At 54.5% G+C, this 118,369-nt stretch overlaps 6 protein-coding genes and 2 long non-coding RNA genes across 20 annotated transcripts; 4 read left to right on the top strand and 4 right to left on the bottom strand.

The window, feature by feature from the left end:
* Positions 1-2,704: 2,704 nt before the first annotated feature.
* On the bottom strand, positions 2,705-75,373 carry RFX2 (regulatory factor X2). Of its 10 annotated transcripts, none has more exons than XM_057489741.1 (19): positions 75,173-75,373; positions 37,160-37,220; positions 36,496-36,608; positions 35,148-35,225; positions 33,729-33,808; positions 32,262-32,523; positions 17,946-18,020; positions 14,018-14,199; positions 12,648-12,767; positions 11,962-12,146; positions 10,952-11,070; positions 10,549-10,661; positions 10,132-10,286; positions 8,910-9,007; positions 7,978-8,127; positions 7,224-7,432; positions 5,872-6,025; positions 4,805-4,847; positions 2,705-4,271 (listed from the first exon to the last, which is right to left on the bottom strand). In XM_057489741.1, the coding sequence occupies exons 2-19, from the start codon at positions 37,167-37,169 to the stop codon at positions 4,159-4,161; spliced, it is 2,259 nt and encodes a 752-aa protein (XP_057345724.1). In that variant the 5' UTR covers positions 37,170-37,220; positions 75,173-75,373; the 3' UTR covers positions 2,705-4,158. The 10 variants fall into 10 exon arrangements, with proteins under 10 accessions (XP_057345724.1, XP_057345727.1, XP_057345725.1 ...); XM_057489744.1 differs by having other exon boundaries at positions 11,962-12,077; positions 75,173-75,372; XM_057489742.1 differs by lacking the exon at positions 75,173-75,373 and adding an exon at positions 39,761-40,230.
* Positions 40,361-49,316, top strand: LOC130680007 (uncharacterized). Its single transcript, XR_008993001.1, has 4 exons — positions 40,361-43,326; positions 43,606-43,778; positions 44,079-45,907; positions 46,386-49,316. It is a non-coding gene; the product is annotated as an uncharacterized LOC130680007 (long non-coding RNA).
* A 13,104-nt stretch (positions 75,374-88,477) lies between the features above and the next one.
* On the top strand, positions 88,478-90,088 carry LOC130680005 (lon protease homolog, mitochondrial-like). Its single transcript, XM_057489740.1, has 2 exons — positions 88,478-88,821; positions 88,904-90,088. The coding sequence occupies exons 1-2, from the start codon at positions 88,630-88,632 to the stop codon at positions 89,090-89,092; spliced, it is 381 nt and encodes a 126-aa protein (XP_057345723.1). The 5' UTR covers positions 88,478-88,629; the 3' UTR covers positions 89,093-90,088.
* Positions 90,042-91,640, bottom strand: LOC118912123 (60S ribosomal protein L36). Its single transcript, XM_036884924.2, has 3 exons — positions 91,379-91,640; positions 90,720-90,854; positions 90,042-90,323 (listed from the first exon to the last, which is right to left on the bottom strand). The coding sequence occupies exons 1-3, from the start codon at positions 91,469-91,471 to the stop codon at positions 90,234-90,236; spliced, it is 318 nt and encodes a 105-aa protein (XP_036740819.2). The 5' UTR covers positions 91,472-91,640; the 3' UTR covers positions 90,042-90,233.
* A 107-nt stretch (positions 91,641-91,747) lies between these two features.
* LOC130679940 (basic proline-rich protein-like) lies at positions 91,748-105,263 on the bottom strand. The gene is made up of 5 exons (XM_057489545.1): positions 105,201-105,263; positions 104,479-104,630; positions 102,864-103,380; positions 94,858-95,033; positions 91,748-93,397 (listed from the first exon to the last, which is right to left on the bottom strand). The coding sequence occupies exons 1-5, from the start codon at positions 105,261-105,263 to the stop codon at positions 93,199-93,201; spliced, it is 1,107 nt and encodes a 368-aa protein (XP_057345528.1). The 3' UTR covers positions 91,748-93,198.
* Positions 95,040-102,629, bottom strand: LOC130680006 (uncharacterized). The gene is made up of 3 exons (XR_008993000.1): positions 102,342-102,629; positions 100,422-100,481; positions 95,040-99,448 (listed from the first exon to the last, which is right to left on the bottom strand). It is a non-coding gene; the product is annotated as an uncharacterized LOC130680006 (long non-coding RNA).
* A 4,994-nt stretch (positions 105,264-110,257) lies between the features above and the next one.
* Positions 110,258-115,270, top strand: LOC118917692 (tRNA-dihydrouridine(47) synthase [NAD(P)(+)]-like). 4 transcript variants are annotated; one of them, XR_005026880.2, is made up of 13 exons: positions 110,263-110,496; positions 111,219-111,504; positions 111,751-112,263; positions 112,609-112,650; positions 112,804-112,956; positions 113,130-113,246; positions 113,369-113,434; positions 113,510-113,620; positions 113,895-113,991; positions 114,096-114,265; positions 114,536-114,724; positions 114,798-114,926; positions 115,032-115,186. XR_005026880.2 is itself a non-coding variant. In XM_036895763.2 (13 exons), the coding sequence occupies exons 1-13, from the start codon at positions 110,279-110,281 to the stop codon at positions 115,102-115,104; spliced, it is 2,070 nt and encodes a 689-aa protein (XP_036751658.2). In that variant the 5' UTR covers positions 110,274-110,278; the 3' UTR covers positions 115,105-115,186. The 4 variants fall into 4 exon arrangements, 3 of the variants coding, with proteins under 3 accessions (XP_057345721.1, XP_036751656.2, XP_036751658.2); XM_036895763.2 differs by having other exon boundaries at positions 110,274-110,496; positions 114,190-114,265; XM_036895761.2 differs by having other exon boundaries at positions 110,266-110,496; positions 114,536-114,926; positions 115,032-115,270.
* Positions 115,271-115,473: 203 nt separating this feature from the next.
* LOC118917677 (proline-rich protein 22-like) lies at positions 115,474-117,631 on the top strand. The gene is made up of 3 exons (XM_057489739.1): positions 115,474-115,818; positions 115,912-115,974; positions 116,573-117,631. The coding sequence occupies exons 1-3, from the start codon at positions 115,695-115,697 to the stop codon at positions 117,613-117,615; spliced, it is 1,230 nt and encodes a 409-aa protein (XP_057345722.1). The 5' UTR covers positions 115,474-115,694; the 3' UTR covers positions 117,616-117,631.
* Positions 117,632-118,369: the final 738 nt, after the last annotated feature.

Genomic DNA, 118,369 nt, shown 5'->3' with positions numbered 1-118,369 from the left:
CCGGGTAAGCAGAAATAATTTGAGGTAGAGACCAGCACTACAAAGAAAACAAAACAGCATTTGTGACAGAGTGGAAAAAGAGGGGATACTTTTGATTGGTTGGCCAGGCAAGTCCCCTCTGAGGAAGTGACACTCTGAGGAAGATCTGCAGGAGGGTCATCCCAGATGGGACAGGGAGTGCCAAGGTCCTGAGGTGGACTCAGATGCTACTTCCCCTCAGCCTCTAGTCCAAATCACTTCCCCAGTCTTTCCTTAATGACACTGGTAACGAGTCCTGCCTGGCCTGCTTGGCAGAATGTCCCTTAATGTTGGTTTGAATGTGTCCTCATGGTGAAATTCAGGTTATGCGTTTTTGGCGGGAATGCCACGGAGCGATGCTGTGTCCCTCACGCACCCCATCCAGAGGCGTCGATCTGCAACATGACTGAGGGCGCTTAGAACCTTCGTCTAGATGGTTGTCTGCCAAGCTACACCTTCCCTTTGTGATGACTGGGTGCAGTGTGGGGAGACTTTTCAGTCCATGTAAATAGAGGGAATATTTGGGGAAGGGAAGGGGAGGCAGGGGTGGGGGGAGAAGGAAGCCAGCTCATTCTAGGTGTTGGGTGCTGCCTTTCCTATCAGGGCTGTTGCAACTTAATCAACCAAACTGCTAGTGTTCTAGGCAAAATCCCAGCTGGCCAGGTTCCCTCCACAACCCGAAAAGGGAGAGGCTGTGTCACCCACTGACCGCTAGGGGGCGGCGGAGGACTGGGATGAATTCAAACCTCAGCTCCAGGAAAAAAGCCTTCCAGTCCGTCTAAGTAACTGACCTCAGGGGTGGAGCTGGACTTGGTTGCCCAGCACTTAGCGCTCTGAGGATCACACTCCCAGCACTACAGATACGCCACTTCTCCATCCTGGGAGGGCTTCAGGGGGGTCTGAGAATCCCTTCTAAACCTGAATGCAAAATTCTGGGGTACTGGGGGGTGCATTGATTTGGAGACTGGTTGCAAACCCCCAGACCACCTTTGGCAAGTGCAAGCAGAGCAGGTGTTTGCTGGGAAGTTACAAGGATGCTCAGGAGCTCAGCCGGAGGGAGGAAACCGGGCAGCTTCAGTGGGTCTTGGGAGAGGAAGCGTTCATTAGAACGGGCAGGCACGACCCTGAGAAGGCCCAAACCTCTAGGGCTTTCTGATCTATACTCAGCTCACGATTCAGAATCTGAGGAGCAAGCGTTGGGTGGGTCCAGCATGGCAGGGCAGTTCCTAATCCTCGCGTGCCCTCACTCTGTCCGTTTCACACCTCCCCCAAATGTTCACAGAGCAAGTGCTTCTAGGCGCCCAGCTGCTGGTCTCAGAAGCCATTTGAGACACAAGCGGAGGCATCTCGTGGGCAGGGGAGCTCCCAGTCTATGCCCAGGTTATCTGTGAGCCACCGAGCCTGGAGTGAATGCCCACGTCCCCACTGGGATCCAGGAAGCCCTCCGCACCCCCCACCCCCACCTCAGTTCTCCCTCCAACCCCCGTTATGGCCCTGTGCCAGCCACCCTGGCCGCCCCAGCTGCTCCCTACACAAGCCAGGCCCCCAAGCCATCCCCTCCACCCCTCCACCTGGAACAGTCTTCTTCAGCATGCACGTGCCCACAGAGAGATGCTATTTAAAATCACAGAAGAAGGATCATTTCTCAAAAGGGAACCGGGGTGTCACCCAAAAAGGAGCTGATGTCCCGCAAACCTCCATCACAGGAGTCTAGAAGGGACTCGTGACCTCAAAATGGGTGAGACCTCCTTGCTGGTATTGCAGCTGAAAGGGAGGCCACCTGGTTGGGTCCCGGGGGTTCCCAGGATTGGTCACAAAAATCTGTGGGGCTCAGTGCAGAATGAAAGTGGGGACCCTTTGCTGAAAATTATTAAGAATTTCAAGATTAAGCCAAGCACAGACCCCAGACCTGCCAGGCAAGGGAAGTGATGGAGGATTTTAGTGTCACCTGGGGGCCCCAGGGCCTCTTCCTGGGACACAAGGGCCTGGGCTGGGGCTGAAGCCAAGAACCTCTGGGGCACAGGGTGCACTGGGCTGGCACTGAGAAGCAGCTTTTAGAGGCAGCTGACCAGAAACTGCATCCAGGTGTCCAGAACATCCTTGGGCCCTGAACCTGTGGCTCACCTGACATCTCCTGTGTCAGAGCCCCTCGAGAGGGGTCCCAGCCCCAACCCCAATTCCACAAGGCTGGCCCTCTGCAGATGGGGAGGGTTCAGACGTGTGGCCCCACCACTCTACCAAATAAGCCCCGAGAACCACAGGTGGGGGTCCTCAGCTGAAGCATGCACTGGTTTAGCCAAATCTGAATGAGTCTAGGGTGTCTACAAATAGTCCCGGCCATCCTGGGCTGAGAATCGTCTCTTTGCCTTCTTTGGCCCAGGACTGGCCTTGCTAAATGAAGTTCAGGGAACCCAGTCCTTCTGGAATGTTCTCCAAGAAGCCCAGGGGAAAGTGTTGAAGGCAGCCGCTTTCCCTCTGGGCCCCATGTGGCCCCAGGGGGCCAGGCTGGCTGTCCCCTCCTCCGGGAGGTGGGGGGTGAGGAGCTGGAGTGTGGATTGTGACCCCTGAATTGGGTACACGCAACAGGTTTGTTGCAGCGAGACGTAGGAACGGGCTGGGAAGGCTCCTCTCTTTACGGTCACTTCCATTCCCCCTGGCAGAATCCTGCAAAGGACGAGACAGAGCCTAAGGTGGAAACCCACTTTGTACTGTTCCCCACATGTGGAAGAGCAGGCAGGCCATTACGATCCAAGAACTGTGAGCTTAGCCAGCTCCTGGGAGAGGAGATACATATGTTAAAGACATTCTTTCTGTCTGATTTCATCTAAGTATTGAACTATAAGACCAGAAAAACATTGGGATTATTACAGACTTTTGGCTTCTGAAAAAGCACCCATCTCTCTTGTAGTGCCCCTCCCTGCACGTCAGGAAGTGCCCAGCGCCCCTACACATCAGGAAGTTAAGGTTTTGAAAGGCCATAGGAGTTTACATTAGTACCTTCTGAGTGAATGAGAAAAAAAACGCCGGGGAACCAAATACACTGCGGTATTAGATACATTCATAAGAAACATCCTAATAACAATTAGAGAACAAAACTATTGGTACAGACACATTTCCAGAAAGAGAAACTATTGCATTTCAAGATGCGCTTCCTAGACCAGCCCTGGTCGGCCTTTGCAGTGGGTCTGGGGCAGCGCTCTCGCCGGGCGCTAGTCAAATTCGGCTTGGTAGATGGACACACATCTGGAGAGGTTGTGGCTCCAGGCTGGCAAGTCCCCAGATAAGAGTTTTGGCTTTGAGTTGATCCAGATGGGACGTGCCTGGGTTCACAGAGTTCCAGGATGGCTAATTCGAAGGCAGGTGTTCTGGAAGATTCTGGGGAGTGGGATGTAGATACAGCTGTTGTGCACAGACATGATGGGGTGACTGCTCTCTGAAGGCGCCCCTGAAGTGCTGACCACGGGCCCGCTTGGAACAAACTCACTCCAGGCCCAGCATTTGGCTTGATGTTGGCTGTGAACTTGGAAGAGCCCCAGTGCTTCCCGACGCTGATTCCAAAAACGTATGGTTTTGATTCCTAAAGGCCCCAGCAGGGCTTGGCACAACGGGACCATTCCTGACTTGGTCTCCGAGCCACGTGGGGCTGCGGGCTGCCTCTGGGGACCTTTGGCGCCTAGAGGGGGCTGGCCTCTAGCCTCAGCCCAGCAGGCAGGGCAGGAGGCCGTGGTGAGTGCCGAGGGTCCCTTCCCGCACAGAGACACTGGGCGGGGGCTCTGTGGATGCCCAAGAACTGCGGATATCCCTTCCTTCCCAGGATCTGCCCAAGTTTTAAAAAATCACGGTGGAAATTGGAACCAGCAGAATGGAGGAGAAGCCCAGTGCAGCCCTGGCATTGGGGCCGGATGCACGGCCGGCTTGGACTGGGGCTCGGCCTCCAGCAGCAGAGAGGATAAGAACAGTCAGGATGCCTGGGCCACACGCTGAGCTGCACTCAGGGGCAGTGGGGTGTCTGCCTGGCTAACATCTGGTGTCCTCCAGGGGCGACAGCGCCTGGCTCCCTGAGTCGAGGTGACGGCCACGTCGCCTAAGAGGCACTACTGCGGCAGGGCCAGGCAGTCCCCGAGGCGGGAGGGTGCCCAGCTAAATGCCCTGCAGGGAGGGGCTGGGGTCGCTGCGCTCCCGCTTCACCAGGGGCTCACCCAGGCTGCGGGCGGCATGGTCGGCCTCACTGCCCCGGCCCTCGCTGATGTCCTCTGCGTGGTCAGCATTGGGGAAAGGATGAGGGCAGTGGGCAGGGGAGGGAGGGAGAGAAGTGTGTCTCAGAGAGGGGCCTGGTGTGGGCGGGCAGGGCTGGGGGACTGGCCTCCCAACTGCATTCGCCTGGTCCTCCCCAGCCAGCCTGCAGCACCAGGGGGTTCCATACCCAGGCCTTCCAACCAGGGCCATTCACCCCAGGGTCCCCCTCAGAGGGTGGTCCTCCCACCCTCCCAGGGCAGAAAGTGGGGTGGGCTGGAGGCCCTGCACTGGCCCTCCAGATGTGGCTGCAGGTGGCCAGGGGCAGTGGCCCTGCTCCTCAGGGCCTGGAGGGTAGGACTAAATGTCACCCCAAAGGACTACCCCCCAGGAGGGGGTGACACGGCTGCTCCCTGAGCCCTGGCTGGGGCCCATCCTGCAGAGGCCTGTCTGGACGTGGCTCCCAGAGGCCCCCACCCACTCCAGGGCCCTTCATTTCCACCAGGGGGAACAGCCCCTGGACTGCCCAGGGGAGAGCCATCCATAGACCCACCTTTGTCAAGCAGTGTCAGCGACAGGGAGGCTAGATGGTTGAACTGGAAGAGAGACGCCCAGAGTCAGGCCCCCCAGGGCAGGTCTGGTGAAAGCTAAAATGGGCTCTCACTCCTAAGTGACAGGGGTGCCCACCAGGGGTGGGGGGTACACCCTGATGCTGGGGGTGTCCCCTCTGATGCTTTCTGAGATGCACCTGGGAGCTGTGGAGGCTTAGGGGTCCTGACTGCTCAGGCCAGCAGGGAACAGGGGCTGTGATACCACGTATCACAGCTTATTATGTACTAAAACCTCGCTTCTCACTACCCCATGAGACCCAGCAATTCCGCTCCTAGGAATTTACCCAAAGAATGAAAACAGGTGTTGGAACAGAAGCATGTATTGTACCCAAATGTACACAGCAGCACTATTCACAGAGCCAATGAGTGGAAACAACCCAAGTGTCCACTGATGATGGATGCATGGGCATAATATGGCCCAGCCACACACGGAGCAACATGTAGCCACAAAAAGGAGTGGGGCCCTGCCAACGTGCTACACGTGGACAGACCCTAAACACACGGTGCTCAGCGAGACACCAGACACAGACGGCCACATGGTGTGTGACCCCATTTCTGTGAAATGCCCAGAACAGGCAGATCCACACAGATGTGGGTTTGTCAGTGCAGGGGGCTAGGGAGGGGGCTTCTCTTCGGGGCGATGGAATGTTCTGGAATTAGAGGTGGTGGCTGCACAACTCTGTGAAATGTACTAAATGCCAGTGAATTACTCACTTTGAGATGTTTACAATGGTAAGTTTTATGTCACATGTATTTAGCACAGTAAGACCCCCACAGGGTGGGTGCTTGAGACCTCCGTCCAGGGGAGGAGTCCTTCCCAGGGCCACAGAGGGGAGGCAGGGGAGCCAGGATCCGGACCCAGGTCTGGGGGCTCCGGCACAAGACCTCTCCCCACCGCCCGGCCTCCTCCTCCTGTGCTTCCCCCCTGGGCAGGCACGTGTCCTGTGCGGCACACTGCCCTCCTCCCAGGGGGCCGCCCCGTGGCCCACCACGCTTCCTGGTACCTCACCTCTCCCATCATGGCAATCGGTGTCTCTCCTGTGGCCTCCGCCACACGGTGCTCCACCAGGTAGAACATGTACTCGTCGTAGAGCAGGCGGATCAGGTGGAAGGAGCCGAAGCTGGCCGCACTGCGCAGCGTGAGGTCACGGATCACCATGGAGCTGGGGGTGGCAGGCAGCGGGTGGGGGCTTTCCGGGGAGCACAGAGCCCCAGCAGGCAGTCGAGCCGGGCTTTTCTTCCACTCCTAGGTTGTCTGAGGCCCCTGAGCCCTGCGGGGGCCTGCCAGCTGCCCAGACCACCCCCGAATCTGGTGTGACAAGTGGGGACAGGCAGCCAGGAGGCAGCAGAGAGGTCGGCTCAAAGCCAGAGGCCATGGAGCCGTGGGAGTGAGGGCCTGTGCCTTGCGCCTGTGGGAGTCTTGTCAGCGCACGGCTGCCCCCCAGCGGTGGCCTCTCCTGACCTCCCCGCACTCAGGAGGCTGCCCCGCAGGGGGCCTTCCCTCCCCCATCTAAAGCGGGGCTGGCCACCTACGGCCCAGAGCCAGCCCGGCGCACAGCCTGGTTTTGGACAGCCTGTGAGCTGGGAGTGGTTTTATAGTTTTAAATGGTCGGGAAAAAAGTCAAAGAATTATATTTTACAACCCAGGGATAGTACCCAAACTCCACATTTCAGCGTCCATAAAAAGTTTTATTGGCATGTGGCCATGCTGTGTGCCAATAAAAGTTTATTACCCAAATATACTTATTATCTGATTCTTCACAGAAAAAGTGACCCAATCTGCCAGCCCGTCCTACAGACTTCAGACTTGCCAGGCCCCACAGTCGTGTGGGCCTGTTCCTTGAAAAAAATCTCTTTGTAGTGCAATATATACTGATAATTTATATGGTGACATATAACTGTGTTTTCAGAGCCACCTTGAAGACATATACATGAGGCCCCTGGGCCCTTGCCTGGCACCACTCCTGGGGAGCCGGCGCCGATTTCCTCCTCCGCTTAGACTTGGCAGTGCGCAAATCAAGGTCGAGGGTCGCTTCAGGGGTGAGGGCCCCTCAGGGGCTCACTGACCTAATTGCCCTCCTCACCCCATTCCCCAGACTCCTGCGTTCATCTCCCATCTGTCGTCATCTGCTCCCTTAGGGCCTTGGGGGTTTCTGCCTTTTAAAAACGTCCTTTGCTGTCCCTTTTGGGGGTTCTCTAGTGAGCAGACATGAACGCATGTGGGGGCTGCCGCGTCTCTCCTGAGGGCCCCATGGTGGCCATCTCCATCCTCGGGGCCTGTGCCCTAGTCTTAGGCCCTGGGGCAGGGGAGGGGGTGGCTCTGCCAAGATGAGGCCTCCGCGAGAACCAGAGAGGACCTACCTGTAGAAGGACCACTTCAGCAGGAACTGCCGGGCAGCCCTGGGGAATCTGGGGCTGCCTGCGTGCTGCTTCAGGGCCTGGGTGACCACGTTGTCGAGCCAGCGGGCCCACTGGTCCAGGGAGCTCTGCTGCTGCAGGGTCAGCTTGAAGTCCTGCTCCAGCCACTGCACCACCCCATCCTCACACTGGCACACCCACGAGGCTTGCTCCTGCGGGGTGTCTGGGTCAGGACGGGGGGCAGCCAGAGCTCCCATACCAGGGACCCTGGCCGACCATGCCGTGGCCTGAGCACAGCTCAGACAGGGACAAACAGACATCCAGAGCGGGACCCAGGCCCTCTGGATTTCAGCATTTCAGTCCAGGCTTCCCAGATCTGAGCTGTGCCTTCTGTTCACTTCTAAGCACCCCCTCTTCTAACTGTACCTGTCTACATAGTGGGTAAACTCAGGGCCTGAACTGGAAGTAGATACATTTGCTGATGCCTGTACTTCTCCAAGCAGAGGAGAGCCGTGAAATGGCAACAGGAAGGCAAACTTTAAAGAAAATGAACAAAGGTGTTGGTCCCAGCACCTGGATGCCAGGGACCCGGGAGGTCACGGAGTGCTGGCCTGGGGTCCCTGGGTGGACCTGCTTCATGCAACAGAAACCTGTGTGCCAGGTTTTGCTGTGGGCTGAATTCTGTGGGTATGCACATTTTCCAAGGGGTCAGAAGGCTAGGCTAGCGGGGCGGGGGCCAAGCGCTAGAGAAAGTCACCTGCACATTGGCGAAGTCCACGCGGTTGAGGTCGCTGAGCATCTGGTTTATCTGGGAGGTGTTCTGCAGCACGGCGCGTGCCGCCTGAGCCAGGTGATTGAGGGACGTGTATCTGCGCAGGGTCTGGGCGAAGGCGCTGACCACTGCAACCTGGGCAGGGCGGCAGGGAGGGTGAGCCCCGCACACGTGGAAAGGCGCCTCTTCCCCTCGGAGGGACTGGGGCTCAGGGACGGTGGGGGTGTCAGGGAAGAGGCTCAGGGGCCTAGGCAGGAGAACAAGCAGAGGATGCAGGCGTCACAGGCACCACGCAGCATCATGGCCCAGTCTCCTGCCCACCCCAGAGCACCTCTGGCTCTCGGGCGGTTGGTGAAAACATTCCCGGGTGACACTGGACCAGACTTAGTGGGGTGCGGCCTGGGAATCTGCATTCGAACAACCATCTGGGCAGGGCTCCTGCAACCTGGAGCCTGGGGTCTCTGGCCTGACCCGTCAGGTCCTGACTGTGGGCCGGCTGGCTGACCAGGGCTGGGGTCCGGCCTCGGCTGCCGGCAACAGCCCCTTAGGAAAAGCTCATGAGGCCCTCCTCCTTTTCGGCACGTAGGCCACATCTCCACATTTTAGTTTCTGATTTGAGGCCGACCCTATTGTGATGAGGATGATGGTAGGCAGACGAAACCCGCTCCTGTGACCAGCACAGGCCGCCGTTTTGAATCTGCCCAGCTGTGTCACAGCAGATGGCGCCCTCGGTCCTGGCCTCACCGCCAGCCCCCGCCCTCGGTCAGCAGCATCCCCGGGGCTTCCCGTGGGCCCAACGACGGGAGCAGCTGCTTTCTCTGGGGCCCAGTGGTGCTCAAGTTCCCCGGGGGGCAGCACCAGGGGACCCCCCGCTCTGAGCCCTCTGCCCACCTCCCCCGCCCTCCACCCGCAGTTACCTTGGTCTGGATGACCTGCTGGGGGAAGTCGCTCATGGCGTTTGTCAACCAGCCTTCCAAGCTCTTGGCAAAATTGCGGATGGCCTGTGTCAAGGTACCTGGGAGAGGCGCACGCATGAAAATCAGCCACCCTGAAGACCACACAATGCAGAGGCCACGAGGGGCGACTGGGGAGCACAGGGACGCGGGGACAGGAACAGGAGGGGCAAGTGACTGAGCCAGCATGGTGCCCCGCTCTGTTCGCCTTCTGCCTGTGCTGGTGGCTCTTGCCCGGCGATCCTGCCCCCAGGGGACACCTGCGGTTGTCACAACTGGGGGACTTCTGGCATTGCAGGGTGAGGCCCAGAGAGGCTGCTCAGCTCCCCCCAGTGCCCAGGATGCCCCCAGAGAACAAGCCCCAGAGCAGAAGGGGAGAAGCCCTGACACACACAGGCATCTACCCACTTCCACATTTATTTTCAGACTGTCTTGCCAAAAGAAACCAATATAGGAATACTTAAAAAAAAGAAGAAAAAAACTTAAAAAATGTAAAAAGAAATATACCCTGAAATTAAACCTTAATATGGAGACTGACTGCGCTGACCCATTTCCAGGCCAAGGGGAAAGACAATCATGCTTTTTCCCATTTTCTGGCACAAAAGCAGTGGTTGGTGCATTAATGAAGATGAGGGAGGGTTTCCCCAGCACCAGCGCCAGACACAGATGTGCATGTCACCTGCCAGGTGTGACCACAGGCCGCTGCACTGCCTCGCTGGGACAGAGCCTCCACCCTCAGGATAAGGGGGTCCTAGAGGGGGGCCTGTAAGCGAGGGGCTGGCATGGGCGTCCCCTGGGGGTGGTGATGTCATTGCCATGGAAGGCCATGCGGCCGGTCCCAGAGGCGTGGGGGCAGAGCCCCTGGGGAGCACAGAACACTATTCCACTTTTTCCCCCTTCCTCATTTGAGGCTGCTGAAATCTGGAGAAACACGTAAAATCCACCCTTTGAGCAGAAGAATGTCAGTGTCGGAAGCGGAGCAGGGAAATGGGCTGAAACCCGGTCCAGACCACCCTGAGGCTCCAGCAAATGGGGCGGGCTGGGGGGCTGCCCTGGGGCCCTCGGGGCCCTCGGGGCCCTCCTCCTTCCGGGTGTGTAACAGGGCTGAGCTGCCGGTCTTCCCGTGAACTCTGCCCCCATCCCACGAGAGGCAGTGGTGGGAGGCGGCGCGTGGCCGGCTGCTCACTGGGCACGGGCCGCAGCACGTCGGGAATGAGGGTCTCCACCAGGGCCTGGTACAGGATGTGGTCGCAGCTCCGCATCCACTTGAGAATGGGGTCGCACTTGCACAGGGAGACCAGCTTGTCCTTCGGGAGGACGGCATCTTCGGGGTCCTCGTCGCTGTGGGAACCGGGGGACCAGGTGAGCCGCTGTGCCCGGGCATTCCCCACACCTGTGGCCAGGGTAACTTCCGGGGATCGTGTGGTGCTCTCTAAACACCCCCCCTTCCCACTGCAGGGAGCGAGCGGGCAGTGGGAGCGACAAGCCAGCAGTCGGATGTACAGACATGACACCGGAAGGGTGGCACCTTCAGCCGCAGGTCATTGTGTGGGTGTCGGCAGGCTGGGCCACAGGGTAGACCCGGGGCGTCTGGGCCACTTACCTGGCAGGTAGAGAGGTGGGGCCGTCGCTGGAGGACGCTTTCGAATTCCAGAAGGAAATCCACAGCTTCTCGATGTAGTGGAACTGGAGATTCATCACGACACCTAGAGTTGCCTAGAAGCAAACACGGCCAGTCACACTCACAAACATGCACGTTAAAAAGCATGCACATCACATGTTGCCAGAACATGCCAAGCAAGCAGCTGCGATGCGGGCTGCAGTGGGGTCGTTTGAAAGCCAGACACGACCAGAGGGGACACAAGGTTGCAGAGGGAGCCGGGTGTGCTCAGAGTGCAGAGCCCAGCTACCCGCGCCTGGGGGGAGGAGGGGCGGCCCCGTGCTCTCCAGTCCTGCGCGCATCTGAGGGCTGGGCTCGGGGTCCTCCCGGGGCTGGGGGCGGTCACCTCGCAGTGCCTCCGGTAGGCCAGCTGCAGGGCCCTGACGTCGCACAACGTGAGGCTGTCCTGCAGCAGGACGCTGTCCAGCTCGGGCGCCGGGAACTCCGGGAAGGCATGGGAGATGTCTGGGGGAGACAAGCGGGGGGCTGAACGGAGCGGCATAAGGTCCCCACGCAGAGGCCATCTAGGGGGGCCGGTGAGCTGGGGGACAATCCCCAGCACTGGGTCACACCACCCTCACGCTTCGGTTTTCTCAGGTATGGGGTGTGGTCGCTCCCCCAGACCCCCCACGATATAAAGACGCCGATGCAGAGGAAGCCCTGAACCCCGGGCCGTCGCCCCAGCGTGGGGGCCTCCAGGGCACCGCATCCGTGGAGGAGGTCGCCCGGCTGTCCCTGGTGAACTCTGGGGGAAGGCCTGACGACCTCCCCAGAAGACCCATGTGGGCAGGTTCCGTGGGAGCTCAGAAGACACACCAAGAACGCAGGAAGGCCGCTGCCGGCATGGGCGGGCGTGACCTCGTGACCCCGTGACCCTGCCCTCCGGGCCATCCTACGCTAGGTGCCTGCCAGGGAGGCACAGGCCTGGGGACGACCGGGGCAGCCCTGCATCCCCGGGAGCCCGGGCGGGATGACTCAGCTTCAGGGAGTCCTGAGCGTCCAGAATACTCCAGGTAAGCACGGAGGAGAGCCGGGCGGGCAGCCAGAGCCCGAGCCGACAGGCTTTAAAACGCACCCGCTTCTTTCTGGCTGGGGTTTCCTCTTATCTACTTTTTCCCGATGGCCACTTTATACATTAACTTTGGGGCACATGCTGGTTATTCTAAACTCGCAGGGGTGCCACAGAAGGTTTGTCTAGGACTTTCTATGGAACGGGAAAGGTGTTATCCAGAAGAACTGCTTATCAAAAGCACCCCTGTGGGTGCCGCCGGTGCCAGAACCCTGAGCACTTGGAACTGCCGGGGCCCCGAGCCTGCCCAGCGGGCCCTGCGCGGGGCGAGGCGGGGCGGCGCTCACCGATATACTGCTGGTGGTGCTGGCTCTGCGCGGCCATCGCCTGCTCCTGCGTGCTCTGCAGGCCGCTGTGCGAGCCGCTCTCCCCGAGGCTGTCCGTCTTCTGGGCCGGCCCGGACCTGGGCGGGGGCCGCGTGACACCGTGAGGCCCCAGCAGCGCCACCCAGCAGGGGCTCAAAAAGCAGAGGCTGAGTAGGATTCGGTTTAGGGTGCGTGTGTGAGTGTGTGTCTGTATGTTTCAAAACTTGTAGCCAAATACACAACACAGAACACAAAATGTACGATCTGTGGTGAACCAGGGACTCCGGCTGCTGATGAAGGGCCCCGGTGGGTTCATCCACCGAAGCGAATGAACCGGCTGGTCCCTGGTTGATAGTAGGGGCGGCTGTGCAGGCGGGGCTGGGGACATAGGAACTCCGTGCTTGCCACTCAGTTTTGCTCAGCCTAAAATCACTCCAGAAAATGACGCCTACTTTCAACAAAGGGGGTTCTGCAGGCTGTTATGATGAGCCTCCATTCTCCCGGGTCTTGGGGCCCAGATTGTTTCTCCAGCACAGGATGCAGACTCCCTTGAATGCGTGTGCTCAAACTTGAGAAACGTGTCTCCCTATGTGCCCAAGTGAAACCCAGACCCCCACTCCCACCGCCACCCCGTAAAGTGGGTCCCGGGCTGCCCGGGGCCAGGTCACCTCGGCCTCTGATGCGTGGACTGCTGCCGCATGGCCATGTACTGGGTGTCCTCCGGCAGCTGGTTCAGGGGCGAGTCTGGCTTCAGACGGATCCCGTAGTAATGATACCTGGAGTTGCCCCTGGAAACCAACATCCCAGGGTGAGCACTGTGCGGATGCCCTGGACGGCAAGACGGGCTCACCTCCGGTGTGGCCCCTCACTGGGACTCCGGGTTCAGTGTTCCTTGGACTGCGTGGGAAACATCCCTGGGCTGCTCTGTGGTCAGAGAGGTTTAGGAAACTCTATACACAACCTCTTCCTCTGCAAGATTCCCCTCCTGAATTTTAGTATGATAAAGGCACTGAGAAGTCCTGCAGTGGGAAAACCAGTTCAGTTTTGTTCCACCTGGCATGGACTAATTATTACATTATTACCACCATCATCTGTCCCCTTCAATCACCTAGCAACATAATTTGGAAGACTGCATGGTTTGGGAAACAGGACGTTTGCTTATTGTGGGAGAAACAGTGATGAGGGTTTTAAAAGATTTGGTTCAGAAAACAGGTCAAAGGGGCCTCGTCGGTAGAGAAGCACTGAGGGGCAGACACGGGCTCTGCACTGCCATTTCTCCTGTGCTGGCAACAAGGTTCTGTGGGGGGGCATGGGTCCTTCCAGATGAGCTTAGCTGGTGCCAGGGGAAGCCCTAGCCTGAGGCTAGTATTCGGGACACTCTGAGGGTGGAGGTCCGGTGGCCGTGTGCCAGAGACCAGGGGTCCCCTCTCCTCTCTGCCCTTTTTCCCTTCTCTTGTGTGTCTGTCTGGGCGGGTGTCTATCTGTCTTCCGGATGTCCTCTGTGTATATCTGTCTGTCCCAAAGGTGGCAGCGAATAGGGTCAGGCTTGCATATACTCTCGGCTCTACAGTCTTGCCCTTTAAAGACGGCCAGGATGCCCACAGCTCCTGACTCGACCCCCACTTGTGCGCGGTGTCATGGATCACGGCCACGCGAGGAACGGCCTTCTGTATGCTCTCCCCCAGGGAGGGGGGTCTCCACATTGTTCCTGGCACGCGATGCTCCCTGGCTGCTGATGGCCAGGCTAGGCCATGGTGACCTGGCCCAGCTTAGCAAAAGCATCACAAAACAGCAAGTCCCACTCTACCCGATAATCCAGGGGATGCTTGTTAAAAAACCTGTTATGAAAATTTCAAGTGAAAAGAGAGCTGAAGGGAACCCCATGCCCCACCAGCAGGAGAGAACTGGGCTGTGGCACACACCAGGCCCCAGCCAGGCCGGCGCTGCCCAGACTCGCAGCACTGAGCACCCCCAGAGAGAGGTGAGTCAGGACACAGGGGCGGACGGAGGCAGGGGCTCAGACCCCCCATCTACCCACCTGGTGCCCAGCCGCCGCGTCCTCAGCCCCACGAACACAGAGCGGATCAGCTTCCCAAAGGAGGCAGCGTTCACAGGGTCCAGCTTGCACTCTTGGCAGTGCCGAAGGTACTGGCTGTAAAGGGAGCTCCTAGGGACGCTCACGCCTTCAGCCGTCTCGTAGTTGTCCAGCAGCCACTGGACCTGGGAACGGGAAGGCGCGTGTGTTTGCTGTGACCATCCCCAAGAGCCAACGTGCACCCGAGAGAATCACACACCTTCCCCCCAACCGACGTGATGAAGAAATGTGCATCTACTGCCCCTGATTCGGTCCAAGAGATGCTGGACACATTAATGACCAGCTTCTGGTCACCCGTTTATTGATCCCTTCAGTTTTCAGGTTCCTTGACTTAATTTATAAAAACCTGCATGTGACTAAGGCTCTTAGGCTATATCTTCATGATCACTTAAACACCAAATACGTCCTAAACTTACAGGGATGGAGATAAATTCTGATGCCAGGGAAAAGAGGAAGATCAAAGAGAAGTCAGCGGCGCCCACAGTAAGCAGTGGCGATGGAGGTGGCCGGAAGGACAGCCCAAAACCCAGCCAAACCCTCACAAGGCTACGTGCGAGGTTTTGTGCTAGGCCCAACGGCAGGCCGAGAGACTGTGAAGCCCATGTCGCTGCCCCCAGAGGTCAGGAGGGGGTCAGAAGGGTACGAGCCGTGCACTCGGCAGCTCAGCCCTGCAGGCGCCAGGGCCCCAAGCGCAGTGCCTCTCGCTCTGATGGAGGGAGGTGTGATGCGAGAACCCAGAAGGCCCTGAGCAGGAGAGGGGTTTGCATGAAGGCAGGAGCCACAATCGCAGGAACCAGGCCCGAGGCAGGATCCTGCATCAGGCTCGTGGAGGGAGGCAGGTGGTCTCTCGGAGCCACCACACCGGCCACAGACCGGAGTGGCCCCCACATGCCCGGTCCCCTCTGATTGGCCTGCGTGGTCCTGGAGGCTCCTGAACAGGGAGGTGCCGTGATCTGACCTAGACTTTCGTGGGCACGCTCGGATGGCTGCCCCGAGAAGGGCCTGGAAGTTGGCGAGGGCAGCGGCCGTGGGCTAGGAGGTGGCCGTGGCGACCCGCGAATGAGCCGGTGCTGCCCTTGCTGAGCGGGATGATAGCGGGAGGGCAGGGGGAGCACGGGCCCAGGTGGTGACGCCCACGGGGAGACGGCCCTTCCCGCCAGGAGCCGGCTGAGGTCAGCAAGGCGGCAGGCGGCTATGAAGGTAGGGAATACTGAAAGAAGACAGCAGTTCAGCCCCGACAACTGCCAGAGGCACAGGTCACGACAATCGGGAGCAATTTCTGGCCCAGGGGCCCATCGCACGAGGCTGTGTTCTAGCCAAGCCCCACCCTGTCCGTGGCTGTGTCCTTACAGCTGTTACCACGCCAGCCCCCGGGCGGCCCCCAGCCGAAGGCATGTATCATCTTTGGCAATCTGTGTTTTTTGATTAAAAAAACAAAGTCCCATCATCTGGATGCAATTCAACTAAAACAGGTCCCCACACCCCCAGGTGTTAGAAGTAAGAGTTTATTTAGCAGACAGTGGCTGCCTCCCCATGACAGTGACTGTGTGGGGTCCCTGAGCCAGAGAGGGGTAGGGGCTTCTGAGACAGCATGCATGGGGTGGCACGGCGGCAGGCACCCCAATGCTTGAGGCCCCTCTCCTGCTCGCAGCGGAGGATCTTGACCAAAGTTGCCCCAGGCCTGGTGGGACAGTGGCTGCACCTGAAGTGCACCTGGGGGTGGAGGTCTTTTCACCCGCTTCCCCTCCTTCTTCTGAAACAACCACCCCTCATCCTCATGCCACCAGTCATGCCCAACTCTACCTCAGCGACCACACAGGGCCTGCCTCTGCCCACGGCGGGTTGCTCCCCACCCCCTGGGCTGGATGCACCCCTTGGGAAGCTGGAGGTGACCCCACGCTGGCTGAGTCTGGAAGGCGCTGTCTGGCCCCAGCTCTGGGCACTCGCCGTCCCTGCCCATGCCACGGGAGCACATCGCACAGGAGACAAACCCGGTCCCTCCGAGCCTCGGCACCCGGCTCTGCGCCACTTCGGTTTGATCCGGGTGTGCTTCCTCACGCCTGCTCAGGACCGCACTCATATCCCAGCTCCTGTTTGCACGAGGTGCTCAGCACCGACCGTGTTGGGGGCATCACAGCCAGGCTTTGTCTGGGAGGCCCCAGGGAAACAGGCCCATGGAGTGCAGCCCCCCAGCCAGGCCCATCTGCCCTGAGGATGGTCTGGCCAAGGAGCCAGGACTGTGGCTGCCATCACCCAAGGCGAGACCAGTGCCAGCCACAGGCGGCCCCTCCGACAATGGTCTGAGTGAGCCTGGCTGGAGGCCGGAGGGCAGGCCTCACGGCTGACGGACGTGCGGGGCGTCTGCGGGACCCCCACCCCATCCGCCAGCATGCCCACGGTCTTCCGCTCTCCACTCTGGCCAGTTGTCCAGTTTGCCAAGATGAGCTCCTGGTGGGTTTTACTCCAGTGTGCGTGGGCGGCTCCTTGGAAAGATCTTATTTTTGTTGTCTTTGATTCTAAGTCGCAAGCCCCAGACCCTGCCTCCCACAGCTCCTGATGGAAGAAGGCAACTCAGCCAATCACCAGGGAGAAACAGACACGAGGAAATTCTTCCTGCTCAGGAAGTAGGCTCGGGAACGTGAACCCAAACCCGTAGGGAAGCTGCCACAGAAAGTCAGCCTCCCAAGGGAAAGCGTTAGAAAGCCGGAAGACATCCCGCAGCCAGAGGCAAGCGGCTCATGCACCTCCCTGCAGACACCTGGGGTTTCCCGCGGGCACCACCTGCTTGGGGTTTGTGCCCGTGGCTGACCCAGCACCTGGGCCCTGGAGGCCACCTGTGCGCTTTAAGCTGAGAAGCGTCTGGCCCCTGCTGAACAGAGACGGCCATCCTGCAGGCTCTTGCACATGGTGTACTCTGAGTTCACGACTAGGGGATCTCCTCCCCAGATCCACCCACAGGGGTGACATCGTGGGCAACAGGGAGGCCACGACCCACTGGGCTGGGGTGGGGCACGCTCCACGGGAAACCGCTGCGCGTTACTGTTTGCTTAAGGACCACGCATGTGACTAATCCCCCCAGTGAGCGGCCTCTGAGGCTGATGAGCGTGGGGCCCTGGGCCGTGGGGCCCGGAGCAGCCGGCCATGCCTGTGCCAACCCATTAGGCACGGAAGTTTCTGGAACTTTTCTCAGCTGGGCTTCTACCCCAGAATCACTTGCCTTCTGCGCAACACCCTGCCTTGAGTGTCAGCCAGTGTCAAGGTCCTGATGGGGCCACAGTCAGGAAATAAAGACTCTTAGCCAGTCAGCTGCTCCAGTCCCAGCCTGCCCCACAGGCTGCCCAGTGACCTCCTGGCATGGAAACTGCCCTCACATTCTCCTCGGGAGGAAAGTGGGGGAGGAAGATCCTACACAGCGAAAGTCAGTAGGAGTTGGTGGTCTGCACTTTTCTCAAAGTACCTTCTTTCCCCCAAAATTGCTAATCACAGGAAACTTAGCTAAGAATCATCCTGGCACCCCCAGTCCTGTGACTTTTCTCGTTGTTGTTGCTTATTTTAGTATTCGTTTATTTATAATGCGTATCTGCCAGGCATTGTTGGGAGCATGTCACACAGATTCAATGACTTAACCCCATAGCCCCCTGAAGAGGCAGGTGCTATTATCATCTACCTTTATGAGCAAGGAAGCTGGCTTCCGTGGCCCATGTGGCCGAAAGGAGTTTTTGGTGGGTGTAGGATTTAGGTCGGAGGCTGCTTCCCCCCCATGTCACCATTTGAAAGGTGTCGTTTCATTATCTTTCTTTGTTTTTAAAATGCCCCGAAGGTTAAGAGCACCGCAGGGCAGGCCGCCAGGGCAGGTCAAAAACACACTTACATGGCTGTTGAGTAAATCGCTTTTGTGTGATGTGATCCCTTCGCTTTTTTGGAGGTTTTCAATCGCCATTTCAAGCTAAAGAAAACGTGTGCAGAAACAAAACAAAACAAAATGGAAAAAAAAAAAAAGGACGTCAGATGGTTAGCATCAGCCAAGATTTGTTTTTATTAATATCCAAATAATGACTCAAGCGCCTACAAAATAAAAATGAGGCTTGACGCGGGCGGGTTGGGGGAGACGGGTTAGGCCGCGAGGGAAAGCTGTGGCCAGGGGTGTCACCTCATGCATGCGGAGGAGCCCCGAGCCCGTGGGCACAAGCAGCAGAATGAAGGCACGCTGGGAACACTGGCTTTTGAGTTTGGACACAACATCTGCATGCGTACACGCACCGCATGAAGACCGAGCTGCTGCGCAAGTTCGAGTGCAGCCACAGCCAGCCTCCTGACCGCCCGCTGCTCCCCACGCCCGCCGCCTGGTGCCAGGAAGAGACAGAAGAACCACAGACCCCAAGGACAGGCTTCTGGTCAGCCTGTCCCGTCATGAAGCCCAGGGTCTCTCTCCCTCCTGGATGCTTCAGGAAAGTGCCACCGAGGCCAAGGACCCCTACGCATCAGAGGGGTAGAACCTGGGCCGGGCCAGTGGACACAGCACAGAGATAAGCTCCCAAATGTTTAGGAAGTTTGAGCCGAGCAAAGGGGTTTATACAGAAATGAGAGCGGAGTCACAGGGGAAAGTCTAACAGAGAGGACCTCCCGGGCGAGGGCTTCTGAGCTGGGCTGTAAGGACCCCGTGGAGGCCAGGGGCTGAGGCGGTGGGGCAGGTCTACACAAAGAAGGAAACGCCCAGTTGTGGGTGGCCACTGCCGCATTCGTACACGCTGAATTTGACCTCGCCCTCGTACAGGGGACATAAAAATTTAAATCTGCAGGCGCCCACCACGAAAGGCCAGGTCCTGCAATGGAAGGAAATGCAAGCAAAGTGTTTGCTGTCTCTCTCCAAGCACCAGGGGAGACAAAACTTCAATGGCACTTGTGCAAAAAGCAGATGGAATGTGTATTTCAGAAAGTGCCACAGGTCTGAGCTCAAGAACAAGGGGTCACCACTGCCCCCATCACCTCTCCCCACCACTGCTGTGGACGCCCGCTCTCACCACTTCTCATCAACACCGTCCTGGAGGGTCTAGCCAGGGCGATCCGGCAGTACTGAGAAATGAAAGGCATCCAGACCAGAAAGGAAGAGGTAAAAATATCTCTGTTTGTAGTGACAGGAGCTTAAATGTAGAAAATCCTGAAGGATCGACAAAAAACTATGAGCGCTTATAAACAAATGCACTGAATTTGCAGGACATAAGATCAACACACACATATCAGTTATATTTCTAAACAACGAACACTATGAAATGAAATGAAGAAAATGATCCCATTACTACAGCATCAGAGAGAATGAAATACCTAGGACTAAATTAACCAAGGAGTCGAAACACTGAAAACTGTCAGACATGCCTAAGAGAAATCAAAGGTCTAAATAAGCAGAATGGCATCCTATGTTCATGGATTAGAAGCCTTCATGTTAAGATGGCATTATTTCCTAAACTGATACACAGATTCAGTGCAATTCCATATTGAAATTGGCCATTAAACTTCCAACTGCTTTTTCAGAAATGGACAAGCTGATTTTAAAATTCATAGGGCATTACAAGGAACCCCAAAGAGCAAAAACAAGCTTGAAGAAGAACAACAAAGTTGGAAATTTACACTTCCTGATCTCCAAACTTACACTGTTACAGTAATCAAAACAGTGCAGTGCTGGGATATGGGTAGACATATAGATGCACACTTATCAGTGGATTAGAATTGAGAGTCCAAAAATAATCCCATATTTCCGTGGTCAACTGGTTTTTGACAAGGGTATCAGGACCATTCAAAGGAGAAAGAATAAACTTTTTAACAAATGCTGCTGGGATAACTGGATAGCCTCATACAGAAGAATGAAGTGGGATCCTTACCTCACACTATGTACAAACATCGACTCAAAATGGATCAAAGAACTAAATGTAAGAGCTAAAACTGAAACTCATACAGGAAATCATTTAAAATAGGGTTATCTTGATGTCTTGAATTTGGCAATGGGTCCTTAGGTGTAACACCAACACACAAAAACAAAATAAAAGATAGAAAATACTTGAAAAGATAAACTGGACTTCATCAAAATTAAAAGCTTCTGTACATTAAAGGGCACTATCAAGGGAGTGAAGAGACAGCTCATAGAACGGGAGAACTTGTTTGCAAATTGGTAAGAGTCTTGTATCTAGAATTTACAAAGATCTCTTACAATGCAACAAAATGATAAGATGACTCCATTAAAAAACAGGTAAAGGGCTTGAACAGGCATGTCTCCAACGAGCACGTGAAAAGATGCTCAACATCGCTGGTCATTAGGGAAATACAAACCAAAACCACAGTGAAATACCAGTTCACCCCCACTACTGGTGTTTATTTGGCTATAAAAAGCAAAATAAAATAAGAGCAAGTGTTGGTGAGGATGCGGAGAAACTGGAACCCTCCAACCTTGCTGGTGGGAATGGAAACAGGCTGACAATTTCTCAAAAAGTTGAATATAAACTCAGTTAATCCACATGACCCAGCTATTCCACTTCTAGGTATATAGCGAAGATGATTGAAAACATGTTCAAACAAAAGGTGTACACAAATGTTTACAGCAGCATTATTCATAATAGCAAAGGCAGAAAAACTCAAATGTCAATCACAGATGGGAGATCAACAAAATGTGGTACATCTGTACATCGGAATATTAATTCTTCACCAAAAGGACCCAAGTAGTGATCTGTGTGACAACGTGGGTGGACCCTGAACGCGCACGCACACTGCTCCGTGAGAGATGCTGGACACAAAAGGTCACATCGTATGTGATCCCATTTTGTGAAACGTCTAGAACAGGCAAATCCATGGAGAGAAACAGCAGATTAGCTGCCAGAGGCTGGAGGAGGAGGGAATGAGGGGATGACTGCTAATTGGTGAAGGGGTTCCCTCTTGGGCGGTGAGAATGTTCTGGAACTAGATAGAGTAATGGTCACACAACACTGTAATGTATTGAATGCCACTGACTCCCATACTTTTAAATGGTTAAAACAGTGAATTTTACCTCCATAAAAAACACGTAACTGATGAAAAAATCCATTAGTCTCTCTTGCAGTTCGAATGCTATTTCACCCACATGTATGGTTTCGTGACGCCATGCACCAGTCACTTGGAAAATACTGGTTCCCTGCCCTCGCAGAGCTTTCAAAGCCGACACACTTCATTGCACGGTACTGGAAAACCACACTAGTCTGTATCACTACTAACCTCATTGCAAAGACACTAGCTCTTCAAATTCCCTATTTCTTCTGGTTTGAAAACACAGTGCCAACAAAATCTGTCAGTCATCTCCCAGGGCCTGTCAGGCTCACGCAGTTTATTTTCGAGGCGTATCTGGCAAATCTCTGAGTCCGAACTACCGCCATTTGTCTGTTACTTTTTTCAGGCAAAACAGCATCTCGTGAAACAAGTAGCTGGTGCTGCTCAGAACTCATTTGCACAGGGGCCTTTCCTTGGGATGGTCACGGTCCTGTGGCCGGCAGTGGAAGAGCCTTCTGTCACACAGCATATTAAAAAGATGGGTACCCGAGGATTGAGATTTAAGAAAGGTAGAAATTTTTACTGCTTCATCAAGGACCATGAAGGGAACTGTATTTGGTATTTCTCTTTACTTTTCCTTTTTCCCTGACCACGGGATGGGGAGGGATGCAGTGGCTTCCAGAAGTGTTTGACGCCTCTGCCTTGGTTCGTGTCCTGCTGTTTCAACAATGTTGGTTTTGAACAATCAGTGCAGACATCAGCCCAGGGAACCCGGCAACTAATGGCTTAGAGGATTATGAAAACAGTTTTCACCTCATGGAGCCCCTGAAAGGGTCTTGGGGCACCCGGAGGTTTGCAGGACGCGCTTTAGACTGCTGAGGACCGTGGAGTTAGGAGTAATTTGTATCAAATACAAATTGAGACTTGCTTCCTAAGACCACCCTCAAACTCCCATGGCTGTTAAACAGGGTCTGAACAAGCCTGCCGATACATACAGAAAACTACCTTAATGCACAGTGGAATCCCAAAAGGTGGCTCCTTGTCGGGTAAACATCTCAAGGCTGAGAAAGTCAGGAAAACACCCCCAAGCCCCTCCCAGCCAGACAGGGGAGGTTGAAGCCCTGCTGGAGGCGCCGAGGCGCAGCGTGCACATGCGTCCAGCAGAGGGCGCTGCGGCAACGCGTCCCCGTCCAGCCGCCTGGCACGAGGGCATCTCCCGCTTGAACTTGAAGCCCCGGGATTTCTTCACAGACCTTCCGGAGCGATTCCTACTGTACGAGGACAAACGCCTCATTCTGTCCGCTCAGTGGATGGAGAAATCAGTGTTTAAGCTTTAAACATGCTTCAAATGAATGCTAATTTTATGTTTGACCGGAGTTTACTTTTTTCCTCTTTAAAAATTGTATCAAGGCGCTACACGCACAGGCACACAAGTCAGACAGACAGCAGGGGAGGGCCGAGGATGGCCGCGGGGGTGCCCCGGCCCCAGCGCCCCAGGCCCAGGCCGCCTGCCCTAAATGGTTCCTGTTTCTTGAGCTTCTGGTAGCTTCCTTCACATGTTAGTATTATGTGTGCGTTTGCTCATCTATTTCTTGACTTAATCTTTTATTTCTGGTTCCGTGCAGTGTAGCACGTATTCCTTTTCATTAGCCATTGCATATCGTTTTTTCTGCTACATGAATTATTACAGGACTTCGAGCTTTCAGGGCTCATTTGGAAAGAGGCCATAAAATGTATAATGGCTTGTGATCAAAGATACAGTGTCGTAAGAACTTAACACAGGAGCGCAGAGCAGACAAGAAGGTTTAACGGCTCCCAAGTATATTTAATATATTAAAATTAATTATATTAAAATTAGCCACTTATTTAAAAAATGCTTTTCCGTTCACGTGTAGTCATAGCAAGATGCTCCCTGACCTGGCACTGATTCGTGACCCCTAAGGTAGGCTGCAGGGCGCTCCTCTGAGTTATTAGCCCCAGCCTAGTCATTCCATTTATAACGTGACAACCCCTCAAAGGACCTTCCAGATAAGCTGCAAGGGGCCAGCAATGCCGTGCATCTCCAGGCTGCCATAATTTGATATGGGACCAGGACTCCTGGGACTAGAAGTGGGGAGGGCGGAGGTTCCCCGGAAAGGCCAGAGGGAGGTGAAGACAAAGCCTGCCTGTTTTGGGGCAACCCTCTGGCTCCTTAGGCGGGGCTGTAAATCACAGGATTACACCTGGATTGCCCTGAAACTCGGCAGTTCAGGACGGCGTAGGAAGATGAGAACAGCGGGGCTGCTGCTGGGAAGAGGAGGCCGGCTTGGGGCAGTGGGGGCAATGGGGCATTTTTAATCTGTGTTTCTATTTTTATTATGCTAAGTAAACTCTTAAAAATTATGTCAGTGATATTATATGTACTTGCCATACAAAAATCTGATCAGGCCAGAGACACAGAAGTGTCTGTTCACGGCCAGGGCTGGGGTGGGGCCCATGAGGCCCGCAGGGCACCAAAGTCAAGGAGGAGCTCATTCTCAACATGGTGCCAGGGCAGGGGTGCCGCCTGGAGGGGAGCAGCTCCTTAAGTGTGGGGCCCTGGGTGCCCTGCTTGCCCTGCCCCATCCCAGCCTGCCTCAACTTCTCCCCGGCCCCCACCCAACTCCCACTCAGGAGAGGACGCTCTTACTGACAGCCCATCGCACACCTGACAGCTGCATTTCATCACATTCACACTTGCTTGAATTACTTTTCCCTCAGTTGCGACTGTAATAGATATTTCGTTTCGCTGTTTATCACTTAATCTGCGGTGACTGTCTTTCTGAGCCAGTTCTTATAGATCAGGAGGTGGCAAACTTTTCCTAAAAAAAGCCGGATTGTAAATATTTTGGGCTTTGTGAGCCAGACGGTCTCTGTCACATCTACTCACCTCTGCCCCAGGAGCTGGGAAGTAGCCCCAGGCAGTGTGTGAAGGAGGGGGCATGGCTGCGTGCCAATAAAACTTTATTTACAAAGACAGGCAGCTGGCTGGATTTGGCAGGAAGGCTGTAGTTTGGCACTCCTGCGGTACCCCATAATTCTACCAAGTAATTGTAAGAGCAGGGACATGGGACAAACGTGATGATTAACTTTCTTAATCAAAAAACATTTCTTTTCTCAATGAAAAAAATTTTTTTCTAATTTTTTTCTTAAAATTTTCTTCATTTCTCATCATCCTGCCTGTGATGAAAAATGCTGAGATATAAATAGTGTCATAAGAGCAGGAAGGGACTCCATCTTAAGGCTAAGATTCCATTTCAAAAACCAGGGGGTTAGGAGGTGAGATTCCAAACATATTTTATGATAATCAGTCAACAGCTGACCCTAGCTTAAGGCAGGGCAAGCAGTCCGAAGTGGTACGTCCCTACTGCTTGAGAATAACCACTATCTTGGAGAAGAACAGGATCAGGAAGTTCCTTGGGTTATGTTTGTCTCACGGAATATCTAGGGACTGACCTATGGATGGCGACATACTGTCTCTCACACAAGATAGACATCATGAGACCGCATGTCAAGCCTACACCCCTGGCCCTTTGCACCATCCCTGAAAGCCTTAAAAGACAGATCCTAAGCCCTTAAGCTCGCCTCCCCTGAGGCCAGCCGCACCCACCCTCCTTAGAGTGTGTACTTTGCCTTAATAAAGCTTCTTACTGCTCACCTTACTGTATTGTGTCTCTGTGCTCTTCCCATGGTGAGCATCTTTGTTACTTTGCTATTTCATTCAATTTTCTAGACTTAAGCACAAGTCTTCTCTTTCTCTGTTCTATTTCAGACAAGTAGGGACGGGCTGCTGAGACCTCTGATTTGGGTTTGCAAGTTCCCATCACCTGGGTGACCCCGATGAGAGACTGCAGCTGTACGATGATGCTCCTTAGTAGCCTCCTGAAAACTTCCTTTGCTTTGGGAAGTTCTCAGAACATAATCTCGCTCCATCCAGTGCTCTGCGACTCTCCCAGATCCTGGGGTGGTAGGGACTTAGTTTCCACGCCCTGCAGATTCAAGCAGGTGGATACCAGGTGACCCTGGCTTCAGGAGTTGGCAAGGAATCTGCCCCACGCCGAGTGGCAGTTCTATGAGCTTCCCTTCCCTCCCTCTGCTCTTTCTTGCGCTCTGGTGCCTGCACAGCTGCTGCCATTTGCTGCTGCTCCCGCTTTAATGGATTCCTTCCTTACCTACACTCATCTGACCTGTTGGAAAATTCTTTCTCCATCAGAGTCAAGAACCCTCCCCCATCCAGGCTGAGGTTTCAGTGCGTAGGGAGAGACCGCCCCAGACACAGCCGCCCAGCAGCACTGGGATTACATGGTCCAGATGTATTATACTTTATTCTTAAACTGGTTTTTAAAAATTGCCTAGTATTAGGTATAGAAGTGATGGATGTACAGTACTATGAATGCACAAAATGCCACTGAATTATACACTTTCAAATGGCTAACTTTATGTTACATAAATTTTACCTTAATAAAAAACTTCTAAACAACAACAAATGCTGGCGAGGATGTGGAGAAAGGGGAACCCTCCTACACTGCTGGTGGGAATGTAAGCTAGTTCAACCATTGTGGAAAGCAGTGTGGAGGTTCCTCAAAAAGCTCGAAATAGAAATACCATTTGACCAGGGAATTCCACTCCTAGGAATTTACCCTAAGAATGCAGCAGCCCAGTTTGAAAAAGACAGATGCACCCCTGTGTTGATCGCAGCACTATTTACAATAGCCAAGAAATGGAAGCAACCTAAGTGTCCATCAGTAGATGAATGGATAAAGAAGAGGTGGTACATATACACAATGGAATATTACTCAGCCATAAGAAAAAAACAGATCCTACCATTTGCAACAACATGGATGGAGCTAGAGGGTATTATGCTCAGTGAAATAAGCCAGGCAGAGGAAGACAAGTACCAAATGATTCCACTCATATGTGGAGTATAAGAACCAAGTAAAAACTGAAGGAACAAAACAGCAGCAGAATCACAGAACCCAAGAATGGACTAACAGTTACCAAAGGGAAAGGGACTGGGGAGGATGGGTAGGAAGGGAGGGATAAGGGGGGAAAAGGGGCATTACGATTAGCACACATAATGTGGGGGGAGGGTGGCATACGGGGAAGGCAGTGTAACTCAAAGACAAGCAGTGATTCTATAGCATCTTACTATGCTGATGGACAGTGTCTGTAATGGGATATGTGGGGGGGACTTGATAATAGGGGGAGTCTAGTAACTATAATGTTGCTGATGTAATTATATGTTAATAATAGCAAAATTAAAAAAAAAAACTTCTAACATAATGCAGCCATGTGGTTAAACTTTCAAACAGAAGAAGACGGCATAAAGAAAGCCAGTCCTCCTCATTTGCTGTCCTTTCTGGGTCACAGGGGGAATCATTTTTGACAGCTAACATTGAGTTTTTCTTATAGCTCCTACAACTTTAAACAATGTGATTCTGCTTTTTAACCAATTAAGAAAACGTTTAATTTTTCATTTGGAAACCATTCCAGACTTACATAAAAAGTTGCAAGAATAGCACAGAGATTTCCCAGCTGCCCTTCAGCCAGCCCCCTGAAATGTGAGCACCTTCGGTGGCCTCGGTACAAGCATCAAGACCTGGAAATGAACCCCACCTCAACACCACTAACCAATCAGAAGACCTTATGCAAGTGTGATTGGCTACCCCACCAATGTCCTTTTCCTGGACCAGGATCCAACCCAGGGCCGCACACTGTGATCCTTTTGCAAATGCAGCCATAAAAGAAAATAGACGGAAATAAGAAATGGGTGAAGAGCGGGAGAGGATTTTATTGGATTAAGGACCCATTTGTCCACAGTCACCCTTGACATGGTAAGTGGGTGTGTGCCACTCTAAACAGGAACAATGGCTCACTGGTAAATTCACTGAGACTTTTCTTTTTTTTTCAGAATACTTGTGAAAGAAAAAAATCTCCAGTGTGGCATTCTTTCATTTTGTCACTAAAGGCAAAACAGAGGCCAGAACTTCAGCTCTATCCTTCAAAGTGATGCCCCTGAGTAAACAGGTCTGTTCCCACCTTTGCACAGAAACCTGCAAATCCGGCTGCAGAAGTGGTGTGCTCACAGGATGCTTGTACAAAGCCGCAGAGTGTGCAACACAAAGAGCAAAGCTACTGTCAACCAAGGGCTTCGGTTAATAATAATAATGTGTCAGTGTCGGCTCACTGACTATAACAAATATAACCAGACTCTCAGAGAAACTAGTAATAAGGGAATCTGAGTGGGGGTGGGGGCCTTAAGGGAATTCTCTATTTAAGGGATTCCCTTTATATAAGGGAATCTATTCCTGCTCAATTTTTCTGTAAACCTAAAACTGCACCTAAAAAAAGTCTGTTAAGTTAAAGCATGAAGTGATGATAAATATTTTAGAAAAAATGCTGATATGCTATTGGTAGAATTCCTTGATCAAACAATACGTGTCTGCAGGCAAGTTTTTGCCATGATAGTTGGACAAAGGCTCTGATGTGCAGAGGGTGAGGAAGCTTCTAGCAAATGGGCAGTGCACGTGAGGTCGTAGTGCAGTCGAGATGTTCTGCATCTTCACTGAAAATGCAGACTGTGGGGAAGAGGTGTTTTGTGGTTGACGGTCATCTGAGGGGTGGTGTCTCACCAGCCTTGTGGGCTACCAGGAGGGCCACCGTGAGGACAGAAGCCAGGCCACACACAGGGGCCATGGACCAGCTCCCCTGGCCTTGACTCCACACTGAAGGAAACAGGACGCTTGTGGACGTATCCACGTGACCATCTTCTCGGACAGCGGTCAAGAACAGCAGCTTTCCTGCCTCCGAGGGCTGGTGGGCAGGGCAAGAGGCTGGCTTGAGCTTTGAAAGCGGGCACTGAGTTTCTGATAACACCAGTAAAGCAGTTCCTGTGATTTCAGGAGGCACATCTCAGGGAAGCGTATGGAGAATGGGAGCCCCACAGTCCTTAACATTGGAAACGAGGTCTCAGGATTTTCCAAGAAGACCCAAGTGCTCCAAGCAGCTGCGCTGCTGACACGCTGGCTTCCCAAACCCAGCAGCACGTGAGGATTTTCTTCACTTGGGGAGGAAGCAATCTATGGCACATTCCCGGGCATACTTGGAAATTACATCTGGTGCCACAAAGCTCAAGAAATTCTTTCCACAGGTGAACACAACCACAGACAGACCAGGACCCATTTGCATCTTTCTCCAAGGGAAGCACTTGCCCTTCTGGCTTCTGCTGAGCACATGCTCAAACACCTGGTGTCTGGCGGACAGAGTCGCCTGGCAGATGCCACCCCGATCTCTGCGTGATCTGAATACCCAGAACCACCGCTACCTGAGAGCCAGGCCTCTGATTTCCTGGAAATGAGGAGTTCAAACACACTGTGCTCGGAGCTCGGATGTGGGGCTCTGTTGGGCCAGGTCCACACGCCCTGAGACAGTGCCGCAGCACATCCCCGTGGACGGGAGTGCTGTGACCTGTGAGGCCTGGGGAGACCACCGCAGTCATCAGCCCCCACTGTGTGGCCCCCTGGGGCTGCCTGTTTGTGCGGCCTGGCCTCATGGAACCCCGAGAGCCCCCAGCCACTCCTTGACACAACCCAAAGCCAAACCCTGGGCCAAAATGACAAGTGCAGGCCCCTCAGTTAGTCTCTACTCCATGGCATTAAAAGGAAGTGCAAGAGAAGGAGTTTTTATCTAAAACTCACCATTGGGGCAATTCACTTTAAAGATTCATAAACTGATTAAATTTCAACCAGAAACAGAGACTCAAGGAAACCAGTCCCCAGAAGTCTGAAATTACCCAGCGAGGCTGCAGATGGTGATTCACTCTGGTCTGCATGCTCCATTTTTAGTATTAACTTAAAGTCCCAAAATTCTAACTTAAAAAACACTGGCAGATATCAAAGGTCGGGGACAGGAGCCATATTTTACTATAGTTGCTATTTCAGGGCCATTCCTGTTCTGGGCTGCTGGGGAGCCCCTCGGATCTCAGCAGCACCCTTGAGAGATGCGCCACTCCAAAGACTAGCCGCGGAACCACAGAGCAGGTGGAGTCGGGAACCGGATTCTCACCCAAGACCATCAGTTCCCAGCCCTCTCGTGGATTTCCAATCGATTTAAAAACTTGATTTTTCTAAAACAACCCGGATGACAAGCCACAGTGGCTGGATGGCCTGGGGTCTGAGCCGCAGGGTTGTGTGGACCACAGAGAATGTTGTCCCTTCTCAGTAAATGTGTGACCTGTGACCCTGGTATATTCCACTATTATAAATTGACATAACTTGCTCACATAGAACCTTTCATTTTCTTGAAAGTTAAGGTAGTCTGTGAGGAATGCTTCCTGACCAGCTCTAACAGCTCTGGCCTTAGGTCCACCCAGGCAGCCCCTTGAGGGACGCGGTCTGGTTTCCTGAGGCCGCCCAGACCCAGTGTGCCGATGGCCCTGAAGGGACTAAGTGAGCAAGGTCCAGACTGGTGCACTGGGCACTGCCCACATGTCACAGCCTCCAGGAGGCAAGTGACCTCCCCTCGTGCCTATCCCCAGAGCTGGGCCAGGGGGAGAACTCTGGACATTGAAGGAGAGGGGACAGCAAGAGCCAGGGGCCTCTGTGATGTCAGGAGACCCCAAAACACATCAGGACCAAAAGAACAGGGACAAGGCTAGAACATCACCTTCTATTTTGGGAGATTAGCCCCACACCAAAATAGGAAGTTGTTTTCTGATCAACAATCAATCAACATAATCCATTGCATTAACAGTCTAGAGAAGACAAAACTTATGATCATGCCAATGAAGAAAAATCATCTGACAAAATTCGAGAACCATTTATGATAAAGACTCTTAGAAAACTCGGAATAGAAGGGAACTTTCTCTATTTATGAAAACCTATGGCATGCATCACATGTAGGGGTGAAGGACTACAGGTTGCCCCCATAAGACTGGGAACAAGGCAAGCATGCCCACTCCCGGCGCTCCAGCTCAGCATCATACTGGAAGTCCTAGCTGTGCAGAGGGGCAAGAAAAAGAAATGAAGTCACCCAGGTTGGAAAGGAAGAAATGAAACGGTTCCTATTTGCAGACAGCAAAACACCCCTTAGACCTAAAAAAAATGAGTTCGGCAAGGCTGTAGGATACAAGGGCAATGGTCAAAAATCAGCTGTATTTTCACATACTAGCAATGAACAGTTGGAAACAATGTAAAAATCAATACTATTTATAATAGCTCCAAAACTGTGAAATACCTAGGTATATATCTAACAAAACAGGAGCGGGAGCTGTATGGTAAAAATTACAAAATGCTGATTAAAGAAGTCAAAATCTAAATAAATGGAGAAAATATACCATGTTCATGGATTGGAAGACCCAACATTGTAAAGATCTCAGTTCTCCCCAAACTGATCTACAGGTTTAATGCTGTTTAATAATAATAACTTTAAAAATCTCACTAGGAACTTTTTGTATAGATAAAATGACCTAAAATCTATATAAATAGTGAACATAATGCTGAAGCGAGAGGAACCATTCTACCCAACTTTGAGTGAAAAGACACTCTAAAGAATGGGAAAGAATATCTGCAAATCACGTATCTGACGGGTGACTTGTATCCAGAATATATAAAGAACTCTTAAAATTCAACAGTAAAGAAACAAACCACCCAGCTAAAAACTGGGCAAATGACTTGAATTGATACATCACCAGAGCGTGTACAAAAGGCAAAGAACACATGGAACGCTGCTTACCATCACCAGCGACTAAGAAAATGCAAATCATGACCACAATGAGATACCACTACACACCTATTAGAGTGGCTGAAATGGGAAATTCTGACAACACCCAGTGCTGGCGACCAGGTGGGTCACACAGGACGTTGCTCAGACATCACTGGGGGAGCGTGAAATGGTACAACCACAAAGGAAAACTGTCCGTGGTTTCTGATAAAGTTACACATACACTTACCGCATGAGCCGGCAATCCTGCTTGTAGGTATTGACTCAAAAGAGAGGAAAATGTGTGTCTGTACAAAAACCAGCAGTAACCACTTAGAGCTGGTTCATTCATGACCGCCTAAAACCAGAAGCCGCCCAAAGGGCCCTCAGTGGTGGCTGTGGGACAGGAGAATCCCACCCAGGGACGAAGCAGGAGGTACCGATTCCTGCAACAGCCTGGATGGATCTCAAAGGCTCCTTACTGGAATGAAACTTGGAAGCCAGTCTCAGACGTGACCTGCTCCCTGAGTCCGTTCATGTGACAGTCCCGAAAAGACAAAACTATAGTGATGCAGAAGAGTGGTTGACAGGGGTCAAGAGAGGTCCTGACTACAAAGAGATGCCAGGAGGGTGTTTCACCCTGCATCCTGACTGTGGTTGCAGTTACATGACTGTATGTGCGTCCAAACTCCTAGGACTGTACACCAGAAATGGTCAATTTTACTCCGTGTTAATTTAAAAAATAAAAGTAAACGTGGAAAATAGTGTTTTAAAAGTAGACAGGTTTTCATTTGATCAATAAATATGAGAGATGCCCTCTCAAAAAAAAAAGTACACACTTCCAATTGTAAAATAAATAAGCAACCGGGATGTAATGTATAGCATAAGGAATATAGTCAAAATATTGTAACAACTTTGTACGGTGATAGCTGGTAGCTAGAATTATCATGTATATAAATGTTGAATCACTGTGTTGTATACCTGAAACTAATGTAATATTGTGTGTCAACCACCCTTCAATAAAAAATAATTATCTACCAAAAAAAAAAAAAAAAAAAAGTAGACAGGTTTTTAAAGCCTGTAAGTGTTTTGACTGGGAGCATGGGGATAACCACTGGGGGTAACCATCATTTCCTCTTGTTTGGGTCTGTCTAGGCTTTACATAATGGGCTGACCCAAGCCTCTAGAGGCTGACGGCAACAACAGCAGCCCCAGGGACCCCACAGCAGTGCCCACCAGTGACGCCTTTGCCGTTTCCAGAGCGGCCCCTGTGGACCACTTACCCTCTCTTCTTACTAATGGAGCAGTTGAAGTTCAAAGAGGTGGAACTTGCCATGGGCCACACGCACACCGGAAGCTGGCAGGGCTCTGGCTCCAGTGCTCCCAGCTGCCTTCTACTCATCATCCCTGCTGTGAGTCTAGTCAGGGTCTAACCCGCTGCCCAAGGGGGCCTCGTACATACCGTAGCTGGTGAAGACCGGGTGGTGTGGGCCAGGGAGTGTCTGCTGCTGTTCATCCCCCCGTGGATGAGATAGGCTCCCGTGCTGGAGACAATGGGGCACCCCCCGACATCCATGGCGATGCCCACCATGCTATGGGAGGGCACCGCTAGGGGGGAGGAGCCTGCCACGGTCACCTGGGCACCGCCCAGGGCCTCAAAGTAAGAGGCGGCGCTGCTGGGCACGTACATCTGAGGCTCGGGGTTGTAGGCGTAGGCGGTCCGTCTGTCAGAAAGGGAGAAGGTGCCTCCTCTGAGTCTCAGAGGGACCCAGCTGGAGCCCCGCGAGACCCAGCACATGGGTAATTCAGACATGAAGCGCCGGTGCAACGCAACGTTCAAGCGATCGTCTGAAAATATTCAGGATCACAGGATGACTCATCAATGTGGGTCACTTAACAATTCCAGGTGCATAAATAAGGGGTCATGTGTGGGAGCTCCTCTGCAGAGGTAAACAGTTCTGTAGCTTCTCGTGGTCACGTGAATCCATACATGGATAACACAGCCTAGAATATATACAGGCATGCACACACACATGAATGCATGTGAAAGTTTTCAAAAATGGAACTACAGAATAAAATTTTCTGAGTGGTCCCAAAAGTCCGTCCATGTAGATGAAATGACTAAGCATGTACATTTGAGACTTAAATTTCTAAGTTCTGCTCAAGTGGCACCAGCCGTACTGAAGGGCCCCTCTGGGTGGCAGGGGGGCCCTCCGACCTCTGGGAGGTGTGCCCTCCCGTCCCGTCCCCCAGGTGACACCCTGTCGCACTCTAGTTCAAACATCAAGCCAGGACGTTGACACTGGTACAACCATCCGTTCGCCAGCTTCACACACCCTTGTTTGTGTTGTGTTTCGTGACTGCCAATGTTGTGCCATGGAAACACACATAATTCCAGCGGTCACAACCCCTTAACCACAAGCAAATCCTCATGCCTGATTCTTGAACTTTCAAAGGGGAGTTGTCAAAATCAAACGAGCAAAAGGACTATCTTGTGCAATCTGAGCATCGCGGGAACTGTACCATTTTCTGCCCCAAGTGTCACACAGTTCGAAAGCAGAAAATTCTAGACGTCCTTGACAAATGGAAAAATCAGGTTCTATCACCATCATAAAAAAGCCAGAGGTTAACAAAGGCAAGGACGAGAAAGTGGGGATGGAAATGGTTTCTGAACTGCGAAGACTGAATCTTCAGACTTGGAAACTGGATCGGGGTTGTTTCTGTTTTATTTTGTTTCGTTTAAAGACTTTCTTTTCTAGAAGTAAAAACTACAATGGCCTGTGATTTCTGGAATCTCCCCCAGGGCTGTGGTGCCCTGATACTGCACCCGACAGGTAAGAGCGAGGGATCCCTGCAAGCACATCCCCAGATGGGGGAGGGAAGCTTCCAGACACGGCCGCTTGCGAGGGGGGAGAGGGAAGCCACGTACAGGGCTCCGTTGGTGTAGACGGCATTTCCGCCTTCCATGTACTGCACCTGGGGGTGGTATGCGTGCTGCACGGGCGGGACCTGAAACAAAGCACATGTTTTGTGTTACCCTTATTTTCCTTACTGGTGATTTCCACATCATTCAAGCTGAATGTTTCTTCTATTCCCTTTTATGAACATTTACTACTATATTACAGTTTCTGCGGCCATAGCTGGCGCTTCTAGAAGCAAACTAGGAGACACAGTCATGTAAAGGCCACCCAGGAATTGAATTGCCGCTGACCCACAGGGTTTTGCTGCGCTTTCTGTGAGCGGCAGCTCATTTCCGTTGCTGTGCACGAGGGAGGACAGGTGAGCCCTATTTTGTTGGGGGAACCTAGCCAACAGCTGGAGCACAGCTGGGAAGGTCCCTGAGCCTGCCAGGCGCTGGACAGAAGGTCAGGCCTGCTCAGAAGCAGAAGCCAGACTTGCGGACAGAGGGCAAGCTGGTCATTGTCTTTGCAGCCGCAGCCGCTCCCTTGCGTGGCCCTGATGCTCCTCCCTAGCGGAGGGGCAGGGGGTCCTGGAAGCCAGCCTTCCCCCTGGGGAGACACTGTGAAGGTCTGGGCAGGACGGGACGGGGTGTCCTCCGGGGTCTCAGCTGCTCTGTATCACACTCTGGTGCCTTAGAGGCAGGAGCCTGAATCGGTTTCAATTCAGCATCACACAGAGCATGAATCAGCGAACTCCAATCCAGCCTGAGGGCCAAAGCTGGCCTGCCCATTTTCATCAATAAAGCTTTATTGGCACGCAGCCATTCCCTTCGTTTACATCTGCAGCTGCTTCTGGGAGACAATGGCAGGGTCCAGGGGTGTGCTGGAGACTGTCTACCCTGCAAAACCAAAAACATGTACTATGTGGCCTTTTCCAGAAAAGGTTTGCCAGCTGTGCCTCTAGGTCATGCAGACTGAGCTGCTCTCTGTGCTGCTGGTTGGCTGGCAAGCCCACACTTTTGAGCTTTGTCCCCAGATAACTTAATTTCACAGGAGGTGCTTGCTTCCTGGCCAAGGTGCTTCCCTGGGGACACAGCACTTGCCTGGGGTGGGTTTGCCCCCCAGGAGGGTCCCTGTTCCTCCAGTCCAGAAACTTCATTATCTGTCTGCGTGTCTCTCTGTAGACACCCCAGTGCTCTGTAGAGGTGCTGGCCTGCACCCCAAATGCTTTATTTCTGAATGAATCAAAGATCATCACCTTTTCTGGCTTGTTGCAAACTATCTGAAGTAAAATATATTTTTTTAAAAAACTAGCTCCTAAAAGAACCTTCTGTTAAGGGTCCAAAGATACCACAGAAAAGGGAAGAGCAATAGCAGAAAAGGATGCATCATTCAGAGAGGCCCCCATTGCTAAGTCCAGCGTGCCTGGGCACTCGTGCTGCGGTTACCTGCTGGGGTCTGGGGAGGAAGACTGAATGCATCTGGGCCCCTATGGGAGCTGAGCGCACTTCCTGGACCAACACCCTCTGAGAGGGAAGGAGAGAAGGACATTAGACTTGCCAGGGGTTAGTCCTTACAACAAACACAGATAGTGACGTGGGCCAACACCTCCTGCTCCACTGTCACCTCATGAAGCCTCGAGAGGGGCCGATAGGAAGGGAGAGGAGGGCACACACACGCACACACCCCTCCCTGCTCCCCGCATGGCCATCCACCCCGCTCCAGAAGAGCGCTATGTGGCACACTATGGTTTCCAACACACGCCGGGCTTGCCCCCATTCAATACAAGAGGGAAAACAAAGCCCAGCGAGGTCAAGGGATGTCCCACAGCCTCAGGACAGCACATGCCAGAGCCGAGACTCAGGCCCAGGTCCCCTGCATCCTCGCCCTGCTCTGGGCTCTGCGTCGGGTTTTCATGGCGTGGCTTTGTCATTTTGCCCAGAGGAACAACTGGACACACAAAGCTATGAGAATTTGAAGGATCAAAATGGGCTCCGCAGTGGAGAGAGGAACAGGAGCGAACGCTTGTTTAAAGCCACCGACTGGGACTCTGCAGTTTTCCGAGGCAGCCCCTAAATGTCCTGGTCCCGCTGACCCCGTGAGCACGCACAGAGAGAATTCTGCAGGCACCAGCCCTCCATGGGCACACAAGCAAAGACAAAAAGAACAGAAGGAACAAAAACCAACAAGCTGAGCAGACACAGGATACGCCTCTGCACACATGCCTGTGTGTCCAGTCTGTTCCACTGCCTTCAGTTCTGTGTGGCCTCACATTACTAACTATGCTTGTGACTACTTTATGGTGTATTGCGATCCGTGCGAGACATCCAGAAACCGAGAGAGCCTTAATGTAGAAATTCTGTCCTTGCGCATTTTGAAGAATATGTCCATTTGAATGCTAGATTCAATTTAAACCAAATCCTAAGAATTCTAGCTTATCTCTTGCCTTATCCCTGAAGTCTTCCCTTGTGAAAGGGTCACTCCAAGAAAACCCCTGTTAGAAGATAAGAATGGACTAAGTCAGACTTGGGAGCGCTTTCCTTTGGAGTCTGTATCATCAATTCCTTGGTGGGATCTTTTTTAACAAATAGTGAAAAAGCCATATAAAGGGTCGTTAGGGATAGACGGAAGGTGTGGCTATAAGCAGCAGCTTTACGGGCTGAGGAGCCAGTTCAGGAAAATGTAGATTCCTCTCTCCACTGATTCACATGTTTTTCAAAACCAAAGTGGGTGCATCTGCCCTGGCCACAGGGCTTCTCCCGAACAGTCATAGCAGCGGGGGGGCCGGTCCGTTACCTGCAGGGAGGCTGGGACAGGCTGGGCCACGGGGGCCTGGGCTGCCGCTGATGGACACAGAACCACAGAAGCTGGCGAGTCCGATCCACTCTCTGAATTCTGCATGCTCAGTTCTAAAGAGAGGCGGAGAGAGTGAGTCAGGGCAGCCATCATGAAGCCGGAAGAGGGGGGTTCAGACACACCCGGGCCAGGAGAGGGGCCACCCCTGCATTCAGCCAGGCTCAGGTGCAGGGACCCTGGTACACTGTGTGGCTGACAAGGGGGAGCAGGTGCACAGCTGTTCCTGAGAAGGGGGCACAGGGGGTGCTCCCTAAGGCAAAACTATAGGGTGACGCTGCAGGCAGGCTGGGAACAGCTAACTGCGTCTCCTTTTTCTAGCCTGACGGCTGAACTATTTCAAAGGGCTCGTCAACTGTTTGCTCATTGGCGCTGCAAGTCAAAAGCTCTTGACAGATGCCTGCCCTGTGGGGAGCTACTGCGTACCCAAGGATGAGTATATTCTCTGAGGGCGGGGCACGGTCCCCCTGGGCACTGTGGGCCTCGGGGCTGCCTCATTCTCGGGGCCCCTTCTGGGGGGGCTGCACAGCACTGAGCAGCGTTCCTGCCCTCCACTCATTAGACGCCAGGAGCACCCACCCCCCCGAGTCGTGACAACCAACAATACCTTCAGACATTGCCCAAGGTCACTTGGGGCCGAAACTGCCCCCTGGTTGAGAACCACTGGCCTAGGGAGAAAAGAAAGGTGATCTACGGATGGGAGTAAAGAAACATTTTATCCTGGGTTGGATAAAACACCTGCCTTCTTTTCCCAGCCATCCTCACCCACGAGGAAGCATAAGAGCCTATTTCCCAGTGGCAGGAATGCTCACAGCTTCCCAACAGGCAGTTTTAAAATTCTGTACAAAGACTCACTTAACATCAGAACCAAGTGGCAGATGATACAGTTACTCAGAAAATGCTGAAAGTCAAACTGGTTCACTCTTAAATAAGCAACCAGCTGCTTTAAGCATTTGAGAAGCAGTTTAGATAGGATCCTGGCAGTTGTGGTCAGGCACACCCCGACCTGGCACCGGCTCTGAGCACGCCCCCACCCCCCGCCCCTGAGGGGACCAGGCCTGAGCAGCGTGGCACGTGGCAGTGTCCAGGACTTCAACAGACATTTCTCCATCGCCCCTAGAGTCTCCACCCCCACGCGTGAGTGAAGAACGTTTTTTCAAAGCCTTTTTTTTTTAATGTAAAGAAAACCTGTTAAAACAGTGAAAACCAATTTGCCTAAGGAAAGCAGAAAGGGGGGATGCAGGCGCTGGCGTTCGAGCGCAGGTTCGATCCCATCTTCACGGACGGGGCCTTTTTCCTGACTTTGCGGGATCCCCTTGGGCCAGGAGCACCCCTGGGTGGGTCTGTGGCCTTTCTGTTCTCTGTGGGGCCGGCTCGGCCCCCACCACTAGGTGTCCCTGGAACCATGTGGTGACCGCGCCTAGGTTCTCCTCTCAGAGGAGGAGGGACGTGGTCAACTTCCACTCATGTATTTCCTGGGTCTCCAGCTCCCTGCCTTTGGGGGTGATTCTGTCGGAAGTTGTTTGATCCAGGTGTCTCAGTGACAGTTTTCTCTAACGGTTAAATCAGTCACCACTTGGTTCCCATGGGGAAGCCACAAAGCCAGGGGGGAAAGCGCGGGACAAGAACGCGTCCTGGGGAGAGTCCACTGGCGACAGACAAGGTGAGAACACTGGCCTCACCGAGACCCATGTCCTTCAGAGGTGGAAATAATTTTGCTCCCAAGTCTTAGACTTACTGAAACAAGGAGCGTCCGTGGGTGCTGGGGATGGACAGCGAGCCTGTGCTGGGCCTCCTGCAGCCAGAACACACCTTCCAGAAGACGGGTTATTCAGCAACACCCTGAGTTTTCCATTGCGTGCTCCCTACTTTAACACACTGTTTCCCATGTAGCCTGTGTGGTTATTACACTGTTTCGCATGCACTGTTTAGAACAGGAGTCCCTAAACTTTTGCTGTAAAGGGCAGACATGGCCCATCTGGCCTCTGTGGCAGCTTTGCCATCACAGCCCAAGAGCAGCCATTGCAAACTTCATTTACAAAGCAGGCGATGGGCCAGCTTTGACCCATCAGCCATAGCGGCTGGATCCTTGGCCCGTATAACTTGAGTTTGATCAAGTGATGTGGTTTTGGAAGGTGGGTAGAAAAACTACACTGTCTGGACTCAGAACCTTGAGTGCACAGGCCCTCGACCCAGAGCGTGGTTCCTGTGGCTGTGTCTCACAGCCTGGGAGCACTGGGGGGCTGCGGGGAGACGCAAATTGTTAGGACAACAGAGCTGCTAACACTTAAGGACACACGGAGACACCAAGCACCGGTCTGAAACAGTGGTGGCCCCGAAGCTTAGGAGGCCACGAATGAAATGGACCCACCACATCCTGGAACCCCCAGCAGCCAGGCATGGCCCTTAACAAGGAGTCTGGGCACAAAGGGCAGGGCACTTCGGGGAGTTGCAGGGGGCTGACGAGTGTACCCCCCCAAAATTTATGTCCACCCAGAATCTCAGAGTGCGGCCTAGTTTGGAAATAAGTGTCTTTGCAGATGTAATCAAGGTGAGGATCGAGGTGAAATCGTCCTGGACCAGAGTGGGTCTCAAATCCAGTGACAGTGTCCTCATGACAGAAAAAGACACAATGGTAAGAGGGCACGTGATGACAGAGGCAGAGATTGGAGGGAGGCAGCTACAAGCCAAGAGATGCCAGGCAGGTCCGGGGCTGCCAGAGGCTGCAGAGGTAGGAAGAAACTTCCTCTACAGGGATCGCGGCTCTGCCAACACTTTCTGGCTTCCAGAACTGTGAGAGGATACATTTCTGTTGTTGCAAGCCACCTAGTCTGTGGCACTATGAACGGCAGCCCCAGGGAACTTTGCAGGGGCCCAGAGGACGCACAGGGGCACAGGAGGGACAAAGGTGCCCCCCGACATGGGTGGGGCAGGGCTCAGTGCCGCCGGTCACATTTACCCTATGAATGAATCCTCCAGGAACTCCTGAGTATTACACCTGACACTGAATTATACAAAACTGTATGTAGCATTTCAGACAGTGAGGGTCTATGACAGTGCTTCAGAAAACAGTAATATACCGAATTATTATTTCAAGAGGCTGTGAAGTTGGAAGATATAAATAGGTTCATAAAGGTTTCAGAAAATAACACAGATAAAGCAGGTACTAGAAAATATGTCCAAGAACTTAAGAAAATTTAAAAGATACCCGGTGTTTTAGACCTCTCAGTTCTTCAGACTGGGTTCTATTGCTCCATCTTCAAGGTCACTGGTTCTTCCTTCCGCCATCTCTCACCAACCGTTAAGCATATGCAGTGCAATCTTCATTTTGCGGTACTTGCCAGCTCCAGAATTCCTACCTGGTTCTTTTTCATAGTTTCTAATAGTCTCCTGAGATCCCCTCATGTTCACTCAAAATCTGTGGTATGTACAAAAGCAGGGCTTAGAGGAAAATGTTTAGCTTTATACGCTCAGAAAGAAGGGTTCAACAATCAATCATTTAAGTTTGCAACCTTGGGAAGCTATAACAAACATGCAAAGGAAAGTTAAATTAAATGAAAAGGAAGAAATAATAGAGAAAAAAAATTAATGAAATAAACTCCAAAGACAATGGAGAAAATGAACACGACCAAAATTTCCTCAAAATTGAAATTTCTTCTGACAAAGAAATGAGTTTTCAAGCCATGAAAAGACCTGGAGGAAATGTAAGTACATATTACCAAGTAACAGTAAATGTATACACACTGTATGATTCCAACTACAGGCTGTTCTGGAAAAGGGAACACCGTGGAGGCGGTAAAAAGATCAGTGACTGCCAGGAATTTAGGGGGAAGGAGGGATGAACAGGCAGTACAGAGGGTTTTTAGGGCAGCACAAATAGTCTGTATGTTATAATGGTGGATACACGTCATTACACATCTGTCCAAACCCACAGGAAGCACTCCCAGGAGCGAGAGCCCTAGTGTCAACCACGGATCTTTTGTGCTAATGACGTGTCCATGTAGGTCCCATCTATAAGCAGACGACTCTGGTGGGGGATGCTGGTAATAGGGGAGACTGCTGTGGAGGGTAGAGAGTATATGGCAATTTCTGTACCTTCCTCTCAACTTTGCTGTGAATCTGAAACAGCTTTAAGAAAAGTAAAGTCTTAGCAAAAAAAAAGATTGACAACACCCTATAAAAGACTGATTAGTAAGAGAAAGAAAAACCCACAAATTACCAATGTCAGAGGTGAAGTGAGATATACCACTACAAATCTTACAGAAATCAAAATTATAATAAGGAACTACTATGAACAACTTTGGCCAATAAATTTGACAACTTAGATCAAATAAACACTTCTTTTGAAAAATACAAACTATCCAAACTGACACAAGATGAAATAGAAAACACAAATGTCAGATATAACAAAGAAATTGGGTATGTTATTGAAAGATTCCCTACAAATAAAACACCAGGCACAGACAGTTTGTTTCAGTGGTGAATGCTATCAAACACTGGAAAAGAATACACAAATTCCATCAGAAAATTAAGAAAGGAACACTACACTACTCACTTTATGAGGTCAGTCAAACCCTGATATCAAAACTGGATAAAGATATTACAGGAAAAGTATGTAGATCAATATTTCTAATGAACATATGTGCAAAAATCAAATCCAGAAGATATAGCCAATATAACCCATACTTATATTATTGATTTTTTTTCTAATGAAGTCCCAGCTCTTTTCCTCCGCAAGTGATTTTTGACAAAGGTATCAAGGAAATTCAACAGGGAAGGTAAGTCATTTAAACAAATGATATCTGCATGGGAAGGAAAAAAAAGTGAGCCTCGATCCCTACCTCAAACCATACGCAAAAATATTTCCAGTTAGATCACAAACTACACAGAAAAGCTAAAACTGTAAAACTTGCAAGAGGAAATGGAGGAAAAGAAAGGCAAAAGTTTCTTAGGATGCAGAAAAGTATAAGCATAAAAGAAAAACTTGATAATCCGATTTCATCAAAATTAAAAACTTCCGCTCATTAAAAAACTTCATTAAGAACACAAGTCAGTAAGCTATGGTCTAAGAGAAAAATATTTACAAAACATGTGTCTGACAAAGGACTTGAATTCACAATATATAAAAAGCTCCTACAACTCAATAATAGGAAGACAAGTCACTTGATGGGCAAAAGATTTGAACAGGCACTTCCCAAAGGTATACAGATGCCCAAAAAGTATATGAAAGAGTGCTCAACATCGTTAGTCCCTAAGGAAATGCAAAGTAAAGCTACAAGGAGATACCACTGAATACTCACTAGAATGGCTAAAGCTAAAAAACCTGATGGCAACCAACACCATGAGCACATGGACAAATCGCGACTTTCACTCACTTGTGGGGAATGTAAAATAATATGGCCACATTGGAGAAAAGGTTTGGCAGTTTCCTAGAAAGTTAGAACTACCCTTTAACTCAGAATTCCCCTCTTCAGTATTTAGCCAAGAGAAATAGAAACATGTTTACAAAATACCTTGTCCAAGCATGTTCATAGCAGTTTTATTCACAGTAGCCAAAAAAGTAGAAATAACCCAAATGGCCATCATCAGGAGAACAAGTAAGAAACTGTACATTGTGGTAAATTAAAGATGCATACTGCAATCCCTAAAGCAACCATGGAGGAAAAAAGAAGATATAGCTAGAAAGCTAACATGGGAATTTTACTGGAATGTTCTTCGTTAACACACAGGATTGAACCCTGATATGCACAACATCTGGATGAAGCTCCGTCACTGTGCTGAGTGAAAAAAGCTGATCCAAAAGAGAAACGATAAAATGAATCTAAGGTCTAAAAAAAAAAACAATCAGAATGGTGTCAGGGGCAGGGGTTGTCCAAGAAGGGACAGGCAGGAACTTTCCAGGGAGGCAGACGGACACACTCTGGGGGTAGGGTGGGCATTACACGGAGCACCCACTTGTCATTGTTAGACAGCCAGGACTTGCACCTGCATGTAAATTTTAACAGAAAAAACCCTGTAGAAAATATAACAACAGAGTGGAGGTGTGTAAGTGGCACAAAAAGGCAGAATGCTGACAGAGCCTCGGCGAGGCTGCATGGTTCATCACATTGTGCGTTGATTTTAGGAAACTGAAATTTCCCTAGAAATAAAACACCAGGCACAGACAGTTTCAGTGGTGAATGCTATCAAACAAAAAAAGCCCACCTAGCAATTAGCTTTCAGCAAAAAGACTAAGGGCAAGCACGTTTTATGGCTCGTCTGCCCTGCTCGCAGTCCTTGAGGACGGGAGAGGAGAGAAGCAGGCGGTCTCCCTGGACGCGTGACCTGGGCCAGCAGGGTGGGGAGGTCGGTGGCCCCGGGGACAAGGACACCCACCAGCCACATTCGGCGGGAAGTCTACGAATCCCCAAGTGGTGATTTTCCTTTCCCATTCCGCTGGGCCGGGCTCCCTGGCCATCTGTCACCCCAGACGGTTTTGTAGGTATGGACGCGGCCTGCGCTTCCGCTCTGAGCTCGAACGTGCGATGGGAACTGGAACCGTTCAGCCGCCGTCTCCCCGCTTGCTCAGTCACCCTCGTATCTGTCTCCCCTCCCAAGGCGGGGACCTGAGCCTTCTTCTGGTGCCTGCCTTCATCTGCGGCCACTGTAGGCTGGGCTCCAGGGGCCTCAGGACGGCCAAGAAAACGGAGCGAGGTCTCGAACACGACCCGTTGCAGCCTGGCCAGCTTGGCCTGAAGCTCCCCGTAGCTCGGAAACACGCCCAGGGTGCTGTTTGTAAGCCGAGCACGTTTCATTTGCCATCTGGCAGAAGACTCCGGGGGGGTGGGGAGGGGAAGTGGGAAAGCGCCCCACCAGGGCGGCTCCTGCCCCTCCAGGGGCACCTCGGGAGCACATCTGCCCTCCCGAGGCGCCGAGTGACACCCCGTGGGAATGCGTGCCGGGGCCCCTGAGTGTGTGTGCGGGGCCGGGGAGGGGCGGCGGTCAGCAGCCCTGGGTTACGGCCTCCATGAATGAATCTGCCCGGGCACAGAGCGAAGAGGCTTCTGTTTACAGGAAAATACTCGGGTTACCTAGTAACCAGTAACGACAGGAAAGGCAGAAAAAGCTGAGGGCGATTTCTGGGCCCTGGGCCTGACGGGCGCTGACTCACCGCGACCTGAAGCAATCTTTCTATTCCCGTCCCTGCGTATGCCAAGTAGAGGGATCACCTGCCTTACAGAGGTCTGGTGGGTATTTAGAAAACATCTTGTCATCTTTGGGAAAATCAGAAAAGCGCAAGCAAAGCATCTTTAATTGCCTTCCTTCTGCTTAGCCAATTAACTCCCGCTTTGGGGTGACACATGGCCTTTTACTTTTACTTGGGGAGAGACACATGGGTCCCAAGGCCATCAGTTCAAGCTCTCTGGGGACCTGGTAGCATCCAAAGGGCACCAGGGTTCATTTACCTGAAAGCAATTAATTTTTTCCCTACGAACAAGCAGCAGCAGGTCTATAACACTCAAGAGAACAGTTGTTTCAAACCCTAGGTTCTGCCGCAAGCTTGTGCGGACACTCTGGGTGTTACTATGGCGACCAGGAAATTCACGTCCACCTGATTCATGGACCCCCTTCCGGCTGAGGGCTGGGTCTACAGTGCAAGTGTTTGGGTTCAGGCTCGCTGCCAGTATATGGCTCTGCTCAGCCCCGGACACCGCACCGAGGAGACCAGTCTGTTTGGGGAACTCACGAGCATCTCCTTGCTGAGGAGGGGATTCTTCAGCACTCCGTGATGGGGAGAACCGCGCCCTTTCTGCTCTTTGACCTGTCCCCGTGCCCCCACCCAGCAGGCCCCAGTGCCCGCCAGCAGCCTCGGCCCTGCTGACACTGGCCTGGTCGTTCTCTGCGGGGCCACCGGGGGCACTGGGAGCGCCAGCAGCACCCCTGGCCCCACCCACCAGACGCCAGGAGCACCCTTTCCCCAGGCCCTGAGTCTCCAGACACTGCGGGTGTCCCCCTGGGGTGCAGGAGCGTGCCCACCTAGAAGTGCTGGTGTAAGTGAATGTGCAATGTCTGAACAGTGAGGTGGGCAAGCGGCCCTTGGGTAAAATGAACTTGCAGACAGGTCAAGGACAGGAAGGACAATAAAGCAGGTCCTGCAGTGACCTAGATGCAAAATTGCTGCAGTTCTGCCACACAGGAAGTGTGCTATTAGCGGGGACAACGACCGGCCCCTTTGAAGGCTACCCACTCTTTCCAAGAGCATCCCACTTCAGCTCAGATCTAGGGTGACCCATTACCCCTTCCCAGCCTAACCTTCTGACCCCCCTGTCACTCCTCAGTCGACTTTTAATTTCTTTCTTTCACAGCCGGGGACTTTGAAGGATTGGAGCTGGTTCCGTGTCCCTCTGGAATCCAAATTCCTTCTCTTTTGGTGAGAACTGGGCTTCTCCTGGTTCTTCTCCGTTGCCAAACGTTGCCTCTTTCTCCAGCTGAGGATGGGGCCCAAGCCCCACGAGCTGGCCCCTGACGTCCCCAGGCTCTGTCCTCGGTCACAGGGGACAAGCTGCTCTGAACTCAAGGGACAGCTGCCTCTCCCCCAGATAACAGGGTCCCATCCACTTGCTTTCCTCTGAAGAGACAGGATTTGACTATTAATTCAAAATTGCCTGAACTAAGGCCTGGCTGCCTGTCTCCGATGTGGTCTGACCTTAATCGCCACTGACAACATTGTGCATTCAGGGGAACGTGTGAATTGGGAGACCACCAGCCTCCAGTGACACAGTCACCCAGCAAATAAGCTTACGGGAGGCAAGCCGGTTCCATCTGCTTATTAGTGATCACTTAACCAAAAGACTTGCTTTCGGGCAGACCCCTAAGGTAAATGTTTCCCCTCGGACAGGACAGGCCATTTCTTCTGTGTTTCTGAAGCCATGGCCTTGGCCCTGGGGCCACATCCCCCTGGTGACCCAGCCCGGTGCGTCCACTGGGCACCACCTCTCAGGGCCTGGGTGCAATCTCTGCTCCTGGCCGCGGGCCTGGAATTCTGGATCTGCCCCCGGGGCACCCCCCTGCATATTCTAAGCCACGGGCTGCCGCACATCTCCCCACCAAGGGCGGGGTCCTAACATTGTGACATCAAGGCACTGTGGTCCCCGGGCAGTGGAGCACCATGTGCCAGGTGGTTCCAGGTGCACCCTCTGATTGCTGATGCAGCAGGTGAATGGCACGGCTACCCGATCCCCCAGATTCCCCCACTACCGGCTGGCTGGCGTGTGGCCACCGAGCAGTGCGACCCCCACCCGGCAAAGCCACGTCTTTGCAGAACCAATGGAAGCCAGTGTAGCTACAGCAGTCGTGACCCGCAGTGACAAGGCAGGTGAGGGCCTTCTGGACGTGGGGGCCCTGGAGGCTGGGACTGGTGTCCCCGTGAGCGCTGTGGGGTGGCGAGGACAGGGCGCCGATGGCACCTGCCAGGATGGGACTTATGTGACCCTGTGGAGCAAGGCTGAGGCCAGGCTGGAGGGCACGCCGTCCCCCAGACTCCACCCGCCTGTGACAGCTAAGAGAGAGGTGCTGCTCAGGCGAGGAGGGCTGGTGAGGGGACAGCCGGCAGCCCCAGGGACCATCACGGGGCAGTGATGGAACCTGTCGGCCAGGGCAGGGCCTCCCGACTTGGGAGGCCGTGGACACGGTGGGCTGAGCAGTGCCCCTGGCCTCGCCCTCTTGATGCTGGGGCCGCCCCCAGTCCTGACAACCACACGCGTCCCCTGGGGCGGTCAGCCGTGGAGTGAGGTGCTGCCCTGCCTGTCCTGGGACAGCTCGTAAACCGAGACCCTCACTCATCACGCTTCCAGGAGGTGTGTACGCGCATTGAAACTCGAGACGCACTGCTCTAAACCGGCATTTCTTAGCCTCAGCACTTCAGACTTTTGGGGCCATCCTGGATACTGAGGGCCGTGACGCCAGCAGCACCCCCAGTCATGATGAGCAGGAATGTCCCCAGACGCCGCCCTGCGTCCCCTGCCCACTGAGGAGCGCTGGTCCAGTGCCACAGCCTCACTGACCCAGGCCTTCCTTCCTGCCCCAGCCAGACCCACCTCCTGCCCGCAGCCTCCTCCCACTTCCCGGCGCGCAGCGGGGGACCAGCCCGGCCTCAGCGCGCCTCCCGGGCGCCTGCCTTACATGTGCCTCTTGGGCCTCCGGCCTTCCTTCCCCTCCGACTTGCACCCTGGTTCCCGCCTCCTGTTCCTTCCATCCTGAATTCGGAAGACGGGGACCATGGGGGACACAGGGAGCTTGTGGAGGAACTCAAAGCACCCTCCTAGGCCGCCTTCAAGGTCAGTGCCAGGGATGCCACAGGGTGGAGGAGGAGGGAAGTGGGTGACAGGAGACGGGCCGTTCGATCTGGCACAGGACAGCGATGCCCAGGGACAGGGGGCACTTCCTGTGCTCTCAGCCATCTCCAAAATGGCCAACGACCACGAGCGACGCACAGGACCTCGGAGACTGACGCAGGCAAAGAGGAAGCTGTGCTCACGCCACCTACATCCCACAAGGGTCTTTCCAGAGGCCCCCAGCTCCCCTCCACCCCTTCACTCCGGAATTTACAGAGCAGACAGAGAAAATCAACAACTTCCACTTAAAATCGCAGCATCGGAGGGGCTGTTAAAGCTCGGCCAGCCCCACTCTTTCAGCAGATGGAGGAGGGCCCTGACCCGAGGCAGTCTGCCCACGCTGCAGGGGGGAGAGTACCTCCATGGGAATAATTTTAGATCATCAATTTCCAGAAACATTTTCAAATGAGACTGCAATTCCTGAAAAATGCTTTGCCTAAACCGGGACTGGGTATAAAATCATTCTCTGGAATGCACAGTAGCATTTCTTTTGGGAGGATTTATCTTTTCCAGCCCGTAATGATTTATAACTCTCTCACTGCCAACAGGTTGTTGGAAGGATTGTGTATCCTAATCAATCTTGTGGGGGAATCTTCGGGCAAGTCGGAACTTACTCATTTTGATTCCAGCATCAAAATTAACTATTATTTTAATTATTATTAATTATTGCATCTAACAGGACTGGAGGCTAATAGACTTGCTTTTTTAAAAAAACAGCTTGTAATTTTTTTTGTTGGAGAGCGCAAATGACATCCCGTTATAAGTTTTGGCCACAAAGGAAAGTTGGGAAACTCGTTCGGGTACTTTAAATCGTCCCGAGACCTTAGGTGGAATGCTGGTACAAAGGTGCCATGGGCATTTTCTCGGGGTGTTCAGCTACACAGTGAACCATCCTTCAAAGACAATCCGTACCACGAAAGACAGGCTCACAGGAGTGGTGTCCCGGACCATGGGCTGCTGGGTTCTGACAGGCGGTAACGTGCAGCTGTCTCACCTTAGACAGGTTGCCCTCAGGATGAATGGGGCAGGATCAGGTCCCCCTGCAAAACCTGCGCTGACTCACATTTCTCGGGTTATGGCCCAAGTTGGTGGGTGGGGGCATGGGGCGGGGGCAGAGGAGGGAAAGAAATGTGTCACTGGCTTTGAATGAAATTCAGGGGCAGTGTTTACCTAAGCAACGCCCCTGTAAACAATCGCTGTCTCAGGCGTGGAGGAGGAGGTGGGGGAGCGCCACTGTTTTGATCAAAATCCGCCTGTGGCTGCAAAGCACCCATCTACAGGCTGAGGGGTTTCTGCTGCCCTGTTGGTGGGGACGCAGCTGCTTCCTGAACAAGGATAACGTGCACGTTCTCCTGAGGGCCACCTGCGTCCCCGACTTCTTAACAGGAATAGTGAGGAGCGCGGAGGCCCCCGCGGTCGCCGTGACCAGCCGGCCTGGCACCTGACTGTCCTCCCAGCTTCTCGGGTGCTCTCAGGCGGCGGGGTGAACATCACCCTGCCAAGGGCGCTGGGGAAGCTGCGCTGTACCAGGGTCATAGGGGAGGAGGGGGGCCGGGTAACGCGATGTTATAAACACGAGGAATTAGAGCAAAACCGAAATTTCACTTAAGACTGCAGTTAGTCTCCAGTCGAGAGAAATGTGGGACATACTCGAATGGCCAGGCAGTTTTTTCCCAGCAGCTCTGCCGGGTTTATACAGAGGAGACCCCAGGGAGGCCCGGGTCTACCTGTTGTGGCGAAGCAAACTCAAGCATAATTTCATCAGAGAAAAATATATGCAGATGTTCAATTAAAACCCAGAGTCCGCAGCCCTGGCGCTGTTTGCTGGCCCTCATTGTTTGCCGAGTAACAACGGTTGCCAGGGACAACGCAGTCCACTCCCGGCTCCAACAGCCTGTTGCTGGGCAACCGCGAGCATGCTTCCCAAACCAAACAATATCATCCCGGAGCAATCCCTCTATCTCACATTAACCAGATCTAAAAAAAAACCCTCCCAAATATGTAATCTATTATTTTCAGAAGACCTAAGAGAAAGGCAAATAATCTCTTCTCCATAGTAACCGAGGAGAAAACAGTTTCCCCTATTTGTTCTGAAATAACGAAACCCAAGAAGGACCAGCTCCCCGAGGTAAGCATGTGAGCAGCGACTCCAGTCCTCCCTGGTGAAGGGAGGAGAAAGTGCCTCTTCCTCCAGGAGGAAGGAATTTGTTTATCATGGAGTAAATGACAAGGGATAGTTCTAGCTGCGCACGGGTTTCCTGGGCAGTGATTATATAAACTACAACGAACCAGAGACCAAGGTATTAGAAAAAAAAAAGAAAAAGTAAGAACAGGCAAGTAGACACATCATTAAAATGACTTTTGAAAACGTAACATATGCATGAAGGAGGTGCAAACCCAATCGCTGATGCAGCATTAGAGATGCCTCCCGGGACCCTGCGGAAGGAGCTCTCAGCGTCCGGGGTCCCTGCGCCTGCTCCTCCCTGCACCGCTCGCTGAGAGGAAGGCTGGGAGGAGAAAGCCAGGCCTGGGAAGCGCAGGGACACAGCCCCGGGAGGAGGCAGCACGGAGGCCGCTAAGCGCTGGCCCATCTTGACACACAGGGAGAAAACAAGCTCAGCTCAAAGCCAACACGGCCGCAGCTCTGTACGGAGCAGCTCACGCTGAGACGGATTCCCTGTGGCTTTGGCACTAGGAGAGGGAGAGGGCAGGACCCCATCCCCGCCGTATAAGGGAGCGCAGAGTTCGAAGTGAATGACCTTATTCTGGGGGCACTGCAGCCAAGGATCTTCAACCATGTTTACAGAATGGGAAGCCGGTGGCTCCAGCCACAGCAGGCCCACATCTCAGACGGCCAGAGCGCGCAACACCGGGGGATTTCTGCACGCTGAAGGCAGGCCCCTTAGCTCTCGGCTAAGGTCTGGCCCCTGACAAAGTATGGCCATTGAGACAGGCAGGCTCTGTGCACAGGAATCTTGGTTCCTTAAGATGACACCTGGGCGCTGCCCCTACAATAAAGAGGATGGAATGGACATGTCACCCCGAGAAGAAGGGGAGCAGATTCCACACCCTCAGAATCTGAACCTGGGCTCCAGGCAGACGGGGGGTTTGAAGCCAGACTCTTGGGCTGGTAACCTGTGGCAGAGTAATAACGTGGAGTGGCACCACGCCGGCCTCGAGTCCTGGAGGTCAGACCACCAGCAGCTGAAACCACAGGAGAGGCTGCCCACTGCCTGGGGACATAGCAGCTCTGACTGGACTTCCTGTCTACAGGAGGCTCTGACCGCAGCGGTGAGGATGCCGAGCCACATCTCCGGAAACAGGATCAATAATGGAGGGGTGGGGCTGTTGCATTATTCATTGATTTCAATAAAAAAAAAACATTGATTAAATGCCTAGCATGGGCCAGGCATTGTCCAGTAATCAAAACAGACTAAATTCCCTTCCCTCACGGAGCTTGTATTCTAGTAGGTCGGAGTCAGGGGATAGAGACAGTAAACAACATGACTAAGAAAGGCACAGAGTATGTGAGACGGTGGTTGATGCCAAGGGGGGACGCGGGGAGAGATAGGGAGTGGGGGCACTGCAATTTTTAAAGGGCTGTCACGTGCCTCTCTGAGAAGATTCATTGAAGAGAAGAGAAAGTGAGGGACACAGCCGTTCGGATGTAGGGAAAGAGCCCTCCTGTAGAGGGGAACAGCCAGTGCAAAGGCCCTGAGGCAAGATGGTCCCAGCTGCTGGCCAGAGCTCAGTGACCCAGGAGACGAGGAGCAGAAAGGCCTGAGCGGACCACCACACAGGTTCTGGCTTTCGTTCCGGGCAAAATGGAAGTGATCAGAGGGCTTCAGTCCAGGAACGGCCTGATTTGACTTTGGTTTTAAGCAGGTCCCTCAGGCTGCTGGGTTGAGAACAGGCAAAGAAGGAAAAGGGGAGAAGCAGAGAAAGAGCAGTGGGGAGGCTGATGTGATAACCCCCGAGAGGTGGTGACAGGGCAGGGGGCACAGCACTCAGGCTTGGGGCAAATACTGCAGGTGAGCCGATAGGGCGTGTGATGGACTGGGTCGGGGCTGAGGGAGGAGGGAGTTGAGGACGTCTCAGAGTTTGGCAACTAAACCGATGAGATCAGGAAAACCACAGGAGAAGCAGGCCTGGGAGCGCCCAGGAGATGAGTTTTAAAGGTGTGAGGTATGAGAAGCTCTGAGACAAGCACGCTGGGATGCCAAGAAAGTAGGCGGATATATAAGTGAGGGCCTGAGGGGCAAGCGGTAGGCTGGGTCCAGCAGTGCAGGGGCAGCGTGGGCCGGGGCCTGCAGTGTGCGGGCAGCGTGGGCCAGGCTGTCAGTGCGCGGGCGGCGTGGGCCGGGGCTGTCAGTGTGCGGGCGGCGTGGGCCGGGGCCTGCAGTGCACCGACGTGGGCCAGGGCCTGCAGTGTGCAGGCAGCGTCGGCCAGGGCCTGCAGTGCACAGATATGGGCCAGGGCCTGCAGTGTGCGGGCAGCGTCGGCCAGGGCCTGCAGTGCACAGACGTGGGCCAGGGCTGTCAGTGTGCGGGTGGTGTAGGCTGGGGCCTGCAGTGTGTGGGCGGCATGGGCCAGGGCCTGCAGTGCACAGATGTGGGCCGGGGCCGGCTGGCCTAGTTGAAGCCGTGAGACTGGCTGAGCTCACCAGAGGAGAGCAGAGAAGAGGCCCGGAGCTGGGCCCTCCTGCCCTCCGCCATGTAGGCAGGCCCTGAAGAGGAGAGAATCCAACAGAGGAGCCCCAAAAGGGGCTGCCAAGGAGACACAGGCTAGTCACGGCCTGCGCGCCGTGTGACCTGGGGGCTGAGGACCGAGCACCGGGCTTAGCGAGGTGGAGGTCACTGTGACCCTGTCGGCGCTGTTCCGGGGAACCGAGTGGGTGAAAGCCACAGAGACTGACATGGGTTCAGAAGAATCAGGGACCCCAGGAGCAGAGGCTCTGCTGAGGCATCTGCCGGAAAGGGAAGGAGAGGAACGGGGTGGCAGCTGGAAGGGGAAGCTGAGAAGGTGTGTGCTGAGATGGGCAGCACCCCGCGGCGGGGACAGTGCAGGGTACAGAGGGGATGGGGTTCTTGGGGTGCCCTGACCCAGCGGACGGCGGGGAGTCTGGCGGAGGAGGGGAGGGCTGGCCGGAGCCGGGTGCAGGGACGGTGGCCCACCAGCCCGGGAGAGACGGCACAGGCTCCCCCAGATGCGGGGAGGTGGGGTGTCACTGAGTCACAGGTGGGTTGCCCGAACCCTGCAAGTCCCTTCGGGGAGCTCCTGGCCCCCAATCCCACCCCACAGCCATGGGATCCTGCATCACAATCCAGGGCCCCCCAAGCCTACTCCAGCCTGCCAGCCAGGCCTCCCACCTCAGCGGGGCAGAAGGCATGAAGCCACGGAGTGGGCGCCAGGCCCAGCGCGTTGCGGCTCAGGTCCGCAGACCTCACATCAGTGTCTCTGTCCCCAGCTGACCCTGGACTTAGACAGGGGGGTGGGGGTCGGGGCGGCTGCAGCTGGGGATGAGCCCACCGACAGCCTCCCTGGGCCCCCGGTGGGAATCTGAATGTTTGTGCCCCCCAAATGCATATGTGGAACAGCCGATGCCCTAGGTGACAGCACAGGAGGTGGGGCCTTTCGGAGGTGACTAGGTCCTGAGGGCGGAGCCCTCCTGAATGGGATCCGTGCCCTACGACAGAGACCCCAGAGAGCCTCCGGCCCGCTCCTCCGTGTGAGATGCCTGCGGCTGGTAGCGCTGCGCTCCCGTGCTGGCACCCTGGCCTCAGGCTTCCAGCCTCCAGAATCGGCAACAATAAATTCCTGCTGCTTATGAGCCGTCATGCCTGTGGTACCTGGTACAGCCGCTGGGACAGTCCAAGACAGCCCTCCCTTCCAGCCGGGCCCCCTGGGTCCCCGGGACCGTCTCACAGAGGCCCTGTCCTTCGCGTTCAGGCCCCATGCGATTTGCTTTTTTACTGCTGTCTTTATGCTTGCCATCCCTCTCTTGTCAAAGCCACCGAAACCTCTGACCTTTCCCTGCCTAGATAGAAGGTCTAATCCACCTAATTATTTTTTTTTGCCATGTTCATGTACAAACATGCAACCTTAAATAAGCAAAAGTCCTAGAGTCACATGGCAAAATAAAAGTGTATTTCTTGCTAAGTCATGCTTGAACTATGCAAGATTACCAGGAAATTCAATGTAAGATAAACAAGTGACACCAGGAATCTGGCTGTGAGCATTTCAAAAGCAAGAGCTCTCCCGCGCCAGGCGAAGCATGCAGTTCTCGCCTGTCTTCAGGAGGGAAAGGACCTTCCATCGCTCTCGAGTGGCCATCGGTCCCTGGGGCACAGACATATCTCCACTGGCCCAGGACTGAAGAGCTGGTCAAAGGTCCCTTCAGTGAGACCAGGGATCTCTGAAGAAAAGAAAATGCAGCAACGGAAGACAAAATTCGAAATATTTACTGCATCCATCATTTCCCCACCTCGTCTCAAACCCGCCGTCCAATCCGGCCAGAACGGAAGCACGGTGTGTTTCTGTCCCCATCAAAGCTTCAACCCCAGAGCTAAGCCTGTGTGGGCTCTGACCAAATGGAACAAAATGGCTTTTTAAAATGTTGAACTGATTGAATCAAAGACAGACATCTTGGAGGCAGTTCAGGTTTTTCAACTATTTAACCCTAATTTTAAGAAGATACGCTGAAATTCAAATACATTTTAGAAAGGGCATTCTACTCAAACACTTGGGGGGAAAACATTATGGTTTTTTAATTAAAAAAGGAGTCATAAAACCTTAAAAATATTCGAAATGACTTTCCTAATAGATCAAAATGTGAGATGAGCCTTTGATTTTAGCAGCGAAGGCTGTCTGCCGGCATGAGATCGGGAGGCCCGGGTGTGAACCTGGCGAGCAGCTCGCCACGTGGCAGACAAATGCCCACCTTTGGCTCTGTTTCTGGCGCCTCCGTTCCTGGCTCTGTACTAAGTCAGCTCCCAAAGCAGAGCAGAAGATAATTTTGGAAAAAAATGGACTAAAATGTTCTAGCTCTGCCTGAAAGCTATGCTCTGAAACGCACCTCAACTAGCGGTGAAGGCTATTCTGATGCCGGGGTTCTCGATCCCGGAGCCGAAGAATGAACTTCCCCAACAGTCAAGGTAGGAGAGCCAGGTTAGAGGCTTTTATTTAGACAGAATGTGAACAGACAGAGCTCCCGGCTCAGGCCAGGAGGGGACAAGAGAGCCCGCGGTCGTGTGCTGTCTAGGGGTTTTACAGGCAGTTGAGGGACAAAGGACTAGGGAGGCACACCTGCTAAGTGGTCCCAAATACCTTTGAAGAAACACTGAGTTTCTTATTAGTCTTCCCGGTTTACAAGAATTTTACTGCTCTGATTCCCTCCGGGGATGGCAGCTTCCTGGTCTGGGAGCCTATAGCTCAAGACTGCCTGCTTTGCTCCCAAGGTGGGCTGAGTTATTTTCTTACTTTTTAACTAACTAATTGGGTTTCAAGATGGAATCCTTCCTGTTTTTCACTGTGTCATTTGGGGCTTGCAGTAGTTTTGGGCTTGCTTTTGCTCCATTGCCCAAGTTGCAACAAATCATTTGTGTAGGGCTGGAGGAAGAAAGGCAGCACCTGAGTAGAGTTAGAAAAATAAGCTGGGCCCCCTGGCAGGCCAAAGCAAATCTCACAGTGGTTATTTGGCTTTGTTTTTTTCCAGAGGCCTTCTCCCTACTCTGCCTAAGCCCCTGGTCCCTGTCTCAGTTCTATCCCCGCTCAGATGCGGACTTGGACCAGGAGCCACCTCTAGACTCTAACGTGGGCAGGACCGGTCCCAGTTCTTGGTTCTACAAGTCTCGGGGCCAACGTAACCTGGCTCCCCGGCGATCCTGACCATCACACCTTTGGGAAAGCAGTGACTACTGGTTCAGCAAGGTTTTTCCAAAGATCAATAGTTGCAAGATTCCCATCCAAATGGAATTTGAAACTATTCAGATATGGGAAAATATAAGGTTGAACCGATAAAAAGCCCTCAGCAACCTACCAGCTGGAGTAAGTAATGCAGTCGCATTTCTGTGTAGGCCAAACCCTGTCCTGTAAGGTGCGAATATCATGCTGAAGATGAGATTAAATGTGGATGGCTGATCTCAGTGAAGTGGGGGAAGCGACCCTCTGTGGGGATCAGAGGCAGGCTGCTACTCAGCCCGCACGGATGGGGGGAGCATCTGCGGGCGTGAGGGGCACCCACAGAAAGCCACCGGCACTTCCAGTTCTGCATCCGTAAACGAAGAAAATAAATTTCATCTGCTTCGGTGCCTCGTTATGTGAAATAAAATGAAGGCTGCAAAGCGTGGGGTTTCACTGACAACCCTGCACATAGTAAGTGCTCAATAAATGTTAATTAGAGTCGCTGTTGTAATTCACTCTACTGTCGGCCAACTGAGATCATCCCCAAGCTGGTTTTTGCCTATTTAAATATCCGAAACTCTAAGAGCAGCTATGCGCTTTGCTATTTGTGATCCTCAGGAACAAGTAAGCGTGATGAATTCTTCAGGGAGTGATCCCTGCCGTGTGCTAGAATCATTCCAGGGCATATTTGTGGGGCTTGTCAGTATGGCCAGATATGTAATACTCACTTCTCCCCCAGCATCAGGCCACGTGCAGCAGCTCTTCTTCTGAATTAACGTGGCTGTATTATTGTTAGAAAAGTTACATTCTCTCATCAGCCCCCTTTTCCTTTCTCAGAAATCCTCTCCTTCTGTGCGACCTGAGAGCACGCACAGTACATGTTCTAAGGCCAAGTGTCTCATAAATTGCTTACAAGTCACAAATGGTGATTGATACACTGTTTAGTGCCATCCTTCCTGTGAAGGAAAGCTGGTGAGGTTCTTTAATTCCCCACAAGGAGACCCCCTTTTGCTCTCTCTTCTTTGCTGGAAGTTTCTGGGGTTTGCAGCATTAAACCGGTGGCTTTGCCAAAAGCTTCTCCAGCAGGTATGAGGACAAACGCAGGGGGAAGTGGGGGGAGGACCGTCACCCCAGAGCAGGGTCTGCCTCTGCAGAAAATGACCTCCAAGCATCCCTGGGGACCTAGGATGTGTCCCAGTCTACACAGTCTGAGGATGAGGAGCTAGCCAGAGGTGGCGTCTCTTCCCCTTCGGAGAATTTACCCCATGGAAAATACATACCCAGAGACGTACACGGTCCCACAAACACTGTCCACCAGTGTTCACAACAGCCTGACGCGGAACAGCCCCAGAGCAGAGCAACCCGATGCGCACTGGCTGGTTAAACACAGCGTGGCCCGTCCACACAATGCATCACCACTCCACCACGAGGAGCAGTGGAGCCCCGACACGCGCTGCAGCGAGGTCGGACCCTGAGCACATGGTGCTCAGTGTGAGCCGCCACACACAGGGGCCACGGCGTGAGCCCCCTGGAGTCGTGGTTCCAAGGGCAGGAGTGGGGAGGGACTGGGAGGGACTGGGAATGGGGCTTCAGTATGGGTGGTGGAATGTTCTGGAGTTAGAGTGGTGATGGCTGCATGGCTGTGTGATACACTGAAAGCCACTGACCTGTACACTTCAAATGGGTCTACTTTGCGGTAAGGCAACTCTTATCTCAGTAAAGCTGTAAATGAAAGATATATGGGTAACATACCCCCGGTGGCATTATTTGATGTCATAAAAAACCTTGGAAACTACTTCAGGATTCATCAACAGGGAAATCCCTAAATAAATTATGGCCTACCCTCACCGGAGGACTGTGACGCCGTGAAAGAGATGAGCTACATTCTCCAGGAGGGATCTCCAAGTTACACGGGGCCAGGCACACAGAAGGCTGAAAGATATTTGAAGAATGAATTTACGTTTTAAAAAAAGCAGCTCTATATGCCATAAAACAGGCAAGTTCATTTGAAAGGCCTAGAAGGACACAAATCATATTAACAGTGCTTACTTATGAGAGGCAAGGGAGACAGAAAGCTGAGGGAAACTCATTTCCTAATCGACTTCCATAGATAATGGTCCTTTTATGGGAACACGACTCCTGTACTACTTCAATCATTTGAAAACTACGATACATTTGTAAGCACCCGAAGGACATCTGCTCTTGTAAGTTTGCAAACTGTCCCCAGAGAATGCTCTCTGTTCAGGGAACACCGGCACTGTTAACTCACTTGGCCTCCAGAACGCTGCCATTCTAGAGGCTTTAATGTTAACTCAACAGCCCACATTAAGCAGAAACGTACCAAATAAACCAGCTGTGGTACATCCATTCAGACAACGGAACAGGATTCAGCGGTGAAGAGGACACACTTCTGACAGAGGCAACAGCAGAGGGCCCCTCAGGTGCATTATGCCAAGGGAAAGAAGCCAGTCTCAGAGCCCCACCTGTTAAGCCCCCACTTACATGACATTCCAGAGAAGGCAACAGGGATGGGGAGCAGAGCACGGTGGCCAGGGGTCAAGGGTGGGGTGAGGGTCTGGTGCACAAGGGGCAGCTCGGAAGAGCATGCTGGGGGTGTGAGAGCTGCTCCCTGCCCTCTTGATGGGTGCTGGTTACATGAATCTAGAAAAGAGTGTGGGAAGTCACAGAGCACACACCTCAAAAGGCAAACATGACTGTGTGTAAGTTTAAGCGGTACATAAACAAAAGGGAACAAAGTGAATTCACCAAGTGCCGGGCACTACTCTAGGCCCTGAGGAAGCAGAGTGAATGAGTCAGGGGAAGCCCTGCTCTGGGGGCACCGACATCCTCATGCAGGGAGTCAGACAGGAAACCTGTCACCAGACACACAGGTTGTTTCAGACAGATCCGAGAGGGACCAAAGGGTGACAGCAGAGGACAGAGCTGGGAGTGGGGGTGGAGAGGGGCTCCCCACCTCTCGGAAGGCCAGTCAAGGGTGCTGTGGAGGATGGCAAGGACCGGAGAACTGACCCAAACAGCCAGACCTGTGGAAATGTGGAGAGAACATTTCGGGCAGGGGAATAGCAGGTACAGAGGCCCTGGGGCAGGGGGAGGGCAGGGGGCTGGAGACCTTGGCACAGCCCCCAGGACACGGCCACAAGTGTGGATTTCATTCCAATTCCTGGGGGAAGCCCCAGGGGGGTGCGCACAGTGTGATCTGATGTACGTTCTTACAAAAGCACTCTTCTTAGGTGATTGGGAAAAAGAGTAAAAGCAGGAAGACCCTATGGCATTTACTATTTTAAGACTTTAATAATAACGAATGCTTCTTAAGTTCGTAATTGAGCTTATTAAGACCTCTCATGGAAGCTGGGCAGGAAAGATACCATTTTATAAAAAAGCCAAGTCACATTAAGCTCAGAAAATGAAGGGTTAACCAGTTAAGGATTTCGGTTAACATGGGAGGGAGTGATGGTCCCCACTGCTTTAACGCGGGTAATTATACACTTTGTACATCATCATGGCCCACAAGCATCAACTCGCTTATTAATGCCGTGTTAATTGTCCCTATTGACTTACAAATGTTATTATCCACAAATTAAATAACTTACAAGTATACACTCAGTTTTGAAAAAGGCAGGTAAAAAGGTAGTCGGAAGAGACGGACAAGATGTGGGCTCTGCAGTTTGGTTACAGTGACTCGCTGTTGGGGATTAAAATACTAAGTGGATTTCCATCAGAGGTTGGCAAATTTTTCCTATAAAGGGCCAAAGAATAGTATTTTTGGCTTTACAGGCCATCACGTTTCAGTCGTGACGAGTTAAGTCCCTGTTCTCTAAAAAGCCACCAGGGACCGGACAGTCGTAAGGCCTGAGCATGGCTGCATCAGCAGACAAACAAATCAGCCATACTGATCCTGTCTTTAAAATGTAGATATTTTGCACAATGCATTTTTTTTCTTTGGCATTTGTTTTGATTTTTTTAATACTGCATTAAAATGCTATTTATCTTGACGACTGGGTTTTGCTGGCAGCCCCTCCTGCCCAGATGTTGTGCCCGAGGCGAGCACTTCACTGGCCTCACCCTAGTCCCGGTCTTGGAGCTGTTCTGACAAAACTTTATTTATGGGCATTGAAATGTGACGTTCATGTAATTTTCATTTGTCACGAAATGTTCCTCTTTTAATTTTTTTCCACCGTTTGAAAAGGCAGGGGATATTCTCAGCTTGTGAGACGGACAAAAAAAACAGACAGCGGCGGGATATGGCCCCCGGGGGAGTCTGCTGACCTCTGCCCCGGACGGCCACCTAGTCAGCTGTCCGACTGCCCTTCACAAAGAGAAGCACCTGCTGCCGGGCGGGTACGCAAACAACTCTGGACAAGCCAGTCCTGGTTTCTGTTTTCTGAAATTCCTGTTTGGGCTACTGATTGTCCTCTTCTCCACCCTAGGCCCCCAAATGCTCCAAGCACACAGACCCGCCTGCAAAGACTGCTATACGCTGGGCGACAGCGTCAGCGGGAGAGGCGGGGCTCACCCGGTACAAACGACGGAAGGAGACGCCTCCCTCCGGGGACACGAGGCGACACAACTGGAGTGAGATATTTATTATTTTTAATTGTGGCAAAATGTATATATATAATATAAAATTTACCATATGAAACACTTTTAAATGTAGCTCAGTGGCATTAAGCGCACTCACACCATCGTGCAGCCCTCCCCAGTATCCGTCTCCAGAACTTTCCATCGTCCCAAAAGGAAGCTCTGTCCCCATGTGATGACACTCAGTCCCACCCCAGCCCCCAGCTCCCCCATCCACCTTCTGTCTCAGTGGGTAGAATTCATCTAGGCACCTCCTGGGAGTGGGATCAGACAGGATCTGCCCTTCTGTGTTGGGCTGATGTCACTGAGCACCATGTCCCCAAGGCCCCTCCATGCTGAAGCAGGTGTCAGGGTGTCCTTCCTTTTTAAGGCTGAGTAATATTCCGGTGTGTGCACAGACCGCATTGTGTGTATCCATCCATCCGCTGATGAACACTTGGGTGTTTTGCACCTTTTGGCTACTGTGAATAATGCTGCTGTGAACCTAGGTGTGCAAACATCTGTTCAGGTCCCGTTTTCAGACCTTGGGATATACACCATAAAACTGCTGGATCAGATGGTAATTCCGTTTACGGAGGAACTGCCACACCATTTCCCACAGAGACTGCGTGGAACGGTGTGATACCAGTCTGATTCTAGCAGTGATTCCCAGCAACGTCTCAAGTCTAAGGAATTCAGCTACAACAGATGATTTCCAAGCCATGCAGAATTCATTCTAAGTGGGATTCAGCTCTCTTGGAAAGGGCTGAAATGTGGAAACTGTTAGCTTTTTTGATCCCTATGCACCAATCTTTCTCCTTATTGACTGGCCATCACACATGTCCTGCCTTGGGTCACCAGCAAAGATGCTCCGGGAGGGGACGGGCCCGAGCTGAAGCCACGTCTCAAGGAGGAGAGGGGCCAGCGCCCACGTCCTGTCGATTCAGTCCCTCCCTTCCCTCCTCCCTCCGGGGCATCTCCTACATGACTGAGGGTCTTTGGGCATGGTGCAGAAGAAGAGAAATATGTGGATGCGAGAAAATTGTAATAGGTGACACCTTTGAATAGACATTTCTCCAAAGGTATACAGATGGCCAGTAAGCACATGAAAAGGTACTCAGCATCATTAGTCATTTGGAAAATGAAATTAGAAACCGTGAGATACCATTTCACATCTCCTAGGTCGGCTACAATAAAAACCAGGGACAATGGCATGTGTTGCTGAGGGCGTGGGGCAACTGCAGCCTTCCCCCACTGCTGGCGGGGGTGGGGAATGACGCGCCTGCTGCAGAAAACGTGCCGTGGTTCCTCGGGAGGTTAATAAACGTGGAGCTTCCATGTGACCTAGCCACTCCACTCCCAGGTCACCTACCCAAGAGAAAGGAAAATCTGCGTTCACACAAAAACTCAGCATTGCTTACAATAGCTAAAAAGTAGAAACAACGCAAATGTCCATCAGTGGATACATGGATAAACACTGCGGTCCATCTACACACTGGACTGCTACTCAGCCAGAAGACGAAATGACGCGCTGACGTGCTGCATCGTGGGCGAACTTCAACAGGCGACGCTCAGAGACAGACGCTGGTTGCAAAAAGCCACGTATTACATGATTCCATTTATAGGAAGAGTCCACACAGGAAAGTCCACAGAGCCAGAAAGTACATCAGCGGTTGCCAGGGCTGGGGGGTGGGGCGGGGAGTGACTGCTAGCAGGCACAGGGTTTGGTTTAGGATGGGAATGTTCCAGAATTAGACAATGGTGATGGTTGCGTGACATAAAAAACACAGAATGTGCCCTAAAATGGTAAACTTCATGTTATGTGAATTTCATCTCAATTCTTAAAAAACAGGTAACAAGGCAGGATCGGCAATTCCAACAAGAAGAAAAGTAGATGATACGTAAACTAAACTTATCCCTATATTCTTTTCTTTAGAAGTGAAACCTGACACAGTCTGGGATAATTAGAAAGTGAGGCCTGAGAATTTGCAAGGTCAAATATCTTCGTAAAGTTTTCAGAAACCAACTTTGTTAACAAACACACACCCTTGCACACTATCCCCAAGAGGCCTTCTGTTTGAAAACCTCCGGTGATGGATGGGGGGACTGGCCGGGAACTCCGCTTCAGGAATGCCGAAACACTTGGTTAGATGTAACTGACAAATAGTGCCAATCGAAGGCAGGCCCGTAGAGGAGCAGCCGGGCTCTCCCCGTCAGACCTGAGACGAGAACAGGGCTCAGGGCAGAGCACGGCGGACTACAGACTTTCAGGCCCAAGCCCTAAGTGAGCAGCCCCCCTGGGGAATAAAGGAGCAGATGGCTTCTGGAAGATTCTACACTCATGAGACACTGCACAGGGAATCCAGGATTAGGAGTACCTCAGAGGTCCTAAAGGATGTCTACAAGAAAAATATGATCCATATTTTCCAGTGCATTTAACGTGGGAGAAGGGCTCAGAAGAAGGGCAGGTAACTATCCACAATTACATCATCGCTGTTCTGGTTTTAAGCTGTTTGTGTCGAGTCTGCACTAGGAGGGGAAGTCAGCTACCTGAGAGACCTGAGGATGAGAGCAGGCAGAGAGAGCCGGGCCCTCTGCGGGCATGGGGGTGTGGTGGATGGAGGGCTGCCTGGAGGAGGCGGGCTGGAGGCCGTGCAGGTCTGCTGGAGAAGCTGCAACATGAATGTTCTGTTGGACGCCAAGATGGCAAGGGGTTGAAAACCACGTATCAACAGGAAGCTTAGAGGGCGGGCGTGCCGCTGCATGGCGCAGTCAGCTCAGAGCCCAGGCAACAAGTGGGGGCTTGTGTCGCACAAACCGGCCGGGCGGCTGGGCTTCCCCACAGGCACACTTGGGTGGGCGCTGCTCGTACGTAGCGACAGACGGGGCTGAGTCAGCCATGGGGGGGGCTGTGATAGGGAAAGCAGGGGCTGGGCCGGGGGCAGTTAGGGGGGGTCCAAGGGCCCTGAGGGCCCCGGAAACCACAGGCAGAATGCAATGGATGCACATTCCTGGTGGGTTGGGCACCTGTCTTCACCAGACTGGCCAAAGGTCTGTGATCCACTGTCGTGAGTGGGGCCAGTTCAGGTAAAGGACAGGCATGCTGTCGCGGAGCCCGTGGCGCCAGGAGCAGGAGGTGTGCCAGTGGTCACACTGGGGCTGGGGCGGCTACAGGGAGGACACGGGTCAGCAGCGCCTTCACCGCAGGGATGGGGCGAGACTGCGTGCCACAGAGACCTGGCGCAAAGAGAGACATCCCTCCAGCAGCTCCCCGGCCCAGGATCTGCAAGCCCCCACCCGTGTGCACGGTCCATCTGCACAGGGACATTGCTGCAGCGCTGGTGAGGTGACACATCAGTACAGTGGGGTCTCATGTAGTTACGGAGGAAGAACAAAACACACAGCAGCGATAAGGAAAGACACAGACTAATCGTTAGATGAAAAGAGCAGGCTGCAGAAAAGTGGGCGCAATATGATCCTTTTGCACCCCCCCAAAAAAAATTTAGTTGAGCCATGAAAAGGAGCAGAGCCCTGCCACGTGCCACAATGTGGACGGACCCCAAACACAGCGCTCAGGGAGATGCCGGCCACACAGGCCACACGGAGAGACCCCGTTTCTGGGGAACATCCACAGCAGGCAGATCCACAGACAGACAGTGGTCCATGGGTGCCGGGGGCTACAGGGCTTCTTTTGGGAGTGACAGAATGTTCTGGAACTAGAGAAGGGTGATGGTTAAATGACCTTGTTATATACTAAAATGCACTGAATTGTATACTTCAAAAAAGGGTGAGTTTTATGATATGTGAATTATATCTCAACTGAAAAACAAAGTATCAGTGTGTGTGTTTTCTCTGCAAAGGAAGTGTTCTGCAGGAATCCACAGGGCCCTGGGTCAGCGACGGGGTCGGGGGGCAGGCAGCGGGGGCGGTGGTGGATGAGGCAGGGGGTACCGTGGTGGGGGAGGCAGGGGGGGACAGGTTCAAGAGCAGGACGTGGGCACAGCAGGGTGTGTGCCATGGCGGGGCAGGAGAAGGGCTGGGGCAGAGGGCATGGGCTGGGGGCTCTCAGGCCGGGCCTCTGGGGGGAAGGCTGGGAATGCCGGGCGCAGCCTCTGGACTCCATCCTATAGAGCAGAGGTCACAAACCATGGCCCGGGTGAAGTCTGGTGCAGTCCACAGCCTGGTTTTGTGTGGCCCACAAGCTAAGAATTGTTTTTAAATTTGTAAATGGTTAACAAATCAATGAGGACAAAAATATTTTGCGACATATGAAAATTATATGAAATTCATATTTCTGTGCCCACAAATAAAGTTTTATTGGCACACGGCACTCATTTACATGTTGCCAACAGCAGGGTGAAGAGCTGCAGTAGAGACTGCCTGGCTCGCAAAGCCTAAAATCCTTACTACCCCTGGTCCTTCGCAGGAATGTCCTGCCGACCTCCCTACCCCCACTGCCTTAGAATACTAAGATTCTGTGAGCTTTCTTTGCACGAATAAAATAATGACACTTCTGCTGATTTGCAGAAAAATATATAATGGGTACGATTCTCAAATTGAAACCATTTGCCCCGCGAATGCCTCACGCCTTGGTGAAGATTTCCTCTTCCCTGCCGGTGAACGGCAGTGAACAGCAGAACAACCCCCTCCGAGCTTTCAGTGCTGGGAACACCAGGGCCGCCCATCACGCCTGCTTCCACAGTACGAGTTTCAAACGGCACACGCTAAACCACTATCCTATTTTATAATTTAATGACGTGTTATTACCAGAATTCCCAGTTCTTGATTGAATTAAATGCTTGGTATTCCACGCTGTCCCACAAAGTGATAATGTGTCACCTCCTCAAACAGCATAAGGCCGTTGCGTTAGGACGGCCCCTGCGGAGCCCTGCGCCCAGGCCAGGGACCAGGTTATGCCAACATCCCAAGCCAGGGGGCCTGGATGAGCCGGAACCACTTGTAGGGAAGTGGGAGGCACAGGATCAGCACGGAGAGGTCTGCATGTGGTTGGGGGGGAAGGAGACAGGTAGAGACGCGGTGACCCCAGCCTTCCGGGCTGACCCGTTCCTCCCTCCTGAGGCCTTGCTCTCCCTCCAGGGCCGGGCCCGGCCCTCCCTAAAGCAGAAGGGCAAGGGGGAGATAACAGCACGGGTCAGGGGGAGCCAGTTGAGCTGGGTATAGCAGGCGGGGGTCCTCCGCTGCCTGCCTGAGCCGCTGAGAGCACAGGAGGTATTTGTTACCTTTTTCAGGGCCCCGTGACCCATCGACCCTGCTGGGGTTTTGCCAGGATTAGAAAGAACATGTACGTGAAATGCCAGGCGCATGGTGGATGCTCGGCAGTGGGCGAGGTCATGGCAACCCTTTATCTTAAAACATGACCTTGAGATCTCACAGACGAGACTTTTAAAGTCCGGCTGCTCCCCACTGACAGCTGGCTTTTCTCCCTACCCGCTTCATTCTGAGCCCCACACACTGGTCTCTGCCCGTCTCAGCACGGGAAGGTCTTACATGGCCCAGAGGTGAACGGCTCCATGAACGACAGCATGTGTCATTTTCACTAAGAGCGCTGGAACAAGACAACTAAACGTACAATTATTTCAGAATTCTACTGGAACCAACAAGGGAATTTGGCAATCCGTGAAGCCCACCCTAGCCTGTCCAACTGGCTCACATTTTGACTGGCATTAACAATTACCTCTATTCCCAGTAAGGACGTGACAGTCTAACTAGAATTCGGGGTTCCCTGCTGGGAACCTCAGACACACAGCCCCAGCCGGGACGGTGTGGTGGGGGCTTGGCTGACATGAACGCTTCCAAAGAGAAAAGGCAAAGGGGCCCCAGGACAGGGGGAAGGGGGCCCAGGGAGATGGTTTTCCCTCCGTGCCTACCCACGTGTCTACCAGACCCCTTGGCCATGACCTTGAGCCTCCTGGCGGGAAACTCCAGAGCTGGGGAGCAGCACCAGGAGCTGGGATCTCTCAGGGGGGGACCCGGTTAGAAATACTCGCCCACGACACTGCTCGCCTTCTGTACCGACCTCCTCCAGCACCGCACGGTGGGCCTGCAGACCTTGCGGATGGCCGGCCCCACACAAAAGCCAAGGCTGTAAACACGGATAACTTGCCCCGCAACTTTGTAGAAAGGGGAATTGATTCATTCCACAAATGTCGAGTGTCCCGTTTCCTTGATGAAATAATTCTGGTAGACATAACTACCTTTGTTTCAAATTGATTTTTTAACAGAGTGAAGTCTTCGAAAAATCCCCAAGTAAAACAAGCATGCACCAACCCATTGCAATTGGCTCAGACGTAGACATAGGCATTTCACATTCTCCACCGTGTACACGGCTCCTGGAGGTGGGGCCTGGTGGCGGGCCGCTCGCGAGACTCCCTCTCCCCAGCGAGACCCCAGCGCTGTCTGGGGGGGGCCTTGGTCTGCAATTTCAGCTGGCCCAAGCGGGGGTCAACTAACAGTAGAGGTCTTTGATTAAGGTTTCTTTAGGAGTTTGGTCAAGGAAAACTGTATGCAAAGGACTGGAGCATTCATCAAACTGACCAAAACCACAGAGCCTTCGAGGCTGTCAGATCTCAGGCGAGGGTTTCATGATTTTTGCTTTTGTTAAAGCCAAAGGCTGCCATTACGCAAGGCAGGCCTCGCCCTCTGAAGAGCACACCAGGCTCCTGCGTTTCCTTCACTCGTGAATGAAATGTGAAGCCCTATGGGGAGTGTGGCAGGGAAACCGTCCCCATCTTCTAGGAGCTTGGGACTGAGAACAGGAAATAAGACACGCACATCGCTGCCTGTGTCCAGCAAGCCCTGTGACGCGCAGTTTATGTGCTGTGCAATGCGGGGGTGCTGCTGCTTCCGGGCAACTCGTCTCCCGATTCCTCGTGGGGCGATCCTGCCCCCCCGGGGGCATGTGGCCATGTCTGCAGACAGTCGTCACGGTGTGTGGCGGGGGAGGCTCGCCAGCAGGTGGAGGCCGGGGTGTGTCAGCATCCCACAGTGTGCAGGACAGCCTGCCCACTCAGCCACCAGGAGCAGTCCAGCCCCAAAGGTATGGCGATGAGGTAAAGACACCGCCCGGGTCTTAGGTTCCCCCACTGGCTTCCTGGAGTGAAAGAAGTGGGAGGATCTCAAGAGAAGAGTAATGTTTTCATAAAGTAGAAGTAACATTTCAGAGAGAGAAGAGGCAGAAGCCCAAGGCCTTTCTAAGGTTCGGCCAGTCCGTTTGGACACAAAGTGGTGAATAGCAGGGTGGGCTGGAGGCGGCCTTGAACGCCGAGCTAAGCACCACGTGGGGACAGCAAAGGGGAGGGGCCAGCCATCAGCGGGGCTAAGTGCCCATATGTCCCTCCTAACACAGCCCAGAAGGGCCGTGGCAAGGTGGGGGGAGGAAAGGAAAATTAAGAACTGTGAGACGAGGAAGCCAGGTCTACACCAGGATTTGGAAGCAGTCGTGGTACTGGCGCTGACCTAAGGCTGGGGAAATACTGCCTCTAGAACAGGACAGGAGGGCTGGGCTTATTGCAGCAAGTGGCACAGCAAACTCCAGCTGTCACCAGAGCCAGAGTAAGGAGGGGAGCGAGGCTGGGGCAGGCGGCATAACTGGAGGGAGACGCTTGCGACCTGAAATCTAGGTGGGCCCCGTGTGGCTGTCTGGAGCCCGCTTCTAACCCCACCATCCTGCAGTTTGCTAAACTAAATAACTGCCAACTGATGAAACTTTTCTTTGGGCACTGAATCTGCCCAGAAACCGCAGTCCAGCTGATAAATGCGTGCAGGCCCCGGCTGGGAACTGAGGCCAGCCACGAGCTGGGTCATACAGGGCTTCCACACCTTCTATTCACTCCCGTTGGTGACTGAAAGCACCGGCAGTGTAACCACCACTCTGTGATTCCCACAATTGACAGGCTCCAGACACGGATCCGTCCCTGCTTCGGTGTCAGGCCTCCATGGCGGTCGTGGCTATCCGTTTCAAATTTCTCCAGCATCTTTTTAATGCTGAACTTCCCAATGATGACAGGGTAAGACACTCAAATATCCGGCTGATTATAAGCTGCTCAGAAGTCTGAGATCTGGGCCCCACAGATAGGAGCTGAAGGCATGGAGACCCGGAGAGTCAGTCGCCCAAGGAAGTCCCACGGAGGCCGCTCCTTCTAAAATGAAGGATTCTTTTAGAAACTGGAAGCACCCCCTTTAAGCTGTTTTCTGTGGGTCTGGAGGTGCAAGTGTATTTCTTCTCGAAGCAGGCTACATCTGTACCTCCTCTGGGAAGAGCGGGGGAGGTGGGAAGGTTTCCTTCGGGTTCTCCCTGGCCAGCGCGGAGCAGGAACACATACTTGTGGGCTGGTGATTTTTCTGGAAACTGCTTCTAAGGCCTTACCTACCCCCCTCACCTCCCCAGATCACCTTTTGGACAGAAATGTATCCTGGAAACACAGCATGTTTCCAAAAGAGAAACAGTTGGCATTTTAAAAATACAAGCGTAATTAAGTGTCATTGCGACTTCGGGAACGGACCTCAGTGTCATTAGCGTGATCGCAAGTTCTCCAGGGAGGCAGGCGCTTGTGAGCCGAGCTGCGCCTTCCTGTGGGGCCTTGTCCTCCTCCGGCTGTCTGTGGAGCTGCCAGCTAATTCACATTTAACCCTTCTGGCCTCACTCCTGGTGCTCAGCCTTGACTTACTGCCCCTTCCCCTTCAGAGCCACTCACAGTTTCTCCTGTCCAGCGTGATTCACAACAGCCAAAGTGCAGTCCCATCTGACCCCACTCCTGGGAGGTCCCTGGAGGAGCCCCATCCACAGAGACAGAAGGTGTCTGGCGGGGCCAGGGGCTGGGGGAGGGAAGGGCAGGGGAGTGAGTGTTTCATGGGGGCAGAGCTTCAGTTTGGGAAGATGGAACGTTCTGGAGATGGGATGGTGGGGACGCTGCATGATATGTGAATATGATTCATGCAGCTGAGCTGCACACTTAAACATGATCAAGATGGTATTTTATGTTTTATATATATTTGCCACAATTTAGATAACCACTTCCCTCTACTGACCCCTCCTCAGGTTCGCATTCCTTGAATTTGGGGGCTCTGCCTGCGGCCCTGTCCCGACTCTGCACCCTCTCCGTGGGTGAACCCACCCATCTCCATGACTGCAGTGACCGATTATGTGCTGACAGCTCCCAGATCCTGACCTCCAGCCTGGACCACCCCTCAGCTCCAGGCCCCGAAAGCCCACACGTCCCACACGGTGTCCCACGGACACCTCAAGCTGGTCAGGCCATGGCTGAGCTCAGTACTCCCGCCAACACCGCTTCCCCGTGGCCCCGACTCACGGAAGCTACACTTTCTGCCCATCCCCAAGGGCAGACCCCTGGGACCTGCCCTCGGCTCCTCCCCGCACCCACCCACAGCACGTCCCCAGGTCCCCAGGCCGACATGCCGTCCCAGCAGCCCTGGCTGGTGCTGTCAGGAGACCCCCATCCCTTCGCCTGGACGACGGCAATGGCAGTCTCTCCAGTCGCCACCTCCAGACTCCAAGCCTTCTGACACATCTACCAAGACCACCCCTGGTCACAGAGCTGCTTCCCCACAAACCGCTCGGCCCAGCGCCGGAGACGCAATCCCGCCGTCCGGCCAGGGATCGGCAGACTTTATTTTAGGCCCGCGGGCCACGCTCTGTCACGAATACTCATCCCTGCCGTTGCCTCGCAAAAGCTGCCAGACACAGTACGGAAAGGAACAGCGTGGCTGAATTCCAATAAGACTCTACTTACACATCAGGCCGCCAGCTGGATTTGGCCAGAGGGCCGTGGTTCGCAGACACCTGCTCTCCTCTCTAATCGGCCTGGACCCTGGACCCTGGACCCGGCCGCCAGGAGCTGCGCTCAGTTCCTTGAAAGCACAGCCACGCCACTCTGCCCCCACCGCCTGCCTGCAGACCACCCTCCCCAGATCAGCGCCCGTCCAGCTCCTGGCCCCTTAGGGGCCTCCTCCTCTGCATGCTCACTGTGCCCTACAGAGACCAGGCATGGCCCCTTCTGAGGCTGTCTGCCTCTCCCAGCTGGCCTTCAGTCTTTGCAATCTGACATAGCGCTTGACTCAGACAACAGTTAGTAAATGAGTGAATGAACAAATGTCAGAGGTCCAGAAAGCAGGCCTCCCGTTAAAGGGCTGTACACCACAGACCTAACAGCTACAGGCACAGAGAATCCTACCGACGATCTCATTCACACTTAGAATGATGCCCAGACTCATCCCTGTGGCCTCCCTCTCCTTTTGCTCAGCGGGCATCAGCCACACAACAGCCCTTCTCAGCCTCGCCCCGGCCCAGCTGATTCCTCTGCCACAGGACCTTTGCACCTGCTGCCCCTGCCTGCAAGGCCTTCCCTCTGAACTCCACAGGGCCACCCCATGATCACCACAGTCTCAGCTCAACTACCACCTCCTGAAGGGCTTCCCTGGACATGGGCAATGCAATTCTTACACACACACACACACACAAACACACACACACACACACGATGCAATTCTCTCACACACACACACGCACGCGCTGAAATATCTGCAGAGATCTGAGTAGAAATAGGCTTACTGTATGTAGGTCATGTGGGTTTCATGACACAGCAGATGACAAATAACCACTAGGCCGGGCCATCACATGTAAGCTCTGCATGTTTTAAATGGCTTTGTGATGTTTTTTCATTTCTGAACGTGGACTATGGCAGGCGGAATCTGATTCTTGGCCTCTGACCCCACTTGCTGCATGTGTTACCTCCAGGTCTGGGTAGTCAACTGTGTTGTTCAGAAAGTTGTAGAAGTCACAGAAATTGAAACCAAGAATAACAGGTTGCCAGGGCAGAGAGCAAGGTTTCCAAACACATGGAACCCACCCATCACACAATAGGAATGCACTGCAGGGGAAAAGAAGTGAAGGTCAGTGAGGAGCACGTCAGGCTGCCTGCCCTGGTGTCCCCTACCTCCAGTCCTGGCACGAGGACGGGCAGTCCTCGCCTCCGAGTGGCTCCCTGCCAGACGTGGCCCGGGTTGGCTCCCAAGAGCCGGCGGTGACAGAAGGGACACCAGCTTTAAACGCCCTCATCTGTGAGTTCCGCGGGGAGAGCTGGCCACCTGACGAAGCCCACCCACAGAAGGGCGATTAGTCGGGTCTAAGGGCGCACGGACTCCCATCACAGCCAGGATGTGCGACTGGGCTGCTTCTCCTGGTCTCCCGTGCTGCTGGAGCACTCTTGCGTGCAGAGTGACAGCGTGTGCAGTGAATTCCCACGCCCGCTGGGGGCGTCTCCCGCCCTGGAGCCGACAGCGTAAGGCCGGCCCTCCAGCCAAGCCAGACGTGCTTGCTGAGTGTCTCCCCTGCACTTGGGACAGTGCAGGAAACCCAAACACACACACCTCCCGGCCACTCTGCTTCCGCTTCGCTGAGTGCCTGTCAGGAGGCAGGCCCTGAGCTCACCAGCTACAGGGGTGACCTCCAGTAGGCAGCCCACGTCATCACAGACGCAGGCCTTACCCAGAGCCTCTGAGCTGATAGACGGGGACACACACTTTAAACCCAGAGCCCACAGCCGCCAAGCCTGGCACTTGGACCTGTCGTGCATCCTCTCCTCTTCCCTCCGCCCCCAGGCAGCCCCCGGAGCTGCCCAAGTCACACAGAGGCTCTGACTCCTCCCTGCGCTTTCTCGGTAGGCATGTGGACACCATTCACTTACTGATTTAACCAACATTCCCGGGTGACTACTCAAGGCCAGAATTATTCTCGGTCCAGGGATTCAGAAGTTAATGAAACACACAGAGCTTCCGACCTTCACAGAGCTGAGATTTAACAAGGCGACGGTGGTAACAAAATAAATACGCCTAATACACGGCACACTGGGTGGGGGTAAATGCTGAGGTGAGCAAAAGCAGGGAAGGAGGCTAGGAGTGTGTCACTGCTGAGTGGGTGGCCTGGGAAGGTGACATTTGAGAAAAGACCTGCAGGCCCTGAGGGAGCAGCCCCCCAACCACTTGAGCAAAGAGCCTGCAGGCAAAGGGTTTGTGGAACTTGCAAGGGGCCTTCGCGTTGAAGCAGGGTGGGGCCGGGGCTGTGGCTGTGGCTGGAGAGAAGCCAAAGAGGCCCTAGGCTGGGGGGCCTGTGCAGCGTTGGGGGAGACTGGCCCTTGCTGTAAATGAGCTGGGAGTCACAGAGGGGCTGTGAGCTGAGGAGCGCCCAACGGGGACCCAGTAGGACCCCAGGTCCACAAGCTGCCATCACCTGGGCGGGCGGCGACGGTGGCTCCGGGCAGGGGTTGGTGGCAGAGGTGCTGCGGTGTGGTCAGCTTCCAGGACTTCAACTGGAGGGCTCTACTGGTGGCTACCCAGAAAGCGCGGAGTGCAGGGTGACTCCAGAGTGTTGGCCTTATCAGCCTAGAGGAGCTGGTACCGGGAGGGTGGGGCCTAGGAGGAGATTTGGGGGACTATGGCCAGCTCGATCTGGCCGCTCTGTGTTTTAAGTTGCCTGTCAGCATCCACCTGGCTGTGTCCCGCAGGCAGCTGGACAGGCGTATGCTAGGAAGCTCTCAGAATCCGTCTCCCCACTCACCGTCTCAGCCAGACCACGCTCCCTGGGAACGAACCCCCCGGACCTGTGGTGGGCCCTCCGGGCCTTCCACCCTCCTTCAGCCGCTCCTCAGCCCACACCCCTCTGGATTCTGGGTCTTCCCTTACTAAAGTTCCCCCTTTTTTTTTCCCTAGAAGAATTCCTTTCCTGATCTTTCCAAGAGCATGTAGGAGGTTTCCAGCTTTCGTCGGAGGATTCATTCATTCATTCACTCGATAATCAAGTACACACTCTATGCCAGGCACACGTTTAAGTGCACGTGGCCTATGATGGTGCCGATTGCCATTTAAATTCAAGAAGGGGGATCCGAACACCTTTTTGGACTCAGTCCACAATCCCTTACAACAACGCCGAAATCCCCAAAGCTCTGCAAACTGCAAGATTTTCTGGACCCTCGGAGCAGATTCATTTGGCAATAAAACCCGACCTACACTGCTTTGAGGTTGTTTGCGGTCCTTATCTACTGCATTTGGTGTGACTATTCCTGGAGTTCGGTGCTGAAATACGGACGTGTTTGCTGTCTGTGCAAACACAGACACCGGATCCCAGACCCCGGACCAGGACCTGTAGACCCCGGACCCTGAGTTCTCTGAGGGTCCCGACACCCAGGACAGTTTGTCTGTGAACTTCCCTTTTTAAATGGTTTCACATTGACAAATAAGTAAGTGTGTTTGAGGTGAGGGGGTCGGGAGGCACATATTATTTAAATAAATGGTCGACCTGTGGTTAAAGTAAAAAGAGCCAAATATATGATAAGACATGGCTCCTTCTGGCCCTGGAATTTTACAAGGAAAACAACACATGACTATAAAAATTCTACAAGTACATTCAAAAGTTTGATGCAAGTATAAGATGAATCAAAGTTAAATTAATGCAATGTTGGCTAATATGAATTAGTTTTAACTCGAATCTGAAACTACAAATTAACTCTAAGGAAAGAGGTCCATCTCTGGTGAACGCTGCATTTCTGGCAGCTCGTCAGTGACAAACATGGTTGAAAGATGAATATGAAGGGAATATGTGCCCTTCCCCCAGAAAGCCGGTATCAGCTGAATTCCAGAGGACTCCTTCTGTTACTCAAGGCAGTTACTAACTCTGTCCACCTCCTCCCGGACGCCCCCTCTGAATATCTCAGCAGTTCATCTGGGACAAGAGACGGCTGCCCCCCAAGGGCTAAGTAATTCACTCTTGCTTTTACTGCAGGTGCAAACTTTCTGAACTCACTGTCAACCCAAATCAGCTGGAATATCACAGGATTACAGGACCAGTTATCTTGCCAATCATTTATGATGAAAGTCTTTTTCCTTTTAACTACTAAGTCTCCTCTGATACTTCGTGAAGCGTGCGGGCAAATTTAGCACTGGTTAAGGTGATTAAATTCCTTTCCTGGGGGAACTGTCTTCTCTGGCCAGAGCAGGTTGAGGAGCCATTTCTAAGATCCTTTTAGTTTAAAGATCACCTCTTTAAACTTGAGCAGGAGAAAGAATAGATAACCAAGCCTTTACCAGGACTGAGGGTAACGATCCTTATAGAGGCAAATAATGTTTCAGAGCATGAAGCAAAAACATAAAAAACATGTTGACAATACATGCAGGGGAAAAAAAAAAAACGTTTTTGTTGTTGATGTTTGTGTTATTTTTATTATTGTTTTGGTGGTGGGGAAATCTTTGTTGAAACTAAGAGCCTTCTCTACCGTTTGATGTTCTGCGCTCGCACAAATAAAGCTGATGGGGAGGGGGGAAAACTCACGCAAGTCTGAGCTGACAGTGAATTGCACAAGTCAGGAAAATAATTGTGGGTCTGAAGTGTGCCTGTTGGGGTCAGAGAGATGAAAACACCCCGGGCAGGAAGGTCTATAGGGAACGCAGCCCTGGACTCCCTCCCCGCCTCATTCCTGCCGGGCAACCAGGAGGTTAAAATTAGGACGATGAACCACAGCCGCCGCCGCCGCCGGAATAGCAGGGGCAGTTGGGCCCGGGGCCCCTGAAATAGCCATCGGGGTCGGCAACCCAGTTTTCCTCGCGCTGCAGGGAGAGCTGCTACCAGGAAAGGAGCCGGGGGAGGGAAAGGAAAGGAATAAAGTGGGGGGGTGTGGGGGGAATGTTTGGGGGGAGGTAGCAGGGGTGGGGTTTAAATTCACAAACACACATACACACACACTCGCAAAAGCCTCAGGAGAAAACACCACCGAGCAGTTCAGACCGCAAGTTGGACTCTTGAACAAAATAATAAATTAATGCATTAAAAAAAAAAAAGAAAAAAGTCTTCTAGTGAAACTTCTCGCTTCGCGATCAGCCCAAATAGGGGAGCTGCGGGTGTGCATCGGGGCTTTCTGGGCGGCGTGGGAGAGCTGGCGTACCGGGATCCCCCAAAGCCAGGAATGTGGAGCTAAAAAGGAGATGGGGGAGGGGTCCGAGGGGGCCTGAGCGCTAAGGGTTTTTGGTAAAAAGGTGAGAAACGGGTCTCCAGGAAGCCTGATTTTTCAGGAGTTTGTGGCGGAAAAGTAAAGTGGGGACAACGGTTCTCTCCAAGACCAGCGCCCCCTCTTTTGGTTAAAGAGTGAGAAAGGGGTTCCAGGGGCGCTCTCAAATTCAGTATTGGGGTGCCAAAATGAGAAGACGTCCCTGGACACCCCAAATCCTGGACATCAGGGATGACGGTGAGGACGAGTCTCCGAGGCCCTACGAGTCAGGGGTTTCAGGTTCGGAAAGAGAGAGAAGGGTACCAGGGACGCCCCCAATTCAGGAAGTTTGAAAGAGAGAGGGGTCCCCGGGGGCACCCTACTTAAGGATTTCAGGAATAAAAGTGAGAAGAGGTCCCCGGGAGTCCCCAGCTCAAGGAGTTTGAAGGTAAAAGTTGGGGAACGGTTCGCGGGCCGCCTTCAACTCTGCAAGTGTGATAAAAGTGAGGCGAGGGGTCCCCACCTCTCCCCGAGTTTGGCTACAAGGAAGGCGAGGTCGCCGGGCTCCCCCAGACTCAGCTGCGCCTGCGGGACTGGAGTGCGGAGGCCGGCCCCGGGGGCGCGTCGCCCGGGACGTTCGGGGTGAGCCGCGGGGGCTGCGCCGCCCGCTCCCCGCCCCCCACCCCCGAGCCGGGGTCCCCGCCGTCCCCTGCACTCCCCGGCCGGGCCGGGCCCGGGGCAGGCGCATCGGTCACCTGGAGTTGGGGCAGCGGCTCCCGCGGCGGCGGCGGCGGCGGCGGCGGCTGCTGCGTGTTGGTCCCCGTTGGTAACAGTCTCCACGGCTACAGTCTTTTGGCGGCGGCGGTGGCGGCGACGGCCGCTCCTCCCCCGGCTCCCACGGCTCACCCGCCTGCCTCGCGCAGTCCACCCGCCGCGACGGGGCGGGGCGTTGTTACCAGTAACGATTACCAGGCTCCACGCCTCACTCCCGCGGCCCGCCCACGCCCGCCTCCAACGGGCGCGGAGTGGGCGCGGTGCGAGGATCTGCGGCGTCCCGTTGGCTGCCCGGGATGCCAGTCAGAGGGCCGACGTGAAAGGGTCGACCAATCGCTCGACCAATCGCCCCGCGGGGGGCGGGGCTTGGTTGGAGGCGCGCGGCTCGGCGGGTTGGCCCGCAGGCGGCACGCTCTGCCCGGGCCGGTGGCGCAGCTCGGGGAAGGCCCGAATTCCGGGATCCAGGGGCCTCCGCTTATTACGAAGTCGGCACCAGATGTCCAGGCACGATCTGGATCCCGGGTCGGCAGACTCCGACCTGCAGGCCAAATCCGGCCCGCTGCCTGTGTTTCATGGCCCACAAGCTGAGAATTTTAAAATACCTTTTAAATAGTTAAAAAAAAAAATCAAAAGAATCTTTCATGGCATGTGAAAATCCACTATTTTCAACTCTTTTAAGAGCTGGCAAACTACGACCCGTGGCCAAATTCTGCCATCTTGTGTTGGTAAATAAAGTTTTATTGGCACACAGCCACACCCACTCCGTGGAAGGCTCTTTTCACACGACTGGGGCAGCGCTTAGTGGAGAGTTGAGTAGTTTGCAGAAACATGGAAGTGTCTCCAAAGAGCCTCAAATATTTTACTATCTGGCTCTTCACAGAAACTGTTTACCAACCCTCTTCCACCCCTAGATGGTAGAAGGTTTGACTATCAATAGGACAAACAAGAAAACTTCCTAGAGCTCTTGTTCTAGTGGCAGAAAAAACAAGTGATCATATATAGTCACTCAGGAGAAGGGGTCAGAACAGGAGAGAGAGCTATCTGGGAAACGGCAGGCAGGGCAGTTCAAGGGAAGATAAGTTCTCTCATTCATTCATTTATTCAGCAAGTAATCATCATATTTAGTATATAATGCCTAAATTGTTCCTACATGCCAGAAAGTGATCTAAGCATTTCTTGTATGTGTGCATCCAAAAATATAAGCACTTTTAAATCTCACAATCACATCCTGAGGTACCGTGCAGTGTCCCCATTTTACAGATCAGAAAAATGAGGTTCAGAAAGTGTGTGTCCATTTGCCCAGGGTCAGCTTGTAAGGGCTTCAGACCTCAGCGGTCTGGTGCCAAAGCCCACGAGCTTGACCACTTGCTGAACATTTTAGACCACAACGCGGCAGCTGGAAATACATTTTACCCAGAGGTCTGGTCCACACAAACGTATATATAACTAAAACAAAATGTTCATGATATGATACTTTAGATAATGTTTTCCTATTGTTTCATTTTAATGAAAATTCTGATGGCAACTCACTCTCATTTCACCACTTTCTAAAGGGCTGTTTCTTGCGGATTTTCATGGGACAGAGTCTTACACTGAAGCTTGAAGGAATCACTTCCTTTCATTCAATCATTAATCTGGTCAGAGATATTTACGGAGTGCCTACTATTTGCCAGGCAGTGTTCCAGGGACCACTGGGAATTCCCACACTTACAGGACAAGTGACATGGTGGTAACTTGGAGGGTGAGTGGCTGGAGCTTACTTTGCACAGAGCAGCCGCAGATGACCCCGCAAGGGTGACCAGCCATCCTGGTTGGCCTGAGATTATGGGGTTTCCCGGGACATGGGACTTTCAGTGCTAAATCTGGGAAATTCCTGGACAAGGCGGGAAGAGCTGGTCACTGTAGACCTCTCTGAGGGGGTGAAATTTGGGCCAACGCCAGAATAATGAGGAAGAAGGAAAGAAAATTTCAGGAATTCAAACTCCCTGGGGTACAAGTGTGTTTTGAGAAAACAGCAGGATCCTTCGGCATGGCTGGAGCAGAGGAAGGGCAAGAATGGGTTGGGAGACGATTCTGAAACAAAGGTGGAAGGGTGGACCACTTCATTCAGAGGCCATGGGCAGGGGTCTTCTTCAGGCTGGGAAGCCACTGGAGGACTCTGAAGAGGAGGGAGATTTGTGATCTGTGATTTTAAAAGCTCATTGGGTGGGGAACAGATTGTAGGGAAACACAAAAGACAGAACTTGGGAGTCTCCAGTTCCAGAACTGAAAAGGATGGTGGCTTGGATTAGGGACCTGGCAGTGGGGGTGGAGCCCAGTGGGTGGACTGAAGGTACATTTTGGGGAACATTCTGATGGACCTGAAATGGGAAGGTGAAGGATAAAGTTTTAAGGTGTGATGGGAGGTAACTTGTACACCGTATAGTCCATTCTGCTATAACTTTTGTTTTAACAGAATCCAAACAAAGCTCAAATTTGTCCCAATGTGGTGCCATATTTACAGTAGTATTTCTGTATTTCTTAACCATTGAACATGGGTAAAACTGCTATTTCACAGAGGAAATCCTGAGGGAAATTGGAAAATACTTTGAGGTGAATGAAAGTGAAACAAAATTCCAAAATTTGTGAGTTACAGCTAAAGTAGAGGAAATTTTTAAAAGAGGTGGTCACAGTCACAAAGAGAGAGAAAGATCTCAAATCAATAATCAAACCTTTCACCCTTAAGAAACTGGAAAACAGGAGTAAAGTAAACCCAAAGCTACCAGAAGGAATGAAATAGTAATGATTATAGCAGGAATAAATGAAATAGAGAATAGAAAATTGACATTGAGAATAAAACCACAAGTTGGTTCTTTGAAAAGATCAACAAAATTGACAAATCTTTAGACCAGCCAATATAAAAAGAGGGAAGACTCAAATTACTAAAACCAGGAACAAAGGAGGAAACATTACCGCCAACCTTATAGAAATTGAAAAGATGGTAAAACAATACTATGAACAGTTGTTTGCCAACAAACCAAATATCCGAGATGAAGTGGGAAAACTCCTAGGAAGCCATAAGCTCCCAAAACTGACTCAAGAAATAGAAAGTCTGAGTGGACATACAACAAATGTATTAGTAATTTTAAAACTTCCCACAAAGAATATTCTAGGACCAGGTGGCTTCACTGGCGAATTCTAACAAATTTTAAACAACAATTAACATCAGTCCTTCACAAAGTGTTCTTAAAAATAGAAGAGAAGGATGGAATATTATTCAGCCATAGGAAGAAAACAAATCCTACCATTTGCAACAACATGGATGGAGCTAGAGGGTATTATGCTCAGTGAAATAAGCCAGGTGGAGAAAGACAAGTACCAAATGATTTCACTCATCTGTGGAGTATAACAACAAAGAAAAAACTGAAGGAACAAAACAGCAGCAGAATCACAGAACCCAAGAATGGACTAACAGTTACCAAAGGGAAAGGGACTGGGGAGGATGGGTGGGAAGGGAGGGATAAGGGGGAAAAGGGGGCATTACGATTAGCACACATAATGTAGGGGGGGTGGCATACGGGGAAGGCAGTGTAACTCAGAGAAGACAAGTAGTGATTCTATAGCATCTTGCTACACTGATGGACAGTGACTGTAATGGGGTATGTTGGGGGGGAACTTGATAATAGGGGGAATCTAGTAACCATAATGTTGTTCATGTAATTGTACATTAATGGTAGCAAAATAAAAATAAATAAATAAAGATAGAAGAGGAGGAAATTCTCTAGGAGGCCATTCTAACATGCTAAGAGACCAGTATTATCCTGATACCAAAACCAGACAAGACATCACAAGCAAACTACAGAGCAAGACCCCTTATGAACACAGGTGCAAAAATCCTCCACAAAATACTAGCAAACCAAATCCAACACCATATGGGAAGATTTATATGACACAACCAAGTGGAGCTTATCCCAAGACTACAAAGTTGGTTTGACATTTTAAAAAATAATCATTTTAGTGGAATGCAGGACAAAAACAATAATGATCCCAATGGATGCAGAAAAAGGATTTGACAAAATCCAACAAGCTTTCATGATAAAATCATTCAAACTAGGAATAGAGAACTTTCTCAGCCTGGTAAAAAGGGTACCTAGCAGCTCCAAAAACATCACGGATAATGATACTTAATGACGAAAAACTGAATGCCTTTCCGCTACGATCAGGAGCAAGACAAGGATGTCTGCACTGACCACTTCTATTCAACATTGTACTGGAGGTCCTGGCCAAGGCAATTAGGCAAGAAAAATAAATAAAAGGTACCCAGACTGGAAAGGTGACAGAGAAACTATCTCTATTTAGAGACGACATGTTCTTGTACATAGAAAAATCCAAAGGAACACATTAAAGACTAAAGAATGAGTTCAGCAAAGTTGCAGAGTACAAGATCAACACACACAGCTCAGTTGCTTTTCTGTACAATCTGACAATGGAATTCAAAGAATTCCATTTATACTAACACCAAAATGAGTAATAGATGTCAAATTTAAAACAACAAGGAGATATCACCTCACATCAGTTAGAATGGTCACTCTCCAAAAGAGAAGAAATAACAAGTGTTGGTGAGAATGTGGAGAAATGAGAGCCCTCCTAAATTGTTGCTAGGGACATAAATTGGTGCAGCCACCGTGGAAAGCAATATGGAGGCTCCTCCAAAAACTACAAATAGAAATACCATTTGATGCAGTCATTCCACTTCTAGAAATTCATCTGAAAAAAACGAAATCCCTGATTTGAAGATAGATGCACCCTTACGTTTATCGCTGCATTGTTTACAATAACCACAATATGGGAGCAAGCAAAATGTCCATCAATAGATGAATGGTTAAAGAAGAAGTGGTACATATATACAATACAATATTATTCAGCCATAAAAAAAAACCCGTGCCATTTGCAAACAACATGGATGGATCTAGAGGGTATTAAGCTAAGTGAACTAAGCCAGGTGGAGAAAGACAAGTACCGTATGATTTCACTTATTTGTGGAATATAAAAACGAAGCAAAACAAAATGAACAAAGTGGCAGTAGAGTCACAGACACTGAGAAGTGACTGATGGTTACCCTGGGGAAGGGGATGGGGCGGGTGGATGGGGAGGCGGAGGGAGATAAAATGGCACAAAAATTCTCAATCATAATATAAATTGGTCATGGGGATGGCGGTACAGCATGGAGAATACAGCCAATGATTCTGTAACATCTTCCTATGCTGATATAGTAACCGCACTAGTGGGGGTGAGGATTAATAATATGGGTAACTGTTGAACCACTGAGTTGTATATTTGAAACCAATATAAGATTGTGTATCAATGACACTTCAATAAAAAAGATGTAGGAATTAATTTAATAAAAGACAAGACTCGTACAATGAAAACTAGAAAACATCATTGAAAGAAATTTAAAAATACCCTAGTAAATCAAGACGTCCCCTGCTCAGATTTAGTATTATTAAGATGGCAATACTCCCCAAACTGACCTACAGACTCAATGTAATCTGTACCAAAATCCAGCTGTTTCGGTTTTTTTTTTTCCCTGCAGAAATTGACCAGCTGATCCTAAACTTCCTACAGACATGCCGGGAACCCAGAATAGCCCAAATAACCTTGAAAAAGAAGAACAAAATTGGAAAACTCACGCTTCCAGATCTTAAAATACACTACAAAGCTACATTGTGATATTGGCATAAAAGTGAAGAGCGTTGAGAGTTTGGAAATAAACTTGCACATTTACTACCCATTGATATTTGACAAAAATGCCAGGACCATTCAGTGGGGAAAAACTGTGTCTTCTTCCAGTGGTGCTGGGACAACCGGATATCCTTATGCAAAAGAAGTTGGATCCGAACCTCACAACACATACAAAATTACCTTCAAATAGACTGTAGACCTACATGTGAGAACTAAAAGTATAAAACTTTTGGAAGAAAATAGAGGAGCAAATCTTCATGACCCTGGGTTTGGCGATGGGTTCTTAAATATGGCACCAAAAGCACAAGTAAAAAGAGTGAAATACATCAACTAGACTTCATCAAAATTTTAAAGCTTTTTTTTTGTACCGCCATCCCCATGACCAATTTATATTATGATTGAGAATTTTTGTGCCATTTTATCTCCCTCCGCCTCCCCATCCACCCGCCCCATCCCCTTCCCCAGGGTAACCATCAGTCACTTCTCAGTGTCTGTGACTCTACTGCCACTTTGTTCATTTTGTTTTGCTTCGTTTTTATATTCCACAAATAAGTGAAATCATACGGTACTTGTCTTTCTCCACCTGGCTTAGTTCACTTAGCTTCAAATGGCACCATCAATAGGGTAAAAAGACAACCCACAAAATGGGAGATAATATTTGCAAGTCACATATCTGATAAGGGACTTGCACCTAGAAACATAAGAATACCTACAGCTGAACAGTAAAAAAAAGTAATGCAATTTTAAAATAGACAAATATTTCTCTAAAGAACATATACAAATAGGCATATGCACATGATAAGACGTTCAAAATGGTCATCAAGAAAATACAAATTGAAACGACAACGAGGTACTGCTTCACACTGACTGGGCCGGCTGTAATAAAAAAGACAGATAATGACAGCTCATGAGAGAGGATGTGGAGAAAAAGGAACCCTTACATGCTGCTAGTGGAAATGTCAAATAGTGCAGCTACTTTGGAAAACAGTGGGGCAGCTCCTTGAAAAGTTAAGCAGAGTCCTATACGACCCAGCGAGTTCCACTCCTGAGTATATACAGCCAACAGATGAAAACACACGCGCACATGAGACTTGTACACAGATTTTCACAGTGGCATTATTTATAATAGCCCAAAGTAAATCCAAATATCCACCAAAAGATGGATGAATAAATAAACAAAGGTAAGTCCATACAATGGAGTAATAAAATATAAGATAGTGGATCGCTGACACATGCTACCGTGCAGACGAACCTCCAAAACATGACGCTCAGTGAGAGAAGCCAGAGACGTAAGGACAAATATCGTATGACTCCATTTACGTGAAATGTCCAGAATAAGCAAATCTGTGGGGACAGAAAGTAGGTTAGTGGTTATCACGGGCTGGGGGAGGGGATGGGGAGCGACGGCTGACATGTATGTGGTTTCTTTTTGGGAAGATGATTGATACTCTAAAATTGATAATGGCGATGGTTGCACAACTCGGTGTATCTTCTCAAAACCGCTGAATTACGTGCTTTGAAAGGATGAATGCCACAGTGTACAAAATATATCTCAATAAAGTGGTTACTTAAAAATTCTGCCATCAGGTTCATTAGATTCTTTTCTAGGTGTGTGATTCACTGACGAAGTTTTTGACTATGTTACCACAGTCCTGTGGTTTGCATTGCGTAATTTTGCCCAGTATGCAGTGATTTTTAGGAATGTACATATCATGTGATAGCAGAGCTGGCTGCACAGAGTAAGTCATTTTAATTTGACGTCGGTTTGCAGTGGGTTTTGGCTGGTCAGGTGAGAGTCATCCATCCCTGAAAGAGAGACAGGACAAGGTGGAGCGCCTGCCCCATCACTTTTCAAGAAAATCCAATTACCCACAGCCATCTGAGTTAAGGGGAACCTCTACAGAAGTTCAGCGGCCACCCATAACACCATGGCTCTCCCACCCAAAGATTTGCTTTCCACTGATGTCTAACTACTGCTCATCTCTATTCTCGCTTAGCACCAGGAAGAGGGAAACCAAAGTTCTTGGAGATAGAATACTGCTCTGCATCCCGCCACATCAGTCTGTGGTGGAGAAGCCTCCTCGTTCAAACATTATGAAGAATTTCACCCACTTCTGGGTATTTGCCTGAAGAAAACAAAAACACTAGTTCAAAAAGATATACACAACCCTATGTTTACTGCAGCATTACTTAGAATAACCAAGATATGGGAGCTACCTAAGTATCCATCAATGGATGAATGGATAAAGACGTAAGTACATGTGCATACTGGAATACTACTCAGCCATAAGAAAGAATGAACTCTTGCCATTTGCAGCCACAGGGATGGACCTACAGGGCATCCTGCTAAGTGAAGTAAGTCAGAGAGAGACAAACACTGTGAGTTCACTTACCTGTGGAATCTAAGAAACGAAACAAACAAAACAGAAATAGACTCATAAATATCAGAGAACAAACTGGTGGTTGCCAGAGGGGAGGAAGGTAGGTGGTGGGGCAAAGTGATGACGGGGATCAAGAGGTACAAACCTCCAGTTATAAAATAAATGTCACAGGGATGAAACAGACAACATGGGGAATAGAGTCAATAAAATTATAACTGCATGGGTCAGTTAGTGACTACACTTACGGCGAGCATTTTGTGATGATATAATTGTTTTATCAGCATGTTGTACACCTGGACTTACATAATATATGTCAACAACCCTTCAATTAAAAAAATTTTTTTTAGGTACAGTGCACAAGTTGTAAAAGAAAAAGTAGGATTTCATGACAGTGACAGCAGAGCATTAACTAAGATGCAGGGGACCTTGTGAGGGAGGCCCTGGGTACACAGTCCCCACCGTCCCCTTGCTCGGTGGGTTGTCACCTGCAATTCCTGCCTCTAGTCCCTAGAGATCCAGGAACCACCTCTTGCTTATCTTCTTTGGAGGGAAGCCAACACAGGCTTAAGGATAAGGTTTAAGGTGCCCCCCGTCCTACCCTTCCGGGCAGGAAGAAGCTGTTGGTCCACACGCCTCCCTCCACCTTCAGCATCACGCCACTCCGCTCCTAAGGGTCTCAGAGCCGAGGTGTGCCCTTCAGCTAGCTTCCCCCCAATGGGAGGGGGTGAGGGGCAATCAGACCCCTCCCCACACCAAGCCCTCAGCACCCCGCAAGTTCTCTGCTGAGATGTCCTTCCTTCTACTAAGTTCCCTTCCAACGCCCACTGCGCCCTCCCTTGCCCTCGGGGCAGGTGAGCGGGCGCTGCGGGGAACCTCAGTTCTTTCCTTTGGAAACCTGCATGCCAGGCTGGCACCTCCCTGGGGAACTGTGTGACCTTTGTGTCAGGGGCCCCTGTGGAAATGCCAGTTTCCCAGCCCATGTCATGGGCTTGTCTGCGTCTTACCTCTGCCCTGACTGCCCATCTAAGTAAGTTCCATTAGGACGGGCACCTTTCCTGTCTTCTCTCCTGCATCCTCAACACCTGGAACAGAGGTTCATGACCAAGAGCAGTTCTGCTCGGGGAAGACACTTGGCAAGGGCTGAGGACATTTATGGTTGTCATAACAGAGGGGTGCCCCTGGTATCAAGTGGGTAGAGACCAGGGAGGCTGCTCAGGGCTCTACAGTGCCCAGGACGGCCCCCCACAGACAGGGGCCCCAAAGTCAAGTGCCGCAGCTGAGAAAACCCGGTCCAGAATCAGGCTTGGAGCGCAAGTCCTTCTCCGGACATCACTGTTGAGTAGATGGGTGAGGGGCTCTGCCAAGCCTGCAGGTATAAACTTCTTGCCCAAATCTGTTTCTTGAAAGTTTTAAAGTCTTGACATGAAGTACAGATACGTCACTATCTTGAACCATTCTCAGTGCACAGCTCCGCGGCATGAAGCGCCTTCACACTGCTGCGCAGCCATCCCCACCCTCCATCTCCAGAACGGTCCGCCTCCCCAGGCTGACGCTCTGGCCCCGCGAAAAGCTAACCCCCCGCCCCTCCCCTAGCCCCCGGCCCCACCATGTACTTTCTGTCTCTGTGGATGTGACCCCCGCAGGAACCTCCGAGGAGTGGGATCAGACAGGGTCTGTCCTTCTGTGTCTCAAGGTCCAAGCACCGTGTCCTCAAGGTCCACCCACATCGCAGCAGGTGTCAGGATTCCTTCCTTAAGGCTGAGTAATATTCCAGCGGGTGCATAGACCGTGTTGTGTATATCCATTCATCCACCCCTGGACACCTGGGCTGCTTCCGCCTCTTGGCTACTGTGAATCGGGCTGCTCTGAACGTGGGTGGGAAGTATCTCCAAGACCCTGCTTTCAATTCTTGCCCAAATCTCTGAAGGCCAGATGGGCAGACACCTGGGAGAAACCCTTCCATGAGGGAAAGGAAGAAGAGAAGGTAGTTCTGCGCTCCCAGTGAGACAGGGACATGGGCTTACACAGTAGGGGGAGGGCCTCTGGAAAAAGCAGGACAAGATATTTACAGTCAGAGCAGTGTGACTACATGCAAGGGAACCCCCCTACCAAAACTCTGTGTTAAACATTCAGCTCTAGAGTCATTCTTCAGTGAGATCAGTTAATATTTCCCAGATAAAGAAAAGTAGCACTTTTTATTATGCTAATCATTTGTAATCATGTGTAAATTTCACTTTAGTATGCTAAAAGGCCCAGGCCTCTGTGCTGTCTTTCCACCTTCAGATCTGATGAAGTGATTTTTGCAAACTGGGCAACTAATTTAGCTGCAGGCCCAGCCATAAACAACACAGTAAAAGGCAGGAAAGATTCCACCTTAAAGACAAGATTGCATTTAACATCCAGGAAGTTTAACAAGATTCTAACTTACTCTTTAGCAAACAGACAATACCTCACCCACCTTGGGGGCTGGGCAGGCGGCCTTTTGATATGCTCCCAGACCAAGACGCCAGTATCCCAGGGAGAAATCAAGGCAGGAAATTCCTTATGTTAATTTTTAATATTCAGACACCACTTAAGTCCACACCCCTAAGTTTTTTCTTCACATTCCCAAATATCCTCAACTGCCTATAAAACCCCTGGACAACGCACCACCCCGGGCTCTCTTGTCCCCTCCTGGCTCAAGCCAGGAACTCCGTCTGTCCTCACTGTATCTCTCAGTAAGTCTCCCTGGCTCTCCGACCTTAACTGTTTGCTGAGTTCATTCTTTGACTCTGCAAACAAGAACCCCAGCATCACCGGGAAGACTGTGAAGCCTCTGATTATAATGCAGGAAAGACATATTAGGACTTGCTCTGACACACACTCTTGGCTTTTCACTGCAGTTTGACCACTGGTCAGCTCCCCCCTGCCTCTGACCCGCAGACCTGGAGGGAACGCGACACAATGCTGGAGATCCGAGAGGCCATCCAAGGGACTCAGGCGTCACAGCACAAGAGTAACACCGAAAAGGCACTCCGCATATTTATTGCGCAAATGGACTTAAACATCTAAAGAATTCTGAGTAGGGGGTTCAATGCATGATGAGCACACAATCATTATCTGACCTTGAGTCTAGCCCAAGGGCGTGACGCTCCTCAAGGGTACCGACACCACGTGAGGGCGCTCAGGGGTGGTAGGTGGTGTTTCGGCTCCAATCATTCTGTTTTTCATCACGTGTCAAGAGATGTAGGAAAAACAATGAAGTCATATGTATTTCTACATTTGATTTCTATTCTACTTGATTAATGTATTAACCCCATTAATCTCACATTTCCCTTTTCTTTTAAGTAGTAGATAAATAAATATAGCAAGTAGATAGTTTCTAATAGGAGGATTTTAACAGTTTACTTCTCCAAATTCTGCAGTATGAAATAAAAGTCTGCTTCTTGAATTTACGTGATGCGAAATAGACAGAAAATAGATTTAGTGCAATTACAGGGTGATTGCAGGTGAGCAGGGCTATGCCTACAGACTGGGTTTGGATCAGAGCTGGGCAGGAGCAACAAAACAGCCATGGGTGCAGAAGCTCTCTCTCAAACTGGGGGGGTGAGATTCTAGGCCTCACCTCTGTTGGCCCCCAATCTCTCACCTGATGGCCCCCCTGTGACTGTGCCTGTCTTAGGTTGTTCCTCCCTTGAGGAATCTTTCCTGTCTCTGGCTTACCAGCCATCTTCCGGGGCTACACAGGGAGATGTGAAGTTGGTGAGTGAGAGACAAGTAGTATTCTTTGAAGAGGTTGCTAGCTTTCTGCCTTTTTGAAAATTTGTGCTTCATGGCTACTATGCCCGGCACTTGTCTTGACGTATCTTCATTAGCTGGAACGGCTTTCGGGCACTACAATTCTATGTATGAGGCACAAATTTTGGAAAAAGGGTTGTATTCGGGAAGGGAGAAGAAAAGTTATAGAAGAGGCAAACGGAAGAAAAATGTGAGATTATTTCTATGACATAACTTCTTGTAGAATAGCATAAGCCTGCATAGGTTTTAACACAGTATCAATTAACTTATGTACACACATTAACAGAACAGGAATACAGATACATAACAAAGGAGATCCAGTTATGGGCCGTATCCAATGAAGCCAGCCAGCAAAGTAACCCAGGCGTAAGCAAAGGAGCACGTTACTTCCCATGTTAACCTAGATTTAAAACCCCCTATCAAATAGAACACTGGATAAAAACGCAGGTGATTGTAGTTCTTAACCCACTTCTATCTCCTGGCTTTGTTCAGGTTACCTGACCTTGCTTTTTAATGAAACGGGAAAGACAAACCCCTTATTCCAAAGGGCAAGAGCTCGGGGATGTTCTAGGCTTGTCACAACACCACACCCAGAAAAATACTAGGCAATGGTTGTTCTGATCAAGTGATTAGACAAAAGCAAAGAATTGCTGTGAAGTTCATTAATATATGAAGCCACCTACCCCTTGAATTTGATGTCCAGTGTGGAACACCTTTCCTGTCCTCACCGTACGAGTACTAGAACTTAAAGGATAGGAGGGACCACCGGTCAATTTTTATTGAATGTTCCGCATGAATCCTACCAGGGTGCCTCTGAGTTTACCTTAAAGTACCTGTTCCTGGTGCCTTTAGGGTTTGGGGAGCCCCTGGAAAATCTGATGAAACTTGGCCCTCCTCTCCTCTCCCACAGACACGTGCAAATATGGAGGTACTTCTTGAGAGCCCTTAAAGGTTCATTTGCAGACCCCAGATTCAGAACTCCTATTCCAAAGCTTGCTTTTTCTTTTCGACACCGGAAGGGGGGTGTCGGTGGCTGGGAGAATGTTTACAGCTGAGGCTTTTCAGGCTTGTGATGTGCACCAGATAAACTGTGTATCACTGATTCAGGGAACTGCAAATGTCACAAATTCCCGGGTGATGCTGAAGCCGCTGGTCCGGGACCGCACTCTGAGCATCCGTGGGGGGAGATGGGAGAATTGGATATAACCCATCTGGTCAGACTCTGAGGCGAATCCTGCCAGGAACCCTTCCTGGAAGACCCTACTCTCCACTTACTTGCTGTCTTCAGGCAAGTGTATCTTTCATTTTGTTAGGTCTGTTTAAGTAATCGTCACTCTATGAACTTGGTTGTGAAGATCCAATGAGGCCTTCATGCTCTGGTTGTCTTCATTTATCATCTCAGCCGCAAGCAGGGCCCTGCTGAACGCGACAGGTCACTCCAGGCAGGAGTTCCCTGAGCAGGAACTAGGCTTTAAGATCTGCCTGGCACCCCCAGTGGGAACCTGAGTTCACAGGCTCCGCCTTCTTCACTCCTAGGAGGCTCTACGCTGTTTGTTGAGATGTCACTGAGGCGGCCGAGGGACAAGGACAAGGGGGACAAGGACGGAAGCTTGGAGGTCACGGGCCAGCTGGGGGAGGTGATGAAGGAGAGTGCCCGCATCGCCTACACCCTTGCCAGGGCCCTCCTGATGCAGCACAACCCCTCCAACGAGTACCTGGTGACCTCCCACCTCCACCTGCACGTGCCCGAGGTGAGGGCCCCGCCCAGACCCCAGCTCTGGCCCTGCCGGCTGTGAGCAGTGGGGCCCTCCACCCACGTGCATCTCCCCCCAGGGCACCACCCCTAAGGACGGCCCCAGCGCCGGCTGCACCATCGTCACAGCCCTGCTCTCGCTGGCCATGGACCGGCCAGTACGGCAGAATCTGGCCATGACGGGCGAGGTCTCCATCACAGGCAAGATCCTGCCCATGGGCGGCATCAAGGAGAAGACCATCGCCGGGAGTGTGGTGCCCGAGGGCTGACACTGCCCCGGGAAGCTCCCAGCCACATTACACGGGTTAGGCGACGAAGGGGGATGGCCCATTTTATAGGCTGGCAAAGCGAAGCCTAGGGTGGCACGGGACTGGGCTGCCCCTCCAGTCATTTGCATAGTGTTCAGGGCCTCTTCATGAGAAAGTACCCATCTGGCTCCCGGAGGATGGCAGTGGGACCCCTGCCCCGCCTGCTGCCTCCTCGCCCAAGCGGCCTTGCACAGGAACTAGGTTGGTGAGCCAAGACCAGAGGCACACCTGTGCCATCTTACCCTTGGCAGAGCATCCTCCACAGCACCCCGCCTAACACCCTTTGGGGGACAGGGTCTCCGCAGCGGGATAGAGGCTCCAGGAGTCCCCATGCACTGAGTCCCTGTCCTCCAAGGGGTGGATTCAGGCTGAGGGATGGCAGTGCAGAGGCCCGGGCCTATGGGGCTGGAATTCCAGGCAAGCAGGTAAATGTCATGTTGGCTGTATTTTAAATGCACTCACGGTTCCTTTCCAGCTCCCCGCACAAGTGTGAACCCCTAAGTGTAAAGCAGTGGGCACTGCCGTGGATTCAGGAAATGTCTCCCCGACACCACTGGGTGGGGATTCCAGGACGAGGCCTAGGCTCCTAACCCCGTTTCTGCCCTTGGCTGAAGTGCTGTCCCCTCAGGACAAACGCGCTGGCGTGACATGCGTCATTCTGCCGGCCGAGAACAAGAAGGACTTCTATGACCTGGCTGCCTTCATTACCGAGGGCCTGGAGGTCCACTTCGAGGAGCACTACCATGAAATCTTCACCTTAGCCTTCCCTGAGGAGCAGGCCGAGGCTCTGGCCCCTGAGCGGTGACAGCAGCCTGGGTGTGGCTGGCACCGACGGGCCCAGCAGGGCAGAGGCCCCGGGCAGCCGAGCCCCCCGAGGCTCAGGAACCTGACTTACAGCCTAATCACTGAGCCTGGCATATGACTTATTTAGCTATGATTAAAACACCATTTCCAGTACTGCCTGCTTCTTTTTTCTTGTACTGCCACATGCCCACACCTCTGTGGCCCAGGAAGGAGGCAGGCAGCAGGGGGCTCTGAGCAGATGGACCAGACGGAATACCCCAAGTTCCTGAAAAGGCTTTCTTCTGTAGAGAGCGGGGATTCAGTCCTTCTTGGCTGCCGCTTTCCTCATGGCTGCCAGGACGCTGCTCAGCTCCTCTCTCTTCCTCTTGGCGCGGATGTGTGTCCCCACCTGCCAGGCGGGAAGGGACATCAGTCAGGGCCAGGAGCCCCACCCGCCCTTGGTGTGAAGCGCAGCCAGCCCCTCCGTTCAGAGAAGCCTCGGTCCTGGGTGGCGCATAAGCAGGCAGCAGCAGGGGTTCAGGGAAGGCGAGGTCGCCTGCCAAGGTGGAGCAAAGCCACTACACCACACAGGACCCTTGTCCCCATGCCTGGCTACAAGTGAACCCACGGTTGAAGGCTGATCACTAAGAAAACCCAAAATAACCCTCCCCACCTACAACAGGAAGAATGTGCCACAGCTGAGCGAGCACCCTGCGCGTCCCGGCCCCCCATAAACCTGCCCAGTCAGTCTCTGGGCTGCTCCGCCACCCTGAGTTTCGCTTTGTCTGGTAACAAGCCCACCTACCCTTTTCTTGATGAACTTGAGGGCCCGCTTGTCCTTGGAGACCTTGAGCAGCTCCATGGCGCGCCGCTCATACGGGGCAAAGCCGCACACCTCTCGGATCATGTCCCGCACAAACTTGGTGTGCTTGGTGAGGCGCTGGGGGGGAGGAGAGGCCGTCAGGGTGGGGCGCCCCGAGACGAGACCCGGATCAGGTCTGTGCAATGGCGGCACGAACTGCCCACCGCCCTCCGAGCTCAAACACGTCACATCCCGCCTGGCCGTTCCCTGGGCCGGGAACCCCCTCCGACCGGGCACCACGGGGTCGAAGCTGCTTCACAGGCCGCAGCGAACTCACAGGGCCTCCGCGTCCCCTTTACATTGTACCAAACACCCACCTCCCGTCTGCGGGCAAATTTCTGCTCATGCATCAAAACCCGCTCCTTCCGCCCGGCTTCTATCCCACGCGACGGGAGCGCCCGGCGAGGCGTCGGCCGCACGCACTGCTCCGTCCCCCCGACGCATCCTCTTCCGCTCCACCCCCAGGCTCCCGCAAGCCCCCGGGACGGGGCTGTTCCGCGGCGCTCGCCTCCCCCAGGGGCCTTTCCCCGGCCGTGGCCTCCGCCCAGAAGGCCTTCCCCTCCCCGGAAGAGGCTCCCCGACCGCGCGCCCCCGGCACTCACCCCGCGGCGACGGCTGTGCCTCGGCTTGCTCACGTTCTTGGTCACCTTGTGGCCCTTGTTGAGGCCCACGGCCATGGGGTAGCGCAGAGCCATGGCTGCGGACAGGGGAGGGGAGAGGCGGTGGAGGTGAGTCGGGGCTCGGAACCCCCCACCGCCCGGAAGTCCGCGCCCCGCCTTCCCCGGGCCCGCTCGCTGCAGCGAGCCACGCCCCTGAGCCGCACCGGGACTCCGGAGCCCGGATGGCGGCGGATACTACCCGCGCGGGTGCCCCATCAACCTGCCGCCCTCCAATGGATGCCGAGGCGTAAGAGCCAGCACCCTTCGGAACCCTGGGATAGCTACCATCAATGGGAGGCGCGGGCCAGAGAGGCAGGGAGGCCGCGCGCTCCCCCTCGTGGCTGGAGGCGTCCCGCTCGCTCCCTCCCTCTGCCGGCTCCACCGGGCTCTTGGAGCATGCGCATTTATCCCAGAAGCCCGGCCTCGGGTGACTTGGGGGCGCCGCTTGCTGGCTGCAGTCTCGCGCAGGCTGCGAGCTTCCTGACTGTGGAGCGGGGAGTTCGCCATCCAGTACCTGAATTTCTCCATTTACAGAATGAGGACAATAATGGTACCGTTACCCTCAAAAATAAAACTGTCAAGTTATTTAATCAGCAAAAATGGGTTAATTCGGGCAGAACAGATTCCAAGTTGGGACACGCCATAGGCAAGTCTGGAGAAAAAAAGAAGAGGATCCCCTTTTTATAGAGCAAAGGGTTGAGCTGGGAGGGCTGTTTTAGGCCAAAAGTTCACTGGAGAAACTGGGAGTCCCACGTCTCATGGCTTCTCATTGGCTGAGCTGGGACAGTCTGGTGGGTAGTAAGGCAGCTAAACTAGAATGACTTGCAAGGTCTCTGTTTGTGGAGTCTGCAATTGACGGGGAGTGGTGGGAATGAGCCCCCTTGCTGGCCTCCCAACTCCATTTTAGCGGGGTTTCCCCTTCTTAATTTTCACAACGCCTATTCCAAAGTGTTTGAACAAGGTATAATGGTACTTGGCACAAAATAAACTTTCTCCGTAAGCAGAAGCATTGGTTTCATTCTGAGTCCGAGCACTGTACGAGGGCTGAGGAAGGCTGTCATATACTGCCCCCTAGTGGCGCTTGATATACTTCGATGTAATTTTAGGTGGTACATGGATGAGAGGCGTTGTTGGGACCAGAACTTTTTTCCCGGTTATCTGTCGATCCTACGTCTCCCCAGGATACAGTCTCAATTTAGGGCTGGTCCGTTTCGGCTTAGCCCTTCTAACACTTGTTAATCTGAGAGCTTTGGATAGCCAGCAGAAGGTAGCGTTTTGTAACTTCTTTTTTTCATTATGCAGCCTTTATCTTTACAGTTGCTTCTTCCTTGTGCAAGCAGCTCTGGTTTACCATTTTAGGGCTAGAAAGTGTCCACTTTCTATTAACTTACGTAAATATCAGTTAACTGCAGATATAGCCCATACTTTGCCTTCCACAGGTCCAGTCTGGTGTCAGAATCCCTGCTTCTGCCACTGACTTCTCCTCTAAGCATCAATTTTCTCATCTATAACATGGGGATGATGCTAACACCAACTTCCGTTTGTAAAGATGCCATGAGATCATGAATGTCAAGTGCTTAGTTCCCGATGCACGTCACCATTATTCATGCACAAACCATGTACCTTGTGCTGCAAATAAGAGACAAGCCCAAACAGCCTTCCTCCTGCCTCCAACAGGGGCCCTAGTTTGGCCTAAGGCCAGCCCTCTTCTCCCACCCTTGCCAAGAGGTGCCCCAAGTCACAGATTCCCAGGGCTCAGGAGCCTAAATGTAATTTCCAAGCGGCTGTCCCCGCTCCAGGGATCCCCAGCCCCAGGAGAGACGTGCAGACGTTGGAATGGCCTGCAGCGCAGACCAGCAAACTGCAAGTAGGGGGGTCCCAGCCTCTGAGCAGTGGCAGTCAATCTTGTGGTTGCAAGAGGAAATCCTGAGTTGGCCCCGCCTGCCCCCAAGGCTGGCACACCTGGATGTCAAAAGAAAGCTTACTGGGATGCCTGAGAGGGAGGGGCCGTCTACAGCCTTAGGAAGGGCCGTGCCCACAGGGGGTCCCAGCGAACCAACCCAGGTTCTGAGCCCAGCTCTGGCACTTTCAGACCTGCACAAGTTGAGACAGGTTATGGCCCTGCTCCGTGCCTCAGTTTCCCTGTCTGCCCAATAAGGCTTGCAGAGTCCCGGCCTTGGCTAGGGTTTGCAGGGGGGAAGGCGCGGGGGGCGGGGGGCGGGGGAGAGGCGCGACTGAGCAGCATGTCCTCAGTTCTTGAAGCCCAGAGGCAGGAATGGCCAGCACTGCTCTCGGTTCAGTTCCAGCGAAGCTCAGAGTGCCCACCGCAAAGGTATGTATCTAGAGAGTTATTCTGGGGCTGGAACACAGAGAGATGAAATCCGCACCTGCCCCCCACCCCCAGCCTGAAGTCTCACCAGGGCCTGGAACACTGGGACTCTGGGGGATCAGCGACCACTCCCTTCCCCCAGTGGGGCTGGGCCAGGATGCAGGGCAGGCAGGCACCCGCCTATGGACCGAAACCCTTCCTGGAGCCTGAAATTCCACTATGGGAGCTTTACCCCCAGGTCCTGGAGCGCTAGCTTTTGGGGGCCCCACCCGGGTCTCTGGGACCCAGTGTCCTGAGGACTTCGCCGCCTGCAGCGGGGAGCTGCGAGGGGCGGAAGTGGAGCCCGTGCCTGAGGCCACCATTGTCCATTGTGAAGACAAGAAAGGATTCTGTGGGCCGGCAGGGCTGACGACGACGCGCACGCAGCAACCACCGGCGGGTGCCCTGCACTTGCCCCACCCGCGCCTACACCGCAGCCGCCCGCGCGTGCGCACGCATGGACACGTGCGCGCACACGAGGTCAAGATCCACGCACCGCCCTCGCCCAGACGAACCTGCAAGGGGCAGGCGCCAGGGGCGAGTGGGGAGCTGGGCCTGGGTGACCACGCCCTCCAGGGTGGGCGTTACCATTTCTCAAACGCCCCGCCTCTTTACGTCAGTCTCCCGCCCTCTGTCTCTGCTTCTCTTCCCATTTCTAGGTCTCTTCCCGTTTCTGGGTCTCTGTCTCCCTCTCCCCGTGGGGTTCTGTCCACCCTCCAGGTGACTGGGGCCTTGGGTCCAGCCTCCTTCTCCTCCACCCCTCGCTGCAAAGCGGGGGCCGCCTGGGCCGAATGCCCAGGTCTAATCTCCATCTGGCCCCCCAGCCCCTTAGGGCAGAAGCCTAATTCCTTGTGACGGCCCAGCCGAGAGACACCCGCTCCCCGCAGGCATCCGCGCCCCGCCACCCCCGCCATGTCATTTGGGGAGATTTGCACCCTCTCTCCACCCCATCTAAAATAAGCCTCCGTGGCCTGCGCTGCACTGCGTGAAATTCCACCATTACGGCTGCCCCAGTATGGGGGGTATGCGACCCCAGGCAGGAGGGAGGGCTTACACTGGGCCAAGCGGGCGATCCGGGCGTCCAGGGTGCGAGGCGGCCGGCGCAGGGGGGCCAGCGCGGGTCCAAGGCGGTGGCTGAGGAGCAGGCCGTCCCGACACATCCAGATGGAGAGCACGGAGCTGCAGAACACCGAGACCAAGGCCGCCGCCTTCCAGCGCTGCATCCTCCGCCTGCGGGCACGGAGTGGTCGGCCACACGGCCAGTCAGGCAACAAATTGGCACGGGGCTGTGGGCCAGGCACAGGGGACCCAGTGGGACCCCTGATTCTGCTTAATAATCAGTAATAACAGAAATTTTTCCTCAAGGAGACGCTGAACAAGGTTGTGAAATATGCTGCCAAGGAGTGGGTAGGCTCTGTGCCAGGGGTAACCCGGAAACCCCCCCCCATCTAAGGGTCCCAGAGTGCTTTCCTGAGGATTGAGGAAAATTGGGATTTGAACAAAGGTAGGAGTTTGCCAGGACAAAGAGAATGGCACCTCAGGCAGGTGAACAGTCAGTGCAAAGGTCCTGCGGCCGGACCAAGCTTGGCAAGTTCTGCCCGGAGGTGGCGGGAGCCCAGTGAGCTGGGAAGAGTGGAAGGAGGTGAGAGCGTCCCCAGCAGGGGGCACTGTGGGACTAGGGCGAGGAGGGAGACGGTACTTCGAACAGCCTAGGAGACGAGAACCCCGGCTGAGATGTCTCCCTACCTGCTGACGTCCTTGGGAGTGACTTCCTGCCCATCTCTGGGCCTGGGTTTCATCTCCAGATAAACTGATGCCCAGACGTGGGCAGCGAAGGACCAAAGCTGCCCCGACCCATGTCCAGGCCCTTGCACAAGCGGGTCCTTCCACCCTGAAAATTCTCTTCTCTCCCTCCGCACTGCTTAGTGACGGCTTGAAGGGCGCCTCTCCAGGGCAGCCTTCCCTAACTGCTCCTCCTCCAGGCCGGCCCCAGGCCTGCCCTGGGCCCCCACAGCTTCCCCCATTACTCAGATTGCTAGTGTCGCGGCCGCACAGCCGCGTCGTGTTCAGTGCACAGAGTAGGTGCTGAGTAACACACGGCGCCCCCTCGCCGTCCAAGCCGCGCCCCTCGCTGGGCGGCCCCCAGCCGGCGTTTACATTCCCCCGCCCGGCCGCCTGGGGTCGGTCTGCGCGGGGCTGGCGGCAGGCCCGGTGTAAACATTTAGACGAAGCGCAGAAAGCCGGGCGGGACGCGGGTCAGCCTGGGCTGGGCGGCGGGATGCGGGGCGCCCCCACGCTGACCGCGCAGGCCTCTGGCGCGCCCCCGCCCCTACACCCGGCAGGGAGCAGTTCTTTGCGTGCCATTTGCATCTCTTTGGTTGTGACTTTTGGGCGTCGAACCCTGGACGGTTACCCTCAGCGACTCCCCCACGTCCCCAACCGTGGGTGCGTGGGAGAGGGACCTGCCCCCACCCAACAGTGAGTCCGGGTTACATTTATTAAGCACCTGCTGTGTACCAGACCCGTTGCTGAGCCCGCGAAGGGGGCACTGTATCTCCATTTTACAGATGGGGAAACTGAGGCACAAAATAGGTAGGGGAATTGTAGATTAATAATACTAAAAGGAATTTTTAAATAAACTGGGAAGAAACCACCAAAAAAAAAAATAGGTAGGGGATTGTCCAAGAGCACAGCTCAAAAGGGATCTGGGATTTGAGCTCGGGTTCTAGGGCCCCACACAGCCCCCTCGGGCTGGGCTTGGTTGCAAGTGCTGTGTACAGTCACCCGGAGGACTTGCTACTACTGGTGGTATTGCATGCGGCCACCTTTATTAGGGTTGGTGATGTGGATGGAACATAAGTTCCCCGACGGGCCAGGCTGGAGATCTGAGGACACAGCAGGTGCAAAGGTCCTGGGGCAGGACCGAGCCTGGTGCGTTGGGAGAACAGCAAGGTCCACGGGGCTGGAGCAGGGTGAGCAAGGGGGCGCGGAGCAGGGAGGGAACGCGGCAGGTGGAGCAGGGCTTCGTGGGCCTCGGGCCCCGGGGAGTATATTAATTCTCAAGGCTGTGCTGCAAGCAGTCAGCCCTCAAATTTGTCACTTCCCAAATCCCACCCCCCTTTACTCTTAACAAGCACCTACTTCATCCCAGATCCCATCTATGTCAGGTGGGCATGACCTTGTCTGGACCCCCAGCACCCTGCTCGCCCTCACAACCGAGTCTTGCAGCAGCGTGCCTCAACTTCCCTGCTAGGCCGCACCGAGGCCCCTGCACGAGTGGTGTTCTGGGCCTCTGTTTCTGCTAAGGGCTTAAAACGGGGGCCTGAGAGAGTGAATGAGACGCCAGTCCCAAGATGCCCAGAGCCCCTGGCGGCCTTGGGGCAGACCCCCTGGAGCTCTGATGGGGGACAGGAAAGCAGGGGGCCGATGGTGGAGAGGGTCCAGCAGCAGCGGCTGATAAGCTTCTGTTAACAATGGGCCTCTCTGTCCGGGGGTCACCCGACTGGTTTGTCTGTGACCTGACTGGGAGGGGTGCTGCTGTGCGGTGGAGGGCACGGGGGCGGGGGCCAGGTGGGCACAGGCAGGGTGCTTGTGTCGTGGAGGCCCCTAGACCTGGGGAGGTTTATTCACTCACACTCACACCCAGCATTCTGGTCCTCATGTGCATGCTGATCCACTCATGCACACACACTTGGGGGCTGTCACTCATACACACCCAAACATTTGCACGTGCTCGCCTGGACATGCCCAATCACCAGCTCAGAGACCATCCTTTCCCTTACATACCCCATGTTTTCACACTTATGCACGTGGACATTTTCACACACACCGAAACACACTCGGTGTCTTCACACTTGTGCCCAGATGTGATCGCACACTGCAATAGGAGTTTTTCACACTTACACCCTCAAGCATGATTACACTCGCACACTTCAGTACAATCACCAGTCACACCCAAACTTGCATATGACCATGCACTCCCACGAGGGCACGCATGTGAGCAAGACACCAGGGCTGCTGGGTCCTCAGTGGCCAAAATTCTGGGGGCAGAATGGGCAGCATACACACAGTGAGTGTCCAGGGAGAGGGAGGGGCACGGCGGAGGCAGAAAGGCCAGGCCAGAAATGCACCACTGCGGCCCGGCCCAGGTCCACACCTGCTGGCATCTCAGGGCTTGGTCAGGAGTCCCTTCCCAGCCCTCAGGAAATGTCCAGACCCTTGAGAATCCTCATGTCTCCAGGAAAGGGGGCACTCTCCTTTCCTGGGTGGTGCACCAGTCTTAATGGCAGCAAGAGGGATCGTGGATAGACGTCCACTTCGAGCTGGAGGCCACAGACTCCCTCCCCAGAGAGGAGGAGTCTCGGCCTCCCTCATCTCCGTCAGTGCCCAGTGCCGACAGCTCCGGGGCTGGCGGCTGGGCCTATTCCAGGGGAGTCCTGCCTTTCTCCTCTTTCCCAGATGGCCCCTGAGGGTTCCCCGGTATCCCACAGATGGGGAAACTGAGGCCCCAGGAGGGGCGGGATTTGGGCCTCTCTCAAAGCAAGCCTCAATGGTCCTGTAAAACAAGACACAGATTCCGCAGCCCGCAAAAATGTGCCCCCTTCCTTGGAGGGCCCCAGGCCCCAGCCCCACCCCATGATGGGGACGGGGAGGCAGGGGCAGCCTCGAGCCGGCAACGCACATCTGGGGGTAAACAAGGAACATCTGGTTAGCACAGCTGGTTCTGATGCCGTGTCTGTGGCGGGGGCCAGGGGCCAGCCCCTGGGGCAGTCTCATGGGGGGCCTGCAGTCACAGACACCCCTGGTTGACCCTTCCAGGACTGGCCAGAGTGGGGGGCACAGCTTCTTCCTCCAACCCAGAAAATGCCTGCTGCCTAATCTCTAGAACCATCACAGGCTCCCTGCTACTCTCAGAATGGAGTCTTGGCTCCTGAGGTTTTCTTAAGGGGCTCTGAGTGCGTCTTCACCAAAGTGAATCTGAGTGGCGGACAGATGGGGAGAATGATTTCTGGGGGGGTACTTTGCTGGTTGCTTCGTGGTAAAAAGAGAAAAAAACAGCTAACGCTACCCTAGCAAACAACACGGTTGGTGCCATTCTAAGCACTTTACACATAGCTACTCAGAGCAAGGCATGGACTATTTGACTCCCCTCCCGTTTTGTAGAAGGGAAAACTGAGGTCCAAAGAAATTTCACTTGACTTCCTCAGAGTCAGAGTATAAGCAGCCAAACTGGGATTTGAGAGCCGGTGGTCGGGCAAACTCCTACTCATCCTTCAAAGCCCCAGACCCAACACCCCCTCCTCCACATTATTAACCACTGTACCATACGGCCTCTCTAACAACAACAATAATCACATTAACACCCCGGCAATGTCAGCTTTCCATTTATTCACTGCCGAGCATTGTGCCAAGTGCTTTCCACATGCTTAGTTTCCCCAGAGTCCCAGGAAAAGATGCTGTTTTTCCTCCCCACCCCCACCCCCACCATTTTCCACATGGGGAAGCGGAGGCTTGGAGAGGTAGAGTGACTTGCTCAGGGTCATACAGGAACTAAGTGGCTGAGCTGCAGTTGAACCTGGGTCTGACTCCAAATTTGCTCTCTTGATGCCGTCACAGTGCCCGGGACCTGGGCAGCCCGGGTGAGGCTAGGGGGAGGGGAGAAGCAGGGAGGGTGTGGTGGGTCCTGCTGTTCGCGGGAAAAGTGGGGCTGAGATCCAGGAAGAAAGCGTTTTTTCAAAGACACACAGCAGAGCAGAACTAGTAAGTAAATAAAAGGCCCACATGGCAGAAAGCCCAGTGTGCCAGGCTGGGTTCCGCTCCCAACGCATGGACTCAACCCTTATGAACGTCGACTATACGCTGAGCCAGGACCGCCAGGGCCAACCTGCGTCCGGTTGTTGACAAGATCACCATCCAATCAGGGAGATGGATAAGAAATAAGTAAGCGAGGTGATTGAGACATTGGCAGTGTAACAAAATAGCACAATAAGATAAGGGGAAGTGATAGGGACTGGGGACTGCTTTTAGGCTGAGTGGTCAAGGAGTGCTTCTCAGAGGAGGCAGCATGTGAGCTGAGACCCTGTGAAGATAGAAGCAGAGGGAACTGTTCTCCAGAAGACTAGGCTGCAGGGCGCGTGTGTGGCAGCACCGCCAGCTTTTCAGACCCCCCACTTCTGGCCCAGCCCTCTGTTGCTGGCCCATAAAACTCCCACCAAGACCACATCAGGATGGCCTGGGACCGGCCCAACAGGTGTCTGGGCCAGGCAGGGGGGGCTACTTGGGGTGGGATAACAGGATCAGCCTAATGAGGCTGGGCATGCTGAGCAGCTGGCCTGGGGCCCAGCCAGCAGGCAGTGTGATGGATGTGAGTCCTCTGGGAATGGCCAGGAGGGCATCACACAAAGCCAGCCACTGGGCAGAAAGGGAAACCGAGGCATGGACCCCAGGTGCAGCTCAAGCCCTAAAATGGTTTCCTGAGAACGAGGGTCTTAGGAGATCCCACCTCTTCTATCTCCCCAAGTTCAAACAGTGCTTCAGGTCCCCAACACACTGAACTATTCAGGTGTGAACGGTGCCCTCTCTGGGCCTCAGTTTCCCCAACTGGGATGTGAGACCCACCTGCTGCACGCAGGGGCCCCTCACTGAATTCCTTCCAGGACAGCCCGAAGCCTGATTTCCCTTGGATTTGAAGGAAAGATCTTTCAGCTTGCAGACACCTCACCGAAATGCCCCATTCCCTGCTCAGACTTCCTTTGAGGCTGTTACCTCTCCGGGGAGTCCAGGGGGTAGGCTGGCTGCTTTGGGAGGCTCCTGTCCATTCCCCCACCCCCACCCCACCCCGTGCGCAGCAGGCACCAGCCCGTCTCGTTCTCTGCTTCATCCTAGCACAAAGCTGGGCTGGCAGTAGCATAATGCTCCGGAACTACAAGGAGCCTGCAGGAAAAGTCCCTCCAGCAAGCCCCGTCTCAGTATTCTCTGTTGCAAAACAGGGAGAACCAGCGCCCACGGGCCTGCCAGTTGGTGCTCACTGAGCAGAGGGAAGAAGACCCCATCTGCCACTTCGTCTCCGCTTTGTGGGCCTTGTGGACTGGACCCTTCTGCCCCCCTTGGGGAACAGGCAAAGATGCACACAGCCTCCTAGCAAAGACAGCTGGGCCCGGTGATGCCACATGCATTAAAGACCCGTTCCTCTCTCCTCTGTATCCAGCGCCCACCTCCAGAAATCCGTCCTTGAATGCCCCAGCCCAGTTCTCCCTCTGCCAACCTTTCTGAGCACTCTCTCCCTCCCACACTCACCCAGGCATCCTGGATTTTCCAAAACTACACATGCTATTTCCTGCCTCCAGATTTTTGCACGTGCCGTCCTGCCACCTGGAATGCCCTTTCTTTTGCCGCTTGGAACACTCCTACTCATGCTTCACAGCCCCAGCTCCAATGCCCCTCCACTAAGTCTCCCCTGACCCTCCTACCCTGAGGTAGAGCCTTTGCTCCCCATTCTGTGCTCCACCCTGAGTCTAAGTCTATCTTCCTTGAAGGTCAAGGCCCAGGAGCCCTTTGTCTGCCACACCATCGCTGTCTGACAAACATTTGTGGAAACAATCTCTTAATTGTGTCCTTGTGCCCGGCTGCAAACTCGTTCCTCCTCCTACCCCAGACTCTTCAGAGTTGTAGCCTCTGCTCACCCCCTGAAAACTGAGGCCTGAACCCCAAGAGGCAGGCGCTGATGGTGGAATCCCAGTCACCTAGCTGCAGGGGGGGAGGCTTTGTTTTCTTCCCTGTATCCCTAGAACTAGCTCTTTGCAGCTCACGGCTGGGCGTTGGTCTGTGAGGGCCAGGACTGGCTTTGGACCCCAGATCCTCGGGAGTCCTAGGATGAAGGGAGTGGGGAGGAGTGTCCAAAGGGCCCCCGGGCAAGGGGCTGGGGGAAGCTGGCAAAGCTGGGAGTCTCCCCTCCCTTGACATCCGCCTAGATCAGTCACGCCCCACTGGGGCTCCCACAGCCTGGGGCACGTGAAGACAGACAAAGAGGGTCATGGAACACGGAGAGAAGGATATTGGGCGAGGAGAGGGCAGGGTGGGCAGGCAGGGGTGAGGAAAGTCAGGGGTCAGTCTCCTGCACCACCTGCCAGGACCCTGGTGGTGCTCCCCACATCCCGGCTGAGGGCCCAGCCTTGCAGGTAACCACCAGCCCGCTGGGCCAGGCCACTGGCACCACAATATATGCTGGTGCTTCTTACGGAGACGTAGTGCTGACACTGACCATGGGAGAGGCCACTCCTCTCTCCAGTTCCACCCCAAATCTGCCCACTGTGTGCAGCGCCCTGGATCTAATGACTCTTAACCCACAAACTGCACCTTCGGGGCGAATTCTGAAACTATCCTAAGCAAGAGATGGCTTTGTAAAAAGCAGGTAAGGAAGGGAGGCAGCCCCCTCTCCTTCAAATCCCGCTTTGCCCTTAAGGGAACCCCCCCAAAGGGTTTCGCGCCCTCTTGTGGCTAAACAGGCGGCTCCAGAAGCCGAGAGCGCGGGGCCCTTACCGGAGGACACCGTGTCCCCGGCGGCGGCGGCGGCGGCGGCCACAACGCGCCACTGACAGATGTTTACTTCTGCGTGCAGCTGGGCCGCGAACGGCACCTCCCCGGCTGGGGTCTGCAGGATCCGGGTGCGCCCCACGGCCCCTTGTAGACCACCAGACAGAAGAGGCGTCTGGGTCTCGCCCTCCTAGAGGCTGAGGAGGGGATTCTGGCTGCCCCCGCTAACACCCCTCTTCAGACACACACTTGGGAGTCCAAGGAGCCAGGGACGCTCCCGCCCCGTCGGACAAGGACCCCACCCCACGCCCCCCTGGCCCGGCCAGGTCCTGCCTTGGAGAGGGGCTTAAGACAGCTCTCCCCGCCCCCCGCCACACGCGGACCTGTCGCCCCCTTGACCGCACCCTGATGCGCACGTCAGTTCCCGGCTCCAGGAGCAAAGGTAGTGAGGAGCTGCCGGAGTCTCTGGAAGCCCCCGACCTCCGTCCACCCGGCCGGTCTCCTGCGGGACCCCGTGGCCTTGCTTACCTGCTCTGGCGGCCGACTCCCCGTCAGTGGTGGCCGCGCCTGCCGCCCGCGCCGGCCCCGGCCCCGGCCCCTGCCGCCGCGACCGCCATCCGGGCCGCCTGGACCCGCGGCGCCCGGGGGGACCCGGGCCGGAGGGGGCGGCCGCGGGGGGGGCGCGGCGCGTGCCGGCCCATGGGGCCCCCCTCCCCGGACTCGCTCAGCCGCGAGCGGCGGCCATCCCGGCCGGGCGGGGGCGGGGGCAGGGGCTGGGGGCGCCCTGGACGGACGGCGGCTCGGAGGGCGCGCAGCGCGCGGCGCACGGACGGCGCAGACGGCCTCGGCGCGCGGCGCGGGGATCCGGGGCGGCGGCGCGAGGGGCCCCGGGCGCTCGGAGCGGCTCCACGGCGCGCTCTCCTGCTGCCTGTGCCGCTCCCGCCGCGCACGGCTCGGCCGGCTCGGGGCCGGGGGGCGGGGAAAGGGGCGGGGCGAGGGGCGGTGGCTCGGGTTTCCCGGGACGGGAGACGCCCTCGCCCCGCCCCTGCCCAAGGGGGGCCGGGGGAGCGCAGGTGCCACGGGTGCCGGGGCCTCAGCGACCCCCTAGACGATGATCTGCCTGATAGTCGGAGACCCCCGGCGGCGCCCCTTTGGGAAACCCGGGGCCCCAAGACGCCCCCTCCCCAAAAGCCGTCTCGTAGGATAAGACCCACAGGGTCCCCGACGTCAGTCCCGTGGCCTTCAGTGCCACCCGACAGGGGCTCTACCAGGTCCTCCGGTCCTCTCTGGCCCCCATCTGGAAAGCCAAGCCCCAAGAAGTCCCACACCAAGGAAATCGGTCAAGGGAACCCCCAGAGCAGCGGTCTCGCCAGTTAGCTGTTTTCCTCCCACCTCCAGGGACCCGCCACGGAGCATCTTTCATAAATCCGGGCCCCGAGACACCCCCCACCCCCGCCGAGCCACAGCAGTCCCCCCGACGGCTCTGACCTCACCCCACCAAGGATTGCAGGGCCCCCTAGCCCTGCCCCAGCCCCTTTCTTCAGAAAGCTCAACAATCCCGGTCTAAGAAAGCCATTCCAGAGAATTGAGACCCAAAGTTTTCCCCTAAACAGCAAGTGCTACCCTAAGACTGACCACGCCGTCCACAGGGCCCCTCACCCAGGGGCAGTTCCGCCCCGTCTGGCCTCGGGGCCCTCCGGGGGTCCCTTTCCCACCCTGGCTCCCGACTGTGCTCCCCTGGGCATCAACAGCCCGCGCCGCTCCCGCGAGCATAAACCCACCCGGCCCCTTCCCCGACGGCTCCGTGGTCCCAAAGCGCCCCCTGGCGTCCCCGCTGCACGCGGGGCTTTGGGGGGACACCATCGTGGCCCCGCCCCTCCCCGACCTAGTTCGCGAGGAACAGCCGCCCAGCAGCCCCGCCCTCGGCCCCCGCACTGCAGCTCCTCGCCACGAGGTCCCGAGCGCCGCGGGCGGTCCTGGAGCCCGTGCTCTGGTTTCTCCCTCCTGCAGCCTCACTCCTTGAGGCCTCCTCACTCTGGCCCAGGCCACCTGCAATCCTCTGGCCCCAGGAGCTCGGGGGGGTGTGCGGACATTAGGCCTTCCTAAGACCCACCCCACCCCCAGCACACACACACACCCCTACAAGGGGCCTGGACAACTTGCACCACCACGCCGTGTACGAGGGGATGGCGGGCACTCATTCGCGACGATGGTCAGGGGTGCACCCAGCGCGTGCGCACGGCGTGGTGCACGCGGTAGCGGGGTGTCCCCCGGGTATATGCGTTTGTGCTGCGTCTGGGCATGAGAGCGAGAGTGTGTCAGAGAAGTGGCGTCCCCGCGACTGCCTGGTCCTGGTGCAGGGTGGGAAGAACAGGTGTCTGTGTTCTGGGTGGCCTCGCGTGGATACTTCTTGTACGTGTCTGTTTCGGCACCTGTCACACGGTGTACTGTTAACACAGCCTAGTGATGACTGACTGATTGGGCCAGGCACGCGGTCCCAACAGCCGCTATTGGTGGTGTTGCCAGGGGCTCAGTCTCAGCGACACGCACACCTTGGCTGAGAGGGAAGGTGGCACTGGTGTGGCACTGGTCGCGGTTCACACACAGACCTCCGTACCTGTGTTCCAGGTGGGGTCACCCAGCACCATCCTTGTCCGCACACATACCTGGACACCCGTATGAGCACAGAGCCACTCCTTCACAAGTCACGGTCCCCACAACCCATGTCCCCCCAAGCAGACACCCGTGGACGTTCACTCACACAGGCATCTTTCACTCCCGTCCAGGCACACTCACGCACACAGACACAGCTCACACTGCCCCTGAAACATGCACGCACACACAGCTCCCAGTAGTGGCACAGACCCATGTGTCACGCACAGCCCACTGGCCCTCAGAGTAGCTCCTTGGTTGCTCGTGCACGCGCATGCACGCTCAGTGGATTGTTTCACGCTCCCCTGCTGCCTGAAATCGGTACACACATTAACACACACATAGGCACCGCGTGTGACCCATTCCACGCCCCCTGCTGGTACCCACGGCCACCTGAGACCACTCACACATCCCCACCGTGGGCACACACACAGCGCTCAGACATGCAATTCACACAACAGCCTGTGACACACCCACCACCCTGAGCAGGCTGTGCCCACCCCACAGCCACACAAGTGAGGGAATCTCAGACACCGTGGCGGGCAGCTCTGGGAGGCCCTGGCCGCGGCACACACACGGCAGAGCCCGGCCCAGCCGCACACGAGCAGCCGCCGTTAAGCCGTCCCCAGCTGCCCGTCGGCTGCCTCCAGCTCACCCCGCGCTGCCTGCGCCTCCCTCCCTGCTGCGGCCAGGCGCCGTGGGGGCAGGGGCGTGCAGACACATGTGCCCACCATGTGGACGCTCGTAAAATGGTTGCCTTGGCAACAGTGACTGGAAAGACTTGGTTCTTCCTGGGGTGGGCGGGGTCGAGGGGGCGGGACCCAGGCCCACCCTCCCCTGCGGCTGGAGACCCCAACACCCCTCTTGGGAGCATTCCTGCACACCGCCACCTGGGGGGAGCGCCCAGAGACCCTGCTTGCTCGGGGCCAGCCCCACATGGGCTCAGGAGGCACAGGTTTGTGCCTTCCTGACACCCTCACACGCTGCTGTGTCACCTCATGCCACCCAGCACTCCTGGCCACTTTCTCTCACCAGCGCACACACCTTTGTCACTCCCTGGACAGGCGGTGACAGACACCCTGTCACCCTGGCTGAGTCACAGCGCAGCTGGGAACTGGGGCGCACACAGGCACACCCGCCCTCTGGTCCCCACTCCCTCAAGGGACCTGCCTGCGCCCGGCTGCCGGGGAGGCCGAGGGGGTTAGGTGGCTGGTGCTATTTGCAGGAAACACGGGTATTTACAACGCTTTATTTTTAAACCCTCCTTGTCCCCGACTGGGGCTGCTGTGCTGCGCGGCAGGGATGAGCCTTGGCCCTCCCACGCTTCCAGGGCAGCCCCTGCAGAGGGACTGTGGTCCTCCGGTGCCTGGATGAGGGGAACCTGAGGCCTGGTGGGAGCAGGAGGCACGTGGCCCCGTGGCTGATTGGAGCCTGCTGGCCCCAGGGTCAGGGCCACGGCAGAGACGGGACAGCTCAGGGGTGGCAGGGACCCAGTTCCCTTCCACCCGCCTTCCCTGCACGGTGCTTGCGGGGAAACTAGTTCCGCTCATTCACCACCTCCTCGGCTGTCTCCCCCAGGTGGCTCCCGGCAGAGCCTCCCTGTCCTTAGGGTGCTTTGTGCCCCTTGGCACCTGTGAAGCCTGAGGATCACAGAGGACAAGACCAAGGCCCAAGGTCACACAGTCAGGGAGAGGCTCAGGGGAGCTAGATGACTCCAGAACACTCAGCCACTGGCCAGGCCACTCCTCCGCCTGTCCCCCGGGGCTGGCCCCTGCCCTTCCCGCGCAGTCACTGCTCCCGAGGGGGTATCCTGTTCGCGGGTGGAAGCCCTGGCGGAGGCTGGGGGCCGCTGGCCAAGACGAGGGCTTGGCCGGTGGAGAAGTTTCCATCTTAGAGCCAGGAGCCGGTCCAGGCCCCGGGGGCCCAGGGCTACACCTCAGGACCCCCAGGGACCAGCCCCACAGGGGTGAAGGGGTGGAGGTGGCCCGGAGCCCGCTGTCCCTTCAGCTGCTCCCAGCTGGAGCATCAGCCATCCCGAGGCACTGGGGCTTGCCCCGCCCCCAACGGGCCTGTGACTGAGCTCTGGGGCCTCAGGTTCCCCATCTGTGAAACTGTTCCCGTGTTTGTTGTGTGCCCAGTGCAGACCCTCCGCAGAGAATAGTGTCCTTCTCCCATGGAGAATAAAGGGCTCACCCAGGGTCACGGGGACAGCTCAGGATGGCCGGTGACCACCAAGGGGCTCCCCAGAGCTAGGCTCCAGGGCTCTGGATTTGACAGTGATGTTTGCTCTGACTTGGACAATGCTGCGAGTGGAGAAAGGCCTTACACTTGACAGGGACACAGCTGGACACACCCCTGGGGGGCCAGAGGAGGAGCTGGCCTGCCCTGGCCCGGATGGGGCCCTCGAGGCCTGTGGGCGGCAGAAAGGAGCTGGCGGGTTCCAGGCAGGATGGGAAAAGCAGGGCCAGTGGCCGTCCCCACAGGGCCATCTGCAGCTGCAGGTTACAGGTCAAGGGCCCTGTCCTTGGGGGCCCAGGTCAGCAAGGTGGGAAAGCCATCAGGCTGGCCTGAGGGAGCCGGGCAAGGGTCAGGCTGCGGTTGGGCAGCCGCCTGCGGGGCGGGACTGGGACTTGCAGAGGCACCGACACACAGGCCACAAATGTGAAGACACAGTCACACACACAGACTCAATAGGCACACACTTTTGCACACAGACACACCCCCAAGTCACACACATGCAACAGGCACAGCTGCTAATGTGTACACACGCACGCACGCACGCATGCACAAGCCACAGATGTGTACACACTGGCACACACACGCAGAGCAGCCCCAGCTGCCGAGGTTTGTGGACTCCCGGCAGCCCGCTCTTGCTACCCGCATGCCGCGCCTGTTGTCTCGCGTCCTTGGCCCGAGCTGCCCTAATCCCTGTCTCGTGTCCCGCAGCCAGAAGATAAGGGGCAGCTGCAGCCCCAGATAAAGGAGGTGCAGCCACAAATCCGGGGCTGCCCAGCAGCAACGGGCACTGAGCCTGGGCCACACCTGCCCCACTGCAGCCACCTCACGCGGCCTGGCGGACAGGGATGAGGGACAGGGAGAGGGCAGGGGGAGACGGAGGCCTGGGGGGACAGAGACCCAGAGGAGGAGACGGAGACACGGACGGGGAAAGCGGGGCGGAGGAACATGGCGGGGACGAGATGCGGAGAGAAAGACATGAGAGGGACAGAGGGACCCAGAGAAAGAAATATTGACAGAGCAAAAAAACATTTTTTGAGACAAAAACAGGAAGAGGAAGAGAGACAGGCAGAGAGCGAGCTAGTGACTTTGCAGGGGGGCAGTGTCCCCACTGCCTACCTGGGGGTCTCCCCCCTCCTCAGGGGCCCCAGTGCCACCTGCCTCCTTCCCTCCTCAGATGAGTTGAGGTCAGGCTTTCAGAAGGTGACTCGGACCTGGTCCAGGGTTGGGGGGACATCTTCCTCAATGTCCCCACACTCTCCGGGGTGATACTTGGGACGTCTTCAGCCCTCTGCCATAGCCTCAGTGAAGGTGGGACCCCCGACACCAAGCCCTGCCCCCTCTGTGCCTCAGCTCCCCCAGCCATAATAAGGTGCATTCACTCAGCAAGTGTTGATTGAGCACCTACTGTGTGCCAGGCTCAGTGCTGGGGACACAGACTGACTGAGGCAATTCTGGACTCCCAAGGGGACACTCAGGTGCTGCAGAACCTGAAGGGACACTGGACCCACCCTGAGCAGCGGCCGGAGTAACTTCTAGAAGAGGAGGGGTTGAGAACTGATGGGTGAATGGAATGAGCAAGTTGACCCGGAGCAGGGAATGGGATTTCTGGAAGAGGGAACAGCATATGCAAAGACTAGGAGGTTAAGACTGGCACATGGGAGGTCTGGAACGAACTTGGTGCTGAATTTAGGGTGTGGGGAGGTGATGAAGGATGAAGCTGAGGAAGGCAGCAGGGACTGGGTCATGCAAGAATTTGGGGGCTGTGGTACATGGCTGCGGCAGTAGGGAGCCATGGGAAGATTGGGAGCAGGGGAGGACCCTGTCGTACTTGTGTTTTAGGAAGGGCTGTGGGAGGCTCGGTTGTTGGGGGCAGGACGGGAGATTGAGGCCTGGAAGGTGGGGGGTGATGGGAGGGGGCGTGACCTGAAGAGACTGGAGGAAAAGTGGGTGAGGACGTGGGGACCCGACCCGCAGTGGGGGGAGGGACGGGAGGCGAGGCTGCTGCCCTGGTCTCTGGATCAGGACAGTGGAGTTAGTCCCCGGGGCAGGGACTTCCGCAACCCTGGATTCGGGTGGAGTTGGGATGAATGCCTGTTTCCTCCACACGTGGTGAGAGAGAGGAACAGGTGGGTGAAGGCACGAATAGGGCTTAGAATGGGGGCTGGCACACAGGAGCGCTCAGTAATTGTTTAGCTACTGGCAAACGTTTAACATTGTACCATAGCAATAGGATAATAAATAATAATATTACTGCATTAGTATTAGTATCATGGCTATCAGTGGCCAGTCCACAACCCCGCCTCCGCCCACGCAGTAAGCCTTCCTGGGTTGCCTGGCACAGAGGACAGGCCACCCCAGAGCAGGACAGTTAGTCCTTGGATGGCTTTCTGTGGAAACTGAGGCCCAGAGAGAGGCGAGCACGTCCCCGAGGTAGGCTTCTGCGGGCCTGTTTCCCCACCTGTTCAACTGTCTCCCCAGACTGGCCTGGGTGGGGCCTGTGTGACGCTAGGAAAGTTTTCCTACTAGTAGAACTTTAGAGGGCAAGACACGGGTATCTCTGGAGGGACGAGTGAGCTTCCGTCCCCAGAGGTGGGCAAGCGGCCAGGCAGGAAGTTTCCCAAGGCCTGAGGTGGTTTCTGTTTTCCAGTCCGGTTCCACCGTTTTATGCCAAGATGGCCCTATAGAGGGCAGCCAAGGCCAGAGATGGAAGGCACGCCGCACGTCCCCCACCCCCACTGCGCTGCGCTGTGCGCCCTCAAGTGCAGGGATTGCCTGTTCTGTTCACTGCTGTATCTTCGTGATCTAGCACACGGGAGCTCAACAAATTATTTTCTGAATGAACATCCGCATCAACGTAGAGAAATTTAATTTTCTTTTAAAACCGTAGCAGGATAACAAAACACTTCTGTGGGCCGCCTGTGGAGCGCGACAATGCAGTTTGCAAGCCCTGGCAGGATCATTGAATATTTCCGGTCCCCACAAAGAGATCATTACTTAGGACCTGAGGCTCCGCCCCCGCACAAGTTCCGCCCCGTTACATCGACGCAAGTGCAATGGCGACACTTGGAGCGGCCCAGACATGCGCACTTGCCCAGCATGAACGGGGAGGACACACGCGGTACCTAGAAGGCCTTCCCGCCACACTCCGAAGGGGGCTTGCGGTGTGGGGGGCGATGGCAGAGGGAGCAGCGGAAGCCTCGGTAGAGAGCGGTGGCGGTGGTGACTCAGGAGCCGGCGCGCCAGAACGGGGTGTGGCGCCCATTAAACCGCAGTGAGTCGCCGAGACCGAGAGAACCTCTCGGGGCTTTCCCAGCACCCCTAGTGCGGCCCAAGATGTGCATGCTGGGTGATGGGGCAGCGGCCCAGGCCTAGAAGTTCGCGGGCTTTTCTTTTTGGATCCTTCGTCCGCCCGCCGAATCAGCGGCGGTAGCTGAAACCGTGCACGTGGTGGCTGTCACACGCGCAAAGTATGCCGCGGTGCATGCTGGGGTGGGCTGTGTTCGAGGCGTAGACCACAGTGCGTGCTGGGACTGTAGTCCCAGAATACGGCAGGAATAGCGCATGTGCTCCGAGGGCTAGCGTCAGGAACAGGCTAGGTACTCCTGTCTCAGGCGAGTACCACGAGGCATGCTGGGGCTGGTAGTGCTGAAAGGACTGCCGGGAAGTGTGACGGCTTGGGAGCCCTTCCACCACCCCGTTGCAAGGCATGCTGGTACGTGTAGTTTTACTGTACGTGAACGGGCCTGATGCCTGTAGCTTGGCTCAGTACTCTGGGGCGTGGAGACCCATGGACAAACTAGACCTTCTCTGTGGCCTTGACATGCGCCCGGGCTGGCAGCTGGCCGGATCCAAGTAGTGAGCTCCCCTTCAGGAGAAGCATGTAAGAGGGGGCATGTGTTATCTGTCCCTTTGTCCAGCGTTCATTGAGTCTGAGCTCAGGAGAGGGACCCCCTCGGCAAGCCCTGCTCCTTTACCCTGCCTCCCTGCTGGCAGATTCCGCACCACCAAGAAGCAATTCCATGACTTTCTGGAAGCCAAAGGGCAGACGCCCAGCCAGGAAACCGAGGCAGGAAACCTTGGTGGCAATGACCTGTCTGAGCCCGAGGCCAAGAGGATCCGACTGGAGGATGGGCATGAGGAGGACAGGCAGTCAGGGGAGGCGGCCGGGCCACAGGAGCAGCCGCAGGTTCAGAAGAGGGCCCGGGGCCAGAACAGGGGCCGAGCCCACCTGAAGCCCACCCACTGGGAGAAGAACAGGCTCTGCCCATCCCTGGTCCAGGTGAGTGTCTTTGGTGCTCTAAAGTCCGTGGGCCCTCAGTCTGAGCCTCTGTGTCCCCACCTCAGTCCTCGGGATGTTGGAATGTATCATTGTTTCGTTTCCAAGATGAGGAAGCTGAGGTTCAGTGCGGCTGCTGACCTGCCCCAGGACACAAAGCCAGAGGGGCAATAATCTGACGGCCACACCCAGGTCGCTGGGCTCCCTCGGCCTTTCCTCTCCCGCCACCGCTCCGCTGCTTTCTTGCAGGAATCCGCCGCTAAGTGTTTCTTCGGCGACCGCTGCCGCTTCCTGCATGATGTGGGCTGCTACCTGGAGACCAAGCCGGCTGACCTGGGCCCGCGCTGTGTGCTCTATGAGACCTTCGGGAAGTGCCCCTATGGCGTTACCTGCCGCTTCGCCGGCGCCCATCTGGGGCCCGAGGGCCAGAACCTGGTGCAGGAGCCGCCGGTCCAGGTCCCGCTGGTCCGCAACAGCCTGGACAAGGCCCTGCAGCTGCAGCTGCGGAAGCGCAAGATCCACTTTGAGCGCGCCGAGCGGGCCCTGCGCCAGCTGAGCAAAGGCCAGCTGCCGGGCTCCACCCCTGCTGCTGCGGACCCCGAGCCCGTGGGGAGCGAGGGTGCCCCAGGGCAGGACGGCTGTGCCGCCCAGCAGGCCTCCCTTGGGGCAGGCGCGGGCGCCCCTCCCAGCGCCTCTGTGCAGACCTGTGGGCCCCTGACCGATGAGGACGTGGTGAGGCTGCGGCCCTGTGAGAAGAAGCGGGTATGGGTCTTGGGTTTCCTGTCGAAGATGCCGGCGGCTTGGGGGGCACAGTTGCCGGACAGACCCTCCCAGCCCCAAAGAGACAGGGCTGGGGTAGAGGGAGGCAGTGGGAGAGGCCTCCTGGCAGAGGGGCTGTTGGAGCAGGGATTCCGATGGGTGAGTAGAAACCCTCCAGCAGAGGAGAACGTGGAGGATCGACTGACCCTCGCAGAGGACCGAGGAGAAGGGCTGCTGGGCCGGGGGGACAGGGCAAGGCACGTCCCTCAGTGCGGGGGAAGGGAGGCCCCAGAGGGCCTGGAAGTGAGGTGGCAGTCACGCCTCGCTGCGCGTTTTCTCTCCCTCCAGCTGGACGTCAGCGGCAAACTGTACCTGGCCCCCCTCACGACGGTAGGACTCCCGTGGGCCAGGCCGGGTGGTGGCAGCACCGTCTCCTCATAGTGACCAGCGTCTCCTCTGCCTGTGGGTCTTGGGACCGGGGTGGGTGTTCAGTGTCCCTGCCTGCCCCGCCCCACAAGGGTGTGTGTCCCCTGCTGCCCCCAGTGTGGGAACCTGCCCTTCCGGCGAATCTGTAAGCGCTTTGGGGCTGACGTGACTTGTGGGGAGATGGCCGTGTGCACCAACCTGCTGCAGGGCCAGACGTCCGAGTGGGCCCTGCTCAAACGCCACCCGTGTGAGGACATCTTTGGGGTCCAGGTGGGTGCTGCCCCGAGGGAGAGAAGGAGGGAAGGACGGGGGTGCTCTCAGCCGCCAAGTTTCAGAGCAAGTTCAGGGATGACGAGGCCAATGGTTCAAGAGCCCCCATGGGCAGCGTCCAGTAGGGGACAGCCTGGTCCGGCCCCTGACCTCTGCTCCGCCACCGGCCGCAGCTTGAAGGCGCCTTCCCTGACACCATGACCAAGTGTGCCGAGCTCCTGAACCGCACCATCGAGGTAGACTTCGTGGACATCAACGTCGGGTGCCCCATCGACCTCGTGTACAGGAAGGTAGTGGCCTGGCACCCGCCCTTGCATCACCTGGGCCTCTGGGTCTCAGTTTCCCTATCTGGGCAGTGAGGATAGAGGGGTGTGGGCCCTCCCCTCTCACCCCAGCCGCCTGTCTCTCCCAGGGCGGGGGCTGCGCCCTCATGAACCGCTCCACCAAGTTCCAGCAGATCGTGCGCGGCATGAACCAGGTAGGCCCGGAGACTGGTCCGCCTGCCTCCTCCCGCGCCTGACCCCAGGCCCTGCCCAGCGCACCGTCCCCACAGGTGCTGGACGTGCCGCTGACGGTGAAGATCCGCACGGGCGTCCAGGAGCGCGTGAATCTGGCCCACCGGCTGCTGCCCGAGCTCCGGGCCTGGGGCACGGCCCTGGTCACGGTGGGTCTTGGGGCGTGTGGGAGTCAGGCCTGGTGTCCTGGCGACCCTCTCTGACGGCCTCTCTCCCTGCTCCCCCCTCTCGGTCTCTGGCTCTCCCTGCATCTCTGTGTCCATCTGTTTTTCTGTCTCTTGTCTGTCTGTCTGTCTGTCTGTCTGTGTCTCTCTCTCTCAGCCCGTCTCCCTCGGTCCCTGGGGTCCCTCTCTCTGTATCTGATCCTCCGTCCCCCGGGCTTCCCTTCTTCCCTCCATCCCTGTGCGGCCTCCCTCCCTCCAGCTCCACGGCCGCTCCCGGGAGCAGCGCTACACCAAGCTGGCCGACTGGCGGTACATCGAGCAGTGTGTGACGGCGGCCAGCCCCATGCCCCTGTTCGGTGGGTCCCCTGCCCTTCAGCTCAGACCTTCCCACCCATCCTGCCATCGGAGGCCACACACCCGGGCCCGCCCCCAACCTGGGACCCAGCCCCCCCAACCCCAGCCCCACCAGGGGACCCAGGGCTGGCGAACAGTCCCCAAGAGCTGGTGCTCCCGCCCACGCGAGGCTCCCTGACACCCCAGCCTCTGCCCCTCAGGAAACGGGGACATCTTGTCGTACGAGGACGCCAACCGCGCCATGCAGACTGGAGTCGCTGGGGTCATGATTGCCCGGTAGGCGAGCCCAGCGGGGGTGCAGGCATGTGGGAGTTTTGTCCCGGCAGCTGGTGCCTCGGCCTGGTTGTTCGTCCCCGTGGGCGGCTCTGCCGGGACGGGGACAGAGAGATGCCTGGGTCGGCGCTGCGGGGGAGAAGGGCTGGGAATGTCTGCAGCTGTTCTGGGTCCAGGGCCGCAGCCCTCGTGCTGGGCGGCTGCGTGAGCGCAGCAGGGAGGGCGGTCCGGCGGTTTCGGGGACGCGGGCACTGACTGCTGCCCGCCCCGCAGCGGCGCCCTGCTCAAGCCGTGGCTGTTCACGGAGATCAAGGAGCAGCGGCACTGGGACATCTCGTCGGCCGAGCGCCTGGACATCCTGCGCGACTTCACGCACTACGGCCTGGAGCACTGGGGCTCGGACACGCAGGGCGTGGAGAAGACGCGCCGCTTCCTCCTCGAGTGGCTCTCCTTCCTGTGCAGGCGCGTGCGGGGATGGTCCGGGCGGGGTGCGTGGGGACGCCGGCCCAACCTGCCCCCGCCCGTCTGCCCGCAGGTACGTGCCCGTGGGGCTGCTGGAGCGGCTCCCGCAGAGGATCAACGAGCGGCCGCCCTGCTACCTGGGCCGTGACTACCTGGAGACGCTCATGGCCAGCCAGACGGCCACCGACTGGATCCGCATCAGGTGCCCGGGGAGCCTCAGCCCTGGGGGCGGGGGCGCCCGGGCCCTGAAGGCCGTGGGGCGTGCTGGGCCCAGGCCTGACTGTGCCCCAACTCGCCCTCCTCACAGTGAGATGCTGCTGGGACCCGTACCCCCCAACTTCATCTTCCTGCCAAAGCATAAGGCCAACGCGTACAAGTAGCCGTGGCAGCCGGCGCAGGGCGTGTGAGGGCCCAGCAGCAACCCGGGTGCTCGAGAAGACAATAAATTTTATTCTTTTAAAACCCAGGCTTTTCTGTGATTCTGAGCATGCCCCTTCCCCCCACTGGAACTTTTCCCTCAACAGCAGGTGACCCTGTCCCCAACAGCTCATTTCCTGTTCTCTCTTGTTCACCAAAGTCCCAGCTGCCCCCATTGGCCCAGCCCCGTGCCAGTGCTGCTGGTGCCCAGAGAGGCCTGGACCACAGGTCACCGGGGCTCATGGGGGGAGCCTTGGCCTCCATGGCTATGGATCAGGGTGGGCTGCCTGGAGGCAGGGCCTTGGAGCCATCAGGCAGGCATCGCTGGCAGACAAGGCAGCGGACTAGGCCCAGAACCTGCCCCACCCTGTGTGAGGCCCGTCGCTGGCTGCCCCGGTCTCGCGCCCCCCACCCCTACGGAACCCTGCGAGTGGGTGGGCCCGCAGCCTGGAACCTGTTGCCCCGAGTAACTAAACAGTACTCTGCAGGGCTCAGCCTGTCCTCTGGGTGGGCTTCCTGCACTCCTGCCTGTGCTTCCCTGGCCTGCCTCCCCATGCAGCCCCCCAAACCCTTCTGCACACCCGCAGCTCCCCAAGGAGGCTTCGGCCTCCAGGGCCTGGGCGGCGGCGCCGAGGGCCCAGGCAGCCAGCCCGCTTCTGCCTGCATGGAGTCTCTGGGTACAAGCTGGGGGCCGGCGGGGGGGCCTGCCGGGGCGGGAGACGGGGGCTGCGCCCACCTGCCTCAGCACTGCCTGCTTCTCTCGTCCACAGGCTCCTCCAACTTGTACCATTCCCCAAAGCTGGAGAAGGAAGGGTTTCTGGGCTCTCCAGCAGGTACCGGCCTTCCCCAAATCCCCGAAGAGGACTTGAGTGGGTCGGTGAACGGGGCCCATCTGGCCCTCCTGTGCCTGTTCCCAGGCAGCTCCCGAAGGCAGGGCCTCTGTGCCCATCCCAGGGGGGCCCCCAGACCAAGGTCTCTGTCCCTAAACAGGGCCCTGAAGGCAAGTCCTGTGTCTTGTCTCCCCAGACAGACCCTCCCCCAAAGCCAGCTGGGTCCCTAGGATTCCCACCCTGACTTCGGGTCCCCAGACAGGGCCCTCAAGCAAGGCCCAGGGCCCTAGACTCCGAGATGGGGCCCCAAGAGCAAGGCCTGTGTCCTTCTCCAAATGGGCCGCAAAGCCGGGCCCGTTGTCCCTCTTCCTAAATGGGGGCCCAAGGGTGAGGCCTGTGCCCCCATTCCCAGACTGACTGCCATAGCTGTTCCTGGGGTCCCTGACCCCGTGGTGGGTCCCCGAGGCCAAGACTTACAGCCCTATCCCCTAAATGCACCCCAAAACCAGGCTCATGTTCCCAGTTCCCCCGATGAGTCCCCACAGTTTGGGCACTGTCCCCCATGCCGCCGCCTCTCAGGGTGCCACTTCCTGGCCTGCAGGTTTCCAGATGGCACCCTGTGGGTGCATCTTTGACCCCCGCGTCTACCAGATCAAGCGGGTCGACACTACCATCGGCCAGTTATCTCTGTACGAGCTGGTGGTGGTGGGCAGCGGGGGGCCGGCTGGGGGCCCTGCCTCTCCCAGCACCCTCCTCCTCGAGCCCCAACACCATCTGAAGGTCTCGCCGCTGCCCCAGCTGTACCCTCACTACCAGCCAGCGCCTGGGGGCCCCCAGTACCTCATGCCCTACTTCCCACCCGAGGAGCCCGGGCCAGAGGATCTGGGCTTTGTGAGGGATGGGGGTCCCCCAGCATTTGTGGAGCCGCCCCCACCTGTGTTTACGGAAAGCCTGGGCCCCCCTCCGCCCAAGAAGATAAAGGTGCCCCAGCTGGCCACCACCATCTCTGCCGAGGCTGAGCTGTCCCCTGGCATCTACGACCGCCTCAAGAACCGCCTCAGCCAGTTGAACGGGCCCCCCGAACCCCCGGCTGTCCCCATCCAGGAGCCAGAGGCCAGCTGCTCCAGTCCGAGGCTGCTGGACCCTCTGGGCCCCGGGGAGCCCGAGGTGCCCGCGGGAGAGGCCCAGAGCCTGGAGGCAGCCACGGCCTTCCTGCCGCCTGAGCAGGTGCCACTGGAGGACGTCATGAGGCTCTTCGACTGCTTGCTGGGTGGTGCCGAGCGCGAGGGGACGCCAAGCAAGGCCCCCGGGCCAGCCCTGCCCGGCAGCGGTGGCGGTGGGGCCGACCCGTCCAGTGACATCCGCTCGCTGCACTTGCCCGACAAGCTGCTGTCCTTCGACTACAGCGTGCCTGAGGTCCTGGACACCGTGTCCAGCGTGGACGACCTCTTCAACTTCAAGGCCCTCGAGGAGGAGCCCCTGCCCCACCCCGGGCTGCCGTCTGTCGGCACCGCGCTCGCTGCTCTGCAGCCTGAGCTGCCCAGCAGGAGGAAGGCTGGCGCCTCTGCCAAGAGAGGGCGGCCCAGAGGCAAGGCCAGGCAGGCCGCCGGGCCCAGGCAGGGCCGGGCAGCCGCCCCCCATTAAAGCGTATTTGACTGTAGCTCACTGGCCAGTTGCTGCTATTGGGGTCCAGGGTCGGTGGGCTAGGGCCTGGAGAAGGGGGGTCTGTCCGCTCACACAGCCCGTCCAGAACCACACTGCAAGGCCTGGCAGGCCCCCAGCGTCTTCTGGGTGCCCGGTGTCCAGAGCCAAGCGGGGGAGCCCCAGACTCATGGGGAGTTCAAACTCCCTCATCTCCTGGCCCCAGAACATTGGAGTTGGGCAGCAGGGAAGGGAGGGCGTCTGGAAGGGGATGGGACGCTGTCCAGAAGCTTGGGCTCTAAGGAGCTTTTGCTTGTGTTTGGTAGAGAAAGCCAAGGTTTCCCAGAGAGGGGCAGGAACGTGCCTAGAGACACAGCAAGCAGGGTGGGTCCCCGGGAATGCCCTCCTGCCCCCACTGCTGTCCCCAAAATGCCATGGCCAGTGGGGGCACGGTGGAGGCCTTTGGAGGGCCTGTGGGCCAGGGGTGGGCAGGAAAGCCAGGGAGGGCACCCCACTGTGCCGGGCCAGGCCACACGCAGGTTCTGGGTCCCAGGTAGGACCGTGCGGCCCTGCCCTCACCGCTCCTGGGCGCCCTCCCATCCTGGCTTGTCACCCTCAGGCCCACAGACCACGGGCCTTTCCAGAGGGTGCAGGAGGGGCGCAAGCAGTGCCCTCCTCCCCAGAAACACCCAAGGTGACCTGAAACAGGCTGACTGGCTTCCTAGGTGGCATATAAGCCAAAGGGAAGCAAAAAGGG

Source organism: Manis pentadactyla, chromosome 12 (assembly GCF_030020395.1).
Source record: "Manis pentadactyla isolate mManPen7 chromosome 12, mManPen7.hap1, whole genome shotgun sequence".
NCBI classification, from domain to species: Eukaryota; Metazoa; Chordata; class Mammalia; order Pholidota; family Manidae; genus Manis; species Manis pentadactyla.
This window is presented reverse-complemented; position numbering and strand designations above follow the sequence as displayed.

Bases quoted from the DNA above. Each gene is read 5' to 3' on its own strand.
- LOC118917692 (XM_036895761.2), top strand. From the start codon at position 110,279: ATGGCGACACTTGGAGCGGCCCAGACATGCGCACTTGCCCAGCATGAA. The intron at 113,247-113,368 runs GTAGTGGCCTGG...TGTCTCTCCCAG, and splicing joins TCGACCTCGTGTACAGGAAG to GGCGGGGGCTGCGCCCTCAT. The intron at 113,435-113,509 runs GTAGGCCCGGAG...CCGTCCCCACAG, and splicing joins TCGTGCGCGGCATGAACCAG to GTGCTGGACGTGCCGCTGAC.
- LOC118912123 (XM_036884924.2), bottom strand. From the start codon at position 91,471: ATGGCTCTGCGCTACCCCATGGCCGTGGGCCTCAACAAGGGCCACAAG. The intron at 90,855-91,378 runs GTGAGTGCCGGG...CCTCCCCCCCAG, and splicing joins GGCACAGCCGTCGCCGCGGG to CGCCTCACCAAGCACACCAA. The intron at 90,324-90,719 runs GTAGGTGGGCTT...CCCGCCTGGCAG, and splicing joins TCAAGTTCATCAAGAAAAGG to GTGGGGACACACATCCGCGC.
- RFX2 (XM_057489741.1), bottom strand. The intron at 10,662-10,951 runs GTGACCGCCCCC...GTTTGCTTCTAG, and splicing joins CCTACCGGAGGCACTGCGAG to GCAACTCTAGGTGTCGTGAT. The intron at 10,287-10,548 runs GTAAGTGGCCCA...CGGTTCCCACAG, and splicing joins CCCACCTCTCTACCTGCCAG to CGACGAGGACCCCGAAGATG.
- LOC130679940 (XM_057489545.1), bottom strand. From the start codon at position 105,263: ATGCGCGTGCACGAGCAACCAAGGAGCTACTCTGAGGGCCAGTGGGCT. The intron at 104,631-105,200 runs GTCTGTGCCACT...TCTCATGCCCAG, and splicing joins GGGCTGTGCGTGACACATGG to ACGCAGCACAAACGCATATA. The intron at 103,381-104,478 runs GTAGGGGTGTGT...CCCCTTGGGCAG, and splicing joins GCAAGTTGTCCAGGCCCCTT to GGGCGGGGCGAGGGCGTCTC.
- LOC118917677 (XM_057489739.1), top strand. From the start codon at position 115,695: ATGCAGCCCCCCAAACCCTTCTGCACACCCGCAGCTCCCCAAGGAGGC. The intron at 115,819-115,911 runs GTACAAGCTGGG...TCTCGTCCACAG, and splicing joins TGCCTGCATGGAGTCTCTGG to GCTCCTCCAACTTGTACCAT. The intron at 115,975-116,572 runs GTACCGGCCTTC...CCTGGCCTGCAG, and splicing joins GTTTCTGGGCTCTCCAGCAG to GTTTCCAGATGGCACCCTGT.
- LOC130680005 (XM_057489740.1), top strand. From the start codon at position 88,630: ATGTCACTGAGGCGGCCGAGGGACAAGGACAAGGGGGACAAGGACGGA. The intron at 88,822-88,903 runs GTGAGGGCCCCG...ATCTCCCCCCAG, and splicing joins TCCACCTGCACGTGCCCGAG to GGCACCACCCCTAAGGACGG.